Source organism: Mesoplodon mirus (genome assembly GCF_964341445.2).
Source record: "Mesoplodon mirus genome assembly, chromosome: 3".
NCBI classification, from domain to species: Eukaryota; Metazoa; Chordata; class Mammalia; order Artiodactyla; family Ziphiidae; genus Mesoplodon; species Mesoplodon mirus.
In genome coordinates, this window is record NC_138978.1 from 72,085,647 (window position 1) to 72,218,076 (window position 132,430).

Below are 132,430 nucleotides of genomic sequence, written 5' to 3' on the forward strand. Positions count from 1 at the left end.
GAGAAATCAGCTGTTAACCTTATGGGGGTTCCATTTTATGTTATTTATCATTTTTCCCTTGTGGCTTTTAATAATTTTTCTTTGACTTTATTTTTTGTCAATTTGATTTCTATGTGTCTTGGTGTGTTTCTCCTTGTCTTTATCCTGCCTGGGACTTTCTGTGTTTACTGGCCTTGAGTGGCTATTTCCTTTTCCACGTTAGGGAAGTTTTCAACTATAATCTCTTCAACTATTTTCTCAGGTCCTTTCTCTCTCTCTTTCCTTCTGGGACCCTTGTAATGCGAATATCTGTGCATTTAATGTTGTCCCAAGTGTTCTCTTAGGCTGTCTTCATTTCTTTTCATTCTTTTTTCTTTATTTCATTCCACAGCAGTGAATTCCACCATTCTGTCTTCCAGGTCACTTATCTATTTTTCTGCCTCAGTTATTCTACTATTGATTCCTTCTTGTGTATTTTTCATTTCAGTTATTGTATTATTCATCTCTGTTTGTTCTTTACTTCTTCTTGGTGTTTGTTCTTTAATTCTTCTAGGTCTTTGTTAAACATTTCTTGCACCTTCTTGTTCTTTGCCTCCATTCATTTTCCAAGGTCCTGGATCATCTTCACTATCATTATTTTGAGTTCTTTTTCTGGAAGTTTGCCTATCTCCACTTCATTTAGATGTTTTTCTGAGGTGTTATCTTGTTCCTTCATCTGTTACATAGTCCTCTGCCTCTTCATTTTGTCTATCTTTCTGTGAATGTGCTTTCTGTTCTACAGGCTGCAGAAGTGTAGTCCTTCTTGCTTCTGCTGTCTTTCCTCTGGTGGATGAGGCTATCTAAGAGGCTTGTGCAAGCTTCCTGATGGGAGGGACTGCTGGTGGGTACAGTTGGGTGTTGCTCTCGTGGGCAGAGCTCAGTAAAACTTTAACCCAGTTGTCTGCTGATGGATGGGGTTGCGTTCTCTCTCTTTTGGTTGTTTGGCCTGAGGCGACCCAGCACTGGAGGCTACAGGCTTTTTGGTGGGGTTAATGGTGGACTCTGGGAGTGCTCACACCAAGGATTACTCCCCAGAACTTCTGCTGCCAGTGTCCTTGTGCCCATGGTGAGCCACAGCCACCCCCTGCCTCTTTAGGAGACCCTCCAACACTAGCAGGTAGGTCTGTTTCAGTCTCCTATGGGGCCACTGCTCCTTCCCCTGGGTCCTGATGTGCACACTACTTTGTGTGTGCCCTCCAAGAGTGGAGTCTCTGTTTTCCCCTGTCTTGTTGAATTCCTGCAATCAAATCCCACTAGCCTTCAAAATCTGATTCTCTGGGAATTCCTCCTCCCAGTTCCAGAACCCCAGGTTGGGAAGCCTGACGTGGGGCTCAGTACCTTCACTCCATTGGGTGAACTTCTATGGTATAATTGTTCTTTAGTTTGTGAGTCACCCACCCAGTGATTATGGGATTTGATTTTATTGTGATTGAGCCCCTCCTACTGTCTCACTGCAGCTTCTCCTTTGTCTTTGGATGTAGGTTATCTTTTTTGATGAGTTCCAGTGTCTTCTTATGGAAGATTGTTCAGCAGTTAGTTGTGATTCCAGTGCTCTTGCAAGAGGGAGTGAGCTCATGTCCTACTCTGCCATTTTGAGCCAATCCCTCTTGGGCCAATTTTGATAATTTATTTTTCTCTAGAATATCACCTATTTCATCTAGATTTTCAATTTCATCTGTATTTGTGACTATATTGGCTTTCTTATTGCTAATTTTGCATATTATTTTTTCTTTCTCTTTTTTGCTTTTCTTCAAATTTGCTAGATATTTGTCATCTTATTCATGCTAGAAAAGGTTTCATTTCACAATTTCTAGAAATATTACATTTCTAGTTTATTAATTTCTGCTTCTATCTCTACAAATTCTTTCTTCTGACTCCCTTTTGGCTTACTTACTTATTCCTTCATTAGTTCCTTTAGAAGAATGGTGAATTAACTTGTTTGATATTACTTATTTTCTAATAAATACGTTTGGGGTTATATTATTTTTATTCCATGTGCCTCGATTTCATCTTACTGTTTCAATGTGTTATCGTTGCCTTTCACTTTAAAAATTCTATAAATTTCTGAATCAATTTCTATTTAACCCAAATTATTTGGAGGAAGATTTTTAAAGTCGCAGATGGTTAACTGGATGGTGGGGGTGTGGAGGACACCTGCTAGTAATAACTGCTTTTATCGCAGTGTGGTTAGTGAAGCACACTGTAATATTTATACATTTTGGAATTTATTATGATTGCTTTTATGGTTTGCTATATCATTAATTTTAAAGATAATTCCATGATATCTGAAAAGAATGAGTATTTTATTGGGTACAAAATTCTACATACTAATAAATCAAGCTTATCAAGTTATTCTAATCCTCTGTTACCTTATTTAATTTTTCTCTCCTTGATCTAACCAATATTTCTGAGGTCACAGTTCTTTTTCTCAGAATTCTATTTTTTTCTAGTAGCTGCTAAGGGATCTATTTTTCAAATTCTTATATTTAATAATATAGAATAGAAATCTAACACCTATTTGATTCTCTTTCATTTGGGGATAATTAAAAAATATTTTTGTAAGTATGTAGCGTTTTCTTTATAGCTATGGAGTCAAAAAAAATCTCATCAGAAAATGTCTAGCTATCCTCCCTGACATTAGAGAATCAAGCCCTTGTTGGGGAAGGGTTTTCTCTTATGTTTTCAAACTGGCAAAGTAAAGAGTATGTGTGCAAATCTTGAAGATCTTTGTGTATCTGGAAAACTATAACTGGGGTCGTGTGCTTGGAGATGTGTGAGCTCAGGGAAGAATGGTGGAAGATGTAGTTGGGAGGTAGACAAGACCTAGATCATGCCGAAGCTTTGGGGGTGAGAGGTTGGCTTTCATTAAGGATATTGGGAAGATGTTGGTGCATGTCACGCAAGTCAGTGGCATTATTTAGATTTATATTTTAAAAACCTGTTCTGGGAGTTGTATGGAACATTGGAGGTAGACAAAAGTGGAAGCAGGAGACTAGCAAGAAGGCTATTGTAGTATTCCAGGTGAGACTTAGAGTGCGGCTTGAGCTATGTTGTGGGGCAGAGGAGTGGGGAGGAATAGATGGAGTCAGGGTTTACATTAGAAATGGGACCAACTAAATTTACCAATGGATTAGATAAAAGGGATTGGGGAGTTAGAAGAATTAAGGAAACTGAGACAGTTTCAAATTATTCTGTTGGTGGAAAGGAGGTACAGAATTATAATGGAGTATTAGAGACACTGTTAAATTAACCCTGCCTTTTTATTCATTATCCTCATTCATTCTGCAAACATTTGTGGAGTATTTTGTGTGTCAATAACTGGGGTTGCAAAGAGGACTGCAATCCCTTTCCAATTCTCAACTAAGTCCCAGAATTATCCTTGATCTGGTGAGCATAATCTCGGGGCATGCTGTTCCTTAAATGATATGAGCATGACAATGGAGCTGTGTTGGGAGCTTTTGTTGGGAGTGGATCTCCAGCATCAGCAGAAGCTCAGTTGTTATTCAGCTGATTGATAAAGTCTGGCAGCATCCCCCCCATCAAGAAAGATACCAAACTCTGGTTGCTCAGCAACATTCTGTTTATATAGAGGCACCATATTCTCTGACAGTTATTTGGAAATAACAAGTATTCTTGGAAAATAATCCAACTTGTAGAATTGATAACAGTCAGAAATCTAAATTAAGGTGGAACAATACAATTGCTCTAGTCCACTAACAATATATACATAAATATATAATATAATTATATATTAAATCAATATATATTCATTTAATTTAAATTTATTAATATAATTTAAATAAATTAATTTTAAAATAAATAAATATAACTATATATAACTGGAATATAACATATTCCATATATACATAAGTGGAATAGAGCAATTGCATTGTTCTACCTTGATTTATAAATTAGATTCTTATCAATTTTATATTGAATTATTTTCTGAGAATATTTGTTATTTCCAAATATGTGTCAGAGAACATGGCACTACTACTACTAATAAAAATATTATTATTCATATATACTGATATATATGTATATATATATTATTAATTGTTAGTGGAGTTGAACATACACACACCATATATTGCAGAGGCTATTTGTAAGTACACATAAATTCCTAGAGAATTTTCTAGTTTGTCAGTCCAGTAGTAAATCACTTGTGGAGAATTTGGGAAGCAATGCTGTATAAAAACCAAACATGAATGTTAAGAATTTGGCTGAAATTAACTCATGGAAAAATCTTGTGATAAAATTAAAAGGTCTGGAAAAACATTAGGGCAACGCAAGGAAGAATATAAAAATTTACAGATTTATTTAATAAAAGAACTTTGTGATTTTGATTGGTGTAGTAGAATGGACACATTGTGGTGTGATAATTGTTGGAACAACTTAACACTGAAGGAAATTCTTCTCAAGAACATAGGAATGGAAATAAAACACTCAATTGTATACCTCTTGAAATCCAAGTTGGAAAGTCAGGACATAAGAATCATTTAACAATGTGGTACTACATATTTTATAATCACATCACATGTAAAGTGTGAGTATATACCTAATATACATGATTTTGAAGTCATCAGATGATAAAGGAGAAAAATGGGTAAAGAGTGTTGAAACATTAACATTTCACAGTTTTTAAAGTGCCTGGAAAATAAACTAGACTTGAGTATTTCAAAATGAGTTTATAATAGTCTTACAAATATCTCTTTCCACTGTCCCACATAGAAATATAAGCAAATTCTATCTAGATTAAGCACAGTGTTGATGGTTTGGCTCATCATTTTAGCAATGCAGTAGCCAAGTGGGTTCAGCTAGTTGAGAACAGACAAGTCTTATACTTGGTGTTATCTCACCATTGTGTTAAGTACACAGGAAGTGATGAGTGAATATTTGATGAATTTATTAACATTTCAGTCCCCTATTATAAATACCAGTTTTTGAATACCAAATCTAGTTTTTCAGATATTCAAAATTGCTTCTGTGTTAGGTAAACATCTAAGAATTTATAGTCTGATTTAACTCTTGTACATTAAACAAATGAATCATTGTATATCAAAATCTGTATTTCATCTTGTGCTATGTAGCTTGCCATATTGAATAATAGTTAAGAGCATGGGCTTAAGAGTTATAGTGACCGGGTTTCAAATTCCAACTCTAGCACTTAATAGCTATGTGACCTTGGGCAAATTACTTCATGTGTAAAATGAGGGTAATAAGAGTACCTATTTCATAAGGTTGTTGAGAGAATAAAATAAGTTAATGCATGTAAAACAGCACTCTTTGAAAGACATTTTTACACATGTTCTTCCTCCTCATCTCCATTTACTCTTAAACCTCTTCCAATCTGGCTTCTAGCCCCATCACCTATTGAAACTTCTTTTAAGTTCACCAATGACCTCCATGTTATGTTGATTTTTCTTTGTTTCTCTTATGCTCAACATCTTAGTAGTCTTCCTCTTTTACTTATCTTTATTTCTTCCAAGGTTATTTCACTCTCACCTATGATTTTTTTTTTTTTGTGGTACACGGGCCTCTCACTGTTGTGGCCTCTCCCGTTGTGGAACACAGGCTCTGGACGCGCAGGCTCAGCAGCCATGGCTCACGGGCCCAGCTGCTCCGCGGCATGTGGGATCTTCCCGGACCACTGCATGAACCCATGTCCCCTGCATCGGCAGGCGGACTCTCAACTACTGCGCCACCAGGGAAGCCCTCACCTATGATTTTAAACACTGTCTACATGCCAACAATCTCCAAATGTGACTGCATGAGAAATGTTTGCAATGTGGTACAAGAGAAAAGTAGCCTACACGATAGTGCACAGTGTGATCCCAGCTTTGCAAATTCACACAGTTAGGGCCCCACTTGCTCCCTTTGTTGGGCACCTAAACAGCCACATACAAATGACCTGCAGATCAAAATATCATTGGCGCTTATCTATACATACTAAGATTATATAAATTGTATAAACAAAATTTGAGGTCTAAAGACTTGGGTGTGAGACCTGACTTCATAACTCACTTTCTAGACTTTCTCATAATACAGCACAAAGAACAAATTACAGTATTTAGTATTTAATATATATTGATTTATATATAGTATGTAGTTCATAATATATGGTACTTAGTATAGTATGTATACTAATATACATAGTATTAGTATAATATTTAGTTTAATATAGTATTTAGTTGTTGTTGTCAAAGTCACCAGATATTTCTACTTTCCTAAACATCAATTCTTAGAACTTTATTTGACCCCCGGTAGCATCTGTCATAGTTGATTACTTTTTTGTCCTTTACCTTTACTTTTTTTTCTTTACTTGCCCCCCCCCCCCCCAAAGAATATCATATCTGTCTGGTTTGCCTTCTATGTATCTGCTGCTTCTTAGTTTTGTTTTGTTTTTTCTGTTCCCTCGTCATCAACCTGAACTCAGTGTAAAAGCCCTTCCTCTTCTTACCTCTGTCTATACTTATTACTCCTTTGGTGATCACATTTGGTTCCCTAGTTTTAAGTATAATCTATAGGTAGACATTCCCCATATTTACATCTTCAGTCGGATCTCTAGGCTTATGTATTCAATTGCCTGATCAACACTTTTACCTGTAGTTCTAACAGGTATCTAAAACTTACCATATCTGCAACTGAATTCCTGTCTCCCTCACCAAACCTTCTCTACCCCTAGTCTTACTTTTCTCAGCTAATAGAAACTCCATCCTTTAGTTGCTTTGGCCAAGATCTTGGAAGCATTTTGGCTCTTCTTTCCACTCTGTGTCAAATCCATCGGTAAATCTTACTGACTCTACCTTCAAAATATGTTCAACCACTTCTCACATTTCCACCACCTGGTTCCAAGCTACCATCATATCTTTCCTGAGCTAGTCTGGTTACCTCCAAACTGGAGACCTGAAGTACGAGAGGGAGTCGACAGTAAACACGATAAGAGCAGTTATGCCAGAGGGAACAGCTAGTTCCAGGGTCCAGGTCACCTCCCATTAGAATGAAAGCTCCCCAAGGGAAGGGATTTTGGTGTTTTGTTCACTGCTATATTCTGAGTGTTACCAAATGCCATAGCAATGCCTCAAAAATTATTTGTTAAGTAAATAAATTTTCACTTTTAATGATATCTTATGACAGGGAACCTATGGATTTCTGTTGTACAATTTTTATACAGTTATGAACATTTTGCAAATAATTATTTTTGTCAGTGTTACTTCTCTCTACCTTGACTACCTTATTCTTTTTTATTCTACCTTCTAGTATGTTTTATATTTCTATGATCTTTCCACCAACTATTTTTTTACTTCAAAAAGGGAAGGAGAGAGAAGTAGGGGAGTGATATTTTGTGATCCAATTTTTTTGCAACTTGATATTTTATTCTTAATAATTCTTTATTTTGAAGTTTTTGAACTTCTACTTAAAAAATAATAAGTAAAACATATTGTTATTAGCTAAAATTCCTAAGTTTCCATTAGCCATTGATAAACTGTGTTTTTTAAACAACAAAATAGAAAATCTAATTAGAATCATACATATTTTCAGGTTTTCCTTTGATGAATAATGAAAAATGACTATTTTTCTAATGGAACTTTTTCATCTCTTCCTTTATTTAATCGGGGAAATGAGAATAAGACCCAAGCATTTGTTTGGAACCTTCTGCACAGACAGTTCAGAGACGTTTAATACTCACTTTTCCCCATGGGCCCTGTGGGTTGGGAGAATGGGACTGCTCAGTGCCAGACTTCTGCCCTGCCAGGTCAGCTGTCTGCAGCTGCTGGGAACAGCCCGAATTGGGGGGGTCCTCCCAGAGTCTTTGGACTTCTGCTTTCTGTCCCTCTGAATCACTCGGTCTACATTCCTGAGTTTTCTACAGATGCTGGTGAATGGCTAACATTGTTTTTCGTATTATCCCTAAACCTTTCTTTTCTGGAAGATGTCCAGAGAATCTAGGCTTTAGTTTTTATAAAATTATCATCTTGAACCTCATAAAAATACCAAGGAAGAATTTTGAGAGCTATGAATTATAAAATCTGTCTTCAGTGCTTATAGACAGAAAATGCTGGTGGGCATAGTAATAGCTTCACAGTTAAGATTGTTACTGCTTCAGTAATTAAAAATCTTTTCCTTAATTGTTATTTGGTTTTAAAAGAAAGTGAATTCATTTGAGCCATTGGTTGTTACTTCTTATTTGTAGCTGGTTACTTTAGCCTGTACCAGTTTCAGCCTACCTCACCCTCCACACTGCACACACAAACTTATGCAAATTCTGTTTTTGAACTTAGATCCTTGGGAACCAGTAGGAGAGAGAAAATGGTGTCACGTTATAAATACAGTTTTTTGAGTAATTTTAAAATGAAATGTTTTTAAAGACTGAGCTATACAAGTCAACTTTTTTTTTTCTCAAATATTCAATCTAATACTTAGAAAAAACCTCTCTGAACCATTATTTTAAAACTTTACTTTTACTTTTTATTGGTGTTAAAGAGCTCTTACTAGTTAATTAAGTTCTTATTGGACTCTAGAGAAAAGACACTTTAATTAAGCATTTATTATGTTTGAAAAGATCATATTTTACACTCTGAGAAATATAACTATATCTACACATAGCAGCATCACTTGTTATTGGATGTAATCTTAACCCCTTCATATTTGTAATTCTAAGAAAAGCTATTTGTTTTGTATTATTAATATTAATAAGCTCACACATTTACAACTGAGCTTTTCTCAGAGGGATTCTTCTCACTGCTTGACTTTCACTAGTCTGAGAAGCACTTTCTTTGTCTTTCAAATAGCCTGAAGAATTGATGCTATGTATGGGTTCTGCCCCATTGGAATGGATTCAGGGCACAGAGCTGGAGCAGGGTAGTCAGGTTTCTGCTATTTAAAGCGTTAGCTTTTCAATGTATAAATTCAACGATATAGAGGCGACCCAGGGGGTGTGGCCTGGGTGGAGGCTGTGTGCATGGGCACTGTAATGCTTGAGTTGGCAGCTAGTTATCTACTGGCATGAAAGTATTTCAATGTTTTAAGAGCCAGATCTCCCATACTGGTGCATGTTGAAGAGTATTAGTACTAGTGGTAGCTCTGTTATTATCCCCCAATTTGCAGTTAAGGAAATCAAGGCACAGAGAGATCAAGTACCTTGCTGAAGGTCACAACTAATACATGATGAAGCTGGAGTTGAAACAGGAATGTTGGTGCCAGGACCTGTGCTCTTAGTGTGTAATACAGCTTCAGAGAAATGTGTGCTGCTTATCCTTTTTTTTTCTTTTTCAGTTTAAAATTTTGCTTTATTTATTTTTTAAATTGAAGTATAGTTGATTTACAATGTTGTGTTAGTTTCAGGTGTACAGCAAAGTGATTCAGATCTCTCTATATATATATATATTTTATATATATTTATATCTATATTCTTTTTCAGATTCTTTTCCATTATGGGTTATTAAAAGGTATAGAATATAGTTCCCTGGGCTATACAGTAGGACCTTGTTTTTTATCTATTTTGTGTATAGTGATTTGTATCTGCTAATCCCAAACTCCTAATTTATCCCTCCCCCACCCTCTTTTCCCTTTGGTAACCATAAGTTTGTTTCCTATGTTTGTGAGTCTGTTTTTGTTTTGTAAATAAGATCATTTGTATCATTTTTTAGATTCTACATATAAGTGATATCATATGATGTTTGTCTTCCTCTGGCTTATTTCACTTAGTATGATAATCTCTAGGTCTATCCATATTGCTACAAATGGCATTATTTCATTCTTTTTATGATTGAGTAATATTCCATTGAATGTATATACCACATCTTCTTTATCCATTCATCTGTCGATGGACATTTAGTTTGCTTCCATGTCTTAGTTATTATAAATAGTGCTGCTATGACACTGGGTTGCATCTAACTTTCTGAATTAGAGTTTTTGTATTTTCCAGATATTTGCACAGTAGTGGGATTACTGGAACATATGGTAACTCTATTTTTAGCTTTTTAAGGAACCTCCATACTGTTTTCCATAGTGGCTGCACCAACGTACATTCCCACCAACAATGTAGGAGGGTTCCCTTTTCTCCACACCCTCTCCAGCATTTATTTGTAGACTTTTTGTTGGTGGCCTTTCTGAATGGTATGAGATGATACCTTGTTGTAGTTTTGATTTGCATTTCTCTAAGAATTAGCGTTATGCTTATCTTTTTAAAATAAATTTATTTTTTTGGCTGTGTTGGGTGTTTGTTGCTGCACGTGGGCTTTCCTCTAGTTGTGGCGAGCAGGGATTACTCTTCGTTGTGGCATGCAGGCATCTCATTGTGGTGGCTTCTCTTGTTGTGGAGCACAGGACCTAGGCACACAGGTTTCAGTAGTTGTGGCACGCAGGCTCTAGAGCACAGGCTCAATAGTTGTGGCACACAGGCTTAGCTGCTTCACGGTATGTGGGATCTTTCCAGACCAGGGCTCGAACACGTGTCCCCTGCATTGGCAGGCGGATACTTAACGACTGCACCACCAGGGGAGTCTCATGCTTATCTTAAGCTTCAATAAACAGTGCAGGGATTGAGTGGAAGGGAGACCAATGGACTCTAAAATGGACATTGAGCTTCTTGATTCTTTACCCCAAATGACATCCATAAGAAATTCAGTTGTGAAATGACCATCGGAAACCAAGAAGGAGAAAATTGCAATAGAATGATGTCTGGTATATATTTTTTTTAGTTTGCAAAAGTATGGAAGACTATTTATGTAAGTCCATATTTCATACGGAAACATGTTGATCTAAAAAGAAGTGAGGGGCCTCCCTGGTGGCGCAGTGGTTGAGAGTCCGCCTGCCGATGCAGGGGATACGGGTTCGTGCCCCGGTCTGGGAGGATCCCATATGCCGCGGAGCGGCTGGGCCCGTGAGCCATGGCCGCTAGGCCTGTGCGTCCGGAGCCTGTGCTCCGCAACGGGAGAGGCCACAACAGTGAGAGGCCCGCGTACAGCAAAAAATAAAAATAAAAAAAAAATAAAATAAAAAGAAGTGAGAAGGGAGGAGCTTCAAGATGGCAGAAGAGTAAGATGCGGAGATCACCTTCCTCCCCACAAATACATCAAAAATACATCTACATGTGGAGCAACTCCTACAGAACACCTACTGAATGCTGGCAGAAGACCTCAGACCTCCCCAAAGGCAAGAAACTCCCCACGTACCCGGGTAGGGCAAAAGAAAAAAGAAAACACAGAGACAAAAGAATAGGGACAGGACCTGCACCAGTGGGAGGGAGCCGTGAAGGAGGAAAGGTTTCCACAAACTAGGAAGGCCCTTCGCGGGCAGAGACTGCGGGTGGCGGAGGGGGAAAGCTTTGGAGCCATGGAGGAGAGTGCAGCAACAGGGGTGTGGAGGGCAAAGCGGAGAGATTCCCACACAGAGGATTGGTGCTGACCAGCACTCACCAGCCCGAGAGGCTTGTCTGCTCACCAGCCAGGGTGGGCCGGGCTGGGAGCTGAGGCTCGGGCTTCAGTCAGAGCGCAGGGAGAGGACTTGGGTTGGCTGCGTGAACACAGCCTGAAGGGGTTAGTGCGCCACGACTAGCCGGGAGGGAGTCTGGGAAAAGTCTGGAGCTGCCGAAGAGACAAGAGACTTTTTCTTGCCTCTTTGTTTCCTGGTACGCGAGGAGAGGGGATTAAGAGCGCTGCTTAAAGGAGCTCCAGAGACGGGCGCGAGCCATGGCTGAAAACACAGACCCCAGAGACGGGCATGAGATGCTAAGGCTGCTGCTGCCACCACCAAGAGGCCTGTGTGTCACTATCCACACCTTTCCTCCCGGAGCCTGTGCAGCCAGCCACTGCCAGTGTCCCGTGATCCAGGGACAACTTCCCCAAGAGAATGCATTGTGCGCCTCAGCCTGGTGCAACGTCACGCTGGCCTCTGCCGCTGCAGGCTCACCCCACATCCGTACCCCTCCCTCCCCCCGGCCTGAGTGAGCCAGAGTCCCCGAATCAGCGGCTCCTTTAAGCCCGTCCTGTCTGAGGGAAGAACAGATGCCCTCAGGCGACCTACACACAGGGGCGGGTCCAAATCGAAAGCTGAGTCCCGGGAGCTGTGAGAACAAAGAAGAGAAAGGGAAATCTCTCCCAGCAGCCTCAGGAGCAGCAGATTAAATCTCCACAATCAACTTGATGTACCCTGCATCTGTGGAATACCTGAATAGACAAGGAATCAACCCAAATTGAGGAGGTGGACTTTGGGAGCAATGATATATATATTTTTTCCCCTTTTTCTCTTTTTGTGAGTGTGTATGTGTGTTTCTCTGTGTGATTTTGTCTGTACAGCTTTGCTTTTACCATTTGTCCTAGGGTTCTGTGTGTCCGTTTTTTTTTATTAATCTTTTAAAAAGTTTTCTCTTAATAATTATTTATTATTTTTTCTTTTAATAACTTTATTTTAGTTTAGTTTAGTTTATCTTCTTTCCTTCTTTCTTTCTATTTTTTTCTCCCTTTTACTCTGAGCAGTGTGGATGAAAGGCTCTTGGTGCTCAAGCCAGGCATCAAGTCTTTGCCTCTGAGGTGGGACAGCCAAGTTCAGGACACTGGACCACAAAAGACCTCCCAGCTCCACCTAGTATCAAACGGTGAAAATCTCCCAGAGATCTCTATCTCAACGCCAAGAATCAGCTTCACTCAACGAGCAGCAATCTACAGTGCAGGACACCCTATGCCAAACAACTAGCAAGACAGGAACACAACCCCATCCACTAGCACAGAGGCTGCCTAAAATCATAGTAAGACCACAGGCACCACAAAACACACCACCAGACGTGGACCTGCCCACCAGAAAGACAGGATCCAGTTTCATCCACCAGAACACAGGCACTAGTCCCCTATACCAAGAAGCCTACACAACCCATTGAACCAACCTTAGCCACTGGGGAAGACAGCAAAAAAAAAAAAAAAGGGAACTACAAACCTGCAGCCTGCAAAAAGAAGACCCCAAACACCATAAGTTAAACAAAATGAGAAGACAAAAAAACACACTGCAGATGAAGGAGCAAGGCAAAAACTCACCATAACTAAGAAATGCAGAGGAAATAGGCAGTCTAACTGAAAAGAATTCAGAATAATGATAGTAAAGATGATCCAAAATCATGGAAATAGAATAGACAAAATGCAAGAAACATTTAACAAGGACGTAGAAGAAGTAAAGAGCAAACAAACAGCGATGAAAAACAAAATAAATGAAATTAAAAATTATCTAGAAGGGATCAATAGCAAAATAACTGAGGCAGAAGAACGGATAAATGACCTGGAAGATAAAATAGTGGAAATAACTATGGCAGACAAGAATAAAGAAAAAAAGAATGAAAAGAACTGAGGACAGTCTCAGAGACTCTGGGACAACATTAAATGCACCAACATTCAAATTATAGGGGTCGCAGAAGAAGAAGAGAAAAAGAAAGGGGCTGTGAAAATATTTGAAGACTTTATAGTTGAAAACTTCCCTAATATGGGAAAGGAAATAATTAATCAAGTCCAGGAAGTATGGAGAGTCCCATACAGGTTAAATGCAAAGAGAAACACGCCAAGACACATACTAATCAAACTATCAAAAATTAAATACAAAGAAAAATATTAACAGCAGCTAGGGAAAAACAACAAATAACACACAAGGGAATCCCCATAAGGTTAACAGCTGATCTTTCAGCAGAAACTCTGCAAGCCAGAAGGGACTAGCAGGACATATTTAAAGTGATGAAGAAGAAAAACCTACAACCAAGGTTACTCTACCCAGCAAGGATCTCATTCAGATTTGATGGAGAAATTAAAAACTTTACAGACAAATGAAAGCTAAGAGAATTCAACACCACCAAACCAGCTTTACAACAAATGCTAAAGGAACTTCTCTAGTCAGGAAACGCAAGATAAGGAAAAAACCTACAATAACAAACCCCAAAAAATTAAGAAAATGGTAATAGGAACATACATATCACTAATTACCTTAAATGTAAATGGACTGAATGCTCCAACCAAAAGACAGAGACTGGATGAATGGATACAAAAAGAAGACCCATATATATGCTGTCTACAAGAGACCCACTTCAAAAAAACTCACTTTTCCCCATGCAAAAGGAAATCAAAAGAAAGCTGGAGTAGCAATTCTCAAATTAGACAAAATAGACCTTAAAATAAAGACTATTACAAGAGAAAAAGAACACACTACATAATGATCAAGGGATCAGTCCAAGAAGAAGATACAACAGTTGTAAATATTTATGCACCCAACATAGGAGCACCTCAATATATAAGGCAAATACTAACAGCCATAAAAAGGGAAATCGACAGTAAAACAATCATAGTAGGGGACTTTAACACCCCACTTTCACCAATGGACAGATCATCCAAAATGGAAATAAAAAAGGAAACACAAGCTTTAAATGATACATTAAACAAGATGGACTTAGCTGATATTTATAGGACATTCCATCCAAAAAAAAAAAAAAACAGAATACACATTCTTCTCAAGTGCTCATGGAACATTCTCTAGGATAGCACATATCTTGGGTCACAAATCAAGCCTTGGTAAATTTAAGAAAATTGAAATTGTATCAAGTATCTTTTCTGACCACAACGCTATGAGACTAGATACCAATTACAGGAAAAAATCTGTAAAAATTAAAAACACATGGAGGCTAAATAATACACTACTTAATAACCAAGAGACCACTGAAGAAATCAAAGAGAAAATCAAAAAATACCTAGAAACAAATGACAATGAAAACACGATGACCCAAAACCTATGGGATGCAGCAAAAGAAGTTTTAAGAGGGAAGTTTATAGCAATACAATCCTACCTTAAGAAACAAGACACATCTCAAGTAAACAACCTAACCTTGCACCTAAAGCAATTAGAGAAAGAAGAACAAAAAAACTGCTAAGTTAGCAGAAGGAAAGAAATCACAAAGATCAGATCAGAAATAAATGAAAAAGAAATGAAGGAAACGATAGCAAAGATCAATAAAACTAAAAGGTGGTTCTTTGAGAAGATAAAAAAATTGATAAACCATTAGCCAGACTCATCAGGAAAAATAAGGGAGAAGACTCAAATCAATAGAATTAGAAATGAAAAAGGAGAAGTAACAACTGACACTGTAGAAATACAAAGGATCATGAGAGATTACTAAAAGAAACTCTATGCCAATAAAATGGACAAACTGGAAGAAATGGACAAATTCTTAGAAATGCACAACCTGCCAAGACTGAACCAGGAAGAAGTAGAAAATATGAATAGACCAATCAGAAGCCCTGAAATTGAAAGTGTGATTAAAAATCTTCCAACAAACAAAAGCCCAGGACCAGATGGCTTCACAGGTGAATTCTATCAAACATTTAGAGAAGAGCTAACACCGATCCTTCTCAAACTCTTCCAAAATATAGCAGAGGGGGCTTCCCTGGTGGTGCAGTGGTTGAGAGTCTGCCTGCTGATTCAGGGGACATGGGTTCGTGCCCTCCTCTGGGAAGATCCCACCTGCCACGGAGTGGCTGGGCCTGTGAGCCATGGCTGCTGAGCCTGCACGTCCAAAACCTGTGCTCCACAATGGGAGAGGCCACAACAGTGAGAGGCCTGTGTACTGAAAAACAAAACATAACAAAATAAAAACGAAAACAAAATATAGCAGAGGGAGGAACAGTCCCAAACTCATTCTATGAGGCCACCATCACCCTGATACCAAAATCCGACAAAGATGTCACAAAGAAAGAAAACTACAGGCCAATATCACTGGTGAACATAGATGCAAAAATCCTCAACAAAATACTATTAAACAGAATCCAACTACACATTAAAAGGATCATACACCGTGATCAAGTGGGGTTTTTCCCAGGAATGCGAGGATTCTTCAATATACGCAAATCAATCAGTGTGATACACCATATTAACAAATTGAAGGAGAAAAACCGTATGATCATCTCAATCAAAGCAGAGAAAGCTTTCAAAAAAATTCAACAGCCATTTATGATAAAAAACCTGTAGAAGGTAGGCATAGAGGCAACTTTCCTCAACATAATAAAGAACATATATGACAAACCCACGGCCAGCATCGTCCTCAATGGTGAAAAACTGAAACCATTTCCACTAAGATCAGGAACAAGACAAGCTTGCCCACTCTCAGCACTATTATTCAACATAGTTTTGGAAGTTTTAGCCATGGCAATCAGAGAAGAAATAGAAATAAAAGGAATCCAATTCAGAAAAGAAGAAGTAAAGCTGTCACTGTTTGCAGATGACATGATACTATACATAGAGTATCCTAAAGATGCTACCAGAAAACTACTAGAGCTAATCAATGAATTTGGTAAAGTAGCAGGATGCAAGATTAATACACAGAAATCTCTAGCATTCCTATACACTAATGATGAAAATTCTGAACGTGAAATTAAGATATACTCCCATTTACCATTGCAACAAAAAGAATAAAATATCTAGGAATAAACCTACCTAAGGAGACAAAAGACCTGTATGCAGAAAATTATAAGACACTGATGAAAGAAATTAAAGATGATACAAATAGATGGAGAGATATACCATGTGCTTGGACTGGAAGAATCAACCTTGTGAAAATGACTCTACTACCCAAAGCAATCTACAGATTCAATGCAATCCCTATCAAACTACCACTGGCATTTTTCACAGAACTAGAACCAAAAATTTCACAATTTGTCTGGAAACACAAAAGACCCCCAAAACACCTAAGAAATCTTGAGATAGAAAAACGGAGCTGGAGGAATCAGGCTCCCTGACTTCAGACTATACTACAAAGCTACAGTAATCAAGACAGTATGGTACTGAAACAAAAACAGAAATATAGATCAATGGAACAGGATAGAAAGCTCACAGATAAACCCACGCACATATGGTCACCTTATCTTTGATAAAGGAGGCAAGAATATACAGTGGAGAAAAGATAGACTCTTCAATAAGTGATGTTGGAAAAACTGGACAGCTACATGTAAAAGTATGAAATTAGAACACTCCCTAACACCATACACAAAAATAAACTCAAAATGGATTAAAGACCTAAGTGTAAGGCCAGACGCTATCAAACTCTTAGAGGAAAATAGGCAGAATACTCTGTGACATAAATCACAGCAAGGTCCTTTTTGATCTACCTCCTAGAGAAATGGAAATAAAAACAAAAATAAACAAATGGGACCTAATGAAACTTCAAAGCTTTTGCACAACAAAGGAAACCATAAACAACATGAAAAGACAACCTTCAGAATGGGAGAGAATGTTTGCAAATGAAGTAACTGACAAGGGTTTAATCTCCAAAAGTTATAAGCATCTGTTGCAGCTCAGTATCAAAATAGCAAACAACCCAATCCAAAAATAGCCAGAAGACCTAAATAGACATTACTCCAAATGAGATATACAGATTGCCAAGAAACACATGAAAGAATGCTCAACATCATTAATCATTAGAGAAATGCAAATCGAAACTACAATGAGATATCATCTCACACCAGTCAGAATGGCCATCATCAAAAAATCTACAAACAGTAAAGCCTGGAGAGGGTGTGGAGAAAAGGGAACCCTCTTGCACTGTTGGTGGGAATGTAAATTGATACAGCCCCTATGGAGAACAGTATGGAGGTTCAGTAAAAAACTAAAAATAGAACTAACATGCAACCCAGCAATCCCACTACTGGGCATATACCCTGAGAAAACCAGAATTCAAAAAGAGTCACGTACCAAAATATTCATTGCAGCTCTATTTACAATAGCCAGGACATGGAATCAACCTAAGTGTCCATCGACAGATGAATGGATAAAGAAGATGTGGAACATATATATAATGGAATAGTACTCAGCCATAAAAAGCAACAAAATTGAGTTATTTGTAGTGAGGTGGATGGACCTAGAGTCTGTCATACAGAGTGAAGTAAGTCAAAAAGAGAAAAACAAATACCAAATGCTAACACATATATATGGAATCTAAGAAGAAAAAAAGTTCATGAAGAAACTAGGGGCAAGATGGTTAGAAAGACAAAGACCTACTAGAGAATGGACTTGAGGATATGGGGAGGGGGAAGGGTAAGCTGTGAGAAAGTGAGAGAGTGGCATGGCCATATATACACTACCAAACATAAAATAGATAGTGGGAAGAAGCCATATAGCACAGGGAGATCAGCTGGGTGCTTTGTGACCACCTAGAGGGGTGGGATAGGGAGGGTTGGAGGGAGGGAGATGCAAGAGGGAAGAGTTACAGGAAAATATATATATGTGTAACTGATTCACTTTGTTAGAAAGTATCACACCATTGTAAAGCAATTATACTCCAATAAAGATGTTAAAAAAAGTGAGAAAAGGTTATTAAAGTTTTCAATGAAATTGTAATGTGAGAAATATTATGAATATATAATGTATATTAAATATAAATAATTTACATTACATCATTAATTTTTTTTTTTTTTTTTGTGGTACGCGGGCCTCTCACAGGTGTGGCCTCTCCTGTTGCGGAGTACAGGCTCTGGACGTGAGGCTCAGCGGCCATGGCTCATGGGCCCAGCCGCTCCATGGCATGTGGGATCTTCCCAGACCGGGGCACGAACCCGTGTTCCCTGCATCGGCAGGCGGACTCTCAACCAGTGAGCCACCAGGGAAACCCCATCATTAAAATTTTAATGTGAGGAAATATTATGAATTCGTAAAGTGTTGTATATCATAAAATGGGTAACAACATGCAGTGATTGTGCTCTAAGTTTTGCTAGATCCTTTAATTCTTACTCCTCCTGACCGTGTATTATTTCATCCTTGATCCCATGTTGGATTTATTAGAGAGAATGAGAGCGCAGCTGCTCTGTGTGAGGTTAAGCTCTGAGGGAGCACCAAGCAGTGTCTTAGCTTGTGGACTCATTTGTTACGAGAGGACATTATCATGTCCCATGTCTAGCACAGCGCCTAGCTAGTGGGTACTCTATAAATACTGTTTCCAAGTACAAATGTTTGAAAATTTTGGATCAACACAGAGGCAGATGAGCTAACCTTTCAGGGCACAATGTACAAATTCTTCAGTGAGAATTCCATTCTTACATATTGCCTTTTTCTCTTTTGATCATTTCAGTTTTGTTAGAACAAAATGACAGTAATAATATATTCCAGTTTCTTTTGACATATTTGCTGTGGGGTTAGTTAGCAGAATTTGAATCAGAATGCAATCTCTGGATATTACTGCCTGAATTTGTCTCTCAATCCACCACCTACCAACTTTGAGACCCTGGACACATTACTTATCCTCTTGGTAATTTCCTCATCTGCAAAACTGTGATAATAATAGCACTTGCCTCATAGTACAGTCCTGAGAATAAAATGTGTTAGCGAGTTAATATAAGTAAAGTACTTAAGAAAGTTCTTGGGACCATAGAAAATGCTCAAAAATGTTGATTACTTCTGAAAGTCCAAGCAGGCAGATGACCACCTAAAGTTTACTTAAGAAAACAGGCAATGTTAAGAATTTGAAAAGTGTGCAATACTCTCTGAGAACCATTATTAGATGTCTGATGAATGACTGAGAGAAATAAAGAGACTGCTCTAATTGAATGAGATCTAGCCATCTTGTTAATCGCAGAGTAGGAGATCAAGACAAAGTGTCAAAACGGGGTCTGGCTTACTGTGCTCCTGATGATTAAGGCTGTGTTTCATTACTAAGTTCGTGCGGATAAGAAGACAATGGCTCTGCCTAATGAGGAGATCAAATGAGCCACTAGAACAGAAGCATCACATTTAGTCAAACATTAAGTTTAATTAAGTCTTTTCACTGAATTGTTTTTGAAGGTAAAGTGTATGCTGCAGCAGAGCAGTACTGGAGCCATTCTCCTCATACATTTGAATGCACTCACCAACCACAACTCTCCCAGCCTTGGAGAGTTATTGGCTACCTCCCCACTCACACACTCTCCCCCACAGAGTGAAGATCTTCTTATGTTAGTTTTGCCATAATTACCTGAGGATCTTGGACAAGTCCCCAGTGTCTTCTGGGACTTCTTTCTCCATCTTTAAAATGAGGAGTTACATTAGATGTTCTCTCATTGAACTTTCCAGTCTGCTATTATTATAAGGTTGTGACAATTTGTTCAATCAAATTTGGAGAGAACTAGAGTTATCAGTTACTTCCTTGCTGGGCTTGGTTAGGCAAGCTACTTAGACTCCTTGAACTTCAGTTTCTTTAACTGTACAATGAGGAACAGAAAAGTATTTTCCTTATAGGGTTGTAGTGAGGATTCAGTGATATGGTATGTGTGAATTACTCGGAACAATGTCTGGCTGTATGGCAGACACTCAATAATATTAGATATTACTGTTATTTCTAGCAAAGTTGGCAATATATTTAGAAATTGTCAAATTAATTCCAGCCCATTGTTATTAATACAAAACCGTACACTAGAAACTCACATTTAACTTTAAGCTTCCAGTTAGGTTCCCAGGTAGGACATTTTTCTTAGACATAAAATGCTAGTGGATGTTAATAATAGCCAAGATTGCTTGAATCTTTTGGTGCAGTGTCTATCACTGTGCCTGACACACTTGCATCACTTAGTCTGTACAGCAATCCTTTAAGGTAGATATTGCTATCCATGTTCAATTGCTTTGCACGTAAGACATAATTTACTCTTTACAATAATACTCTTAGGTAGGGCCTTTAAAAAAACAAACCTCTATTAACAGGTGAGAAAACTGAGGCTTACAGAGGTTAAGTAGTGGGGCCAGTATTCAAACCCAGACCTTTATGACTCTAGTGTGCTTATTCACCTTTGCACATTACATGTCACATCATGTTATGCATCTCCCATCATGGTATCTCTCATTCACGTGCTAGGAACAGTCCGCCCCCCACCTTAAAGAACTGGCATTTCTCCCTTCCTTCTTTGTCTGAAACAACTATATGACTATTTCTTCCTTTACAAGAGACCAACTAAGAAGCTTAGATCCAAATATGAGACTCAAATATAGTAATTCTATAATGCTGATAAATTGCATTATAATGCTGATAAGTTTCCCTGGTATTGCTATCCTACTCTTATTTGTATTTTGCCCAGCCCTGATTTTTAATTCTAAACTTGTCTTTTTTATTTTTTTACATCTTTACTGAGGTAAAATTACTTTACAAAGTTGTGTTAGTTTCTGCTGTATAACAAAGTGAATCAGCTATATGTATACATACATCCCCATATCCCCTCCCTCTTGAGCCTCCCTCCCACCCTCCCTATCCCACCCCTCCAGGTGGTCACTAAGTACCAAGGTGATCTCCCTGTGCTATGTAGCTGCTTCCCACTATAAGCTTGCATTTTTTATTTAACAAACTATTAGATATAAAATAAACTACAAGGATACATTGTACAACTCGGGGAATATAGCCAATATTTTATAATAACTATAAATAGAATATAATCTTTAAAAATTGTGAATCACTATATTGTACACCTGTAACTTATTTAATATTGTACATCAACTATACTTCAATAAAAAATAAGTTAAAAAATAAACTTGCCTTTTTATTAGCCATTTGTTTATTAAAACAACCCCCTTTAGGCTACAGTCAGATCTTTTGTGGAGCAAGATGAATGAATAACTAAATAAAGCCTATATCCATAGCTTGATAAATTGCTTAACAGGGTGGATTAAAGATCCAATAGTTATTAACTGAGAGTGACCACTGCTCCTGGTTGTTTCCACAAGGTTTATGAATCTCAAATAATCAACTGTAAAATATATATTTTTGAGGGTCAATAGTGGGGGTTATTATCTGGAGTTGGAATTCTGTGAGGTAATAAACATTTTAAGAGCATGCCAAGACTAATATGTCATTCAATAACTGTTGACTTGTTAGTTAAACATTCTGAATTAGTAGCTCTGAATGTATGTACCCCGAGACGTAGTCCTTCACAGAGATTGTACAGCACATAGACAAAACAAAAATGTGGAATAATTTTAAAGAAAGGAAACAAAAGGGGGTCATATTTCAATCTAATCATTCAGGGGTGATTCAATTCAATAGAGACTTCATTTCTTTCACAGAAAGAAATGTTCTAAGACGTGGCAGAGGTAAAGTAATTGTGTGAATAACGCTAGGCAGTATGGCTTCTTTGGGTGCTTTTACCACAGTGTGAAATTCTCTGTGAATGCTTCTGAAGATCACATATGATACAGTCAAATTCTCAACTAAATATTTTAAACTACTTGTATGATTTCACCTTATACAGTTTAACCTTACTAATGCAACTGGTATTTATTGAGTCCTTACTGTGTTCCAGGTTTGGGTTGAGATAAGCTGAGGGAACAAAACAGACAGAATTCCTATCCTCGTTGGGATATGCTGAGAAATGCCCACCAAAGAAGTTGACATCATAGTCCCAGGAAGCTGTGAATATGTTACTTTCTGTGGCAAAGGGACTTTGCTGGTAGGATTAGGTTAAGGACCTTGAGACGAGAAGTTAGCCTGGATTATCCCTGTGAGTCCTAAATGTGATTACAAGTGTCTTTACAAGAGGGAGGCAGAGAGAGATTTTCCTTCAGGAGAGGAGAAGGTGGAGATTGGAGTGATGTGCTATGAAGATATAGGAAGGGCCCACAAGCCACGAAATGAGGGTGGCTTCTAAAAGTTGAAAAAGAGAAAGAGATGGATCCTCTCATCAGAGCCTCCCTGCTGATACCTTGGTGTTAGCCCAGTGAAACAGGCTTTGGACTTCTGACCTCCAGAACCATAAGAGAACACATTTATGTTGTTTAAGCCACCAAGTCTGAAGTAGTTTGTTATTGCAGCCATAGGATACTAAGGCAATCACGGAGATGTCATTCTAGAGGGGGAGACAGCAAATAATAGTTACAGTAAAGAAAGAAATCATATATTATGTTAGAAGTTAATAAGTACTATGGATAAGAGGAAAAGTAGTGCGTGGTAAGAGGGATGGAGAGGGTCTGATCCATGCAGGGGTGCTGGTGAGGCATGGGGGGAACAGTTTACAGTATAACTAGGAATAGAACTCATTGAGAAGGGGAGATTTCAACAAAGACATGAAGTTGGTAAAGGAGTTGGCTAAGCAGATATCTGTGGGAAAATTATTCCAGTCAGAGAGAACAACAGTACACATGCCCTAAGGTAGGAAAAAAAGCCAGGGTGATTAAGATGACGAGGTAGAGAAGGATGATTAGAGAGGTAGTTGCAAGCTGATCGTGTAAGCCACCGTAAAGTCTACTGTTAGGAAAATGAAACCATTTTACAGGTTTGCTAGAAGGTATTTTCTAGAAGGTAATAAATATCTGGTCAGTTAAGTTAAATAGGCTTCAATTGAAAAAACTTTTGATAGGGTAAACTAGGGGGTAACCCTAGACCCAGAGACATCTTCTAAATTAATTTCAAAACACCAGCTTGGAAGAGTGAAATCAATTAACTGATGATGTGTGTGAGACAATAGCTTTCCATTGCTTTAGAGTGTAAATACATAAGGACTGTACTTAAACTGAATTTCAGCAGATATCACTGCCTGTTTTTATTTTATAAAGTTTTGATTGATTATTTTAAGGTCAAACTTCACAATTCTGATGAAATAATTTCTTCTTAATTTTTTTTCTTCTTCTAGCATATGCTTTTGGATTACAGTGTGCAGTTTTGGTATAGTCTATATCTGGATTTAATGTACCTGAAACTGGCAGATTCCACATGTGAGGCAGGGGTAACCATCAATACATATTAGTTGGATGGGTCAGCCTCAGGCCCTCATGGCCAAACAGCCTGGACTGACCAATTTAAGCAGATGTCTTGGTAAATTGAAGGCACAATGACACAGTGATTGCCAACCTAATCCTGGCCCAGTGGTTCATTTCATATTCCAAGTACCTTCAGGCTTTCAGTGGCAGCCTGGTTTACCCAAAGTGTTTTCCATACCACACCCTGTTGTGGTTAAATTCTAAAATCACCTGTAGATGTGGTGTGATTATGAGCTCAACTCCTCTTTCTTCTTCACATGTTATATTTGGGTGATGTCTACCATGCCAATTCTATCAAAGATCTCTTGCCCACTTAAATTTTAGCTGTATAACTTGATGGCAAACTTACTCCAGAAAGTCTGGAATTGTATCCAGAATTTTGTTCAAGCTAAACACATAAACATTTGTTGAATAAATTAGTAAACCAGTGGTAGAATTAGCAGGGAGTGTCTGTCTTTGTTAGAATCTTCTCTAGCAGATTCCTGGGCTTGTTCTGATGGAGCGGTCAGTGGACTCAGACCACAAGCAAAGGGGAACTGGAGCGGACCTTGCCCATGGGGTACGTGGGAAGAGTCCTAGGCACTTGCATGTCCGGTGGGCTGACTTACACTAATTCCACTTCATTCACCCACTCTTTACAAACAGGCTTTTCCCTTGGTCTCTTATTCTGTCCTCTAGTTCCTTGTGTGACTGGTTCTTTGTATGGAATGCTATGTAACTGCTGGTGCCCTGACCACCCGCATGATGTATGAGAGGGTTGTTTTCATGTAGAGGCCAAGCAGTAGGATTAGGATTTTGTATCAGGGTTCTCCAGAGAAACAGAACCACTAAGTTGTGTGTGTATATGTATATACACTGAACACCTGAATAGAACAAAAAAGCAGGTGTCCCCAAGTGAGAGGGAATTCTCCAGCGGTCTGCCTTTAGACTGGAACTGGAGCATGGTCCTTCTGTGTCTCTGCCTGTGGGCTGAACACTCATGTAGTATATTACATATATATGTATATAATATATATTTATATATAATTTATATATATAATATGTGTAATATATATATAATGTATATATGCACACACACACGCATATACAAGCGCACACACACACACACACACACCTTATTGATTCTGTTTTTCTGGAGAACTAATACAGAATCCTAAATAGCATTCTAACCTAGTCATTTCTCTTTTCTGTTCCCTTGCCTGTTGTTCTCCAGTGTGTAGATGAGACATCTGAAGATCAGAGGAGTCCAGTGACTTGTCCAAGATGATCAGCTAATTAGTGAGTTGGTATGTTGAGCTATCGGTGGGGTAGGGAGAGAGAGAGCATCAAAGATGACTAATATATTGACCTGTTGGATACCTGGGATTGTCTAAATGAACAGAGATATGATGAGAATGTTCACATTTTGAGACAAAGTTTGACCCTCATTCAACTGTGTTTAAACCATCTGCTGTGGCAGAGATGCAGAAGGTAGTCAATGTGCAAGAGAGGTGTTCCGGAAAGGGAGACATCTCTGTCTGATGATTGTCCTACTGAGAATAGAGACTTATTTTCAATTATGATGATGTGAAAGAACAAACTCACAGCATGTTTGAAAAGAGCCAAGTTTCTATTTGTCAAGGTTGCAGCATTCTAACAGCAGCATTGTTCCCTCTGATTAGTGAAAAATGGCTCTGGCTGACACTTTCACAAGACGAGAGCCTCTTACAGTCAGAAAAGTCACACTCTGAAAGCCAAAATTTTTTTGAATTAAAAAAAATTCATGACCATACAGAGCTTTCAACTTTCAATTTGATTTTTAAAAAAATTTACAATAGAAAAAGAAACAATGTCAACCACATTAGAATAAGTTCTAACTGGGCTTTTTGAAAAAGAGATGTGATGCCTCAGCTCTGCCTGGGTAGGAAACATGTTGTGAAGAACGTGGCTAATTAGTTGCACATTTCAGTCTGAGAATGAGTTTTCCTCTCAATTTTTTTTCTGCCTTGTGTGTTGGATAACTTGAGAGTATTTTTTGGTTTTCATTTATTCAGTCTATAGTTTTGATCTCCACTTCACATTGTCTAGAGAGATAATGGTTACTGAGACAAGGGAAAACACAAATGTATGTGGTGATTCAATACACTCTAATGATCATCAACAAAGGAAATGTGCTAAGTTTTAGGGAAGATACAAAAATATAGATGACACAGCCTCTCTGTCAGTTTAGCAGGTAGAAAGCTTTTAGTGCCATAAGGGAAAAATTGTTACAGGAATTTATTCATTCACTTACCAAATATTTATTGATTGTATGTCATAGCCTAGGGGTACCCAGATGACTAGGATCCAGTGTTTGATGTGTGTAAGCTGAGAAAGAAATGCAAAAAGCAGAAAAAAGGGCAAAGGTACTAAAATATAAAGCTTTTCCTTCTTTTGTGGTCTGTCTCTGGCCTTGTCTTGGTGTTGTTTATTTGCTATTTGATGTTCTAAGAAAATAGAAACTAAAATATTACATTACTAGCATGAATTTTATTGTCCTCTATATGGTGCAATGCCAATTCAAATTCAAATATCACATTTCACTTCAGGGTGGAGTCACCGAAATTACAGTCTGTATTTTGTGGCTTGTCCTTCAAGGGTGCCTCTAGCTGGTCAGAGACAAACTCAAGACTGAATGAGGAAGGTTGGAAGGAAGAAGAGAAAATCCGGCAGCCTGGAGTTGGCTGAGGGAGCCCTCGGGGCATAGGGGCCAGTGCAAAACCCTCACAGATACCCAAGGGTCCTGTTCCGTGATTTGAGGTGTGTGTGCATTTGCTGGGGCCTGATGGCTACTGGGTTCCTCCTCCCCTCAAACAAGGGACCCATGTGCAGTGTCCCAGTAGGGGACTTGGGCCATGAGAGTCTAGCCAGGTGGCTCTCCCTGTTTCCATGAGCCCACTGCCCCAACCCACGGTAGATGGGAGACCCCTAAAGATCTTAAACCTCTGTGCCAGGATGTGCTCAGTACCTGGCTGAGGGGGTGAGAGGCTTGTCCTGCCCTGGCCCAGACAAGTCTCACCTGGAGTGGGAATGGCAGCAGCCATGCTTGGCCCAGAGATGCCAGAGTGTGTGCCTGATCTCCACCCTACCAAAGCTCGTGGCCAGGCCCCTTCCCAGGTAAAGACTGGCAGCAGTCACCTGCTGGGGGTGTCAGAGGAGACTGGCTGAGGTCTGGGACAGGGGAATGGGTGGCCAAGAACCCATCCCAGGAAGGCCCATCCCAGGGAGGTGGGATTGTACAGGATTTGGAGGTCTAAGCCCTTGGTGCAGGCTCCATTGTCCCACTGGACTTCACTTAAATACACAAGTTCAAAGATAAATGATTAAGAAATTTCAAGTTCGCACTGGCTGCATGCCCAAGAAGGCAGTCCTACGCTGGAGTTCAGCTTGTGGCTATTGTTTCCACAGCTGAGATGGCTCCATCTTTCAAGAAAAGCAGTTTCCCTTTTGTGCTGAGCTGGAGGAACAGTGAACCTATAACTATTTTCTTCTTCAAGCTCCCTTTACTTAAATTGCAGTTCAAGGGACTCATTTTTAATGTTTTTTTAAGGGGAGGTTTTCTTTACTTTAGCAAGGACGGTCTCATCATCTTTCATGGTGGTTTCAGATTTGCTCTGGATTTGGGTGCGGGTGTTTTGAAACTTCACTGAAGCAACATTCACGTGAAAACTCTGGACAAACACTGAATGCAGATGAGGAATCAAGATGACCCCTGATAACTACTTAGCCACAGAAGGACATTCCGTGACAGCTGCCAATACTGGGAAAACCCTGCGTGTCCAACCACAGCGTGCGGGGGCGTCTTGACTGCTTATCATTTTCAGGGAGGCCGTCGGGCCAGGGGTTAGGGTCAAGGAGTTGAACAGACCTGGTACTGAGTTCCTCCTCCGCCGTTAAGCAATTTAACCCCTTAATCTTTCTGTGCCTCAGTTGCCTCTGTGCAAAATGAAGATCATGATTTTGCCCTTTTTAATAGAGTTCTAGGGCAAGTTAATTGACTATATATGTAAAGTGTTTAGCATTGAGACACAGCCAATTCTCAACAGATGTAAATTCTATATCTTTTCATATGCAAGCATGCAAAAAAAAAGTGAAGGAGACAAAGTTTATTTGCATAACACTGTCTTCCTTTTTGGCCCCTGTGGGGTCCCCAGTGCCTTCAGGCATTTCTGTGATGCTGCATCTGGTCCATTCTCTCCCCTGATGCAAACTCTTGCTTGCCACTTTCACTTTTGTCAAACACTGTATGTCTTGTGTCTCACCTGCTCAGGGCCACTTAAAAATGATAGTTTACTGGGTAGATTAAATTTGCTTCTTTGTTGGATCCTAGCTATCTATATGAAATATTGAAGTCAAATAAATCAGGAAGAAAAGTATCAAAAGGGCAAATGGGAGCCAGGAAAAGGATGAAGGTGAAATGGAAAGAGAAGTGAAAAATCGGTCATTAACAAGAACTAGCATGCTAGTCTAGATTTTAAGTTTCTTGAAGGCAGAAGCTGGGGCTACATGATGCCTGCATCTGAAAAGTCCTTAGCATAACACCTCGCTCAGTTTGAGTCTAATAAACTTGTAGAATAAATAGTGAATGGTGATAGGCACCCACCGCTCCAGAGGCACTAGCCAGGGGCAGGGTCCAGGCTCATGGAGAGGTGTGAGAATAGACGGGAGTTTTAAGAGGAACTGCATGGCCCCCTGTCCCTGAATGAAGCAGAAATTGCTGAGCACCTCATGGTTTGGGTTGCATCTCACTTTCATCATAGCTGTGTGATCTTGGACAAATAATTTATGTTTTTTGGGCTTCGGTTTCTTTTTTTTTCTTTCTTTCTTTTTTAAGAGTTTTATTAGCAACTAATCAAGATGCTTTTTTTTTTTTTTTTGCGGTACGTGGGCCTCTCACTGTTGTGGCCTCTCCCGTTGTGGAGCACAGGCTCCGGACACGCAGGCTCAGCGGCCATGGCTCACAGGCCTAGCCGTTCCGTGGCATGTGGGATCTTCCCGGACCGGGGCACGAACCCGTGTCCCCTGCATCGGCAGGCGGACTCTCAACCACTGCGCCACCAGGGAAGCCCTGGGCTTCAGTTTCTTCATTTCTCCTCTCTGTAATGAGGATAAAATGGCCATCTGGTGGTGTTGATGTGTGCATTTAAAGAGCCTGTCACAGTGCTGGGCACAGGGCAGGAAATCGATAAATATTATATTGCTCTTCTGCTTCCCTCCAACCTTTCCCATCTTTTCACCTCATAGACTTTCCATTCTGCCTGTCTTGAAGAGTTAACAAAAACATCAGTGCTAAAAAAGTGGCATTGTGGGTCTTGGATCTTGTGAAAAGGTGTAGATGGATTATTGAAAAACTTCTTGCACCGAAAGAAAAACAATACAGGCATTTGTCCTTCTTGTGGTAGGCTTAGCAGCAACAAACCCTGTGCATAAAGGACAACACTTTATGTTTTATTAAACCCAGAGGCAGTACGAAGAGTTGGGAAGGGTATGGGTTTTGTGGTCAGACAGACTTGGTTTTGTCACATGTACCTGCCACTCTAATCAGGCAAGTTACTTCTTTGTGCTTGGGTTTCCACTTCTGTAGTATGTCTACTTCATTCATTCATTCATTCATTCACTCATTCATGAGCACTTCCACAGCATGTGCAAGGTGCTGGAAATACAATGGCAATGATAGACATGCAGTTAGCATGATGTACAGAAACCACAACAACTTTTGAGCACTGAAGCCTGAATGGGGATCAGGCAATGTGTGAGGGGTTGGAGGAAGATTGCTAAAGATAAAGGTGGCAGAAGGCCAAGCGACAGGTTGTAGGAGTTGAGGATGTCAGTGTTGCTGAGGCAAAGAGTTCGAGCAGTGAGGAATGAGAGTTAAACCTTGGGGCAGAAGTAGGGGGATAGATTAGGAAGAGCCTTGAAAACCACCCTTAAAGAATTCAGAGTTTATCCTAAGGATGACAATAGCACTTCCCAAATAGTACTTCCGAGGGGGACCAGAGTCCAGTGGGAACCACTGAGCATGTTATGTCTGTCAATGAATAATCATTTCCCCATGCATATATGGAAACTCGGTCCGTGAGAGATATATGTTTCAGATTAGTGGGGAAGGGAGTATGTACAAATTTGATAGGGCTGCCATAACAAAGTACCACAAACTGGGTGACTTAAACAACTGAAATGTATTGTCTCACAGTTCTGGAGGCTAGAAATCCAAAATCAAGGTGTTGGCAGCATTGGTTCGTTCTGAGGGCTGCTGAGGGCAGCACTGGTTTGTTCTGAGGGCTATGATTCTCTTCCAGGCCTCTTTCCATGGCATGTAATTGGGTCATCTTCATGTTCACATGGTGTTCTCCTTGTGTGTCTGTCTCCAAATTTCCCATTTTTATAAGGACACTAATCAGATTGAATTAGGACCCACCCTGATGGCCTCATTTTAACTTGATTACCTCTGTAAAGACCTTATATCCAAATAAGGTCACTTTCTGAGGTGCTGGGGGTTAGGACTTCAATATTTGCATTTTGGGGGACACAATTCAACCCATAATAGTGGGATTATTTAATAATGGCACCACAAATGTTGATTATCCATATGGAGAAAAACCCTGGATTCCTACTTCACAAATACTCAAAAATAATTATCTGAGGGATTAAAGACAAATGTGGAAGGCAAAAACGTTAGAACATTTAGAAAATATATAGTAGAATATCTTTATAATCAAGTTTCTGGAAGGCGTTTTAAAATGTGACAAAAAATGCTAGAGCACAGCATAAAATATGAGATTAAAAATATTTAAATTTGACACCATTAAATTAAGTACTGCTTGTAAAAAAATGATAGCAAAGAAATGATAGTAAAGAAAATGAAAAGGCAAGCTGTGATTTGGAAAATGATGTTTGCTCTACAACTGATAGAGGATTAGTATCTAGAACACATAAAGAATTAATAAGAAGACAAATAACCCAGTAAAAATTTGGACAAAAGAGACAAACAGATATTTCACAGAAGAAGAAACAGGAATGCAAAGAGAAATATAATTTAGTTCCCCAATGTGATATCACTTTACAACCATCTGGTTGGTAATAATTAAAGAGATAGACAATTCCAAGTGTTATCACAAATGTAAAGGAAAACTCTTAGGCACAGCTTTGTCTTGGCAAGTTAGACATTCTCATATGCTATGACCCAGTAATTTCACTCTAGGTATATATCCTAGAGAAACTCCTACACAAAGTGATAAATACAAGATTATTCATAGTAGATTATTTCCTTAGAACAAAAAACTGGAAATAATCCCAATGGTTATTAATAGGATGATATTCTAAAAATTTGGATATCCAAACATTGAGTGAATATAGAATTTTGTAAATGAATAACTATTACTGCATACAATATGTGTGAATCTTATAAATCTTGCATTAAAAAAACAAGTTACTGGGGCTTCCCTGGTGGCGCAGTGGTTGAGAGTCCGCCTGCTGATGCAGGGGACGCGGGTTCATGCCCCGGTCTGGGAAGATCCCACATGTCGCAGAGTGGCTGGGCCCGTGAGCCATGGCCACTGAGCCTGCACGTCCGGAGCCTGTGATCTGCAATGGGAGAGGCCACAACAGTGAGAGGCCCGTGTACCGCAAAACAAACAAACAAAAAACAAACAAGTTACAGAAGGTTAAGTTACAAAACAAGGAAAATTAAATTACATATTGGTTCATTTGGTTATTTATGTGATAAAACAATAAAAGGCAAGGGAATGACAAACAATTCAGGATAGGGGTTATCTCTGGGGGAGGGATACAGAGGAATGAAATGGAGGCAGAAATATGCAGATAGATGTAACGATATTAGTAATGTTCTAGTATAGCCCTTGTTATGGATGGAATTACTCCCCCACCCCTCAAATATGTTGAAATCCCAACCCCCGGTATCTCAGAGTGTGGCTGTATTAGGAAATAGGGTTGTTGCAGATGTAATTAATTAAGATCAGGTCGTACTGGAGTAGGGTGGATCCCGAATCCAATATGACTGGGCTCCTTATAAGAAGATGGCCATGTGAGGACAAAGAGAGAGAATGGCCTGTGAAGATGAAGGCAGAGATTGGAGTGAGGCATCTACAAGCCAAGCAACGATAAAAATTGCCAGAAATTCATCAGAAGTTAGGCCAGGGTTATGGAACAGATTCTCCCTCACAGCCCTCAGAAGGAACTAACCAACATCTTGATTTTGGACTTTAACCTCCAAACTATAAGACAATACGTTTCTGTTGTTTAAGCCACTCAGTTTGCGGTACTTTGTAACAGCAGTCTTAGGAAATTAATGCTGTCCTTAAATTAGATAGTAGGTGCATGGGTGTTTATTTTATATTATAATTCACAACTTTCAAATGCATTATGTATGTTACTTTTCGTGTTTCAAAGAGTTACATAATAAAAATAAAAAGACAAAAGAAGTTGTTATTAGTTTCATTACTACCAAACTGCTCATAGTTTCTAGTATTAATGTCAATGGCAAGTTCCAGAAAAGTTTTCCTAGACAGTTTTATTAAAACTATAAAAATCAACTTCCAACACTTCCTTTGATTTTTATGGAGTTTTAATTTCAGCCTCAGTGTCATCACTGAGTCCCAGTTTCTCTGACTTTAATTATAATGTGCACACTCTTCTGAGCAAAGTGTTCTGCATCTAATCCTGAATGAAGATGATTGCCAGGTACACACCTGTCATGGTATGTTATCTCCTTGTAGACAGGCTGACATCAGCTTTGCCTCCATTAAAGGGAAGCCACCAAATCACATCAGGGCTTTGGACACACGCTCCACAGAAGTAAGTACCCTCCCCCAGCCTAGAAGCCATACCAGAGCAGGGGCTTGGATTCTTTGTCCACACAGCTGTACCTCTGTCTCTTAGAAACAGTGCCTGACACAAAGTAGGTGCTCAAGAAATTTGTTGAATGAATGTATAAATTAAGATTTTTATGTGCGTTCACTTAGCAGTAACAATACCAACTACCACTTTTCAGAAGAGTTTATCAACCATCCCCCCCCCACACACAATTTTTGATCTGTTTGTTTCTCTCATCTGCTGATTGGCCAGTTCTTCTTCCTTATATAAGCAGTCAGAGGCTGGCATTGGGAACTTGGAATAGGGGATCAGATTTGGGTGTGATAAGGCCAGGCATATATTTTTTTCTTTTAAGAGTAGTTAGTTGTTTAATCTTCCATATAAATTAGTAGCCTTCTCTACTGATACTAATATATTTTTTCTATCTTGAGAAGAGATGTAGATGCTTTAGAATCTTTTATTGAGACTCAGGTGAAATGTGTCTTGATTAAGGAATGGATTCTAAAAAAGGAACTCCAAGAATACATGTGAAGTAGATGTTTTTTTTAAAAAAATAGGATTTATCTAGTACTTTGAAAAATAAATTAATAATGTTTTGAATATATCACATAATAAATATTACGACTTGAAATTGCATTAACGAGAATTTTCTCAATTTTTTTTTTTTTTTTTTGCGGTACACGGGCCTCTCATTGTTGTGGCCCCTCGCTTTGCGGAGCACAGGCTCTGGACGCGCAGGCTCAGTGGCCATGGCTCACGGGCCCAGCCGCTCCGCGGCATGTGGGATCCTCCCGGACCGGGGCAGAACCCGTGTCCCCTGCATCAGCAGGCGGACTCTCAACCAATGCGCCACCAGGGAAGCTCGAATTTTCTCTTTTTTTACCCAGTAGATTGAGCAGCTGTTGTTAGTGAGATGTGCCAGCGAGAGATGGGGACTGTTCAAGATTTTGAAGTGTGATACTGGAAATGTTGGTTGTAACACTGATGAATTCAGACAGCGTTGGATAAGTGACCAGGCATAGTCCTGGGTGAGGATGGAGAGATGAATGAGACTTCTGCAGGAATTCAATTCAGTGGGAGAGACATAAGTAAATAGGTAATTGCATCTAATGTGATTAAGTGCTGTTAATCACTAAAGGAAAGAATAGTTCTCTGTGTCATGCACATTTTCCATGTGGTTTATTACATAGTTGTTATTTGGACACTGTTCATCCAGATGTAATATTTCTCTACTAAGCAGAATATTTGGTTAACCAAATTTTTCAATTCCCTGACCATACCTGAGTAACAGTTTATTTTACAAGTTATGATCATATCATTAAAAAAAAAACCTCAATATCTACCGCAGGGGAAAGCTGTGCAATCATTATTTTCTATAGTTAATGGCTAATTTATTTTATCTCACTGTAGCACTTTATGATCCTTTCCAATTTCTAGGAATTTAGAGGCCCTTTCTGATTTTAGAATGGAGAAAAGAGGGTTTATTTCCATGTGGCATTGTTTTTTCACAAAAGCTGTGGCAATATTTTACTGATAAAAAGAGCAAAGGTCAGTAATAGATTTCCATAAGTGATTAGCTATAAAAATGAGATAGTTAATAGGTACAGATCAAAACAATATTAGCAAAAAGTGGTTACAGCATTAAAATGGCTCAAATTATAATTGCTAATGAAGTAGTGGATTTTTCTTTACTTGATCATAAAAATAATCTCTACAAAATTTAAGAGTCACATCTCTTGGGTAAACATACCACTAGAAATTCTCTCACCATCGGGCTTTTTTGATCATTAAAATGTTACTAATGCTTTATCTGCATGTGTCCTGTGATAGTACTGCTTATCCCTTTCCCTTCTCACATTCTTTAGAAAGCTAGGAACAGTCCAGTCCTCTAAGTGACAGTGAATCCTAAGGCAGTGACTTTCCATTGACAACACGTGGCCCGAATACCTGTTTTTAACTTCCTGGGGATATAGGTCCCTAAGCTCAAATACACCATCTCTTTCCTTCTACCTGGTTTCTTTATCCTTTTTGAGCTGGATTTGGGATGAACTGTCTGCAAACTGCAATCTGACAGTTCAAGACGCTGTCACGACAGCTTTCTGAAGGCTTTCCTCAGCTCTCCTGGTTCCTATTTTACAGCCGTAGAGACGGCGCCTTTAGCTGGAGAATGAGTTTAAAACAAAACTTTTCCTTAAGTGGTCGGGCAGCTGAGAGGGCCGCTCTGATGCTGAGGAGGGGGATGTAGCATCGGAGCGCGGTGCTCAAGTCCCTCCGGGTCCGGCTCTGGACTCAACGCAAAAGGGGCGGAGAGCAAGGGGCGGAGGTCAACCGCGCCCTCCACCCCGCCCAGGCGGTGAGCGCCGCTAGGTGCTAAAGGATCGGAGGAGCCCAGCGCACCCGGCAGGTTCCGCGCTGGGCGAGCGCGCGGAAGCACGCGCGGCGAGACAGTCGGAGCCCGGGCCGGAGCCCGGGCCGGAGCCGGAGCGAGAGCGCGGCGCAGCGCCCCAGGAACCGGCGGCAGCGACGGAGCGGAGCCGGGCGCGGGATGGCCCACGGACCCGCGCGCTCTTCTGCTCCACCTAGAGCCCTGCCCGCGGCCCGGGATGCCAAGGTAAACACCCTTTCAGCGGCTGGATTCCCACGCGTTGGCCACCCGACTGAGGGTTAGCCACCCCACCTCGGATGCCCGGCGGCAGCAGCAGCCAGCGGCACCGGAGGGCACCTTAGCCTGAACTGGCCAACAAGTTTGGACCAGATGCCCCAAGCTGGGGAGACCCGCAGAGCAATGTCTGATCCGTCTGGAGCCTGAGGTGCGCGCCTGGGGACCGGGTAGAACGGATCTCAGAGGAGGGAAACGGGTAAAGAAAAAGATCCCCTTCCCTCTCCTTGCTTCCCCGCCCGCGACACTTCGACTCCGGCATCCTGGCCAGCGCAGGCCTTTGGCGCCCCCCGGGGTGGGAGGGAAACCGGCCCCTGGCGTTTGAGCAATCGCAGAAAGTTTCAGGCAGTTAAGAGGTTTGGGAAGGATGTTGCAAGCAGAGGCCTCAGGGCGGTGGGGTAGTAGTGATCGAAAGTCAAGCTGTGAGTAAGACCGGAGGAGGCGGCCGCCCTCCGGGCAGTCCCGGGAGGCCCCACTTGGGCAGGTCCCAGGAAAGGCTGGCTCCGGAATTCCTAGCCTCCCGGAAAGCTGCTGGGGAAACGCCGGTGGAAATAGCTCGGGGCGGGTGGCAGTGGTGGCGGGTATAGAGGGTCTGTGACTCAGGCCTCAACTCACTAGGGAAAGAGCGACAAATAAATAATTCGCCTGGGATGTAGCTACCCTGAAGCTGTAACTTAGATCAACAGCATCTAGGCAGATGCGCCCACAGTGAGGGCGGCCCGCCTTCTTTGCTCTCATCAGCCAACATTTCTGCACAGGTGGTAGCTGGACCAGAAAATCTTCCTAGAGACTCAACACTGAGCCTTCCAGGGGTCACTGATGCGTGTGGTTTGCTGTTATTTGACCTAAATCAAATAGTTTTAGAACTTATTCAGAGAAGCCCCATGCAGCGTCAGCGGGCTTGTGGTTCCACTTTGCACCCTCCCAAAGTTTGGAGAAGATGATTTTGTCTGCCTGACAGTCATAGGTCTCAAAGGAATAATCTGCACTTTGGGGACAAAGCTCATCAGAGAAAAAAGCAGAAACTTTAGAAAGTCACCTAGTTATTAAAATAGACTATTATACTTTAAAAACTCAACTGGGTTTAAATCTAGCCTTGTTAAGCGACTTCGTAAACCTTAGGAGTTTTAAGGTGTCAGTGAAGTGTCAGGAGGCAGTTTAGGAGGTGCCCAGTGGCAGAGTAGCCATAGAGGTTAACCAAGGGGTCTCAATTCTGGTAGCTTCTTTACCTTGAAAATGAAATGTGGAACTGCAGGCGGATGTGTGCTGTTTTCATTATGATGCGACCTTGCTCATGACAGGCCAGATAAATCTGATTCCCACCACAGGGTACTGGGGTGCTTTGGCCTTCAATGTCAGATGAACAGTTATCCAGGGCTCATAATTTCTCTGTCTTTATGCTGCAGATCTCTGGACCGCAAGCCTGCACTGTTTTGAGAGGGAGATGACTTGAGTGGCCAGCTCTTATCTCCACCACAATGTCCACGAACAATTCCAAACAGCCAGTGTCTCCTGCAGCTGGGCTCCTTTCAAATACAACTTGCCAAATGGAAGAAGAGCTTTCAATATCTTTTTCGATAACCTTCATGACAGTGGGAATCTTATCAAACAGCCTTGCTATTGCTATTCTCATGAAGGCATACCAGAGATTTAGACAGAAGTACAAGTCATCGTTTTTGCTTTTAGCTAGTGCTCTGGTAATCACAGATTTCTTTGGGCACCTCATCAATGGAGCTATAGCAGTCTTTGTATATGCTTCTGATAAAGACTGGATCCATTTTGACAAATCAAATGTCCTTTGCAGTATTTTTGGTATCTGCATGGTATTCTCTGGTCTGTGCCCACTTTTTCTAGGCAGTGTGATGGCCATTGAGCGATGTATTGGAGTCACCCAACCAATATTTCACTCTACGAAAATTACATCCAAACATGTTAAAATGATGTTGAGTGGAGTGTGCTTCTTTGCTGTTTTCGTAGCTTTGCTGCCCATCCTTGGGCATCGTGACTATAAAATTCAAGCGTCGAAGACCTGGTGTTTCTACAAAACAGATCACATCAAAGACTGGGAAGATAGGTTTTATCTTTTACTTTTTTCATTTCTGGGGCTCCTAGCCCTTGGTATTTCATTTTTTTGCAATGCCATCACAGGAATTTCACTTTTAAGAGTTAAATTTAAAAGTCAGCAGCACAGACAAGGCAGGTCTCATCATTTTGAAATGGTCATCCAGCTCCTGGGTATAATGTGTGTCTCCTGCGTTTGCTGGAGTCCGTTTCTGGTAAGGACCTATGGTTTTGACAATTTTTGCTTTGTTCAGTTAATCGATATTCAATACAAGGTTTCTTGTCTTTTCAAAGTTGGTAGTCTTGATGGGCAATGCTGTTTCATCTTTTAAATGCTGGAATTTACTTCTACTCAGAACTTACTTTAGTTCTCAGCTCTGGCTGAGAATCTATTTATGACATAGATGGTTATTTCCCCACAAACCCAGAATTAAAAGAAATATCTCCCTAAACAATTCTAACCATAGTGTTACCTGTTGCAGTGTGGTATAAAGTAATTTTCACAGAAGTAACATAATTTTAATATACTGAATATGACTAGTTTCTAAAATGTGAAAAAATGGTTATAAAACAATATTAGAATGGACTCCAGTAAGTCTTGATAGAAAATCACATGGACTTGTAATTTATAGACTGGCTGCTTCTCAACACACAATGACCAGGTCTCAGCTTGCAAAGGGAGGTGATGAGTTGAGATAGTTGGATAGTGCAGGTGAACTAGATGGGTAGATAAGGTAAGGAATCACTAGTTCACTAACCTAGGATAATAGTAATGCAGGGAGGGGTATGACTGGCAGGAGAACCAGGGATTCTTCTCTTATCATTTCATTCCTTCCTCTTTTTCAATTTAGCCAGCAACTATATTTAACATCTTAGTATTTTTATTTGGAAATGACGGCTAAGTTTAAAGAATTAGCAACAAACATAAGTCATTTATATGACTTTCTAGGTAGAAGACAAAATACTTATGATTGATAAGTATGACCATAACTCTCTACAACAGTTTACTTTATGAAGGAAAAAGTGATAACATACAATGAAAGAGAAAACATCCTTCTGTATGTAGCTCCTGATGGCAGTAAAGATTATTTTCATCCCTTTTTTTGTACCAGTGGGGAAACAGATTGGTATCCAAAGATAGTAATACAGGTGATACCCAGGTAGAGGTAAAGCAAAAGGGTGAGACAAAGGTAGACATAACACAAAGGCCATGGTCATACCTTGCATCGTGTTATGCAGGTGCTTGTTAATAATGCAGTTCTTCTAGGCGCCCTTAGGTCCATTGTCCAAGAACTATTGCCAGTAGAGTTTTAATAAATAATCCTGCTGGTCCTGGTGAACAGAAAAGTCTTTGAGAGCTGTTGCTGTAGACAGATCCTATGGTAGTTGATTTTATTCTGCAAAAAGATTTCTACTTTTAAAATATTTCCTTATTTCTATCCCTGTTATTTCCTCACAATTTGAATTTGGCTTCTGGAATTTTTGTATCATTTAAATATTTTTTTCGTGATGTTCCAGAACTGGTCCTAGGGGCCCAACCAAGGATAGGATAGGCTACATCGGTCAATGGCAAGTCAACATTTTGAGGCTGGCTTATTGTCAATTTAGGAGGCCTTGGGTGACCCCAGTTAGGGGTCTCATCTGAGCTCATAGTTCAGTTGTTTGAATCTGAATAGCAGAGATGAGTTCTGTCAACACTTCGAGTCATTTCAGTGTTCATTCTTAGAGAGTTTAATTTATGCTACTTGACAAAGGAAATTCCCTTAGAATAATGCTCCTCTTCTTCTTAAACTTTTAAATAGAGTAACTTTTTAAAATAAACAGTGAGTCTGAGCAAAAATGAAATTAATTTGAGGGTTGGAAAGGGAATACTAAGAAAGGGAGAAAAGAGGTAGCTGAAAATATTTAAAGAAAATGTAAAAATGAAGGTCCTAGCTCTGGAGGAAACCTGAAAACCATGAAATAGTGAACTTAATGAGACACAGATAATCTGGACAACTGGGCTAATCACTGGTGTTTTGGTTTTTGCTTGTTCTGAGTCACCTTTAAATTCTACTTAGTTCTGGCTTTTGACTTTGAGAAATAGGAGTTATAGGTTAACTACCGTAAGGGAATGGAAAGTAACAAAATTTCATCCTCACCATGATATTTTGAATTTATGTTTTTCTCTAATTTCTTTTCCTAAATTTTTGGTTTTCTTTACTGTTAAAATAGATATTACAATTTAATTCATCTTTTGAACATATTTCCTAGTGGAATATAATTTTATTTTTGTGAAACATTTTCTGAGGTCTGCATTCTATTTAACTGTGAATTATTGCTACACCTATGACACCAATGTATCAATACTTCTAAAATGCTTTTTAGTGTGGAAATTGTTTCTGCATTAGGTGTGTAGTAGGTCTACCACAGATACCCCTTGCTGGATTGATGTTTTAAGTTGTTTCAAGCATTATTTTCAGTTTCTATTGTGGAGTCTTGGGTCTTCATGGCAAGTTCTGGCTGAAGGATTTATAACTTGTGGCCTGGACATAAGTGCCTTGCACATTACATTAAGACCACCAGACAGCTCTAAATGGAACCTGAGTGAAAAACCCAGGCTTGGGAATGCCAAAATAATACCCAACACTGATTCCTCTGTTGAACCATTTCTCCTTTACCACCTAAGTGCCCAGGAGGAACTGCATAGGTATTAATGACTGAGCCATTATTCTCCACCCTATATTTTAAAAGCTTCTTAGTTAAAAAAAAAAAACCTCTGAAACCAAGCTTCTAAATTCCCATAGATGCACTATAATTGTGACATCGTCCATGTCAATGGCCTACTTTACACCATGTGCCTTCTCTCTATAATTGATGAGGATGAAATGTTGGATTTGTCATTTGAATGAACATCTGAAGACAGTCTTTGACCTGTGTTCACTGTCATTTTCAAGCCTCAAACTGGAATGGGGTACAGGTGCATACACTAAAAGGAGGAAGTGAGTAATGCAGATGATGGTGTCTGGGTTTGGCAGGATTTACTGCATCAAAACATCAGTAGTGGCATAATTTCTAAAACTTTTAAAATTTGTAGCTGATGAAAAGGGGGATACTTTATTAAGTTTGATGATTGATTTTAATACAAAGGTAAGATGATCATGATGTTTGTTAGAAATCTCTCTCTCTTTTAATAGACTTCATTTTTCTTGAGTAGTTTTAGGTTTACAGAAAAATGAGTGGAAAACATGGAGTTCACATATAGCTCCTCATGTCTCCACCCCTCCACCCCCCAGTCATCCTTATTATTAACATCTTGCATTGATGTAGTACATTCATTACAATCGATGAGCCAATACTTGTACATTATTATTGACTAAAGTCTGTAGTTTACATTAGGGTTCTCCTTGTGTTGTACAGTGTGTGGGTTTTGACAAATGTATATTGACATGTGTCCACCATTACAGTATAATATAGAATAGCTTTACCACCCTAAAAATCCCTTACGGTGCTCTTTTAAAATTTAATGTTTGTTTTTTTTTCCCCCACAGAGGGGGAAGTGTGTGTGTGTGTGTGTGTGTGTGTGTGTGTGTATTTTCAGGAACTGAAATTTAGAAATGTAGTACAATTGTAATATTAGTTTAAAATATAACTTGTTAATGACTTTTAAAAATTTTCAATATCTGAATTTTATAGTTTTAAACATGGTTAACTCATATAAATTCATTTAATTACAATCCCAACTGAAAAATCCAGGAAAATACAGTAGGTACTTATTAGCTTACAATTCCATTTAGCAACAAGTTAATACAAAAATCTTTGAGAGTCAAATGGCAATTATAAAATTGTCTTGCATGCATTCTAGGTAAATCACTTTTTCCAAATAAATAAATCTTGAAGATTTTTTCTGATGTTTCTAGAGTGACAGGGAAAATGAAGACATTTAACAGCACTTCTAAGTAACATTTCCTTAATAGTCTTTGCTTCTGTCTTTCTACAGGTACTGATTCTTTTTAATGTTCCATTTCTAGAATATGTAGTCCTAAAAGGAATTTATTATTATTGCTATGCTTATTTCACTAGTTTGGCAGAGCATTAAATACTTGTTGACTGCTTGACTGTAACTTAAGTAGTATGAATGTCAAGAGATTGGAAATGATTGACCAGAATGTGGATTCTGAGTTCTGTAGGTGAGCGTTAATTAAGCAAATATTGAAACCAAATGGTAATTTTTAATCTGTTCCTTAAGTCAGCAACTGTAGAGTTATGACACAATTAAACTTCAGGGATCTTTTCTGGAAGGCTATTTAGTTTGTTTACCTTCTCTTCAAGGGTTGAGGTTCATTTTGAATTGGGAAAAGAAGTATAAAGTATATGAAGAGCAAAATGATATCTTATGTAGGTGAGTTTACCCAAAAAATGTGTTTCCTTGTGTAGGTAGTGTTTGAATTTGATTTTTCTAAGGTTGTTACTCTTCTGCTAGTATTTCTAGTCATATGGTTAAACATTTGGTCACTAAGATGTTTGTCAGATATAAATCAAAAAACGAATGGTTAATTGAATTCTACTGAATTACTAAAGGTATTGGCATCATAATGATCAGGTCTTACAGGGCTAGTGGCAAATGATGGAACAACACAACAGAATAGAACACTTTGACTACTAGTAAAGATTGCTTTCTTGGAGAGGCTGGTTCTCATTATCGTATTTAAGACCTGTGTAATAGAAATCTGTGTATGTGTCTTGTGCACCTGCCTCTACACCGAAAGGATGGTGAATAGATGTATAGTTACACGCTTCAAGTGAAAAGAAAAATACGAAAAATGTATAAATATGTATATACATAATGTGTACATGTTTGAATGATTTCCCAAACTAAAAAAATTAACTAATTTTTAAATTAGTTAAAAAATTTAACTAATTATATCCATCATTGGATCTAATTATACCAAATAAAAAGGGCTTCGAATGGGTTTCATTCTAAAATTAAAAACAAAATGGACTCTCACTCTCATATAATTTTATGTCAGATCTTTCTGGTTTTTCTTGCATTGCTGCTGATCTTAGAGGTGATTTGTAAGAAATTGTTTTAGCTGGTTTCCTTTGTGAAGTGGGAGTGCTCCCCGGTTTGGAATGTGAAAGCAGCAATCATGATGTCTGGAGAAAGGACTGGTAAGACTTAGGTTCTACTTTTAGGAAATTCATAAAAAACTCAGACTCATGCAGCTCAAAATTCATATCCAGACGAAAAGGTATGTTTTAGAGATACATTAAATGTAGTTTCTATGATAGGAATTCAGGCTGCTCTTGTGTTTGGGTGGACATGGAGTACATGGTGTGAGTTCAGTGACAGGAGCTGGCAGAGGAGCAGTTCTGAGAGATTTGGGAACATATTCCTGTCCCCAAGGCCTTGGTGTTCTCTTGCCTGGAGTACTCTCCTCCTGACATCCATGTGGCTCTCCCCCGACTCCTCTCTTAAATATCATGTTGTCTAGGGAGTCTATCTTAAAAAGTACCCTTTCTCTTCTCTCCTACATTGCTCTGCTTTATTTACTCTCATAGCACTTAGCAGTATCGGATAACATGGGGTACATTTCTCTGTTTATTTGGTTGTTTTTTGGCTTCTGCCTCTAGCATGTAAGCTCCTTGAAGGAAGGGACCACGATTATTGCTGTGTCCTCAGTTCTGAGACCAGTGCCTGGCACAGAGTTGAGCTCAGTAAGTATTTGCTAAATGAATCTCACATAAAGGAGGGCTCAGTGGGTAATGGCCCTCATTTCCACTTTGGACCCAGTCTGCTGATGAGGTCAGGAGAGCCTCGGGAATACTTCCAATACTTTGAATTGGGGTTTGGATTGGAGAAGTCTGAGAGGGGAACGTGTGTTCAGAGGTTCCCCAGGTGTATTAGTTGGAAATGGTGTCCTGGAGAATCCTGAACATTCTACAGTTTGCATCTGGTGCTAGAATTTAGGAATTTTGTCAGCATCATGGATAAACTAGGAATGATATTATTTTGTTATGATGTTTCATGCCAATTTCCTCTGTTAGTCTCAGTGGTCCTTGGTAGCTAGGAGCTATATTACTGGTTTGTGTTTTAGTTTCTACAAGTAGTAGGTCATAAACCAATGTTTATTGAATGAATGAACTAAGGAACCAAGTATTAGATACAAAGTATTGAAGGCAAAGGAAACAATTAGGTGATATAACTTATTCATAGTTATTTTTGCCCCATCATTATCTTTAGCACCACCTTTTTCTCTACCTGCACACATTTTTTCTCCCAAAATGTATGTATTTTTTATTGGTGTTTTATCTTTGACGGGGTCACTTCAGGAGACAGAAGGAAAAAATTTCTTTGAGTAAAGACCTGCAGATACTGGTTGTACATTGTCATAAAATCTCCATAGTGAATGTTGAAATTTCTCTATAAAATGGGCTTGCTTACCTCAAGCCTTTGCCAGCTGATTGAGTGTCTACATGGCTCAATTTGTATTGCTAATCAGACTAAAAGATTGATTAGGTCTTATATTCATGGAGGATTAATTCTCAGAGAACTCCAACAGACCTGCTTAGTAGACACTGGTGCCCCACCCAGATCCCCTTTGAAGTGAGTTTTGCCCCTGGGGAAAATACCCTCAGCCAAGGGAGCTGCCTTGCCCGTGGTTGTGCCCCCCTCTCTTTGGTCATTCTGTGTACAGTGACAGGTGGGTGTGGGGATCCAAAGCACTTACCCCCTTGCCTCATTTGGGACATTTCTGAAGGGTCATATGTGCTTCAGAGCTTGTAGCTCCATTCCAGCTCTGTTTCTCCCTGTGCCAAGTCCTGCTTTCCTCATCACCTCACTGTCCTCAGAAAAATGCCTGCATGTAGATCTCTGTCTCAAAGTCTGCTTCCCATAGAATCCGGTTTAGGACCATTTTCTAGAAGTCCATTTGTTCACACATTATTTAAATATAAAGTATGTTACACATAGGTTTACAGTGTGATTTGGTAAATATATTGAGTTATGCATAGGCCTTTGGAATTGAACTCATTTGAGTATATGATCTCCCTTCATGGAAAAGTATGGTGCAAAATTGGACCAAAAGTCAATCAATTAAAAAAAAGACACTACTACGTTGAGAATTTACACAAAAATCTGTTGATTTAGTCGTGCACGGTTGTCTGGAATACTTAGGTATTTTAAGTTTATTTATTCTTGGCAAAATATGGCTTCCTGTTTTTAAGGAGAGAGACATAAAAATGCCCAAACATATCAGACATTGAGACGGCACTTACAAAACATGACTTGAATGATTCAAGTGTAAATGAATCAGAAACATGTGGATTAAATTTATACCCTCATGGGTCTAAAACTCCTCTGGCTTAATGTGTTTTGGGGTTTTAAATTAAGCCCCCAAACATTTCAAGAACAATTCAAGATGTTGATTTGCCCCAAATCTCTCTGGGTTGCCAGTTTTAACTTTATTTGCTTAGTCTCATCCTTATAGGAGGTATATAAAATGCATTTGCATTTATGTTTGCTTCGGAAATCATTTACAGCCACACCAGATTTTAACTGTTATTTCAATGTCATTTATCTGTATTTAGAGAGGATTTCATTCAATAGGAGAATTTTGTCTTTTGATATTTGCAAATATTACCTTTCAAAGCTTGTGTAAATTTGTTATTCTGTCAGTCCTCCGTCCTGGGTGTCAGGATGGTAATGCCACAGGGGAGTGGGTACAGTTGTGGCTTTATACAGACAGGGAGATGGTTTTTCTCACTCCTTCTAAGCTACTGAATCCCCAAATTAAATTCAGACTGTGAAATGCCAAAACAGAGTGTGGCTGCGGTGTGAGGGCAAAGGAGACAGAGACAACTGGATTGTGTAAAAGATTCCCTTTAGCTTTTAGTGCACAGTCCCAAATCAAGCGTTCCTTTTAGAATGCTCTAGTTATTTAAGCACAGGCTGGGGGCAGGGTCCCAGCCCCACCATCTCTTAGCTGTGACCTGGAGTTACTCTAAGCCAATTTTGTACATCCGTGAACTGAGTATAAAAATAGATCTTACTTAAAACTACCACTGGAAAATATGATTTGTCCTCCTTACAATCTCATAACATAGTGATTGGCATACAGTAGATGCTCAACACAATCCCCAGAGCCTCAAGCATCTATTGCTGTTATTGCCACCTGCCATCTCAATTAGAAATAGTCATCTATGTTTACTCCAGATGTTTTCCATTTCTCCTCTCTTGAGAACGTTTGGTCACACTGGGATCAGAAAACTTTCCTGAACAATGTCCCTCGAAGGTTCAGATATTGTGCCTCATTTCACTGTCTCACCAGAAGTAAAGATGTTTTGTGCTAATCTTTCACATCTTATATGAACTCAAATAATCTAATAATGTAGTATTATAATTATAATAATGTATTAGATATTAACTTATACATTATTGAACCAAGCTAAAATTAGCAAAAAACTATTGAGACTGTTATGTATAAAGTACTACTATTGGGGCTGTGCCCATTCCAGGGGTTAAAAGATAAAGCTTTTTCCTCGAAGAGCTGACAACTTAGTTGGAGTAAAAGATATACTCGAGGAGCTAAAATATTAGCTCAGTGTCATGTAGTAGTTAAGAACTTGGTTTCACGTCCTGTTTCTTCTGATTCCTGTGTGTCCCTAACCACTCTGTGCTTCAATTTCCTCACATGTAAAATAGGTAGAGTAATAGTATCGCTTCACTGGGTTGTTGTGAGGACTAAATAAATGAATAGATGTAAGTTAAAAGTGTCTGACATAGTACCATATGCCTCAGTTATTATACTATTATCGTTATGTTGCTATTACTGGCAAATATTAATGCTGCCGACCAATAAAAGCCAACAAAAGATCATCTGTCAACAAGCTGATCAAAGGCACTTTTTAATTAGTTATTAAATGAATAAGGGTGCTGTAGTAGGAAGCCGTTACTTCCAATTTGGTGGTCCACAAGGAATTATTTGTCTACTTATTAGACAAACGTTTATTGAGCACCTGCCAGGTGCCAGGCAGTGTTCTAGATGCAGAATAACAATCTCTGTGATTTAATTGGTCACTATATCTATGGCCTTAATTAACAGTATTTATAGAAAAGGAAAAAGGAAGACATATATAGAAAATTGAAATATGAAGATATTTGATTATAATTTATGTTAGAATAAAATAGCAGGTACATGTCAATCCCAAACTCCCAAACTATCCCTCTGCTATGTTTAAAATGGATAACCAAATAAATGCTCTTGCTTGAAAAAAATACAATAAAATAGCTATGGGCAAAAAAAAAAAGTAGCAGGCATATTGTTATGAATGTAGTAGATGAGATTATTTTTGATAACTTATAAATATCTATAGCATATCATTTAGAAGGAAATGTTACTGGAAAAAATTGTGATCCAAAGTCAAGTAATGTAAATTGTAAGGTAAAACAAGGAGAAAAGAGATAATAATGTATATAATTTCTAGAGATATAAAAGTGTACGAATAACAAACTCTTTAGTATTGGGGACAGGCTCGAACAAGATTAGAATACAGCAGGTTGTAATAAATTAATATTAAAAGCTAGAAGATTTTTCAAGTAATGAAATATGAGTAGTAGAAAAATTAAATCAGATAATAAAAATTGCATAATTCAAAGTAGTATTTTATACTATCTTTTGACAAGGGAAGTGACTCAGGGTATAGAAGAGAAATAAATGTTGGTGAAATGAAGCATCACAAAACCCAATAATTCCTTCCAAGAATTTAGGTTAAGAAAGTGTTAGCAAGGACTGAAGATAAAGAAAACCAAGTTGCTATGAACATTAATAATATAAATGAAGAAAATATAAAAATCATTTATTCTTTAATCTACTTGTTAATTTACTCACTGATTTATTCTTTGAGCAGGTTTTTACTGAACAAAAGGCTGGGTGTCTCTCCAGGAGGATAGTAAAGCACAGAGACAGAGACATGACCTGGGAAAATTTTCCTGAGCCAAATTCTAGGAATCATATTTTCTAGCTCCTTCAATTTACCCACAACCTTTGTGCTCGCTCCTCCAATCTCTCTTATGTGTGTCCTCCTTTTCCTTCTCTTTCTTCTTTTAGTATGACATAAATAAAACTATTTGTATTTTTCTGACCTTGCCTGGGAGGAGAGTAGAGGGTTAATCGCTTTAGTAATAGTGGAGGAACCTCAGGGCCCAAAAGTGTATTAGTATTAAATAATAAATAATAACATTGCTGTAGCAGCAGCAGCAACAGTAATTGTTGTTATTACTTTGATTACATCTTCCCCTATTTTGCTTCTTGCATTTTTGTTCACGGCAGAGGACCAGAAAACAAGGAAAATAAAAACCACACAAATGACAGAGAGACGGAATGCAGGATGAGAAGTGAAGCAGGGATGAAGCAGCGAAGGCAGCAGAAAGCTGACATATATAGGTGTGAGGGTGGAGAGGCGCTCTCATATTATAGGAACTCTGTTGGAAAGGAAAGACCTCCCTTTATTTCCACGGACATCTTATCCTTATTAAGGAATATTAAATTTCATGTGTTATATTCCCTCAAGCTACTTTGAAATAATGCAATGTTTTCTTTAACTATAAAATTTTATTGTAAGAAAGTACAGCAAACTACACATTAAAATTTAAAACGTCTTCCAAATCTGACTACCCAGAGATAAACACTATTAACATACTGGGTGCATTTTTTTACTCATCTGATACAGAATACATATTAGTTTAATTTCTTTGATTAAGGAGTGAACTTTTTTTCTTATATTATTGGGTGTTATCTCCTTTCTTTTGTGAATGTGTGGGTATCTGTAAATGATTTTCAAAAACTTTTTGGATAACAAAGACCAGATAATGCTAATATATAAAAATAATTATAAAATCAATTGTTATAAAAGCAATTGTTTTTCCATATTCATTGTTCACCTTTTAACTTAGTATTTTAATTATACAAGTAGTGAATGAATCAATAATTTCTTTTGTAGTTACTGCTTTCTGTTTCAAGTTAAGAAATACTTTTTCAGGCTAAGATGACATTGGTATTCATTTCTTTTTTCTTCTAGCACTTTTGCTTTTTCATTTTTTTGTATTTATGTTTTTAATACATTCATAGTTTATGTTGGTTTAATTTGCAAGTTAATAACATGAATTTTCTTTTGAATGGTTAGCCAGTTATCCCAAATCACTTATTAAATGGTCTTTCTGCAGCTGTTCTAAACTCCTACCTTTGTTATATATGAAATTCTTAAATGTGTTTGGATCTTTCTATACTCTTCATTTCATCCTATTGATCTAACTTTAACTTTATGTACAATTACCATTTTCTTCACATTTTATTTAGACTTGCGTTCAGTTTATCAATTACAATATAGAGTGTCCCCTTTCATGATCATAATCATGTTTTGTATAATAATTTTGTAGTTTCATCATAACACAAAATTTGAAATTTTTCTTGTAAAATTAGTCTTTCCATAGGGCTATTTAGTTTAACAGTTTAAAAATGCCTTATATCCTTTGTCAGTTGCTTCACCATTGTAAAGCAATTATACTCCAATGAAGATGTTAAAAAAAAAAATGCCTTACATCAACTTACAAATCTTACTGTTTTCAAGTTAGTTAACTTCTTGGTTTTTTTTTTCTTCTTTTTTTTTTTTTTTTAGTTAACTTCTTATTATCAGATTTTGTAAATATCCCATGGGCATTTGAAAATAATTTACACTCTTTTTTAAGTTACAAAGTTCAATACATAGGTATTAAATCAAGATTATTGGTTATAGAATCTTATTTCCTTATTTTTCTTTCTAACTGTTCTGTCAAATAATGTGTATGAGAACTTGGAATTTTATTATATTTGTGTTTTGTTAGTTTATATTTGCATTTCTAATGGTTTTCATTGGATTTCGATGATTTAGATTTCAACGTAATGTCATCGGGATTAATTCATTAATTAATTCATTAATTCTTTAATTCTTTGTTGTAAATTATTCCTTTTATAAACATAAAGCGACCTTCCCTCTCACTTTTAAAGCAGTTTGCCTTGAATTCTTCTTTATCTTATACTGAAGTTGAGCATTATTAGTGCAATGAAAGCAATAGACTTTTCGGGTATTTTACATTTTGTTTGTGCGTTTACTATTATTGGGATAGTCTAAGAATCTTTTTGTGCCATTCTTATTAATGGAATACAGCATCATCATAGCATTCAAACAGAACAAGAAGAGCTTTTCTCTCCCTCTCTGTCATGCCCCCAATACCTCTTGGCTGAGCTCTAGAATTCTGACATTGAAGAAAATACAACATGGGGAGTACATTTTCTGATATTCTGTAGTCTGTATTCTGGTGGATGGTTCTGCTAATTTGGGAAGCATGAAGTTGAATCAGAAGGGGGGTCAGTGAAGGGAAGAGCATGGCTAATTTCCAGTTTAGAAAGTAGGTCAGTTCTACCTGTTCCCACAAATTTGTTACAGACCACAGTGGACCTCAGCACCTGTAACTGGCCTGTCCCTGCTCCAGGTTCTAGTTTGGAATTGCCCAAGACCTATGCACTAGGAAGAAACTTCTGAGAATATTTCTCCAACCCAGCATATCCTGTGGATAGGCTTAAATTAGAAATGCAGTCTTTGGGGAAAAGCCAGATTAGAATTGCATATAGAAAGAAAAAACTTTGTGAATGCCTTCTTTCTCCTCATATCCTAATATGAAAGCTTATTTCCAAATTGCAACACAGAAGTAACAACACATATCTCTATCATTATGCTTGAATTCAGTGCAGTGAACAGAAAATTAGTTTCTGATACAGTTTAATATTTATATGCTTCTATAATGACATTTTTGTGACTGACCATTTCAGTGTTTCTCTCATATACTATTTCTGAATCAAAAAACCACCTGACATACAAAAGAGCTAAAAAAAAAAAATTCCATAGTCTTTATAATCTTTGCTAGCATGATGTGGTTTTGAAGCTATTATAGGATGTGTGGTGATTGTTTTTTCCATTGAAAGTCCAAAGACAGCTAAGGCAGACTGTTTCTTATTTCAAGGGAATATAAAGAATTGCTGTTTTCAATCAAGAAAAAAAAATACTAGGCAGTTCTAAATGCATGACATTTAGAGGACATCTTTGCCTTTCTAGTTCTTCTCTCTAAGCTTGTATCAGGCTCATCTGTGGATACGATGCCAGGGCCAGCTTGCTAAAAGCGTTCCTGGATGATGGAGAAGACAACAGTATGTCTAGGAGTCATTTCCATTGTGTGCTCTTGACCTTCTCCTGATTGCCCACTTTAGGTTTGTCTGTCTAAAATAAATGGTAGTAATACAAAAGCTAGCCTGCTTATTTCAATGGTTTTAGATTGACGTGGATTTCATGGTTGATTTGGCAAGCCATTTTATATTTGGCTGTTATGATGAATGAATAACCAGCTTTACCTATATCGGTGCCCTTGTCTCGAATACCTGCTTTGAGTATGAATTGACTTAAGCTATAACCACAGCACTGGAGCCACCTTTCTCTTGGACTTCTTGGTTTGTTTTACATGGTTGCCGAAAGCTCAAGTTCATGTCAATTCAACTCGCCCAGAGCTTATTTATCTGCTAAACAGGATAATGGGACAAGTAAGCAATCAGTTAAAAATCACGCATCACAGTGATTTCTGAAGGATGCCCTGTATATTCAGGTCCTGAGTAGAGTAACAAAGCCTCGTGAGTCCTGAGGAGTTTCTTTGTTACCTCCACCCCACTACCCACCCTTCTCCAACAGCCAAAACCAAAACGTTTCAGCTTGAAGGATGAAGGTGTATATTCTGGAATTAAGCTCATTTTTCCTGTCCACTGAATGCCACTGGCATCTGTGGGAAACAGGAGCTTTCTTTGTGGTAGGTAGAGGGAGAAGTTTGGCCTCCCTATTCAGTGACATATTACCACCCAGCCTGAGGAGGGGACAGAGGAATAAATGTGCTAGCATGACTTTAAGTACAGGTGAATACAGTTCCTTAAGAAATGCTTTTATAATTAAAATCAGAACACTCATATATGAATGTTGATTAAGTAACTTAAGTATTTTTCCTTCCAAAATTTCTTGAAGAAAGTCTAACATTTCATAAATGAAATGCCAAAATTGCATGGTTTAGCATGAAGTATAGTCAAATGTATATATGGCTGGTGGCTAAAGATCATCTCTCTAGGAGAATATGTCACTACAGCATGTTACACTGATGCAAATCTGATTTTCTTTTTATTAGAGAAATTACAATTCTGGAAGTCTTGATTTGTTTTTATTTATATCTGTAATGATTTTCTCCATGAAAACTGTTCTGATTATTCTAACCCACATTTATCTCTCTTTCTATGGATAAAGTATAGCATCAAATTCTATATAGTCATAAATTTGCACTACTTGTCTTCTGACTGTCTAATATATCAAATGGACAGGGAGCCCCTAATGACAGAGTCAAGGCCATATGTTTCTACTCTATTTCTTGCGGTGCGTGGTACACTACTTGGAGAGGTTCAAGGAAAATGCAGCTCATCCATTAGAATCCTTTCATCACAAAAGAAATTAGTGAATGAAGCAACATCCTTATAATGATGGTTATTAAATGCATATGATGTCACATAAGGATTTTATTTTTAAAGGTTAGTTTTGGAAAAAAGCAGTAAAGTTCTTGAAATGTAACTAGAAACTATAACTGTGGTGATCATTTTAAAAGTAAAGTTTGCCTAGAAATTTCGTTTTGTAGTGGAAGAATTAATTAAAACCTCTCATCTATATAGCTCCTGCCATATGCCAGACAAAGCTCTTAGCACTTTACAGATGTTAACTCACTGAATCCCTATTATGTTTTCAGTTGTATCTTTCTTCAGACGTGGAAACTATTTACGATTCTGTATGTTCAGAAGGTTTACCCAAAGAATACAATCGTATTCTTGGACATTATTTGCATTTAGCTGGACATTATTTGCATTTAGCATCATGAGCAGTTGTAACATCACTGGCCATGTGCTACAATGCAAATTTTATATAGATAAAATTAAGATATCTTCAGATTTAAGTCAAGATTCACAGAGAAGAGCTCTGACATGAAGATAGCTCAAAGACATTGAGATGGTTGTAATTTGTGAAGAAAGATGAACAGGATTAAAAGGAGGATTATTTTTGTACTCTACTATTTTTCTGACATAGGCCTGACTGGGAGTAAGTCTTTGAACAAATTTGCTAAAAAAGTCTGCCTTCAAAAAATTAGAAAAAAAAATTTGCTTCTCTTCTTCCTATTGATAATATCCTTAGTCTCCTACCTTTCCCTGCTGTCCCCAAGCTAAATGGGTCCTAATTTATCTGGGTAAATTAAAAAAAAAATAGCGGCTCTGTTAGTTCGTATTGCATATCAAGAATAGCGTGCCATGAAGAGCCAGTTTCAGAATTTTGATTACAGTGAAACAAACTTTCATCCTGAAAATGTGTTTATCTCTCAGTGAACAGCCTCTTTGTTCCGAATGTCTTGCAGTCATAACCAGGCATGTTTGCAGCTGGAAGAAGCCATGGTCCTTGATTGTTAAAGAGAGCTGAAGATATGGCCTTAGTGAAAATTCACTCTAAAAAAAACTAAAATGCATCCGTAAATATAATATGTTTAGAAATGTTCATTTATTCAATAAATATTTTTCTTAGAGCCTTTCATGTGTCAGAGACTGTTCTGTGTTCTAGGAGCATGGTGCTGGATAAGACAGGCAATATTCCCTCTTTTATGGAGGTTACATTCTTCTGAGGGTGGGGGTAGTCAGGGGGAGGGACTATTTGGGGAGGGGGGAGAGAGAGACAGAGAGAGAGACAGAGACAGAGAGACAGAGAGAGACAGAGAGACAGGGAGAGAGAGAGGAAGAAGAAATAAAGAAATTAACAGAATGACTTCGTATAGCTGTATGTGCTATGACAGAGGGTAGGCTGGGGCTCTTTTAGATTGGATGGTCAGGGAAGGCCTCATGATGAGGTTAGCCCTGGATGACAAAAAGGAGTCAGCCACAGGAAGATACATGGGCAGGGTGGTCGGGTAGAGGGAACAACCAGCACAAAAAAACTCAGTGGTGGGTATAAGCTTCTTGTAATGAGAAACAAAACCATTTGTTTTGGTTTACCTAACCACAGGTAAGCGTGGTAGGATTTGAGGATGGAGAGGAAGGCAAGGGTCAGATTTTCGAAGACGTTTTAGGTCACTGTGAGTTTGGATTAAATTAGGTTGAAATGATTTCTTAACAAGAGAAAGATACGATCTGATGTATGGCTTTAAAAGATCATTTTGGCTGCTACATAGAGAATGGATTACAACAGAACAGGAATATAGCAGAAAGTTGTTTGAAAAATTTCATTTGAAATATAAGTAATGTATACATTGCTTTTCTAGAACTTATATTGGGAAGTATGGCAAATAATAAATCACTATTAAATAAAGATTAGCTTAAAGGAAACACTTTCAAAGCAATTCTCCTTAAGGCTTAAAATACAATTATATTGTGTGGCAAAAGTTTTAAAGGAAACATTTAGTTACATCTTATCTATTCTACTTGGTTTATAATCTCAGTACATCTTCTTTGCTGCCTTAGCAAAGGGCAATTTGATGAACATTCATTTGGTTGAAATATGCAATTATCCATGCTATTTTGCTTTTGAGATGAGGTTATTTGGCTCTCTTTTAATTCTCTTTATTATTGTAATCTTTTTTGGTTTTGGTTTTGCAGAGCTACACACACACACACACACACACACACACACTCACACTCACACTCACAAATTTGATAACTCCATGCTTTAGTTACAAATGATTTTCTGTTTCTTGACCCTAGAACAGGGGTCCCCAACCCTTGGGCTGGGGACCGGTACCAGTCCGCGGCCTTTTAGGAACCGGGCCATACACAGGAGGTGAGCGAGTGAGTGAAGCTTCATCTGCCACTCCCCAGCGCTCCCCATTGCTTGCATTACTGCCTGAACCATCCCCACTGCCATCTATGGAAAAATTGTCTTCCATGAAACCAGTCCCTGGTTCCAAAAAGGTTGGGGACCGCTGCTCTAGAGAAATCAGCTTTGAAATGCCCTAATAATTATTTTACAACAAAAGAAAAATGTTCAACGATTATTGTGTCTATGATAACAGTATGAAGGACACACATGTACATGCATTTCTAGGACAGTGTGTATTACATGTCAGACGGACCATGGGCCAGGAGTTTACATATCCCTTGTTTGGGGTTTTTAGGTTTTGACTCTGGAATTAAAAACATTTTTTTTTTTTTTTTTGGCGTTACACGGGCCTCTCGCTGTTGTGGCCTCTCCCGTTGCAAAGCACAGGCTCCGGATGCACAGGCTCAGCAGCCATGGCTCAAGGGCCCAGCCGCTCCGCGGCATGTGGGATCTTTCTGGACCAGGGCACGAACCTGTGTCCCCTGCATCGGCAGGCGGACTCTCAACCACTGCGCCACCAGGGAAGCCCCATTTTTTTTTTTTTTTTACTATTGATTTTAATACAATAGTTCCCATTGTTTAAACTGTATAAAGCAGGAATGGGGCATATCCTTTTATTTTACAGAGCTTTTCTACAGGACCTTAAAGTATGTAAGTGCAGAGAAAGAGAGCAAGCCCCACCATAACAAGCCTCAGCAAATTCTGACTTGAGAAGAGGCTGTGTTTTCTGAGTCAAGCTGCTTAACTATTCTCTAGCTTCTGTTGCTGGGAAGAAAGGATCAGTATTCATTCCCTGTTGAATGGCATAGTTAGGACTTCAGTACAGTTCTTTGACTTGGAAAAATTGTTGTTTCCCACTTTCGTTCTGCATTCACTTCCCAAGTATTTAACAGGCACCTACTATAGTCAAAGATGTCTTGATTTTTTATGTTGTCTACATCAATGAGCATCTTCATCAGTGTTGACTCCACAGCATAATGACTATACTGAGTCTCTGTAGCCTATACTTGAATCTCTACTTCTAATTAGGTGAGTTCCCATAGCCTATTGCAGTGTGCAGAAATTTCTTTTTTAAAATTTTTAAAATTTTATTGAAATATAGTTGATTTACAGTGTTGTGTTAATTTCTGCTATACAGCAAAGGGATTCAGTTATATATATATATATATATATATTCTTTTGCAGAAATTTCTCAATACCCAAGTTTAGATATGCTAGCCACATCTCCTTTGACTAATTATTACAGAGTTTTGTAGGCTTCAATTTTAACTTCTGTAAAATATGGTTAACAGTACTGATTATATCTATATATTGATTTAATCAAGTAACCTGTGAATTTTCACATGACATCTGGTAAGCACCCAGCGAAAGGTGCTGATTGTTTTGATTATTATTATGACCATTATTCCAAATGACACTCTAGTAAAACTCAGTGGTAATTTGAAAAACATTCACTAAGTGCTTTCAATGGACATTTATTTGCACATGTGCTACATGGGTATATAAACATGAATAAAATGACATCCTAACTTCAAAGGAATCTGTAGTTTATTTGGGGAGGCAGGAGCAGAACTGGCTCCATTACAAAAGAACTCTGTGAGCAAGTGCCCATGACCTTCCAAGGAGCAGCTTTGCTGGAAACTTCATTTATGTTTAGTCTACACCAAACAATGGAGGGTAGAGACTTCTTGACCAAAGCCCCCTTGACTTCAGGCTTATGTGGTCTCTGGTGGTCTTTGGGTTTAGTGAAATAGGTGCTTAACTACCAATCATGAGACAGAGTTTTCTTCTAGAATTGCAATTCTTGTCTTTTGATTCAATCGATTTATAAACTTTCTGTTTTCTTTTCTTCCTTGTATTAAATGGTCGCATCTTTTCCTTACATTGATTTATTTTCCATAAACTTGTAGTAAACACCATTTTTGGTTTGTACCGCCTCCTTTCTTTTCATGATGTGCTTCTTAATATGAATGTATTTAATAAAGTCAATTCTTCTTGAAGATGCCAACCTGACATCGTTTCACCTTTTGGGATTTTGGACCTTTGCAATTCAGGTTTTGGGATCTTGTATCTTTCACTGGTTAACCCAATCAGGGAAATCTGGAGGCTAGTTCAGCTCTTCTTTATCAAAACACTTACCTGAATGCAAAGCCTAATTTCTTGTTGATTACATATGTTTATCTCCTATTGTTTATTTCTGGGAAAAATCATGTTCTTTTAAGCAAGACCATTTTTGTGGTATTATTTACAAAATCGCTTAGGAATCCAATGTCTTCTATATAACCACAGAAGAAGGGCTTGGCTTTCTGGTATTGCAAATAATACCACAAAACTTGGTAGCTTGATGGAAAAAATAACAGAGAATTTATATACTGGAAAGAAGGGAGTGGCTTTGGAACCAGTTTGACAGTACTGCAAGGATGAAATTTCCTGAGCATTTACTGACAATCTCCTAAGGGAAGAACAGTCTTGATACCTTTGATGGTCATTTTCAGACCTACTAGACCTTTCTTAGTGATATGAATGAATCAATAGTGCCATCTGGCAACAAACTGCCTTCAGTTTGGGATGAATCATGATTAAAGAATACAGGGCTTGTCTCTATTGCCTTCCTTGAATGTGTTTATAAAGTGAAAACAACTTGACCTCTTTGGTTATCTATTTTAAATATAGTTGGGCTTCCCTGGTGGCACAGTGGTTGAGAGGCCGCCTGCCTATGCAGGGGACATGGGTTCGTGCCCTGGTCCAGAAAGATCCCACATGCGGCGGAGCGGCTGGGCCCGTGAGCCATGGACGCTGAGCCTGAGCGTCCGGAGCCTGTGCTCCGCAACGGGAGAGGCCACAACAGTGAGAGGCCTGCGTACCGCAAACAAACAAACAAACAAACAAAAATATAGCAGTGTGTACATGTCAATCCCAAACTCCCAATCTATCAGTCCCCCCACCCTGTCCCCCCAGTAACCATAAGTCCGTTCCCTAAGTCTGTGAGTCTGTTTTTGTTTTGTAAAGTGGACCTTTGCATTTCCTCAGTTTTAAATATTTTACGGCTTTGTGCAATGCCAACTATTGTTAGTTAGGCACCATTGATGTTGTGATAGTGAACTAGCTGCACAAATAATATTTCAAAAATTATCCAAAGATGGAAAGGAATAAGTGCAAAATTCTGAGATAGTATTTTTTAGAAGTCATTTCTTGACATTTCTAAAACAATTCTATGTTAAGAGGAGAAACAAATTATCTGTTGGGAAGACCAGGATTGTGATTAAAAAAAAAAAAAACCCACCAATTTGACCTCTTAAGCTGCTTTTTATGTTAAATTTACTTACCACTCTGGTGGATTTTGTAAAAGTACTTATTTAGTATGTTGACATGCTTTAATTACTATCTTTTGATTGCCTCTGGCATCTGAAAATCAAGCTCCAAGGATTATTACCCTGGTCATTTCATAATTTGAAGGCAGGTAATGGCAAGGTCCCCAGCATTTGCATTCTCTGAAGACTGAGTTCATGTGGGGAGATGTGATTTGAGCTACACGGTTTTACTCTGTCCCCTCAGACAGGATAGGATGGTCAGTCTGCTGGTCACGTGCAGGCCACATGGGCTGGTTTTGATTTCTTTTTTGTTTTTTGGCTGAGCTGTGCAGCTTGTGGGATCTTAGTTCCCCAACCAGGGATTGAACCTGGGCCACCGCAATGAAAGTGCTGAGTGCTAATCACAGGGCCGCCAGGGAATTTCCTGGTTTTGTTTTCTTATTTTCCCATTCACCATCCCTGTAGACATGTCCTTCTCCCTTCTATGCCAGTTCTGTTTTTTGTTGCATGCATTTTTTAAGTAAGCCAGCTTGCCTTGTTGATCTAATTGCACTCTCTTACCTTTCTTTGTAAGTACAGGAAAAAATAGTTAATTGAGAGAAATTCTTCAAAGAAAGTGGAAGGCTGAAGTTTGTTCTTCCCAGCCAATTCAGGGAAAGAAATATAATAATTACTTAATTAATAATTATAAGTCATGAAGCTCTTCTTCACCTGGCATATACCTGTATGACTGAACTACTTCTTTGTTGCCCATGCCATTCTAATTGATTGGTACCAATGTTCTAAACATTTTGAATATCACCATTGATATGGTATATTTTCATTAGCAAAGTAATATGTGTTCATTAAATATGGTTTGGAAAATACAGGAAAAGGAGAATTGAAAAATGTAAGCCCCGGGCTTCCCTGGTGGCGCAGTGGTTGAGAGTCCGCCTGCCGATGCAGGGGGCATGGGTTCATGCCCCGGTCCAGGAAGATCCCACATGCCACAGAGCGGCTGGGCCCGTGAGCCATGGCCGCTGGGCCTGCGCGTCCGGAGCCTGTGCTCCACAACGGAAGAGGCCACAAGAGTGAGAGGCCCGCGTTTGGCAAAAAAAAAAAAAAAAAAAAAGTAAGCCCCTTTAAAGGGCTTGTTTATTTCTTGATTAAGTAAATTCCTAGATAGTTTATAATTTCTATGCTATTTTGAATGTTTTTTTATTTTTCTTGTATTCTGTGGTTGCTAATTTTAGTGAGAAGAAGTGTTTTTAATTTTTCTGAGTTGGTCATGTATTCAGCAACTTGCTGAACTCTTTTATTGGTTTCAGTCATTTATTGATTCTAATCATTTCTAGACAACAAAGTTTGATACTTTTTCTTCTAATTCTTATATACCTCATTTTAAAAATAGCATTGGTGAGGAATTATAATACTAAGTTAGGCAATGGTAGTAATAATAGATGTTCTTATTTTGTTCCAGATCTTAAAATGCATCTATATTTTCTCCATCAAGTATAATGCTGTTGTAGGTTTTTAATACACAAATTTTAGTTTCCTAATTCTAAGTCCCTCATAAGTACTGTATTAGTTTTCTTTGGTTAGATAACAAAGTCCTACAAACTTAGCAGTGTGAAATTGCCCACTTTATTATCTCACAGTTCTGTAGGTCAGAAGTCTGGGTGGGTTCAACTGGGTTCTCTGCTCAGGGAATTGAAATCAAGGTAAGGGTGAGGTTGGGCTCCAACCTAGAGGCTTGGGGGAAGAATTCTCTGCAAAGCTGATTAGGTTGTTGTCAGAATCCAGTTCCTTGTAGCTATAGATCTGAGGTCCCCATTTCCTGGCTGGCTGTCAGCTGGGGGCTGCTCTCTGGTCCTAGAGGCAGCTGAACTCCCTTCTCATGTGGTCCCCTCCATCAACAAAGCAGAAATGGTGTACTGAATTCTCCTTACACTTGGAATCTTCGCTGGCTTCTCGCACTACCTGCTGAAGAAAATTCTCTGCTTTTAGAGGAGCTCCTGTGGTTAGATTAGGTCCACCTGTGATAGTTGCACTGTGTTAAGGTCCACTGTGTCTTTTAATATAACATAATAATCATGGGAGATATATCTCATTGTATTCAGGGATTGGGTTGGGACATCTTCAGGGAGTCATTCTATTGTAAAAATTTTGCTTATGACAGGTACATACCCAACCTCTCTTAAGTACTGTTGATATTCTTCTATGCTTTTCTCAAAGCATATACACAGGTATTAGAGAGGCTGTGTTAAGGGTGTGATTTTGGGAGCCAGATTATCTTTACTAACCATTTGACCTTGGGCACGTTAATTAACTTTGTCTCTTTTTCCTTATAATTAAAATGGGAATATTAGTAGTACCTATTTCAGAAGGTATGTAGTAATTATGTAATGTTTCAGCTATTATAATTATTATAGTAATCAAACTAAAATGCTACTATTTTGTAATCTTTATTTGCTTAACTACAATATAAATGTTTTATCTGTAAGCATTCTTAGGCAACATCATTTTAATGGCTACAAACTGTTCCATTGTGTAGGTATCCTATAACCTATTTTACAAATCACTGCTTATTGGAGGCTGCTTCTGCTCTTCTGTTTTATGAACAACTTTGAGGTGTGCATCCTGTGGATTTTTGCACACTAATTCTATTTATTTCCTTAGAATAAATTCATAGACATGGAATTGATAGTTTCAAGGGGAAATATCTTATGAAGATGTATGAGGTATTTTGCCAAGTTGTCCTACAGAAAGATTGAACTAGTTTGTACATTTCCCTCTCCTTTCTCCCAGAAGTCTGACTTACCTTTTAAAAAACTTAAAATTATGGAATAATATCTTTAGGGAGTGAGCTCAGGGTAGTCAGTACCTTGAAGCAGTGGAAGGGGGAGAATTAGTACAATTCAGAGCTCATGGGGAAGTGGTCAGGAATAGAAGTCTATGTTGGAGAATAGCATCTGGGGAAAAGGAAAATGTGAAAGACAAGTATGAGTACCTTTGGACTACCTAGGAAATTGGCAATCTAGGGGTCAGAACCCTACATAGCTTTCAGATATGACATAAAGTTCCATTTAGAAAATAACTCTTTTTTTGTGTGTGTGAGGATTACTAACATTGCAACAGAATTTTATTTTAGTTAATTTTTTGTGTGTCAATGGCACAATATTTTAAACAAGCTTATATAGTTAGTAGGTTCTACATTGTTATGTGAACTGTATTCTGTGTTCTAAAAAGTAACTGATAAATGAATGCTATTTCAAAAGTTTGTAAATCAGGGACTGTCTCTGGTTCGTTGTTTAAATAAGTGATCCAGAGAGTTTTTAAAGTACTCAGGTCACTCATTAGTTCAAATGTTGTACTGATACACTCCTAACTCTTGGGAACTGTATTCCTAGCATGTATAAAAGTGGCCTCCAATTCAGCAAAAATATCAATATCAGATTTCTGGAAACAAAATCTCAACAGCTCTTTGGAACACAAAGATCTGGTTGTAATTGATAGCATAAAACAGTGTATGGATTCCTTAATCTTGATGGTGCCTTTTAGGCAGCTGGTGTAGTAGCTTATTGAGTATAATCATCTATTCATTGAAAAAGAATGATATAACTTGATGAGGGCACTTGTTAGAGGCTGGTGAAACCATCTCCATCTCTGTACTTGCCCTCTTCAGCCTCCACACTCAGCACACTCAGCAACTGCACATACCCAGGCTTGATGAGTTAGTTTACCCCAGAAGGTATTAGAGCCAGTTTACTCCATCTGACTCCAACAGAATAAGGAAGAGAGTAAATACATGCTATCTATAGTATTACTGCATTTTTATTAGTTCTTGAAGTGACTCCAGGAAACCAGAAAATCCTAATAATATCAACAATAATAATGACATCTTTAATAATTATGCTAATGCTCATAAGCAAATACTAGATGTAACTTTTTAGGAATTTATTATGTACCTGACATAATACTAAGTGTTTAAATATTTTATTTAACCTTATTCACTTATAAACTTTTTTTTTTTTTTTTTTTTTTTTGCGGTACGCGGGTCTCTCACTGTTGTGGCCTCTCCTGTTGAGGAGCACAGGCTCCGGACGTGCAGGCTCAGCGGCCATGTCTCATGGGCCCAGCCACTCCGCGGCATGTGGGATCTTCCCGGACCGGGGCACGAACCCGTGTCCCCTGCATCAGCAGGCAGACTCTCAACCACTGCACCACCAGGGAAGCCCTAAACTTGTTTTTATTATACTGATGAGGAAAGTAAAGCACAGAGAGATTAAGGAAGTTGCCCAAGGCTACATTGCTAGTAAGAAATAAAACTATGTTTTAAACCCAAGACTCTGACTCTAAAACCTATATTCCTTAAAAAAAAAACCACAAAAAACTATACAAGCTTTATTTATTTATTTATTTATTTATTTATTTATTTATTTTTTTAGTTTAGATTTACTAAATAGCTGCAAAGATGTTAAGGAGAGTTTATATCATCTATCTATCTATCTGTCTATCTATCTATCTATCTATCTATCTATCTATCTATCTATCTATCCCCTTCACCCAGCTTCCCCTAATGTTAACATCTTGCTTTACCATAGAACAATTATCAAAACTAAGAAAATCCCATTGGTACAAGATAATTAACTTAAATATAGACTCTATTTGGATCATGGTTTTTCTACTATGCCCTTTTTCTGTTCCAGGGTCCAATCCAAGATCCAGCATTACATTGTTGTGACTCCTTGGTCATGTCTCCTTAGTCTCTGTGACAATTTCTTAGTCTTTCCTTGTCTTTTTTGACCTTGACACTTTTTTTTTTTTTTTCGGTACACGGGCCTCTCACTGTTGTGGCCTCTCCCGTTGCGGAGCACAGGCTCCGGACGCGCAGGCTCAGCGGCCGTGGCTCATGGGCCTAGCCGCTCAGTGGCATGTGGGATCTTCCCGGACCGGGGCACGAACCCGTGTCCCCTGCATCGGCAGGTGGACTCTCAACCACTGCGCCACCAGGGAAGCCCCTGACCTTGACACTTTTGATGTATTCTTATCTTTATTTTGTAGGATGCCCCTCAATTTGGCTTTGTCTCTGGATAGTAAACTGATAGTCTTAATTGCTAGTTCTCTTAACAAAGATTGAATTCATTTTTTTTGTATAATTAATTTATACTTGTGTGTTTGTTTTGATGGACTGTGTCACTCTTTGTCCCTGGAATCCTGAGAAGCTACCCAAGGATTACATAAGCGGTAACATGCCTCCCACTGTTTCTTATAGAACTGGAGAACTCCATGCTGGAAGGACTCCTGCAGCCAGAAATCTTTTCCTTGTTTTTCCCCCCAGACAGTGCCTCAGTGACTCAGTGGGCTGAAGGTCCATGAGGGATGTCAAATGTGCTTACACGCTCAAGTGGGTGCCTTATTCCTTTACTATCTGGCTCAAATTTCTTCATGGCCCTCACTTGAGCCAGGAATTACAGAACTGAGTTTTAACTGTTCAGACAAGGAATTGGTTATACCTCCTTTATCATAAGACTTCTATAATAGCGGCTGAACAATACTAAGTTAGAGTGTATCTGGCCATCTTCACAGTTTTGGCAAAACCATTGTGGTTGCTGAGGCATGTAGAAAGAAAAGCAACAAGACAAGGAAGCATTTCTATTGTGATCTTCAACAAGTTGGCAAGGTCATGTCCCATGTATGCCTTAGGGAAGGTTTTTTTTTTCTTTTTTTTTCTGTTTTTTGTTTTGCTTTGCTTAAAACCCTTTAATGGCTTGTCAGGCCTACAGAATAATGGCCAAATTCCTTAGTCAGCCAGAAAAGACCCACCCATGATATCCCCAGCTTTTGATCACAGGACTTATACAGCTGTGTTTATTTTTTAATGAAGGATGAAGTTCTCACTAGAAAAGAGGGGTTTAATAATCTTGATATCTCTAAGTACCTAGTACTGATTTATGATAGATGCTTTATAAATGCTTATGAAATGAGTGAATATCTGCATTGTCTACCTCTTTTGTTAGGTAAGTCAGCAGAAATGTAAAGAAGACATGAAAAGGGCTACTTTAATGATCAATAGAAGAAAGGCAAAACATGTGATTGTATCCTGCATGCTATTTTTTGCTCTCTCTCTCACTGGCAAGACAACTAGACTAAAATAGATCTGCCTCAGTAACTGAATATGTTTTGCCACAAGGAGCTTGGGAATCACAGTATGATTTGAGATGTCACAGATCTAGTCCCAGCTCTGACACTAAATAGCTATTGGGCAAATCACTTATCTCCTTGGCCTCATTTATTTTCTTCCCTGTGAAATGAACAACTTAAGCTACATGATTTTTAAGGTTCTTTCCAATTCTAACCTTTTATACTTTTCTATAATAAAGTATTTGTCTTATGTCAATCAGAAGGGGATCATAATAACTTTATCAAAAACTCTATACTTTGAACAAATGCAAGAATTTTTTTTTTGCTACTAGTTATGCCTAGGGTATCCACCATGGCTTAATTGAAAAGTTCATGTATATCCTCCAGCTGCTTTTTAATGGTATGAAAATGGTATCCCAATCACCAGTTCCAACATGTAAGATTAATATCAGGATGCCTAAAATGAAGCAGTCCATGGCTATTATAATATTTCCAGCCTTACTTAACCTTTATCACACTTACGTGCTTGAAGATGTAACAAGGGACCTGCAATGCAATTCTGATGTTGACTGGCCAGAGTTATTTCAGATTTTACAGATTAAGGGCACAGTCCCCTGCAAGACTGCCCTTACTTCAGACACTCACTGCAAGCTTGGGGATTCTCAGGCCACCTTCATTTCTGACCAACTGGAAATAAATTCAGGCATTCCTACTACCTCCTCAGGTTTGATAATTCTCTAGAATGACTCATAGAACTCAGGAAAGTGTTATGTTTAATGTTTTACTGTAGAGGATAAAAATCAGGCTAGCCAAAGGAAGAGACCCATAGGGCAAGATCAGGGAGGGTCCTAAACACCAAGTTTACATGTCTTCAGGATGTTTCACCCTCCCAATACATCAAGGTGCTGTGCCAACCAGGAAAGCTCACCCAAGCTTTCGATGTCCAGAGTTTTTATTGGATTTCATTACTTAGTAATGATTGATTGAATCATTGACCCTGTCAATCTCCAGGAGGTCAGGATGATCTCATGTGGTTCAAAGCTCCAAACCACTAATTACATGAGTCGTCTTTCCAGCATGGCCTGACCCCATCCTGAAATTACTTATGGGTCCACTATGAATCACTTCATTAGCATAACTCAGGCCTGATTCCAGGGGCCCATCATGAATAATAAAGACAAATCTATCATTTGGGAAATTCTAAGGGCTTAGAGGCTCCTGCCCAGGAACCAGGGGACAATGGCCACCCAAATTCTTTTTTATATTACAGGACCAAATGTGGTATTATAATATTTTGTTTGCTGTTTTGAAATCTTAGAAACTGTTTCAATTCGCTAGTTATAAATTGTAAGCAATCTTCTGAAATTAGTGATAGGCTTATGTAATAAATCTACATAATGATCGCACCAAGGAGTACTATTGTTGATTTTGGTCTATTACTGAGACTTATTTATATTAGATTGGCAATATGCCTTTAAAAGCAAGAACATACAAAGAAAAAATCCCACGTCCTGCCCCATACTGCAAGAACTATACACAATTTAAATTATTCACTGGAACTAAAAACTTATTGCTAGATCTTTATTTCAAAGTGGTGTCCTATTCAGGGATAAACAATTGAAGACAACCAATATATTTTTCCAAGAGGCTGCTTAAGAGTAGGGTTGATGTAGCATCAAGTTTAACACCACACTGAGAGTGGAGAAGGCAGGAACATTCCTGAACCTCCATTATAGGCATGATTCATTTCTACAGATAGTCTTAAATGAGGTGACTGAATCCTGCTAGGCATGTCTTAGTGCTCTTGCCTTTTGCTTTATTTGACGTCACTTGTCAGCAAGGAATGATAGAAATGTGTGGTGTGAGTGGACAGAGTAGAGGTAGCCTGGATAGCGCTAACATCCAGTTTGCCACAGACATCCAGGGTCCCAAACAGTTTCACCTATAGGTCCTCCTGAACACTGAGGGTCATGACAAGAACACCAGTGATTTTATTGGAATGAAGCCAGGTCACCAGCATTTTCGTATACTCTTTATGATGTAGATCTTCATTTGGGACAAATAGAAAGAATGGGGTCACCACCTATGTCATTCTTTGGCAAGCTACCAGCGAGGCAGTAAGCAATACCTCAGTCAGTAGCATGGCAAGGAAATGCTCATAACAAACACCGTGATTCGTGAGAGTAACGTGAGTGAAGTGTCTTTGGTGGAGCAAAAGTTTGGGGTCAGTATTGAGTCAAGGAGATGTTTCATGGATGGGTTGCTGTTCCCATTAAAAGGGATAGAATGCACTTGTGCTCATTGTAGAGATAACCAGGACTTACCCATAAAATAGGTGGAGGATGCAATCTGCTTCATAAATGGCAGATCTCACAAGGCTGTGTAGCTCTTGTTAAGGATTAATGATAGCATGGCTCATGTTTCTTTTCTAGTAGAACACTTTGGCAAATTCTCAGTCTTCTTCTTATACTTTACCAAAAGCCATACACTTCAGCCACAAAGGCAGCTGATATAATTCATATTATCAACTATGAAATTTTAGGTAAGATAAGACGCTTTATAAAACACAGAAATGTTGCAGTCTGTACTTTTTTTTTCACATCTTTATTGGGGTATAATTGCTTTAAAATGGTATGTTAGTTTCTGCTTTATAACAAAGTGAATCAGCTATATATATACATATATCCCCATATTTCCCCCCTCTTGTGTCTCCCTCCCACCCTCCTTATCCCACCCCTGTAGGTGGTCACAAAGCACCAAGAGGATCCCCCTGTACTATGCAGCTGCTTCCCACTAGCTATCTATTTTACATTTGGTAGTGCATATATATCCATGCCACTCTCGCACTTCATACCAGCTTACCCCTCCCCCTCCCCACGTTCTCAAGTCCATTCTCTACGTCTGCATCCTTATTCTGTCTTGCCCCTAGGATCTTCATAACCTTTATTTTTTCTTAGATTCCATATATATGTGTTAGCATACAATATTTGATTTTTGTCTTTCTGACTTACTTCACTCTGTATGACAGACTCTAGGTCCATCCACCTCACTACAAATAACTCAATTTTGTTTCTTTTATGGCTGAGTACTATTCCATTGTATACATGTGCCACATCTTTATCCTTTCATCTGTCGATGGACACTTAGGTTGCTTCCATGTCCTGGCTATTGTAAATAGAGCTGCAATGAACATTGTGGTACATGACTCTTTTTGAGTTATGGTTTTCTCAGGGTATATGCCCAGGAATGGGATTGCTGGGTCATATGGTAGTCCTATTTTTAGTTTTTTAGGGAACTTCCATACTGTTCTCCATAGTGGCTATATCAATTTACACACCCACCAACAGCGCAAGAGGGTTCCCTTTTCTCCACATCTTTTCCAGAATTTATTGTTGGTAGATTTTTTGATGATGGCCATTCTGATTGGTGTGAGGTGATACCTCATTGTAGTTTTGATTCGCATTTCTCTAATGATTTGTGATGTTGAACATTCTTTCATGTATTTGTTGGCAATCTGTATATCTCCTTTGGAGTAATGTCTATTTAGGTCCTCTGCCCATTTTTGGATTAGGGTTGTTTGTTTTTTTGATATTGAGCTGCATGAGGTACTTGTAAATTTTGGAGATTAATCCTTTGTCAGTTGCTTCATTTGCAAATATTTTCTCGCATTCTGAGGGTTGTCTTTTTGTCTTATTTATAGTTTCCTTTGCTGTGCAAAAGCTTTTACATTTCATTAGGTCCCCTTTGTTTATTTTTGTTTTTATTTCCATTACTCTAGGAGGTGGGTCAAAAAGGATCTTGCTGTGATTTATGTAATAGAGTGTTCTGCCTATGTTTTCCTCTAAGAGTTTGATAGTGTCTGGCCTTATATTTAGGTCTTTAATCTGTTTCGAGTTTATTTTTGTGTATGGTTTTAGGGAGTGTTCTAATTTCATTCTTTTACATGTAGCTGTCCAGTCTTCCCAGCACCACTTATTGAAGATGCTGTCTTTTCTCCACTGTATATCCTTGCCTCCTTTATCAAAGATAAGGTGACCATATGTGTGTGGGTTTATCTCTGGGTTATCTACCCTGTTCCATTGATCTATGTTTCTGTTTATGTGCCAGTACCATACTGTCTTGATTACTGTAGCTTTGTAGTATAGTCAAGTACAGGGGCCTGATTCCTCCAGCTCCGCGTTTCTTTCTCAAGATTGCTTTAGCTATTCAGGGTCTTTTGTGTTTCCATACATATTGTGAATTTTTTTTGTTGCAGTCTGTGAAAAATGTCATTGGTAGTTTGACAGGGATTGCATTGAATCTGTACATTGCTTTGGGTAATATAGTCATTTTCACAATGTTGATTCCTCCAATCAAAGAGCATGATATATCTCTCCATCTGTTTGTGTCATCTTTAATTTCTTTCATCAGTGTCTTATAGTTTTCTGCATACAGGTCTTCTGTCTCCTTGGGTAGGTTTATTCCTAGATATTTTATTCTTTTTGTTGCAGTGGTCAATGGGAGTGTTTCCTTAATTTCTCTTTCAGAATTTTTATCATTAGTGTAGGAATGCCAGAGATTTCTGTGCATTAATTTTGTATCCTGCTACTTTACCAAATTCATTGATTAGCTCTACTAGTTTTCTGGTAGCATCTTTAGGATTCTCTATGTATAGTATCATGTTATCTGAAAACAGTGACAGCTTTACTTCTTCTTTTCCGATTTGGATTCTTTTTATTTATTATTCTTCTCTGATTGCTGTGGCTAAAACTTCCAAAACTATGTTGAAAAATAATGGTGAGAGTGGGCAACCTTGTCTTGTTCTTGATCTTAGTGGAAATGGTTTCTGTTTTTCACCATTGAGAATGATGTTGGCTGTGGGTTTGTCATATATGGCCTTTATTATGTTGAGGTAAGTTCCCTCTATGCCTACTTTCTGGAAGATTTTTATCATAAATGGGTGTTGAATTTTGTCAAAAGCTTTTTGTGCATCTATTGAGATGATCATATGGTTTTGCTCCTACAATTTGTTAATATGGTTTATCTCATTGATTGATTTGTGTATATTGAAGAATCCTTACATTCCTGGGAAAAACCCCACTTGATCATGGTGTATGATCCTTTTAATGTGCTGTTGGATTCTGTTTGCTAGCATTTTGTTGAGGATTTTTGCATCTATATTCATCAGTGATATTGGCCTATAGTTTTATTTCTTTGTGACATATTTGTCTGGGTTTTGTGTCAGGGTGATGGTGGCCTCGTAGAATGAGTTTGGGACTGCTCCTCACTCTTCTATATTTTGGATGAGTTTGAGAAGGATAGGTGTTAGCTCTTCTCTAAATGTTTGACAGAATTCGTCTGTGAAGCCATCTGGTCCTGGGCTTGTGGTTTTTTTTTTTTTTTTTTTCCGGACGTGCAGGCTCAGCAGCCATGGCTCATGGGCCCAGCCGCTCCATGGCATGTGGGATCTTCCTGGACCGGGGCACGAACCCGTGTCCCCTGCATCGGCAGGCGGACTCTCAACCACTGTGCCACCAGTGTAGCCTGTGGGCTTGCGTTTGTTGGGAGATTTTTAATCATACTCTCAATTTCAGTGCTTGTGATTGGTTTGTTTATACTTTCTATTTCTTCTTGGTTCAGTCTTAGAAGGTCGTGCATTTCTAAGAATTTGTCCATTTCTTCCAGGTTGTCCGTTTTATTGGCATATAGTTGCTTGGAGTAATCTCTCATAATCCTTTGTATTTCTATAGTGTCAGTTGTTACTTCTCCTTTTGCATTTCTAATTCTGTTGACTTGAGTCTTCTCCCTTTTTTTCTTGAAGAGTCTGGATAATGGTTTATCAATTTTGTTTATCTTCTCAAAGAACCAGCTTTTAGTTTTATTTATCTTTGCTATCGTTTCCTTCATTTCTTTTTCATTTATTTCTGATCTGATCTTTATGATTTCTTCCCTTCTGCTAACTTTGGGGTTTTTTGTTCTTCTTTCTCCAATTGCTTTATATGTAAGTTTAGGCTGTTTATTTGAGATGTTTCTTTTTTCTTGAGGTAGGTATGTTTTGCTTTAAACTTCCCTCTTAGAACTGCTTTTGCTGCATCCCATAGGTTTTGGGTCATCGTGTTTTCATTGTAATTTTTTTCTAGGTATTTTTTGAAATCCTCTTTGATTTTTTCAGTGATCTCTTGGTTAGTAAGTAATGTATAGTTTAGCCTCCATTTGTTTGTATTTTTTACAGTTTTTTTCCTGTAATTGATATGTAGTCTCATAGCATTGTTGGAAAAGATACTTGATATGATTTTAATTTTCTTAATTTTACCAGTGCTTGATTTGTGACCCAAGATATGATCTATCCTGGAGAATGTTCTACGAGCACTTGAGAAGAAAGTATATTCTTTTGTTTTGAGATGGAATGTCCTATAAATATCAATTAAGTCCATCTTGTTTAATGTGTCACTTAAAGCTTTGTTTCCTTATTTATTTTCATTTTGGATGATCTGTCCATTGGTGAAAGTGGGGTGTTAAATTCCCCCACTATGATTGTGTTACTGTCGATTTCCCCTTTTATGGCTGCTAACATTTACCTTATGTATTGAGGTGCTCCTATGTTGGGTGCATAAATATTTAAAGTTGTTATATGTTCTTCTTGTATTGATCCCTTGATCATTTTGTAGTGTCCTTCTTTTTCTCTTGTAATAGTCATTGTTTTAAAATCTATTTTGTCTGATATGAGAATTGTTACTCCAGCATTCTTTTGATTTCCATTTGCATGTAATATCTTTTTCCATCCCTTCACTTTCAGTCTGTATGTGTCCCTAGGTCTGAAGTGGGTCTCTTGTAGACAGCATATATATGGGTCTTGTTTTTGTATCCATTCAACCAATCTATGTCTTTTGGTTGGAGCATTTAATCCATTTACATTTAAGGTAATTATCGATATGTATGTTCCTCTTACCATTTTCTTAATTGTTTGGGGCTTGTTATTATAGGTCTTTCCCTCTCTTATGTTTCCTGCCTAGAGAAGTTCCTTTAGCATTTGTTGTAAAGCTGGTTTGGTGGTGCTGAATTCTCTTAGCTTTTGCTTCTCTGTAAAGGTTTTAATTTCTCCATTGAATCTGAATGAGATCCTTGGTGGGTCGAGTAATCTTGGTTATAGGTTTTTCCCTTTCATCACTTTAAATATTTCCTGCCACTCCCTTCTGGCTTGCAGAGTTTCTGCTGAAAGGTCAACTGTTAACCTTATGGGGATTGCCTTGTATGTTATTTGTTGTGTTTCCCTTGCTGCTTTTAATACTTTTTCTTTGTATTGAATTTCTTGTAATTTAATTATTATGTGTCTTGGCATGTTTTTTCTTGGATTTATCCTGTATGGAGCTCTCTGCACTTCCTGGACTTGATTAACTATTTCCTTTCCCATATTAGAGGAGTTTTCAACTATAATCCCTTCAAGTATTTTCTCAGTCCCTTTCTTTTTCTCTTCTTCTTCTGGGACCTCTATAATTCGAATGTTCGTGTGTTTAATGTTGCTCCAGAGTTCTCTGAGACTGTCTTCCATTCTTTTTTCTTTAGTCTGCTCTGCAGTAATTATTTCCCCTATTTTATCTTCCAAGTCTCTTATCCGTTTTTCTGCCTCAGTTATTCTGTTATTGATTCCTTCTAGAGAATTTTTAATTTCATTTATTGTGTTGTTCATCATTGTTTGTTTGCTGTTTAGTTCTTCTATGTCCTTGTTAAACATTTCTCGTGTTTTCTCCATTCTATTTCCATGATTTTGGATCATCTTTACTATCATTATTCTGAATTCGTTTTCAGGTAGACTGTCTATTACCTTTCATTTGTTTGATCTGGTGGGTTTTACTTTGCTCCTTTATCTCCTGCATATTTCTCTGTCTTCTCATTTTGCTTAACTTACTGTGTTTGGGATCTCCTTTTCACAGGCTGCAGGTTCGTAGTTCCTGTTTTTTTTGGTGTCCGTCCCCAGTGGCTAAGGTTGGTTCAGTGGGTTGTGTAGGCTTCCTGGTGGAAGGGACTGGTGCCTGTGTTCTGGTGGATGAGGCTGTATCTTTTCTTTCTGGTGGGCAGGATCGTGTCTGGTGGTGTGTTTTGGGGTGTCTGTGACCTTATTATGATTTTAGGCAGCCTCTCTGCTGATGGGTGTGGTTGTGTTCCTTTCTTCCTAGTTGTTCGTCATAGGGTGTCCAGCACTGGAGCTTGCTGGTCGTTGAGTGGAGCTTGGTCTTAGTGTTGAGATGGAGATCCTGGAAGAGCTTTTGCCATTTGATATTATGTGGAGCCGGGATGTCTCTGGTGGTCCAATGTCCTGAACTCGCCTCTCCCACCTCAGAGGCTCAGGCCTGACACCTGGTCGGAGTACCAAGACCCTGTCAGCCACAAGGCTGAGAAAAAAAGGGAGAAAGAAAGAAAGAAAAAGAAAGAGAGGAAGAAAGAAAGGAAGGAAGGAAAGGAGGGAGGGAGGGAGGGAGGAAGGAAGGAAGAAAGGAAGGAAGGAAAAAATAATTGAAGTAAAAAATAATTATTAAAAATTAAAAAAAATAAAAAATAATAAAAAAAGAGAGCAAACAAATCAGAAAACAAATCCAGCAATGACAACAAGCACTAGAAACTATACTAAAAAAAATAATAAAAAAGGACAGACACAACCCTAGGACAAATGGTAAAAGTGAAGCTATACAGACAAAATCACACAAAGAAACCTATGCATACACACTCACAAAAAGAGAAAAAGGAAAAAATATATATCGTTGCTCCCAAAGTCCACTGTCTCAATTTTGGGATGTTTCCTTGTCTATTCAGGTATTCCAGATATGCAGGGTACATCAAGTTGATTGTGGAGATTTAATCTGCTGCTCCTGAGGCTGCTGGGAGAGACTTACCTTTCTCTTCTTTGTTTGCACAACTCCTGGGCTTCAGTTTTGGATTAGCCCCCTCCTCTGCATGTAGGTTGCCCGAGGGCGTCTGTTCTTTGCTTGGACAGGACGGGGTTAAAGTAGTTGATTCAGGTGCTCTGGCTCACTCAGGCCGGGGGGAAGGAGGGGTACGGATGCGGGGCTAGCCTGAGGCTGCAGAGGCTGGCGGGACGTTGCACCAGCCTGAGGCGCGCCGTGTGTTCTCCCGGGGAAGTTGTCCCTGGATCGCGGGACCCTGGCAGTGGCGGGCTGCACAGGTTCCCGGGAGGGGAGGTGTGGAGAGTGACCTGTGCTTGCACACAGGCTTCTTGGTGGCGGCAGCAGCAGCCTTAGCGTCCCATGCCCGTCTCTGGGGTCCACGCTGATAGCCACGGCTCGCGCCTGTCTCTGGAGCTCATTTAGGCGGTGCACTGAATCCCCTATCCTCGCACACCAGGAAACAAAGAGGCAAGAAAAAGTCGTCTCTTGTCTCTTCGGAAGCTCCAGACCTTTCCCCGGACACCCTCCTAGCTAGCTGTAATGCACTAGCCCCCTTCAGGCTGTGTTCACCCAGCCAACCCCAGTCCTCTCCCTGGGATCTGACCTCTAAAGTCCAAGCCTCAGCTCCCAGCCCCCACCCACCCTGGCGGTTGAGCAGACGAGCCTCTCGGGCTGGTGAGTGCTGGTCGACATTGATCCTCTGTGCAGGAACCTCTCCGCTTTGCCCTCTGCACCCCCGTTGCTGTGCTCTCCTCAGTCGCTCCGAAGCTTCCCCCTAGCCCCCCCGCCCCTTCTCTTCCAGTGCAGGGGCTTCCTAGTGTGTGGAAGCTTTTCCTGCTTCACAGCTCCCTCCCAGAGGTGCAGGTCCAGTCCCTATTCTTTTGTCTCTGTATTTTCTTTTTTCTTTTGCTCTACCTACCCAAGTACATGGGGGAGTTTCTTGCCTTTTGGGAAGTCTGAGGTCTTCTGCTAGCGTTCAGTACGTGTTCTGTAGGAGTTGTTCCACGTGTAGAAGTATTTCTGATGTATTTGTGGGGAGGAAGGTGATCTCCGCGTCTTACTCCTCTGCCATCTTGAAGGTCCCCCAGTCAGTACTTTATTTCAGAAAGAACATCAACTAAACCTAATAACTGTATATACTGCATTGTAGAGTTTTGGTTTTATTTAAAAGTTGAATTTTTATGACTTTTACAAAAGCTATGGGATTAAAGGTTTAAATGGTATAAATGCAGTAATTTTTCATATTGTCGTAAAATGGTTTAGTTTTTAGACAATGATTGCTGGCCTCTGAGTCTTAACTGTATCTTAAACTAACAAAATAATTTATTGTAATTTTTTATGATGATGACGATGATGCTAATACACCAGTAAATGAGAGCCTTTCTGAGGTCTTAAGGAAGTGATATCAATGGAATGCAAAAATGTCATTTTAATTGCATTCCCAAAATCATGTCAAAGAGACACATCAATGACAGGCTTATGCCAAACTTTTAAGGTCTAAGTTTACCACTTCAAATAACTGAATCTCTTACCTAAAATAAAATAAAATAAAATAAAATAAAATAATAAATTTAAAAAGATCCCCTTTCCCCAAACCCTACAACCCATTAATTCTGCTTCTATTGGATGTTGAGCATAAAAGTATCATGAACTTGATGAGTGTTGGCTATTCATTTATTTATGATATGATGTGGCCATTGCAGCAAATTGGGATGGTTTTCTGCATTACTGAGAAGATTGTATACCAATTCACAGTTAGGCACTCACTATGTGCCCAGCACAATGTAAAATAAGAGTCATGGCTTGTAGCCTCCATGGACCATAAAATTTCTTCTCATTCATTCTTTTGTTTGGTATTTATTGAGCACCTGTTATGTACCACACATTGAACAAGGCACTTGGGATAAAGGAGTCCACAAGACAAAGTCTTTTTCTTGATAGAATTTACTGTTTAGTGGATCCATGGTATGTGCTTCTGAAACAGTTGAAAATTGGGTAATACATAACAAAGTGTGATGAGAAAGAACCATGTGGAGTATAATGATTGCACTAGATTGTTTCATAGAGGAAACAGATTTGGAACAGAGCTTTATGGCTAAGTGTTGAAAATCACATGGGAGTGAACTTGTTTGGATTTAGGCCAGTAGACTGTTGTCTAGAGAATGCTAGTGTATACACTGATTTACAACGAAGGAAGATAAATTTCAGTTTGCTACTTAGATACCCCAAAGAAAAATTAAAAGTGTAACTACATCACTCCAGAGAATTAAGTTCAGAAAGTAAAAAAAGAAATCTCAATGATTAATGAGTTGTCTTATCTTGGTGACCAAACAACCAGACTGACGCAAGTGCTGCCATGAAATGAAATTATTTTTAATTAAATTGACTGGATAATCTGTGAGGCCTGATTTTTTTTCCTGACCAGAAGTATATGTTGATTTCATTTTGAACTATACTCATATTATGCTTTAGATTTAAATAGACATTGGTTATAATTCTGACCCAGACTCTACCTATTATGTGTTCTGTGTCTCAATTTGTTCATCTGTAAAGAGTTTGTAACAAACTTACCCATAAGGTTGCTGAGAGCCTTTGCATTTGGTCTGTGGGCTTAGGTTGCCTTTTTCAATGACTGATTTTCTCTTAAAAATGGTGGATGTTTTTTCTCTTTAAAGGGACACTCATTTCATTAAAAATTCCCATTACATAATAAATTATTGTGCTAGACCTAGAGAAGGCTTTAGAAAATCTTTCTGATCTTCTGTAGTAATAAAACGACTTTGCCTGTAGGAAATTTCTCTTTGGAAAAACATAATGTGTTTCAGGGCAGATGTTTTACTGAAACACCTTAACATCCGTCCTGAAACACCTTACTGCTACAGTCTGCTTTTGTTATTAAAACAGTGTTGCCACTAAGTGTCCATCGACAGATGAATGGATAAAGAAGATGTGGCACATATACACAATGGAATATTACCCAGCCATAAAAAGAAACGAAATTGAGTTATTTGTAGTGAAGTGGATGGACCTAGAGTCTGTCATGCAGAGTGAAGTAAGTCAGAAAGAGAAAAACAAATACCGTATGCTAACACATATATATGGAATCTAAAAAAAAAAAAAAAGGTCTGAAGAACCTAGGGGCAGGACAGGAATAAAGACACAGACGTACAGAATGGATTTGAGGACACGGGAAGTGGGAAGGGTAATCTGGGACGAAGTGAGAGAGTGGCATGGACATATATATATACTACCAAATGTAAAATAGATAGCTAGTGGGAAGCAGCCGCATAGCACAGTGAGATATCAGTGCTCTGTGACCACCTAGAGGGGTGGGATAGGGAGGGTGGGAGGGAGATGCAAGAGGGAGGAGATATGGTGATATATGTATATGTATAGCTGATTCACTTTGCTATAAAGCAGAAACTAACACACCATTGTGAAGCAATTATACCCCAATAAAGACGTTAAAAAAACCCAGTGTTGCCAGCAGTCAAACAAAGTAGTCTTTTATTCCCCAAACAGTGCACCTCCAATATTACAATTGATTTCCAACCAGTTGTTCTCTCTTTAAATCATAGGTGAGTTGTTAATAATTATCTTAGTCGTGACATTTTAGATAAACATTTCTTGATTAAGATGAAAATATCTTATGCATCTCTCGTTGCTAATGTTTATAGCATAACCAATATTTCTTTAGCCTAACTATGGGTTTAAGGTAGATAATCATAGCTAGAAAAAAACAGAGTTTACAATACTGCTAAAAGCATAATTCAAAGTAAAATGCCTCAAATCACTTTTATAACAAGGTAGGATATATAAAGAAACATACATATTTTCATACACGTTTTCTTTTTCTAAGACCTAAAAGTTTTTCCTATTGATTTTTTATTTTCAATGTTGCTTAAGAACAGAAATGATTGACTAAGGATAACAATTAGAAGTGTGGATTAAAAAAATAATTAAAAAAAAAGATCCAAAAGGGTATTTGATGACCAGTCAAAAGGATGAGAGGAAAGAGACTAATAAAATGATAATCATGCCATTTATCATGGGGTAGATAAGAAGAAGAAGAAGAAAAAAAACTGACGCTGAGCTTTGTCTATTCTATCACTTTACATCTATTAGTTAATATTAAAAAAAAATACCTTTCCCTTCTGGATAAATAGCTCTCCTCTGCCCTTGCAGCTTTTTGACAACCATCCTTCTTAGTCTCAGTGGGTACCCAACTCATATGACTTACCTGTCAGTTGCATCTGTTGTTATGGCACAAGAGATTTGGAGCAATACATTTATAAGCATATGTTCCCGATTTAAATAAAAGTTTCTAGTGAAAGTATATTAATAGAAATACCAGGTGAGAGAGTGCTAGAATCAGATAGAAAGACAACTAGACATAGGCAGACAGAAATAGAAACCTAGAGATTTAAAAATGAGACCTACCAATGCCAGGGAGACTAGTACATGAATCCTTATTCACCATATCCCACTCCTCAAATCCTGACTCCACCACATTTTAGTTGGGTGACCTGGGGCAAATTGCCTCACTTCTCAGTGCTTCAGTTCCTTCATCTTAATATAGGGATAATACTGCTTTCCTCAAAGAGTTAATAGGTTTAAAAATAATATTAGGTATAAAGTGTTAAAACAGTGCCTGGAACATAGTGACTACTCACTAAATGTTAATTGTTATTTTCTTTTTATCTTTTTTTTTTTTTTTTGCGGTACACGGGTCTCTCACTGCTGTGGCCTCTCCCATTGTGGAGCACAGGCTCTGGACGCACAGGCTCAGCAGCCATGGCTCACGGGCCCAGCCGCTCTGCGGCATGTGGGATCTTCCTGGACCGGGGCACGAACCCGTGTCCCCCACATCGGCAGGCGGACTCTCAACCACTGCACCACCAGGGAAGCCCCTCTTTTTATCTTCTTGTTCATGAATGTAACATAGCACTTACTGGTCTCATTACTGGGAATGGTAAGGATCACAGGCTTTGAAGCCAGATAGACTTGGATTTAAATCCTGCCTTTGCAATTTACCGGCAGTGCAAACTTGGGCAAGTTAATGTCTTTGTGATTTAGTTTTCTTAGCTGCAGTATCAGAAAAATAGTAACTACTGTTGGGAGTTTTGTTAATATATATCTAGTGCCAACATGACTTTTCCTTTCCCTTTCTACCCTCCATTGAAGATAGATTGGGGTAAAGGAATTCCATTATTCCTACTATGCCCAAGCCACCTTAGGTGGGCCTAGTCTTCCCGTACCACTCTTGTGACTGGGGGTGTCAAGACACTGAATGGAATATCCAATGGCCAGCAGTAGGTGGCTTCTCTAAAATTAAATCAAACTGATTACCAGTGAGTTTGATTTAACAGTGGTTGACTCTAACAACTTATTATGTAGAAAGTGCGGGAATGGCACAAGCTCTCTCTCTCTCTCTCTCTTTTTTTTAAATGGTAGTACACATTACATTCTTGTTCAAAGAATGAGATAATTTTTTAGGCAATTTTTGAAATCTTTTCTTTGAGTTATAGTTGATGTACAATATTATGTAAGTTACAGGTGTACAATACAGTGATTCACGATTTTTAAAGATTATACAATTTATCTGAAAGAAGGTAAAATTATTTTATCAGGGCTTCAAAAAAGTTTTTAATTTTGACTTTTTCAGTTTTATTTGTTTTGTCTCCTTTGGAATTACTGTTTGCATTATGTTTTGATTTGGTTCAAATTCAAAAACTTTAAAATGGTATGTCTCTCTCACTCTTGTCCAATCCCTGATAGGCAACCACTGATATTAGTTTCTTACTTATTCTTCCAAAGACATTTTATGAATATGCAGGTAAACATAAATATATGTATAAATTATTTTCCCCTTCATACAAAATGTAATATATGCTTGCCTGCACCTTGCTTTTTTACCCTCAACAATGTGCCATGGAGACAGCCCTATTAGAATATATCGAGTGTCTCACATCTTTTTTTTTTTTTCTTACAGTACTTTCTTGTATAGATATACAATGTTTCTTTTTTGTTTGTATTTTTGGTGTCTATTGATTTAAATTGAAGTATAGTCGATTTACAATACTTCAGGTGTACAGCAAAGTGATTCAGTTATATACTCTTATATATATATTTTTTTCAGATTCTTTTCTATTATAGGTTATTACAAGATATTGAATATAGCTCCTTGTGCTATGCAGTAGGTCCTTGTTGTTTATCTATTTTATGTATAGTAGTGTGTATCTGTTAATCCTAAATTCCCTATTTATCCCTCTCCCCCTTTCCCCTTTAATAACTATAAGTTTGTTTTCTATGTCTGTGATTCTATTTCTGTTTTGTAAATAAGTTCTTTTGTATCATCTTTTTAGATACATATAAGTGCTATCATATGATATTTGTCTTTCTCTGTCTGACTTACCTCACTTAGTGTGATAATCGGCACAAGATTTTTAACCTCTAAGGCAGAGAAGTTTCTGTTGTAGCACTTTGAATGCACCCATTCCCCCTGCCTCCCATTTCCAAGCTCCCAAGTCCTTCTGGGATCTGGCCAGTGGAAATCTCTGCATCTGTATCTCTCCTCTTCACCCTCCCATATCATTCTCAGTTTTGACCAGAGACTATGACCCTTCCCTAAGGACAGGAAAGATTTCTGGGGAGATGTTTGATTTCTAAGCTTAAAAAAATTAAATATTTAAAACTCAGTGTAACTAACCAGGTCCCTTTAAGTAAATAAGCACTTTTGGGCAGACTAAAATTTAATGGTCTCATATATCTGAGGCATTCCTTGAAACACATGTCCACATAAGCTTTCTTTTATGTCTGTTGTTTTTCACTTTGAATGCTTGACTTGGATCTGGGGTTGTCAGGCCTGCTTTCTGCTTAAATCTCTGAACTTCTGTTCTTGAAATTGCCTGTTTCTTCTTGTCTTTCTCACCTAAGCTGTGGGAGTCTTTTCCCTATTGTCCTATGTAAGGTGGAGGAGAAGGATTTGAGAAAGTGAAAAACATAATTCCTACCCTCAAGGCACTTAAAATATAATTGAAGGACTATTATACATATACTGACCTTATCTCATTATATTTTTCATATTGCACTGATACTATGTCTGTCAATGCTCATGAAGTGGTGTCAAGCATGATGTGAATGCATTTAGAATGAGAGATTACCAAGCTATAGAGAGCTTAGGGAAGGCTTCCTGGAGAAGATGGGGTAGGAAGGATAGAAGGATAGGTCATTCCCAGTGAGGGAAAGATAGGAAAATGACATGTTTTTGGCATTTATGAAATATTTGATAAAAGAATAAAGAAATTGAAATAAGATAAATGAATAAGTAAAAAAGTTGAGTCTGGAAGACCAGTTAGGAGCCTGTAATATAATGTTCTGGTTTTTAAGTGATAGGACACTGAAGAGGGAGCAGGATGTGGGTTTGAGGGACATCATCAAAGTGGATCAAAGAGCGTATGCATTGGTGCTGCCTCAGGTTTGACATATGAGGCTCTGGAACTGGATGTTTATACCATGAAGTAAATCTAGACAGAGTCATAAATCTGTGACTCTAACTCTGCATATATTTAGATGTATGAATATGTTGATGTATATTTATACATTCATACATCTAAGTGTGAATAATTTGGAAACAAGCAGGGAAAAGTGAAGGTTATCTTACTCTACATATTCACTAACAGTACAATTAATAAGTAAGAAGCTTATTTTCTATAATGTGCTAGGAGTTAGGATCCATTCATAGGCTGCATGCCAAGGAGAAACTAGCTGACATACTCCTGGAAGCACAGGTAGGTAGTCTGTCCAGATCACAGGAAATGATTGTTCCGTTGAGCTTTGTAATTACTGTAATGGTCCAGTAATTTTATTTCTGACCAGCGCAATTTTTAAAAGGAAGAATGAAACTAGGGTATAAGAAATAGACAGCCAGGAGTTTGCAAACTGTGTTGTATGGGGAGCAGTTGAAGAAATGAAGAAAATATAAGACCAGCGCTATCTTTAAAGTATGTGAAAGGCTGACATTAAACAAGTGCACTTATTCTATGATGCTCCGGAGAGGAAACATTAAGATACATAGAGTAAATTTTAGCTTGTGATAATAGAGAATGTTCAACAACTCACACAGTTAAAATGGCAGAGACTTTTTGTGTGTGTGTGGTACGCGGGCCTCTCACTGTTGTGGCCTCTCCCGTTGTGGAGCACAGGCTCCGGACGCGCAGGCTCAGCAGCCATGGCTCACGGGCCTATCGCTCTGCAGCATGCAGGATCTTCCTGGACCGGGGCACGAACCCGTGTCCCCTGCATCGGCAGGCGGACTCTCAACCACTGTGCCACCAGGGAAGCCCTAAAATGGCAGAGATTCTTTCATGAGTAGTGCTGAGTCTTTCCCACTAGTTACTTAAGGACACTTGCAAGGAATTTGTGCTTTGTGAAGAAGACTGGACTAGATAAAGGAAACTTTCCTGTGTTCACTAAGATTTTGTGATTCTGTCTTCTCAGGTGAAGTGATGTAGACAGGTACATGTGTACATAATAAATGAAGCACATTTTGTTTTCCCTTCTCTCAGGATCAGTTAAATTATATTTTTGCTTTCTTTGAAACATGAACGTAGGCCTTAGAGGTAGTGATCACAAAAACACATAATCATTTACTGTAGCTCATGACTAGATTTGGGCCGAGAAACTTTAGCATAGTACCTCGGACCCCTCTGACTGAGAGACATCAATCCTAAACCTTGTTGTATGGCCTCTGCCTTATTCTTGGCCTCTCATAGGGGCAAGTTGGATATATCTGTTAATCTGAAGGGAAAAAGAGAAGGGCTTCTTCAGGTATTTTTACAACTGGAACAGGGCTTCAATCCTGCCCCGCTTTCTTCTTCCATCCCCACCACTGCCTCAGGGTGGACGGAGAGGTCAGCTGGAGCAGCAGATTCCAGGGGCCGCCTTCTCCAGGTCTGGTTGCGGTGAGATCTCTGTTCCCTCAGGCAAGTGTCTCTCTCAGTGTCTCCCACTCCCTAGGAAGCTTTGATTACTCTCCAGAGTGAAGTTTGGTAAGAATATTGAGCAAGTAAATTGCAGGGCCCTTAGGCAGTCTGGTGTAGTAATTAGAAGGACAGGCCCTGGACATACTTTCATTCAGGCCCTGACACTTAACATGGACTGGTCTTTTATCTTATTGAACCATAGTTCCCTTATCTGTAAAGTGTAGATAACAATAGTACATATGTCATATGGTCATTGTGAGGTTTATTTGACCTAATACATAAAAAGAGCTTTCCTAGCACAGGGCAGTACTCAGTTCTAATTTTAGTTGTTATTATTTGTGGCTGTATCTCACTCATAGGTGGCATAGCATGTTGCTCTGGTTTACAGGAGACTTTCTGCCTTTCCCATGATTTAGGATCCCATAACTGCCAGGAAGATCAGTTCTTATGGCCTGATGCTGGCCTGTGTTTCATGTATTTTTTTTTTTTGCGGTACGCGGGCCTCTCACAGCTGTGGCCTCTCCCGTTGCGGAGCACAGGCTCCGGAGGCGCAGGCTCAGCGGCCATGGCTCACGGGCCTAGCCACTCCACGGCATGTGGGATCCTCCTGGACTGGGGCACGAACCCGCGTCCCCTGCATCGGCAGGTGGACTCTCAACCACTGAGCCACCAGGGAAGCCCTGGCCTGTGTTTTGATGGTGGTCCAGTTCTATGATAGAGTCTGCAGTTGTAATAAAGATGTTCTTTTAACGGTATAGTTTGTTCTCATTCATTTATGAGTAAGTTTCTCTCATTGTAGCTCAATACAATCTCTATTTGGTTTGTAGAACATATCTTTTGATTGTACTCATTTCACATTTCCTATATTTTTTTCCTTAAAGAAATCACACGTGATATACATGTATATGTGTGTGTGTGTGTATAAACATTTTATTTATTTAAATTTTTTGTTATATTTTGTATTCTAGGATAAATGACTGTATTTTATTCCTTTGAAAAGTGTCAGAAAAAAAATACAACTTTTTTTTTTTTTTGTAAGGCCTAGCAGCAGGGAACCACGTGGACAATTAGTCCTAGGAGTTCTGGCATAAATTTTCCCTCTAAACAGACTCAAAAAAAGTGCAGGCCTGGGGGAAGATACTGGAATAGAAAATGAAAATACACGGATTCTACAAATGAACATTCTCTAGAAAGATTAATATTTGTTTTTTCAAGTATTATAATTTTTTTCTTCTCTATGTACTGTTCAGTTGAAAATTTTTCCTGCTCTTCCTTTTGAACCTGATTTCCTCAGCCGGCATGAAGCAGCAAAGATGCATACAAAATATTATGATTTAGGACAGTCCCATTCTAGGGTGAGCTATCTTGATATAGCATGCCCTGTTTTCTCACTTCTTCGTAACTGTCAATGTCTTTAGGCAGAGACAAAAATGTGCTGTCAATCGGACCGTTGGTTAATCCTCTATCGACACATCAAACAGAAAAAAAAATATTATTGTACGTGTGTTTGTATTTTGCAGCACTGATGTATACTTTAGGGGTAGACAACATTTCACAGCTGTTCTAGAGTTGTGGTATAAGAAATACCACATGTTTTTGTCCATTTCTCCCTGCACTATAATATTTCTGTCTTACTTATCTCTGAATCATTCACCATGTGCAAATACTGTCTTAATTTTAATGAGTATTCAATAAATAGGAAATGATTCTATATTCAACAATGTAGAAATTTATAAAATTCAGGTATGGGAAAAGTTCATAGTTGAAAGATATATCCTGTTAGAGCCTCTACATTTCAATTTGTTACTTTAAAAAAAATCTATTATTTGGGAGTTACACTAGAGTAAGTTTTTTTCTCAAAGTTCTTGTAGTCATTGTTGCAGAGATAAAATATTCTATTTTAAGAATAAATGCTAGAGTTAAATCACCACACATATATTCAATTCTAAAAGTTACCTGTTGTACTGAGATGGATTCAGTGATTTATATAATGTACCTTTTCCAAAATTGCCATTAAGGCAATTTAAATGAAAATGAAATTAAATTAAATGAAATTTCTAATTTGCAATAATCATAGGTGCTGTGACATTTAAAAATCATTCATCTATACCTGGTTCTTTATTCACTAGTTATCCAAATTATCACATAGATTGAACTTCTCAAACTTGGAGATGTAATGAAATGGTTCCTTGGTAAACTTCCAGATGGACCATTGTCATCATCGGGTAAGACTGGGTTGTAATCACATAATCACAATTAGCCCCCATCTCTGTGGTTATTCAAGTGCCAACCCTAAAGATCAGTCTCTGGATGACCATGCTATAAGGGACAATAACTTGCAAATCAGTGAACTGTACTTCTGTGTATGCTTTCAGTCCCCAAAGAAAGTGTCCCTGAACTAAGTCTTTTATGAGGACAGAAAGGAGGAAAGGAATGGTCTGCTTGGAATAAGAAAGCTATGTGTGAGGGGCTTCCCTCGTGGCTCAGTGGTTGAGAGTCTGCCTGCCGATGCGGGGGACGCAGGTTTGTGCCCCGGTCCGGGAAGATCCCACATTCCGCGGAGCGGCTGGGCCCGTGAGCCATGGCCCCTGAGCCTGCGCGTCCGGAGCCTGTGCTCTGCAACAGGAGAGGCCACAGCTGTGAGAGGCCCGCGTACAGCAAAAAAAAAAAAAAGAAAGAAAGAAAGAAAAGAAATCTATGTGTGAAAATACCTGCTTTAGTGACTAGATGAGAACAATGTATAGTTGTCATAGACACTGTTTATATGAAAATAGATGTTAATAAAATGATAGAAAATGGCCTCATATCTAAAGAAGTTGGACATTCTACCAGAAATGTTTTTATTATGTATTCATTTAAATTTCCTTAAAAAATGGTGCCAAGGAGAAATACAAACTTTAGCAGAAACAAAATTCAAAATTAGTAAAGTGTGAGTAAATGAAGTTTTGATGTACTAGAAAAATTGCAGAAACTCATTATTTTAATTACTGCATCTGTGATCAGGTACCAGCAAATAGCTCTGCCTGTGGTATCTTTTATATGTCTTTATTATATTACTTACAAATTATAACTGTTTGCTTTCTTGTCAGTCTCTCATCATAGGGACTTCATTCATTTAATTCATTCAACAAATATTGGCCTACCCTACTCTATGCCAGGTGCTGGGGATACAGCAGAGGACCAGATAAAAATACATGCCTTAAAGATGATATTTTAGTGGCAGAGACAGAAGTAAAAACTAGACAAAGCAAAATATATCATATGTTGGGATTTCTCTAAATATTGTTCTTTGCATCACTAGCATCTACCACAAGGCCTGGACGTAGTAGACACTCAAACTACTCACTGCTGGCTTGATTTACTTTTGTGATTACTCAAAGGAACAGAATTATAATTCTTGAATTTACCATTGCTTTTAATTGTGAACAGCTACTGGAGTGCTGATACCAGTCAACAAATATACAGACTTAGGGTAGAGGATGATGGAGTAACTTCCAGGACAAAACTTTAGTGACCATGAGCTCTATTATCTGTGAGTAAAGTAGCCTGGTAGATTCATTAATTTGGTGACCTTAACAGTTGATATAATTGTACTATGGAGCCCAAATAAATGGAGATTGTATTGTAACATCTGTCTGTTATGCTCTTTGAAGCTAGCAATGAACATAAACACTCTGGCCCATACACATCTTTGACTCCATTATTTCTCTATTGTCTTAATGTTGAGTGTCTTGAGAAGTATCAGGTTAATTCACTTATGTTTTCATAGAGTATCCAAACATTTGGCCTTTCCACTTCTCAGTTAGAATTCTAATCATAAACAAAGATGACCAACTGTAACCTGCCAAGGTCCAATGGAAGATATTTTAGAAAATAACACACAATAGTTACGTGTCGGGTAGTTCTTAGAACCTAGATGAAAGGCTGCGTGTGTGATGAGAATCTGTGCACGGCTCTCTGGAATCCAAGTTCCCGTGGGCTGGCTGAAGAAGAATGCTTTCAGGGCTTGTGAGGTGGATGTTGATGGAGCCTAGGGAAAATGGTAGACATTCCTGTTCTTACCCCAACTCCCAACCTTCTACCAGGCTTATAAGGGCTGAAATTCCCCAGCAATTCTGCAGCACCTCTCTCACATACACATAGACATTCATAAATGATTAATAATAGCTCTGATTCTTTAGTACCATAGTACAAGCTTACCTTGGAGATATTGTGGGTTCGGTTCCAGATCACTGCAATAAACTGAATATCGCAATGAGTCATGAAATTATGGTTTCCCAAGGCATACAAAATTATATTTACACTATACGGTAGGCTATTAACTGAGCAATAGCATTATGTCTAACAAAACAATGTACATACCTTAATTAAAAATACTTTATTGCGAAAAAAAAATGCTGACCATCACCTGACAACACAAGGTTACCACAAACCTTTAATTTGTAAGAAAAAAATGCAGTATCTGCAAAGCACAATAAAGCTAAGAGCAATAAAACAAGGTATGCTTGTATATTTCAACAAATTACATGGGAAAAAAAGATACAGATTACAAAAGCAATGCACAATCTATCCAACAAATTAGTAAATTAGAGACAAACCAAAGGAGAAAATCAAAATCCTCTGTAGTTCTACTATCTGGAGTTAACAAAGGAAAACATTGAACTACACCCCAGGTTTTTTTTTCTATGCATGCACAAAATTATGTTTTGTTTTGTTTTTTTTTCAAAATTGGGATCATACAGTGAATACAGTTTGGTAACTTGCGGGACTTCCCTGACGGTCGAGTGGTTAAGACTCTGCTTCCACTGCAGGGGGCATGGGTTCGATCCCTGGTTGGGGAACTAAGATGCCGCATGTGCCGTACAGTGAAGTTTGGTAACTTGCTTTAAAAAAAATTAAGACTGAATCTTACAAACTGAATCTTACAAACATCAGTGCTTTCATTTTTTTCCCATTACATGAAATTACCATAATTTATCCTTTGTTGCATAGTTGGTTGTCCTGAATTTTCAATAATATACTATTGTCAACAATATACTATGATCTTTCTTTAACATGAACACTCCACCCACATCTTTACTGGTGGGTAAGTGGTTGGTGCTTCTCCCAAGCTAGGCCCTAAAGCAACCTCTCTTCCAGGTTGGGGCTGGGGGTCAAGGGAGGGAGAGAGAGGGAATGCCTGGCCACTGCTCTGGTGTTCTGGAGAGAAGCCTGAGTACTGGCTGCCCTCAGCAGAGGACTCAATGACTTTTCACGGCTGGTGACCACACTGCTGCTTGCAGGGAGGGAGAAGAGTCAAGTCAGAGAAGTGTGTGTCATGTAATTCAGGCATTTTAAAAAAAATTTTATTTTATATTGGAGTATAGTTGATTAACAATGTTGTGTTAGTTTCAGGTTGTTTCTAAACTAGGCCCAGCTGTTCCATGCAATTGCACCAAGCATCTTTTTTCCCGACTACACAGAGCCATGTCTTGGCTGTGTTCTGAGATCTCCAGGAACACACCTAGTCATTAATAGGAAACACATTCATTTAATATTCATGAAGCAAGAGAAAGATTGATTCCTTCATTCTTGAACCAAAAAAACCCTCCCAAAACTCAGCAAATAGATTTTAAGTTCCATAAGGGCAGGGAATGTCTGCTTTGTTTGCCACTGTGTCCTCAGTGCCTAGCACATTTCCTGGCACATAGCAGGTAATCAACACATATTTGATGAATAAAGAAAAAACATGAAGTGAAATTATTGGGTTGGCCAAAAAGTTTGTTCAGGTTTTCTTGTAAGATGTTATGGAGAACCTGAATGAACTTTTGGCCAACCCAATATCTCAATCCGATAGCCAACTGGGGCTTGGCTCTGCTTTCTTCTGAGAGGAACAGGGCTCATATAGGCTTATTTCTTCAATCCTGCTGGCTAACTTGGAGAGCAGGGATACAGGACTCTGAACCTGACCCAGGTACTATTGTATGGGGACTAATTTTCTCTGTGTTGAAACTTGGCCGGCCTTATTTAGCTAGAGAATCATGAAGCCTGCACTTTGATACATTTTTCCCCTACAAAAGGACCCATAAAGGAAAGAACCATTTCCCAAAGGATCTGTGTGGACTGCAAGATCTTGTTCCTTTTAGTGGCAACAAACCAGCTTGGAATCCTTTACTAGTGGATGGTGTTGTGTTAAAACTTTTAGAAGCATTCTAAGCCTCAAAATATTAGACCTCTGTGATGGATGAGCAGATGTTTCTCTGATGACTAGTTGCTGTGCTTCTAGAAATAGCCTCAATGAATAAAACTAATACAATTTTATTCATTTCAGCACTTACTAAGAACATCTTAGGTATCAGCTTTGAACCAGATATTAGAAATAAAAATACAAAGAAGAGATGATCATAGATATACAGGATAATACATAATTATCAGACAGTGTGGCAAGTGATACAATTGGGTATAGACAGGGTGCTGGGGCAGCACAGCTTGCTAATTCATCTCGGTGAAGCCAGAGAAAGTTTCATGGAGGTGAGCCCATTTTGACATGGGGTTTGAAGGATGCGTAGGAGTTTGTCAGGCAGAGAAAGGGGGAGTAGAAGTTCAAAATGAAGAGACTTACACAAGCCAAAGTTCAGAAGGGAATGGTGCATTTGGGACAGATGAGGCCTTTACAGTGGTTGGAGCAGAGGGTGTTGGCAGGAGAGATGAGGTTTAGAGGAGGATTTCAGATGCATCATCAAAAAGGCAATTAAGGAGTTTCTACTTTGTTGTGTAGATAATGAAGGTTTTGGTAAGGGACATTTTTCCTTCAACCATTAGTATCACCAGGCCAAATTAAGATATTTCTTCTTGATAATGATCCATCAAGAAGACCAAGAAGACTTGATTTTCTTTTCATTTGGGTTTTAGGCTTTTACATCTTCTCTTAATCCTGGTGGCATAATAATCTGTCTCCCTTAAGTTTTCAGTTTTAGCTTTTGTTCATTTATTTGTTATTTGTTTTTATATCCTAGGTGTTTTCAAAGATATCTTGTTTGCTCTGCAGTTGTTCATTTAGAAGTTAAAGCTGGGCTCAGTGATTAGACTTGTTCTAACCTATAGCTGGGACCATTTATGGAACTTATTCTACAAAATGATCTCTTTAGCATCATGAGTGGTCAGGAAATGGACACATGAGACCAAAATCTACATTGTTATTGTTAAGTCTCAATGGTAATGAAGAGGGGAACCCATTTCCTCAAAGCCCTTAGGAAATCCCATTGCATTTTGGAATATTTTAGCCAAGTTAAGGTTAGGGTAAGAGATGAAGGAAAGGGAATATGAAAGAGAAAACATTGGTATCATTGTAGTTACCAAGCAGAAAATTCTAAAAGTAACATTCCAGAACAATATAACATACCATGTGCAAATTAGTATCAGATGCTCTAAATAAAAATTTTAAAACTCTATAGTTTATCCAAACTTTAGCTTATCTATACTTTATTTGCATAAATAAACTTTAGTTTTTTTCATTGAAATTTACAAATGTGTGTTGGTTTTGAATTTTCTCTTCCCAGAAGTAAGAAAAGGTCTGTTACTAGGATCAGTGTTTGTCCTCTCTTGGGTATATGTGCACATACCTATTTGTGCACATTTGACTTGCCAGATAAGTTAACATTTTTGTAGTTCTGATGTCAATTTAAATTCAAAGGATTCAGATGTCTACATCAATGTTTCTGTGACTGTTCATTTCTTTTTCTCAGTATTTTGCAAAATAACATCACTTTGTGGAAAGTGAAATGAATAGCATAAAGCAGTTTGTTCAGTTAAAAAACTATAGGACTGAGCTTTGTGACCACCTAGAGGGGTGGGATAGGGAGAGTGGGAGGGAGATGCAAGAGGGAGGGGATATGGGAATATATGTATATGTATAGCTGAGTCACTGTTATATAGCAGAAAATAACACAACAATGTGAAGCAATTATACTCCAATAAAGATGTTAAAAAACAAAACTATAGGACTGAGAAAATGTCTCTCAGCTGATTTCCGTATTTTGTTTTGCAGGTGACAATGGCCAGCATTGGAATGAATAGGCAAGATTTTATGGGTGCCTGTGAAAGAACCCTTTTTACTCTTCGAATGGCAACATGGAATCAAATCTTAGATCCCTGGGTGTATATTCTTCTTCGGAAGGCTGTCCTTAAGAGTCTCTACACATTTACTAGACGCTGTTGTGGAGTACATATCATCAGCTTACATGTTTGGGAGCTTAGCTCCATTAAAAATTCCTTAAAGGTTGCTGCTATTTCTGAGTCACCAGTTACAGAGAAAGTAACTCAGCAAACAAGCACCTAGTTCAGTACGATGGTAAATAAGTGTAGGTCTAGGACCAAATTAAGGAAAGTTTTGGCAATATTTCAGTTAATGTATAAATATAGAAAGCCTAACTGGAAAAATCAACCCTCAGCCAGATAGTTTGGGGGGGCACTTTTGTCAGATTTGGCTTTTGAAATTTGTTAAATTAACTGTATAATTGTGCATTTTCACATGTTTTTGTCAACTGGAGGTAAACGTGATGAAATAATGCCACAGGAGTCAAGTTGAAAACAATTTGGGGCTTATCTGTGTTATTGATGCTTTTGGAACAAGTGACTCTCTTGAAGCCTGTAGCATTTACTTGGCCTACTACCTGTACAGTGAAATGGCTATTTGGGGGTGTCACTGCTCTATAGCAGTTCCTTATAGACTAAGCACAGTGAAGCGGAGCACCCTCTTTTGATCTGGTCTGTTTTACCCCAGATTATGTAGCCTCAATTAGTGTGTTGTCATGTCACAGTGGATTCGTTGTGGCTTTTTATAATGACTTCCACGTACGTGAGGTGTGGCTGTCAGTTTGCCTGATCTTGTGAGCCTGTTTAGAATGAGCCTATCCTTGTCATATTTGACAGATATGACTGCTTGCATTTATTATTATGGAGGTCAAGTGTTTGAAGATATTCTTGTTAAGTCATAGTTTTCAAGTAATCACCATTTCCTCTGAAAATTCTAGTGTATAGCCAATAATTTTTAGAGAAACAAAGGCTCTGTGAGCACGTGTATAGGTGACATGCATTATAGCAGTTCCTAAGAAGCTCTGCCATAGATAATGCAAAACAGAACTTAAACCCCAAGTGATAGGTGCAAAGAACATTGGCAAATGCACTTTACCTTTAGAGTCATTGACACAGTGTCATTTCTATGTCAGGGAACAAAAGAAACACAACCTCTAGAGAATAATATTCAAAGACCACCTGCAGCTAGCGTGGCTCTTTCCACTTACACACACACACATACACACACACACACTCTCTCACACACACAAAGAACTTCAGAGGGCTCCTTAAATCTGTAATGTGGCATCTTCTAAAGCCTGTGCTACCAGTGCCAAGGAGAGGGTTGGCAATTAGCAGGCATTTTGAGACCCTTATAATGGCTAACCAAGAGATCAAGGGTTGGAATCTTTCCCCAAATTTCTCAGTGATATTTTAAACTTTATTTTTGCTTGTTTGTATAACTTAACCCAAAGAATTTTAGTAATCATTCAAAATGTAGTGGGTCTATCACAGCATAGAGTAGCTAGTTCTGCTTTATAATAGGGAAATGCATTTCTGTAAAAAGAGTCCCTTCATTAACTGGGGTCTGTTTTAAAATTAATCTTCCCCGTGAGACTGATTTTAGATTCTCTAGGAAATCTGTGCAGTTCAATTAGACTTAAATTATTATTTTCACAAATTTTTGCCTTTGACTGGTAATTTACATTGGAAGTTATTGTTAACTTTGGTCAATGTTGGTAAACTCTAATGAATACATTAAAAGAAATTGGGGCTTCCCTGGTGGTGCAGTGGTTAAGAATCTGCCTGCCAATGCAGGGGACACGGGTTCAAGTCCTGGTCCGGGAAGATCCCACATGCTGCGGAGCAACTAAGCCCGTGCGCCACAACTACTGAGCCTGCGTGCCACAAGTACTGAGGCCCGCACGCCTAGAGCCTGTGCTCCGCAACAACAGAAGCCACCACAATGAGAAGCCCGCGCACCGCAACGAAGAGTAGCCCCCGCTCGCCGTGACTAAAGAAGGCCCGTGTGCAGCAACGAAGACCCAACGCAGCCAAAAATAAATAAATAAATTAAAAAAGAAGAAATTAAGCAAATAGCCTCAGTGAAGACTTAAAGACAACTATCTTTTTTTTTCCCAATGAATTTAAAGTAGGGCAACATACATATATACACTGGCATATGATATTCTTAGTTTATGACCAGTAAATGATGAATCATACAAATGCAGGTCATTCTCATATATAGAGTACCGAGTAGGTGCTTGATACTTGCCAAAACTGGAAAGAATTTCTTGGTGCAAATGAGCATGGATGTGCGAAGTTTTTGTGCATTTTTAAACTGGCAATTACATACTGGTTATTTTAAGATATATATATCTTCAGTGTATATACTTAAAAAAAAGCCATTGCAGTTTGTTATCGTTGTTGTATTACATACATGTTCTCATGTGTTTTAGGAGCACTTAAAGACTAAAAGAACTTGTAGATGGTTTAGAGGAGATATGTATCTCCTACAGTTGCTTGAGAGAGTGTTGGCGTTTTGTGAGAAGAGGCACAAGGCACCAAAGCTCCATCCTTTCTTCTCAGGCTGGGTAGCACGCTGCAGCAAACACTCCCATAGAGCCTGACCTGGGAGAGATGTGGAGGAGAAACCCTCATTCAGAGTTTTAGGCCTCTTCTCCTTGTGGCTTCTACTCAAATGACAGAATTGTTGCTCTATTTCATGACCCTTGGTCATGATGTCACTCTGGCCATGTGTGTCTGCATTGAGGAGATATTGTGACATGCCCATGTGTGGGAGAGTATGAGCTTAGCATGCAAGATTTTGGGAAGTGACAGGGTGGTTATTCTCTGCATAACCTGGAAGGGTTATCTCTATTATCTGAGCGTAGGTTTAGGGTAACTAAATTGGTTTTATGATGCTGTTAAACTCAAAAAATAAACACCAAAAATTGAAAAAACAATTAGTCAAAGAATATGTGTGTTTACATTGTGTTAAGCTTTTTTGTCCACAGAAAATGAAATAAAGTGAACACAACAATATGCATATCTGACTTCAGAATTTTATTTCTGTTATTATATGTATTTCAGTGTAGTTTGACAATTTATTATATAAGGAATAATAAATGGAGCATCTACCAATAACTTTCATATATTTGTTCAAAGTAAATAGTGTTCAGCAAGTTCGCCAGTTTTGAAGTTTTACACTCTATTTTAAAATTTATCATTAGACCATCAGAGTAACTGAATTTCCCTTCTCATTGGATTAAGTAGTAGCTAGGCAACTTCACATGCAGTTTGATCAAATTATTTCTGGGTAATTATATTACTCTAGGCAAATTACTTGAAAATACCAGACTTTTTCTGATGTTAGTGAACTCTAAAAAAAATGAGATCAAAAAACCCCCAACAGCACATGGGTTTTTATGCTTGTGAATGCAGAGACAGATAATGCTGATTCATAATTAGCTGTAAGTGTATCCCAAAACATCAGATTTTTTGCTGATGGATTTAACTAGGTGATAGAAATATGTTCTTTAGACATTTTTTCTAAAGGCAGAAAGTTGCTTCTAACTATCTGTATTGCTGAAGTGGAAAATACTTAAAACACACACACACACACACACACACATACATACACAGATATATCTGTCTTGTAAAACATATGGTCTTGTTTGATTATTTTCAGTCTTAAAATGAAAAATTTACTTTAGTTTTGTGCTAATCTGAGTTTAGAATCCAAATAAGATTATTTGTTAAATAAAGTGAACTTTTTGTGAAACTTATTGCTAGCATCACCTATATCACAATTATTGCTCTAAATTAATTGTCTAAGGTGAGAATATAAAGGATGGGAGTGTACATTTTCCTTCTCCCTCATCTGGAGGTCAGAATATTTTACCACCTGGTAAAGAATAGTGTTGGACTTCAACTTGTTATTGACATATTTTAACAGTAGATGAAATGTGTTACGTGAATAAATGTATTTTGTTCTCTTCATACTTGTTGGATTGTATAAGAGAGTAAAGAGTGATATGTGTATTTTGTGGCTTCCATCAGTATGCAATTCATGTAATTTTAGTGCTTTGACTAGTTTAAAACTTTAAACAAATGATTTTTAAAAAATAAACTTGGACTAATGTTTATCAAGAGTGGTTATTTTTAGGAAGATCATATAAAACTTGGAACTCTTGAACCTACCTAAACTTCCATTTTTACCTGTTATTAGATGGGAAGAATTTCAGCTTGTTTTCCATTATTACATTTTGCTATCCCTTTCCTGTCCACTCTTCTGTGACATCTGCTTTCTTTCTTTTACCTGTGCCTCATTTTATGTAGGTAGGTCATAATTCTGATGGGAATCTGATCATTTCCAAAACACAGTGGCCCAAGTATACTTGTGATAACAAACAACCTGCAAATCTCAGTGCCATAAACCCAGAAAGGTTTGTATCTCACCTGTGGATGCTGTCCACTCAGAAGGGGAGCTCTGCTTACCGTAACCACTCAGAGACCTCAGGGGACAAAGCAGCCATCATCTTATATGTTGCTGCCTGCAGTGCTAAAGGGAACAACAGCCTGGTGAATCATGCACTGGCTCTTAGAGCTTACACCTGGAGGTGATACATATTACTTTTGCTCACACATTTCTGGCCAAAGCAAATAATATGGCCCCACTAACTTCAAGCGGGGCAGGTAAATGCAATACTATAAAATGTCCAGGAGGAGAACTGAAAATAATTGGTAGATAGCACTAGTGATTTCCACATTAGGTAATTTTTTTTTTCATTATTGCCTTTCTAACGGCATTCAAACTGGAACCAGGTTAAAATTTTTTTTTTTTTATTTAGAAACATCGTGGGATTAAAAACATTTAGATCTCATTCACTTAAGAATCTTGTAATCTAAGAATCTTGTAATCTATAAAGATAAGACAGAATGAATGCCATTATATATTCCACAAGCTTTTTGAAATTAATATAAATTTTAGATGGCAAACAAAACAAAACAAAACAAAACACCATAGAATAAAAAGTGAAAAACTTGGTTCTTAAAAATGCAGGGAGTGGGACCTTTCTGTACAATGCCTAAGAATAGCTTAGTTGCAACACTGTCTGAAATAGTTGCTTTTCTAATAGATGAGGATATTTGAAATTTATTTTTGCCTTTGAATTTTCAGTCTCCTTATAATTGAATATTTTGATACCTTGATATACTCTTTGCCATTGAATTTTATCGAACTGTCAGAAAACCCAAAGTAGTATAATAGCACTAGATCAAGATTAAACTACATTTCTTTTCTTTTTCTCCAAGTCTATTCATTTTGAACCCAAACATGACAGTATATGAAATGAATCAGAAACTTGGTTAAATTTAAATCTTAGGAATCTTGAGATGTAAGTTCATATATACCAAGTGTCCTGTTCAAAGATTTTGTAGGGAGTTATTGCAAAGAATTTCCAGCAGAGCTGTCTTTCTGCCCTGCAAAAATATCAACTGAAAGTAATATGATAAAGATATGATATGCAATTATGAAAAAATAGTTGGAAGGTTTTTACATTATCAAAAATCTCATATTTGTTAAAGTATACTTTTTAGTTAATAATCTAGATAGTTTGTGAAAGAATAATGAAAATACTGTTTTATATACATCTTATTCATAAAAAGGAAAGGTAGAATTATTGAAATCTAAAGGAACTATATTTTGGATTTGAAGTGCCCTTTACATTTTTACTTATGATGTGAACTCAGAGTTTCATATTTAATTTCATTTGAATTATTTTTAATGTCTGATTGGTAAACTCCAAATTAACAAAGTGCATCCTGCTGTTACAGTGCTAACTTTCCCACATTAAAGGAGGCAATTCAACACTAGTATACACCAACATCATCTTAGCTTTAAAAAATGAGACATCTATTGTGTTCTTCACTTAATTTCAATTGTCCATGTCAATATATTCAGAATACTCTTCTTTAACAGCTAAATAGTATTACATAATATAAATGTGCCATAACTTAAATAAACAATTTTCCTATTGAAGGAGAGTTGTTTTTGTTTCCAGTTATTTCCCTTTTTCAAATAATGCTATTTTGATATGCACACCTTTCTACTTTGTGTGTGTGTATGTTGTGGAATTGCTGGCTTAAGACATGCTCATTTTCAATGTTCATATGCATTGCTAAATTGTGCAGTGTGTGCAGCCATTCTCTTCTAAGAGAAGATGCCCTATTCCTGACATCATCTACTGTGTATTCCAGCAATCTTTTTATTGTCACCAATCTTATTGGCAAAGATAAAGCATATTTTAAGTCATCCTTTAGGTTACTTGCATTTCACTTTGCTCATGAAGATGAGCATGTTTTCATACATTTATTAGTCATTTGTGCTTCCTCTATAAATTTCCTGTTCCTGACCTTTATCTATTTTTAATACACTCATTTTTTCCTCTTGACTTGCAGGAAGACTGTGTATATTAAGGATATTATCTTTGTCAGCTTGGGCTGCTCTAATGAAGTACCATAGACTGGATGACTTAAACAACAGAAATTTATTTCTCACAGTTCTGGAGGCTGAGAAGTCCAAGATTAAGGTGTCAGTCAGTTAGATAACTGGTCTAGGGCTCTCTTTCTAGCCATCTTCTTTCTGTATCCTCACATGCCAGAGACGGAGAGAGAGAGAGAACAAATTGTCTGGTCTCTTCTTATAAGGGCACTAATCCCATTATGAAGACCTTGCCCTCGTAACCTCATCAAAACCTAATTACCTCCCAAAGGCCCCATCTCCAAATACCATTACATTGGGGGATAGAGCTTAAACATAGGAATTTTGGGGGGTGGGCAGACACAATTCAGTCCATAGCAGGTATTAATACTTTTTGATATATGTTACAAATACCTTTGTACCAGGCTGCCATTTTCTTCTGCATTGAAGGTGTCTTTCACTATGCAAGAATTTTACATTTTTACTTAGGTAGAACTAACCTTTTATGGATTCCTTCTTTTGTTTCTTGTTTAGAAAGTCTTTCTGTCCTCAAAGGTTATAAATATATCCCCCTATGTCATTTTCTACAATTCAAATTTTGTTTTTTATCTTTAAATTGTGTAGTCTTCATGGAATTTATATTTTTATGTCATGTGAGATGGGTATCTAACTTTTCTTTTTAAATCCCAGATGTATAACCAATAGATCCAACATCATGCTAGCAATTTCAGAATTTTTTTTTTTAAGTTATATTCTTGAAGTCTTATCTTGGGTAGATTTCTATTAGGCTTTTAAAAATATTGCACTCAGCTCACCTGGTCTCTATTATTAACTCAGGATGGAAAACAGTTGTCTAGACCACACAAAAGTAATACTACCTTTAGTATTCAACAATACCACTAAGACCTATAATTAGTAGGACTCAGCCTTTCAATTGTTTTTCCAGAAAAGAATATAATTTTATGTAATATCATTTTTCCTGTTTGCCATATGTTTTCTGTGACCATCAACAGTTTCCAGCTTAAGGTTAAGCGGTTTAATGAGGAGGTGTATTATTTTGCTGGGGTCGTTATAACAAAGGACCACAGACTGCATGGCTTAAACAACAGAAATTTATTTCTTCACATTTCTGGAAGGCAGAAGTCTGAGATCAAGGTGTCAGTTGGGTTGATTTCTACTAAGGCCTGTCTCCCTGACTTGTAGATGGCTGTCTTTTCCCTTTATCTTCACATGGTCTTTTGTCTATGTCTAATATCCTCTTCTGATGAGGACACCTGTAATATTGGATTAAGGACCACCTTAGAGTTCTCATTTAACCTTAATGACACGCTTTAACCACCCTATCTCTAAATTCAGCCACATTCTGAGGGACTGGGGAATTAGGACTTCAACATACGCATTTTGGAGGGACACAATTCAGCCCATAACAAGAGTATAGTCTGAGACATTAAGATAAAGTTATGGTAGATGGACCATATAAGAGTTGAGTATGTTACCTTACGTTGATTATCCAGTGGTTCTCAAATGTTAGTATGCATCTCTTTTACATGGAGGTCTTGCCAAATCAGATTGCCAGGCCCCATCCCAGTGACTGATTCAGTAGGTCTTGAGATGAACCACTGAATTTACATTTTTTAACAAGATCCCAGGGGAAGGTCCCTAGGCAATGCTGGTCTAAGGAACACACTTTGAGAATCACTGGCCTAATCAACTAGGCTAACCAGCCACAGATGGCATGATATGAAACACACAAAGAACCATGAAGCTTTTTGACAGTGCAAAACTGTACCACTGTTTTAGTACTGGTATTTTAATTCTTTTCCTAAACACTTTTTTTGCTCCAACCCCAAAAAATTTGACCTGAAAAATGTAAGAACTATCCAGAAAGTGGCTAGAACATGGGATAATATAGATTGACAGTAAAAATTGTATACAAAAAGACAAAGCAGACCTACGTGAGGCCACGGTTTAGATGGCTATAAATTTCTTACTGGTGTCAAAGGAATTTTTGTGTTATGTTGTAGACTGGCAAAATTCCCATAGTCTGAAAATATTGCTTACCTTTTAATTCTAACCAAAAGCTTTTAACAAGGTTGTTTGGATAAATTTTATATTTCCCTCTCCACACTTTCAGTGTTTATAATCTTTTTTGATCCTTGTGTTTTCCATTCTTGCTTGAGTCCAGTTGATCTTACAATAATTCCCTGCTGCTCTGGTAAAGTAAATCTTCAGTCAGTTTTTTGGCTTCCCAGAGGGTGCTGAGACTTTTCAGTTTCCAAATAAAATATAACACTAATATTTTTGGGTCAAGTAAATTATAAGAGTGGTTTTTATTTATTTTATTTTTAGAATAACAGTAGACAATAAATGGACCAAAACTAAATAAAAACACTTGAACACAAAATCTCATTCTAAAGGCATTAAAATACAAGGTCTTTTATACAAGTCCAAATAAATGCTATTTCTAAGGTAAAGGGGAAAAAAGCTACAGAAGCAAAAGCCCAGGCTGTGCTTTTTCAAAACACAGTTCTACCTAGGACAGTTCCTCTCCCTCTTAAGAATAATATATCATTGGTTACTGGGAGACTTACAAAGAATATCAAACATAAACACAGATAAAAATGTTTTACTTAGCTACTTCTTTAAATAAATATATCATTCTGAAATCTCAGTGCCAAATGTACTAATTTATAAAACTTGGACTATTAAAAGAGTGAAAAACAGCAACTGGATATAGTTTCCTGAAGACTGTGACATTTGTCATCACTTTATGATTTTGGTTTTATAAGATTAGTGATTTCCTCACAGCAATGCTCAAAAGAAAATGCAAAACAGAGAGCTTAAAAATGTCCTGAGAATTAAAGAAGCTAAAGTTAGAAGCACTACATAGCTATTTGCTTTCCAAATTGTGGTTGGGCAGATATTAAAATTGTCATTTAGTGATGCTTTCAGTAATGCCTTAAGAAACAATGGCATTTCTCATGAGGTAGCATTTGCCAGATGATCTAGCTGAGGCTCTTGTGGATACTACCTTCTTTCTGGTTTGTGGTACACACCTCCCAGCCCTAATTAATTGCACTAATCAGAAACTTGTGGTGTTTGGGAAGAGTGTTCCAAGAAGACCTCCATGTGCCAGGGCCTTGAGGTGAAAAGCAGCTTGGATCTGTGTGGCGGTTGTAGTTTTGTGCTATAATAAAGATGTATCAACTGGCTTTGAGGGTAAGTTGTTGGCCCTCTACTGATTTAAGCCCAATATAGCTATGTCCAACTAAAATAGAAATACATTTTGGACTAGCTTGCCTTTACCTGTCAAGAGAACCTATCATTGGTTGTGATTCGGTTCAGAACTGATTCAGCAATTCAATCTGACCTAATGAAGCAGCATCAACCACTTAGCTTACAGGCTGGCATTGCAGTCATTCACCTGTACGTGTTTAGAAATTTCCCATAATTTTGATTTGTGGGGAGTAAGCATGAGGGGAAAAGAATGATTTTAATGTCTCTAGCTTCAGAAGAAAAACATCTGCAAGAATGGAAGATGATCCACCATCACATTACAACACTGCTCTTGGAAATAATTCAACTCCCATAAGCATTGCCAGTAATTCTTTATAAAATTATGACCACCCCCCTGAAATTCAGCATTTCACTTGTAATGCTGAGTAAATTTTGCAAGTAGGTAAGAGTGCCATTATTAAATTTGTAACTATTAATACCATCTGAGCCTGTGTGGTTCAACCTTCACTTGCCCAATGACACATTTCTTTATGGATATAAATCATTCTTTCTCTGATGATTAAGAGAGGGTAGATGGCTGCTGAGTCCCATCATGTAAGCTTTTAAATTTTGCTCTTCATTACAATTATAACTGCAAGTCAAGTATCACATTTTACCTGATCTATAGCTGCCTAGCTGTTGTTTTTTTAAACCACTTTGTTTCCCAAAGAGTCACCACTTTGACCATTTACACTGAGTGTGGAATTTTCTTTCTAAAAATAACTATGACTATTTTACCTACTTGCTTTTGAATTATTTCCATTCTTCTTTGCCTTCAAATTTGGTCCAAACTACTTAGCATGACAAACAAAGCTCTTCACTATCATGTCTATAGTGGATCTTTTCTGGAGAGTCTGAGCAATCCTATAAACCATCCTGTTTTCGCTGAGATTTCTGAGTCTCCTTTTATCATTTTCAGAGGTTTTTACCAATAACTATTCTTGTACTCTGAGACTAATTGAATCTGACCACAAGTAGACCTCTTTATCAAGTTCTGAAAATCGGATTCTCTTGCCTGAAATTTTATTCATAAGGTTATCAGTGATCTAATTTGATCTTTACTTGGTATTAATATTCCATTATATTATTATGTCATTTTAAATAGAAAAAATCTATAGCTTGGTGAAACCATTTGCTTAAGAGCACAGAGAGAGTATTAAAACACCAGTCTTAAAATTGAGGCTACATTGCTGCTGTGAAAAATAATTTTTAATGTGGTGGTATAATTAAAGAGTCACATGAATTACCTAATTTATAGGACTGGACATTGAAATCATTTTTAAGAATTCCATTAGTCTGATGTTATTTAAAAGTTATTAAAGGATTCTGCATAAAGAAGATGTGGCACATATATACAATGGAATATTACTCAGCCATAAAAAGAAACGAAATTGAGTTATTTGTAGTGATGTGGATGGACCTAGAGTCTGTCATACAGAGTGAAGTGAATCAGAAAGAAAAAAACAAATACCGTATGCCAACACATATATATGGAATCTAAAAAAAAAAAAGGTTCTGAAGAACCTAGGGGTAGGACAGGAATAAAGATGTAGAGAATGGACTTGAGGATACGGGGAGGGGGAAGGGTAAGCTGGGATGAAGTGAGAGAGTGGTATGGACATATATACACTATCAAATGTAAAATAGATAGCTAGTGGGAAGCAGCCACAGAGCACAGGGAGATTAGTTCGGTGCTTTGTGACCACCTAGAGGGGTGGGATAGGGAGGATGGGAGGGAGATGCAAGAGGGGGGAAATATGAGGATATAAGTATATGTATAGCTGATTCACTTTGTTATAAAGCAGAAGCTAACACACCATTGTAAAGCAATTATACTCCAATAAAGATGTTAAAAAAAAAGACTCCATTGTGAAATAAACCGTAGTGTCAACTACAACTGTGGTACAAAAATATGCATGTTACAAAAGTTAATGTACCAGAAAAAAGACTGAAATTTCCACTGAAATTGCTTTTGCTGCATCCCATAGGTTTTGGGTCATTGTGTTTTCATTGTCATTTGTTTCTAGGTATTTTTTGATTTCCTCTTTGATTTCTTCAGTGATCTCTTGGTTATTAAGGAGTGTATTGTTTAGCCTGCATGTGTTTGTATTTTTTACAGATATTTTCCTGTAATTAATATCTAGTCTCATAGCGTTGTGGTCAGAAAAGTTACTTGATATGATTTCAATTTTCTTAAATTTACCAAGGCTTGATTTGTGACCCAAGATATGATCTATCCTGGAGAATGTTCCATGAACACTTGAGAAGAAAGTGTACTCTGTTGTTTTTGGATGGAATGTCCAATAAGTATCAATTAGGTCAATCTTGTTTAATGTGTTATTTAAAGCTTGTGTTTCCTTATTTATTTTCAGTTTGGATGATCTGTTCATTGGTGAAAGTGGGGTGTTAAAGTCCTCTACTTTGACTGTGTTACCATTGATTTCTCCTTTTATGGCTGTTAGCATTTGCCTTATGTACTGAGGTGCTCCTATGTTTGGGTGCATAAATATTTGCAATTATTATATCTTCTTCTTGGATTGATCCCTTGATCATTATGTAGTGTCCTTCTTTATCTCTTGTAATAGTCTTTGTTTTAAAGTCTATTTTGTCTGATATGAGAATTGCTACTCTAGCTTTCTTTTGATTTCCATTTGCATGGAATATCTTTTCCTATCCCCTCACTTTCAGTCTGTATGTGTCCCTAGGTATGAAGTGGGTCTCTTGTAGACAGCATATATACAGGTCTTGCTTTTGTATTCATATAACCAGTCTACATCTTTTGGTTGGAACATTTAATCCATTTACATTTAAGGTAATTATCGATATGTATGTTCCTATTACCATTTTCTTAATTGTTTTGGGTATGTTATTGTAAGTATTTTCCTTCTCTTGTGTTTCCTGCCTAGAGAAATTCCTTTAGCATTTGTTGTAGAGCTGGTTTGGTGGTGCTGAATTCTCTTAGCTTTTGCTTGTCTGTAAAGGTTTTAATTTCTCCGTCAAATCTGAATGAGATCCTTGCTGGGTAGAGTAATCTTGGTTGTTTTTCCCTTTCCCTTTCATTTAAATATGGCTTGCCATTCCCTTCTGGCTTGCAGAGTTTCTGCTGAAAAATCAACTACTAACCTTATGGGGATTCCTTTGTATGTTATTTGTTGTTTTTCCCTTGCTGCTTTTAATATGTTTTCTTTGTATTTAATTTTTGATAGTTTGATTAATATGTGTCTTGGCATGTTTCTCCTTGGATTTATCCTGTATGGGACTCTCTGCTCTTCCTGGACTTGATTAACTATTTCCTTTCCCATATTAGGGAAGTTTTCCACTATAATCTCTTCAAATTTTTTCTCAGTCCCTTTCTCTTCTTCTGGGACCCCTGAAATTCGAATGTCAGTACATTTAATGTTGTCTCAGAGTTCTCTGAGACTGTCCTCAATTCTTTTCATTCTTTGTTCTTTATTCTGCTCTGCAGTAGTTGTTTCCACTATTTTATCTTCCAGGTCACTTATCCATTCTTCTGCCTCAGTTATTCTGCTATTGATTCCTTCTGGATAATTTTTAATTTCATTTATTGTGTTGTTCATCATTGTTTGTTTACTCTTTAGTTCTTTTAGGTCCTTGTTAAACGTTTCTTGTATTTTCTCCATTCCATTTCCAAGATTTTGGATCATCTTTACTCTCATTATTCTGAATTCTTTTTCAGGTAGACTGCCTATTTCCTCTTCATTTGTTAGGGCTGGTGGGTTTTTACCTTGCTCCTTCATCTGCTGTTTCTCTGTCTTCTCATTTTGCTTAACTTACTGTGTTTGGGGTCTCCTTTTTGCAGGCTGAAGGTTTGTAGTTCCTGTTGTTTTTGGTGTCTGCCACCAGTGGCTAAGGTTTGTTCAATGGGTTGTGTAGGCTTCCTGGTGGAGGGGACTGGTTCCTGTGCTTTGGTGGTTGAGGCTGGATCTTGTCTTTCTGGTGGACAGGACCGCATCCGGTGGTGTGTTTTGGGGTGTCTGTGACCTTATTATGATTTTAGGTGGCCTCTCTGCTAATGCATGGGGTTGTGTTCCTGTCTTGCTAGTTGTTTGGCACAGGGTGTCCAGCACTCTAGCTTGCTGGTTGGTGAGTGGAGCTGGGTCTAATCATTGAGATGGAGTCTCTGGGAGCGCTTTCATTGTTTGATATTATGTGGAGCTGGGAGGTCTCTGGTGGACCAAAGTCCTGAACTCAGCTCTCCCACTTCAGAGGCACAGGCCTGACACCCAGCCAGAGCACCAAAGCCGTGTCAACTACATGCCAGGTATATGGGGATTTCTTGCCTTTTGGGAAGCCTGAGGTCTTCTGCCAGCATTCAGTCAGTGTTCTGTAAGATTTGTTCCACGTGTAGATGTATTTTTGATATATTTGTGGGGAGGAAGGTGATCTCCACGTCTTACTCTTCTGCCATCTTGAAGGTCTCTTCACAATGGAGTCTTAAGTTGTGTCTTTTTTGACACAGAGATACTTTATTCAAACATGCATTCATTTGATTTTTATCTTGATTTCCCCACTTTTGATAGGAAAATGGCTTTGTCGATGCTGCTGGGTTTCCACAGCCACAACCTCTCCATCCTTTGATTTTGGAAGAGACTGTGGTGGATACTTCCTTGATCCTACTTCAAGCCCCAGCAGTATCGCTGTTTTTTTCTGCCTCAGGGCTTTCCCCAAAGTTAAGGGAGCTGATTCTGCCCAGAGTTGGGTGGGGCAGGGGGTGGGGTGGTGGAATGAAGTGTCCCTAGTTGCAGCCCTAAACTAATGTAGAGAGGGGGGAGCAGTGGATGAATACACCAGCTCTCATTATTTGAAGGAAAAATTCTGAGGTGGCATCTTCACAGTTCTCAGAGGTCCTTGGGGAGGATTGTGCCTCCATTGTTTATTGCAGTAACCAGTTCAGCAAAGGATATTGCCTTGTTTTTCTCTCCTTCGCTTTCTCAGTCTTCCTAACTCCCTCATTCTTGCTTCCTTCATTCCTTCCCAAATAAACTCTCTGCGTTCAACTCCTTGTCACAGGCTGTGCCTTCTGAGAAACCCAACCAAGACTCATATTTACAAAAAAAGTTCTACTTTTCTAACTCTGTTACTAGAAAAACTATATCAACAACAGCATAAGAACACTGATGTTTATCCCTTCCTACTCAGCCCTAGTTTTTGAATAAAACAAGGAGTAGTGCAGATGAAAGTAGTGCAGATGAAAGTAGGAAAGTAAAGATTATTTCCTATGCAAAGGGGACAGTGCAACTTAGTTCCAGCCTATTGGTAATTTCTGGGAATGGTCTAGATCTCTTAATTTTTCAAAAGGACATGGAATATTGCTAATTGAAGTTTTCAAAATAAAGTATTCAAAATAATTGTATTTAGTATGGATTGCTTTTAGTCTGGATTCAGTCTTTGGATTACCAGTTAATAAAATAAAATTACAATGTCAGTAAATGGCTTTCCTGTAAGATAGCCAGACCAGTTGGTGTCAAGTAACTAGGAATAAACATAATAAAAATGTTCAGAATCTAAATGAAAAATACAAAGTCTTATTGAGAGACACCAAAGAATATTTGAAAATTGTTAAGATGTAAATCTTCCCTAAATTAACCATTAAAACTAGCGCAATACTAATGAAAATTACATCAATTTTTTTCAATCTGAAAAATTAATATAAAGGTCATTTAAAAATAAACAAAATTAACCTGATTGTTTCAAAAAATAGAAAAGATACTTGCTAAAGCAGAGAGTATTAAATTTATTATAAGTTAGAGTAATTAAAACCTTGTGGAACCACAATAAGATATCATTTCACACCCACTAAAATGGCTATAATAATAATAAGCCAGGATTAACAAGTGTTGGTGGGGATGTAGAGAAGTTTGTGGTGGGAATGTAAAATGGGGAAACTGCTATGGAAAACAGTTTGGAGTTTTCTGAAAAGATTAAACATAGAATTAGCATATGACCCAGCAACTCCACTTCTAAGAATATACCCAGAAGAATTGAAACAGGTATTCAAACAAAAACTTGTACACAAATGTATCACCAAAAATTGGAAACAATGCCCATCAGACATCAGTTGGGACCAATATTTACAGAATTTTGAAGAGAAAAGTTTTGATCAAAGAAAATTATATCCAGTCAAGGTGTTGGTCACGTGAGTTGCTAATGAAAAAATAAACTCAGATACACAATAGTACAGAGAATTTACCCTAAAAGGATACTTTTTGAGAAATACTTCAAGTCATATGTAAGTCAACACAAAAATAAATAAAGGTCTATAACCCCAAAATTAGTAATCTGTGGTGTTAGAGGAATGGGATGAGTGTGAAAAACATTTCAATATAAAATAAATTATAAGCAATTATTTTAAAATATTGCTTTAAAATATGTAAATATCAAAAGGAATTCTTAAATGAAAACACATGTAATATTAAAAATGATAATTTGATATGACTAATATATATTGAACTCCTAGATTATATTTACAAATATAGATTGAGGAGAAAAAAATAAGTAAATTCCCATTTTACTTGGAGTGTGGTAAGGCAAATTCATTATTGATTTTGGTAATCAGAAAATTATAGTATTTCTATTTTTTAATCTTAATGTGATTAGCAGCATATTTTAAAGCAGGATATATCATTGTTAAATCACTGGAGTAGATAAAAGCTAAGAATGTTTAGCCTATGCAATAAAATGCAAAAGAAATAAGTATTTTTTTAAAGAGGAAGTATGAAATAAGAGAACTGTTATATCAGTTATGAAAATGGATACAAATAGCTTAATTTCCCCTATTACATAGCAACATTTCATATTGATTTAAAAAGGATATTTCAATAACAGGCTGCTTGTAAAAGCATATCTAAAGTAGTGACACAGGTGATTAAAAAACAAAGGATGATGAAAAGTAATAAGGCAAGTAGAAACAAAAAGCAAAGGAAGAAATATTAAATTTCAAAGAAAAGACAATTCAAGACAAATCATTAAGCAAGATAATTTTATATCAATAAGCATGGTTCACAATGACCATATAATAGTCATGACCCATTTTAGCAGAATATGTAACCTTGCAATATTTCATATAAAAAGGTGTTAGAAATATACAGATAACTTGATAGAAACAATAATTTTAGAATACTATAAAGCACTCAACTAACTAAAGAAATTATACCCAAAGGCCAGATATTTCGATAACAAAGTCAATCATTTTAAAATTTGTATACATTTTAAAATTAAATTATTATGCACAATCACCTAAATTACTATTGGATGTAAAATACAATTCAGACTCAACTTCATACTATTTAGAGAAAGTAAAAATAAAGTTTTCATATTAAAACATGAAATACATCATCTAAAGATCTGCTCAAGAGCAAATTCAAAACTTTAAATATTTTGAAATTTAAAAATAATGAATTAAACTTTTATCAAATGCATTTGAAAATGAACAACAAAAATATATTGAAAGCACTATGAACTAAAGGGAAATGTGTAGGAAAGGTAAAACTAATCTCATTCCTAAAACTCAGAGGATGAGCACAACACCAAAAATGATAGAAAGTACAGAGCAAATAAGAAATTAATAACTCAGAAAGTAAATAGAACAAGGAAACTGATAAAAATCTAAAAATTGGTTGCTTGTCTGAGGGAAGGAAACCCAACAATCTAATATTCTTGAAAAGCCTAGCAAACAAAATTGAAATAAAGATGGAACTACTAAAATCAATAGTGAGAAACTAGATATAGGGACACATATTTAAATTATTTTTAAAAATTAAGAAACGCTGCACACAAATCCATGCTTATAATATTAAAAACCTGGATAAAGTTGATTATTTCTATTCATCCCAATTTCTCCTGCCTCAACATACATTGTAAAAAATGAATAGTATTTTACAGTGTACAGTACAGGTTTGTTACCTATAGGTATTATGTTGGATAGCAGATCTCTACAACTTATTCATCTTGGACAACAGAAACTTTGCATATGTCCAAACTCATGAAGGGTTTGCATGAGTTTACATGAAATGTATACAGTATTTTTGCGTATAAATTATACCTCAATAAAGCTAAAAATAAAAAGAACAGTATTCAACTAATTTCTTATAATGGCACAGGCTAAATTAATTTCAGAATACTCTATTACTGTTTTACTTTTGTTAAAACATTGTTTAATTGTTTTGTCTCCAGTCCTTTTCTCTAATAATAATTTTATATATTACATCTCTTCTTATCTACTTATCAGATAATTTATCTATCTTTAATCTCTTCTTTCATAGAATGTTATACATATAAGCCCTTCAATATTTGCAAAACTCTTTTAAGCTTCCTGGAAGCAGTTTGCTAGCTCCTAAGGTGAAGATAAATTGGAGTCTTATTGCAAACACCAAAATATACACTTATTCCGGTAGGTATAAGTGTAAATTTGTGTGGTCTTACATCTTCCCCCAAATGCACTGTGCTTCAGTGGTCTCAGCTGGATATCTGGGTTAAAATAAAGAACAAGAAGCCCCATCCTTCATTTGATCTCAGCTTTCCTAAGGTCATAAATAATGAAAGACAAATTGTGCCTTCCTAGTACTTCCAAAGAGTCATCAGGCATGAAGGCATGGCAGTGGAACAGAGCATTAGAATATAATCAGGCTATTTGTATATTAACAGAAGCAACACCTGTTGATCCTGATCTCTGAACTTTGTGTTCTTCAAAATAGGTGCTTAAATTTCCTGTGCTAATAACTCTGTAAATTGTAACATTATCTTCATGGGAAATACTGATCTTTCTTTCCCTCTTAACAAATATTTGTTAAACACCTTTCAATATGTCCTAATTTTAAAAGCCATATATTAAAACTAATCACTAAGCTCGTGGCAACTGAATGGTCAATGTTCCTTTCATAAGAATAGAAAACATAATGAGAATTTGAAGTCTATATTGGCTATTATTAATTTAATAACACCTGGTAGTTTTAAGCATAAAATAATTTGTCCTTGGTTTCTTTATTTTTTAAATAATTTATTATAGTTGATTTACAATGTTATGTTAGTTTCTGGTGTACAGCAAAGTGATTGTTATACATATATATGATAGTTTGCATATGCTAATCCCAAACTCCCAATCCATCCCTCCCCCACCTCTCCTTCCCCTTGGTAACCATAAGTCTGTTCTCTATGTGAGTCTGTTTCTGTTTCATAGATAAGTTCATTTGTGTCGTATTTTAGATTCCACATATAAGTGATATCATATGGTATTTTTCTTTGACTTGCTTCACTTAATATGATAATCTCTAGGTACATCCATGTTGCTGCAAATGGCATTATTCCATTCTTTTTTACAGCTGAGTAGTATTCATATATATATATATATATATATATATACATATATTCATGTATATATATGTATATATATACACCACATCTTCTTTATCCATTCTTCTGTCGATGGACGTTTAGTCTGGTTCCCTGTCTTGGCTATTGTAAATAGTGTTACCATGTATAAGGGTGCATGTATCAATATCTTTTTGAATTATAGTTTTGTCCAGATATATGCCCAGGAGTGGTTTCTTATAAAACATGAAGCTCATTGATTAACATAATATGAATACATCTTTCTTTGATTTCTTGGCTCAGACACATCATTTAACTCTTTTGAACCAAATTTTCTCATATGTAAAGTGGAAATATCATTTATATCCTGGGATTATTTAATGTTTTAATAGATAATAATGAATGATATGTAATATATGAACATCATTAACATGTCCATCATGTCTGTTGGTGATATCAGATTTTTTGCAGTTGTCTGGCAGTTAGTCTAGGAGAGGATCAGAATGAACAATAATGAAAGCTTAGTCCAGGCATAGGGAACAGTATATTCAAAGATATATCCATGTGTAAAATCATGGTGTGTTAGAAATACTGTGTCACTGGTGCTTAGGGTGAGATAGTCAAAGATGAGTCTGGAGAGTATGGTAAAGCCTGGGCCTTACTGAATTTTATGTCATCCTAAAAGCCATGAAGAGTCACCAAACTGTTTTACATGGCAAATCACATAAGATTTGTATTTTAGAAAGAGTCATCTCACAGTAGTGAGTAGAATGTGTCGGAGGGACTGTTGCCCTTTTCTAGTCGAGGGCAGTGTTATGAGCCCTTGATGAGCCCATTGACGATTCTAAGAGGGACAGTGACAGTGAAGAAAGAGAGAGAAGGACAGAACAGAGGGCTAGTACATACGAGGTAGATCACCAGGATTCGGTGACAATGGTATTTAGAGGGCAAAAGGAAGAATAAAGTTTAATTTCAATGACACCAATTTAGATAAACTAGGAGGAGGCTCATGTTATTCTCCAAATTAGAGAACAGAGGAAGATCAGGTTTAAGAAGGAAATGGTGAGTTTAAAGTGCCTTATCTTCACCACAGATAAAGTTCATATTTCCAGTTGTCAGCTACATACAAGAGTCTTGGGTTTAGTTGGGTGTATGACAGCCTTCAACATGTATGTCATAATTGAAGCCATGGGAATGGATGAGATTTCTTAAAGTGAGATGCCAAAGGCTGTGTTCTGGGGGTCATTGTTATTAATAGTTAGGCAGAAGATAAAATAGAAACTAAAGTGATTCATTTAAATGAAATAATGGAGGAAAATAATTTATTAGACGTAGTACACTGACATTAGGGATCAGATGAAATGTTGGGTCTTATTGCTTCATAAGAATGTTTCATTCCAGCAGTGCCAGAAATTATATTCTGCCTCATAGAGAAAACCTAATTAACTGTGGTTAACTAAAAACAGCAAGATTTTTTTCCCCCTAAGGTAATGAGAAGGTAGGAGGAAGGTATTCTAGCTGGTATAGCAGCTCCAACATGTTAAAATTCTAGATTTCTACCCTGCCACTGTTAGATGTGTGTTTTCTTGTTTCGGCTACATAAGTGCAAGATGGTTCTTCTGCTTCTGGCCATTTACTTGTTTCCTAAGGGAAACTGCTCTCCCCAAGGCATGGCTGAGGAAAGCAAGGGTGTCCATGTTCCATGCCTTGTAAACTTATCGGCCATGTATGATTGTACCAAGATGAACAGTTTTAAGATGGCCTGGAAAGTGTTGATGGTAGTTAGCAGGTCCCACTAGATTCACTAATTATCAGGAATTTGAATAGGGAAATATAGAGAAAATTACGTAATTGGTAGCTCGAGGGGAAATGGACATAGTAACTGAGCCATGTTGGTAGCAGAAAAACTAGAGTGATGCAGGGACTCTCATAGTGGGAAGGGTTAAAAGTTGACCAGATTTTTACAGTTGCCCTGGTGCCTGAAAGATGTTTTGGTGCCATGAGGACCAAGAGCACTGTGGTATCTCTTCTTCCTGTACGGGCTGGGTGCTTGGCTTTTCTTGAATTTCCTTGACAACTAATCATGTGCCTAGGATTCTTACTTTCTTCATTCCCTGTGCATCCTATCAATTAGATCCTCATTAATTAAAATAACTTGACTTTGTATTTTGCAAAGAGAATCACAAACAAACATATGCACACATACTTTATTCACTATTCTTTGAACATTCTTGCTAGATTCTAACCAATGATTTTAAGGAAATAACCAATAAAGTGAAATCAAACACTCATGAAATCATGAGATCAATATCTCTAAATTTAAGACAAGTAATGAAGTGGAAACCATTCTGAAAGTTAGTGAATTCTCGCCAAGGTTAATTACTTTATATAGAATGGGAAAAATATAATACTCATATTTTGAAAAATAATAGTAAGAACTATGGAGTATACAAAAGTTGATTTCTGGATACTTTGAAATTTTAACTGAAGCCATGTCAAATAAAATCAAATACACTTAATATTATCTTAGCAAAGATATTAAGAAGCTGGAGAGTATAGCTGCCTATAAAATGAAATTATAAAGATTTTGAGCTTTCATAAATTATCTATTGTGTGGGAAAAAGAATAAACACAATATTTACTCAGTACTTAATATATGACCTATACACAACACTGAATTTTCCAGAATAAATTATGTCAGACTATGCTTCATCAATCATAGGACTGTAAGGTGAGTCAGAAATAATCTTAGTGACTAGGATTTGAGAAACTTAAAGAGATTGAAAGCAAAAGATTCTCAGATTCAATGTTATCACTGCACATGTCTTTCAAGTGCCAAAGATTTGAGAGGGCACTAGGAAACAGATTTATGAGCTATATATCAGAACCACTGGCTAGTATGTGGTCTGAAGTCACTGCAATCCAAAGATTCTGACAATGTTGTTCCTCTTCTTTTTCTTTCCATCAGTATGTGTGAGCTAATCCCACCATATCCCAGCTTGCAAATTTTCCATCTAACTGGATTCAACCCTACTCTTCTGGGACTATCTTGATGCATTTAAAAAATAATTTTGTTGAGTGAGGGAAAGATTCATGATTTAAATAGTCATAATTATTATCTGTAATTTATATATTTTTGTGCGAATGTATTTTCAAGATCTGTGTCCTGCACTACGTGGAAAGCTCTGTGAGAGCAGGGACCATATTTATTCTGTACATTTCTCTCTCTTCAGTGCTTAGCTTAGTAATCAGGCACATTAGAGATGGTCCATAAAGATTTGGTACATTAATAATAATGGAAAATAGTTTTAAAATTTATCTGCCCAATTCTCCAACTCTGCCATTTTTATCAGCTGTTTATTCTTTATTTCTTGACCCTTAGGCATGGTTTAGATTTATTGGAATCTGATGCAAGATAGTAGGGATGATACGAATAATACAAATGAAGAGGTACTTTAAAATTTGGCTTTCTAGAACACTGAAAATTTAAGCTTAATTAGTATAATTTTCACAACATTCAAGTTTTTTGGAAGTTTTTCAGGAGATTTAATAAGTAGAATTTTTATTATTTGCTGCAGTAGAAATGTGAGATAGGATTATTATTTGAAAAAAAAATATTTGTTGACTGGAACTAAATGGAACTAAAGATTCCAGTGCAAGTCCTATTAGTTGCAAAGAGTAATTTTCAATACACCATGGTGTTTTCTACAATATACTATTTACCACTGAATTGAAAATCAGACTTCAACTAATAAGAAAAACTTTTATTTATATACATATATTTTCTATTATCAGTCTTTTTAAATTTTTGAATAGTTGTAGGGAGCTATGTTTGCTGATCTGGTGGAATCTGAAATGCTTGTATTTAATTTCAAGAAATAAATGAATTCACAACTATTTTATACAAAGAAAAGAGAAATTTACATATAATTCATTCAACATCTGTTATTTTGTAGATGGTTTCCAAGATAAGAAAGTATACTTATTGCTTGTGGTAATGTCATTATTAATACACTTTTATTATTTTTACTGAATAGTGTTTTTATATTTCACTGAACAAACTGTAAAGCTGAAGATTTTATTCACAACACATTTAAGATCTAAAAACTAGTTCCCAGCAGTCCTAAATGCTTGTAAACAAATCAATATATTTGTCTGTAATTTGTTTCTTCCTCTTCTCTCTCTGCCTCTCTGTCTGCTTCTCTCTCCCTCCCTCCCTCTCTCTCCTAGCCTTCTCATTATGCTACATTCTGACTAAAATTAAAACGTGGATTTTTAGAAGCAGTTTTCTTTACATCAGAAGTGAAGTCATTCGGTGAGAATGATATTTAAGTAGTGTCCAGTTCCACTTTAGGTAAATCATCATCTATTTTGCCAAACTGGTTTGGCTGTTGGGATTTGAGTTGACCTATCAGGTTAGTGGACAAAACAAACTTTTAAGTCAGGCAAATGTTGGATATCTGCCTTATTAAAAAATTGTCAAAGTTTTGATCTTTGAGCTGGCTTAGGAAGTGTTTTTAAAGTGATAACATTTGGTTTACATAACTTTTGTTTAAATAATCTTTTTTATATAAATACTAGCACCGGTTCAGGTAATACAAAAATGGACAAAAACCAGTTCCTGATTCTTGACAAGAAATGTTTCCTGGTCCCCAACAGCGTTCTACAATATGTAAGGCAGAAGTTAAACTACACTCTCTGTCTTCAGTAATGGCTGTTTGGGGGCATGTTAGGCTGTGGGACAGAGGGATGAATCATTGAACATTATCTAAATACAACCTGGGATACACATTCTACTGGAGTTTCCAAAAATCAGCTCACAGAGAGAAGAGAGGCGAAGATAAAGGGATGAACAAATGGTGAAGTGACAGGAACACCTAATGAGTTCCTCAACACTCGTATGTCTAACAGGCAACTGAAAAATGCTACATAATTGTTTAACATCTAATTTTGTACACTCAAAGTGGAACTTTTGGCTCCATGTGCCAAATCCGATCTTTCCTCAGTTTCCAGTTTCCCTTTGGCTCAGAAAATGACACCTTCGTATAGTCAATTGCTTAAGCCAAAAATTTAGAAATTGTTCTTTGTTTCTCTCTTTCTGCCATTCCCATATACAGTCCATTAGCAAGGTCTCCTGGCTTTATCTCCAAAATATTCTTCCTACCTCTTAATTTATTTTTATCCTGATCACCACCACCCTAGGCCAATCCATCATAACTCATTTGGATAGTCACCCACTTTTGCCACCTTCCCCTGCCATCCCTCTTCTTTTCAGCATACATAGTGATGCTTTCAATCTATCAACTAGATCATATCTTTCTTCCATTGAAAACCTTCAATGGCTCCCTATTACACTTGGGATGAAACACAAACTCCCTGACATGGCCGATCAGTCCACACTTGCTCTAGTATTGCCAACCTTACCCACCTCATCTCACACCTCTGCTGCTGTTGCTCCCTATACATTACTTTGACCTTCTTTCTTTTCCTCATCATGCTTGTTACTGCCTCAGATCTTCCTTTGGTTGCTATTTTCTGTTCTTGAAATTTTTTTTTTTTTGGTCACTTTTGTGGCTGGTTCCTCACAATTCAGGTCTTAACTCAAATGGTATTTCTTCAAAGAGGTCTTCCCTGACCATCCTATCTAAAGTATCTCCCTGTAACTCTCTACTACATAAGTTTGCTTTTATTAGCTTATCAGAACTTTTGCTATGTGACATTAACTTGCTAATTTATTTGTTCAATTATTTATTTTCCATTTTTCTCCCACTGAACATAAAGCTCCTTGAAGGTAGGAACTTGTCATATTCAAGGTCCCCATCCCAGCTTCTAGAAAGTGCAGAACACCTTGCAGGCACTCCATATATACTTGACAAATGAATGAATGAATGCATGAGCAGAAAAAATTATAGAGGGAAGTAATGATCACTAGGTACCATCATAACTTAGTCAAAACCAGGTCTTGGTAGAATAATCGAATTCTCTTTGTGAAGTAGGTTTGATCAACCTAAAGACTTGGTAATGCTGTAGACATAAAATATATGGATTTCAGAAAAAAAGGAAAAATATTATAAAATATATGTAGACAAGATAGAGAAATGTAAATTAACTTTATAATTATTTGGGTTCAAATTGCTCTCTTCTTGAATACATTATTTCACCGAATTGACTTAAATGAATATTATTGAGTTATTACTATATGCTAGGCACCTTATGAGGTAGGAGACATTCATTTACATTTGTGTGTAACACAAAACTTGTGGAATCTAATTTGAAAACCAAATTAGATTAAAAATAACATGATAGGTTGACATAATGGTCTAAATTTAACAGAAAATTAATAAGGATTAACATAAGGATTAACAGAGTCCTGAAACGTGTTTGTACAAAAGATTTAAACATGACAACACCCAGAAAAAAAAATCTGTGGGTGCTACCCAACTGTCAGTTTAAGAAGTTAGAGATAGGATGTAGCTGATAAAAATACCACAGTTGCCTTAATAGAAAGCTTATACTCTGCCCAAAACAGAGAAATTCAGTCCTGAGAGTCAGAGCGAGAACAAAGGCTAGAAATGACAAGGGATAGATTTAAATATTATATTAGGATACACTTTCTAGTAATCAGATTAAGAGTTTGAAGAAACATCTTCCACTACTTGTTGGATGACCATTTTTGGAGTAATTGTGGAGAGGCTTCATGCTATATTTTATTCTGTAGATTTACAGATTTTCAGTAAAGAGTGTGCCTTGTTGAACCCTTCAAAGATAAATAGGTAAAATGCATCAGAACACTAAGAGAATCTAGAAAATATGTAGTGTCATAAGTAAAGGAGTGTAACAAGGGAACTCCCTTGTGGCAGGAGAATATTACTCCAAACGAAGACTGTAACTAGAATTCATTAGATTTTTCTTATCTTATACCCAATACGTTTGAAGTATGAGTTAATTGTACCATATTCATTAATTTGATGTCATTATGTTTGTTTTTGTTTCCTTTACTCTCTTTTAAAAGCAACTTATAGAAGTATAACACATACAGAAAAGTATACAAATCACAAGTGTATAGTTCAATAAGTTATCATAAATTGAACATACCTATGTAACCAGCACCCAGACCAAGAATCAGAATATTACTAACACCAAGAACACTCCCCTTGTTCCTGCTTTTAGTCACTGCTCCTGCAAGGGCAGCCACTATTCTGATTTTTAACACCAGAGGTAGGTTTTGACTATACTTGAACATTGATAAATCATACATTATGTATTCTTTTCCCATCCTTTTCCCATTTTTCACTTAACATTGTTTGTGGGGTTCATCCAGGTATGAAGATATGATTCTTTTGCTCTCATTGCTGTACAGTATTTCATTTTGTGAATATACTATAACATATTTATTTGTTCTATTGCTAATGGGCATTTGAGGAGTTTTCAGCCTGGGACTATTACAAACAGTGCTGCTATGAACATTCTTGTGCATGTTCTGTGATGAATATGGATAGGAGAATTCATAGGTGGTAGAATTGCTGAGTCATAAGGTACCCTTATACTCAGCTTTCATTGATATTGCCCACTAGTTTTTAAAATGGTTTTACCAGTTTATACTTCCACAACCAGAAATGCCATTGTGCCACTTTCTAGCCAACACTTCGTTGATCTTTATCATTTCGGTCAGTCTGATAGCTGAATAGTGATATCTCATTGTGGTTTTAATTTTTACTTTCTTGATGATTGATGAAGTTGAACACTTTGCATATGTCTATTCACCATTTATGAAGCACTCATTTTTCTATTGGTTTGTCTCTCCTGATTTGTACCTGTTCTTGAAATATTCTGGATATGAATTCTCTGTTGCATATACTAATTGGAAATCTCCTCTCCAAATTTGTGAGATGTATTTTCATTCCTAGTGGTGTGTCTTTTGATAAGAAATCCTTAATTTTAATATTTTTCACTCTATCAGATTTTATAGTTACTGCTTTTTGCACCATATTTAAGAATGCTTTGCCTACTCCAAAGTCTGGAAATGTTCCATATAGTTTTCTTCTAAAAATGTGATTGTTTTACCTTTACATTCAGATTTGTAATCCATTTAGAATTAATTTTTGAGTAGGGTCAAAATTAATTTTTTTCTGTTTGGTCTTCTAATGGACTCAGAACCATTTATTGAATGAACTATACTTTCTTCACTGTACTGCAGTGTGTGTTTATTATTAATCAGGCGACTGTGTATGTGTGAGTCTGTCTCTATAGACTCTATTCTGTTCAACTGGTCAGTTTCTCTTTCATCAATCACACACTATCTTAATGATGGTTTTACAATAGTTTTATAATAGTGAGTCCTCCAGTTTGGGTGGTGTTCTTCTTCTGTTCCCTTTATCAATTTATTGCCTCCTGGCTCCAAATTCACTCTTAATTGCCCAGTCTCTGATGAAAATTGTCCTTTTAAATGTTTTCCCTTTGTCATTTGGTATGAAGTTGAGCATTGTTAGTAGAGGGCACTGGAGAGACATTGCAAGAGAAGGGTTTTGCTTCCCGGTTCTGCAAATTCTGAAGCGTGCATGGCTTCTCCAGGGTCCAGCTCCTGCAGCATGCACAGCTGGCTATTCCAGTACCAGGCTCCTGCAGTGCATGGCAGCCAGAAGCACCCAGCGCCTGCGGCGTTCCCCAATACCCCACCTCGGGTAGTTTTGTAGCAGCATGACTCCAGTGAGACACCGCTGTCTGAGCAACTTTCCCCAGCACACCAGAGAGTGAATTTCCAGCAATTCCCACCAATGCACGCAACAGGCATTTCCTTGCCATTTAGAAAGCCACTGCCATACTTAAGATATGGGGTTCTTTGCCCTACTGGGACTTCTGGCTGTGTGTTCTAATTCATCCTAAGGGTATGGCTGTTCCTTATATCTGCTATTTATACAGTTTTTAGTATTTACTTCTAGACAATCTCTCATTGTTACAGCCCTCTGTTACTATAAATAGTTCTTTGTATTAAACTTTCCCAGATTAAATTACAGTGTGGTTTCTTTCTCCTGATTTTATCTAGGTTGACATAATATCTTTAAAATAAAGTCTTCCACTCTGAACATGGTGCGTTTTTCCATTTAGTTAGTTCTATTCTTGTACAACATTTGATAGATTTATCACTTTTTTTTAACATGCATTGATGTTATTGTAAATGGTATCTTTTATATTTAGTATTAATTTTGTTATTGTTATATAGGAATCTAACTGATTTTTCACAATTTGCCTTTTATTCACTGAACTTGCTAAATTCACCTTTTATTTCTAACAGTGTGCCTGCATAGTCTTCTGTATTTTTCCACATACACATTTAACACTTATGCAAATCACTGAATTTACTTTTTCCTTCTAATTCTTATGCTTTTTATTTCTGTATCTTGACTTATTGCATGTTTACACTTAACACCTTCAATACGAGGTTAAACATAACTGGTAATAGCAGATACTCTTTTTCTTGGAAAAAAAATTTCAGTATTACACCATTAAGGATGATGCATACTGTAGTTATTTATCATTAGATACTCTTTATTAGATTAGGAAGGTTCCTTCTATTCCTAGTTTGTTAAGGATTTTATTATTATTTTAAAATCATGAGTGGGTGTCAAATTTTATTAAGTATTTTCTCTTTGTGTATATCTTATATTATTTTAAAACTTTTTTTTATTAATACATAAAATTAGTTGCTTTTCTAATGTAAAAACACTCTGTATTACTGCAATGAACCGAAGTTGTTGGGATGTACTATCCTTTTTGTTCATTGATAGATTAAATTTCCTAAATACTGTTTAAGATTTTTGTATCTATGTTGATAGTGGTTTATAGTTTTCCTTTCTTGTCTTATAATGTCCGTGTCAAGTTTTGTACATAGGTTGTTCTGATCTCAAGTTTTGTATCTACGTTAACTGATCTCAAGATTTAGGAAGTGTTCTTGAAAGTTTTGTATAATGTTTGTATTATTTATTCTTCTTATATTTAAAAGATTTCACTAGCAGAACTACCTGGGTTTGGGGTTTTCTTTGTGAGATTTTTCTTTTAATTTTTATTTTGCAATAGTTTAGACTTACAGAAAAGTTGCAGACATAGTACAGAGAGTTCCTATACAGTTCCTACACACTCTCAACTCAGTTTCCCTTAATATGAACATTTCCCATAATCATAATACAATTATCAAAACTAGGAAATTAACATTGGTATTATACTATTCACTAAATTACAGACATCATTCAAATTTTGTCAGTTTTTCTACTAATGTCTTTGTCCCAGGAACAATCTAAGATCCCACATTGTATTTAGTTGTCTTCTTAGTCTCCTTCAGTCTGTGACAGTTCCTAATTCTTTCCTTATCTTTTATGACCTCGACACTTTTGAAGATTTCTGTTCAGCTTTTTTTTGTAAAATGGCCTTCGATACGACTTTGTCTGATATTTTCTTATGAGTAGATGAAAGTTATGCATTTTACCAAGAATATCATAAAAGTTATATGTTCTTCTCAGTGCATGATAACTAGGAGTACATAATATCAATATGTTTATCCTGGTAATGTTAACCTCAATTACCTAGTTAAGGTGGTGTCTGCAGAATTTGTCTACTTTAAGTTACTATTTTTTCCTTCAAAATTAATAAATATCTTGGGGGAGATACTTTGAGACTCTGTAAATGTCCTATTTCTCCTCAAACTTACACTCATTAATTTTAGCATACATTGATGCATCTTATGGAATTTACCTAATATTGATTTTTTATTTCCCTCATTTTTCCTACACTTATTAATTGGAATTCAAAGCTGTACTTTGTCATTCATTTATTTACATATTAAATTATTTATTTATATCAGGATGAGTTCATGGCTATTTATTTTATTCTATGGGTTATAAACTAATACGATTATTATTTATTTTGCTTCTCAAATTATTTCCCCTTCAGTCATTCTGTGTCTTTTTGACATTTTTTTTGGAGCACCGTCTCACATTCTGGCACCGCAAGATAGTCCTTTCTTAGTTGATGGATCTAGGAATATATGTTGCATATTAATCCACACGTACACATACATCTATATTTCTGTATCTATCCATCTGTATGTGTGCTTATACCAATTCCTGCAATTCTAATACAGCACTACAGAATTCCTGCTAGCCTTCTTCCTTTTCTTATTTGTAATTTATTTGGCAAAAAGAAGCATAGTTCTTATTATTTACAATATATTTAACTTTCCTTCAATTCTAGTTGGAACAAACATTAATTTATTTCAAAATTGCTAACCCAAACCCCTATTGCTAACACATTTAGTAAGCAGAATAAGGTATTTTACAGTTCTTTTTGTCTTTAGCATTAGAGTATTTAGTCAAAGTATGTTTTTCTCAGTTACCTAGGTTAGTTCTTTTCTTCTCCCTCTCCTTCAAAGTGGTTCCATCATTTCTGGTCACATGGTTAGGTTAGGTTCCTTTGCTACAGTTCATATTGTATTTTGGGGTCCTCCCACATCTTGATTGATTTAAATTGTTTATTTGTTTTGGTATGTGAAACATTACTAGAGTTCTACGAGTAAGAGGCAAGCCAAAGGACATACTTAGAGAAGTGACGTTCCTTCCTCATACCTACCACTCCTTTTTCAGTCCCCCTTTTCCTCTACACCTTCCCCACTCCATTAGTAATCAATCTCTTTAGTTTCTGGTTTAGCATTCCTGTACAGTCATCCCTTGGTATCCCTGGGAGGATTGGTTTCTGGACCCCCAATAGATACCCAAAACCACAGATGCTCATGTCCTATATATAAAATGGAGTAGTATTTGTATATAGCCTATGCAAATTCTCTGGAATACTTTAAGTCATATCTAGATTACTCATAATAACTAATACAATATAAATGCTATGTAAATGGTAGTAAATACAATGTAAACACTATGTTGCTGGTGTGTGGCAAGTTCAAGTTTTGTCTTTTGGAACTTTCTGGAATTTTTTTCTACATACTTTCAATCTATATTTGGTTGAATCTGTGGATGTGGAACCCATGAATATGGAAGGCTGACTGTATTTCTTTTGCACAAATGAGTGGATACATGTATATTTTCTTACGTTCTTTCTTACATGAAAGGTAGATGACTATAGATACTCTTATTTGTGCTTACTTTTTTCACTTAATAGTAAATTCTGGAAATTACTTCATATCAGTTCATAGAGATTTTTTTATACAGCATAATTCTCCACTGTGTATTGTACCATTTCTTCACCTGATCTCCTATATATAGGCATTTATGTTGTTTCTAACATTTTGTAATTACAAAGAATGCTGTAATGAATAACCCTGTGCATATGTATTTTTGCATTTTTAGAAGCATATCTTCATGGTAGATTCCTAGATATGGGATTATTGGCCAAAAGGTAAGGACACATGTACTTTTCTTACTTATTGTTCAATTCCCCTCCTGAAAGGCTGTACCAGCTTGCATTCCCACCAGTAATATATGAGTGCTTGTTTCCCTCTAGTTTCACCAACAGAATGTGCCATAAATTTTAAATACAAGTGAGAAACGGTATAGCAGTGCTTTCTACATTTTCATTTCTCTAATTGTGAGTGTTTTTGAACATCTTTTCATGTGTTTGATGGATATTTTTATAACTTTTTGTCTGTTCATGATTCTTTGTGGAAAGATTTTAAATAAAATATTTAATTTCTTTATTAGAGAGTGGAAATTTTAAATTTTCTATTTTTTCTTCTATTAGTTCTAAGTTGGGTTTTTCTACAAAAATTTCCATTTTATATATATTGTCAAATATGTTGATGTAAGCTGCTAATAATATCTTTATTCTATTTTTAATGTCTTTAGGGTTAGGTAAGTAGTGATAGTGATGCCTACTCTTTTTTTTTTTTTCACTGTTTCATAAAGGGAAGAATTTATTTCAGCATTAAAAAAGGAAGGGAATACCATTATAATAAAAGACAGTCTTTGAGAATAAATAAAATTAACTTCATGAAAAACTCATGTGTTACACTGATTTTTCATATCACGGACCTCCTAACATCATCCCAGGTCATGGAACAAAATTTTTAGCAACTATTGATATAAGTAAGCTGAGAAAATATTTGGCACTGTAAATGTGAGACAGTTTGATTTATTAGGAGAACTAAAAACATATGCTGCCAAAATTTATATTGGCTAAGGCCAATTCCATGCCTGAAATCTCACAACAAAGAAGGAATCAATGATCATCTTGCGACAGCTAGAAGTATTGTGTGTATTCCTGCATTAGCCCCATGTAAAAGAAAAATCTTGCTTTATTTTCAGTCCAAATATGCTCTACTCTAACCCTTTCCCATTTCCAATTTGACTTTCCTCTCTAACTCACTCCCACCCCACTCTTCACCCTCAGTTACATTGAGGATGAATTGTTTAGTGAGTAGATCAAAGTAAAACTGAACAAAGCATCATATGATGAGCCATGACTTATGCCCATAGGATTTTAGCACTGTAAGTTGAAAATTTTGACTTTGTGAAGATCAGTTACTTGTGTCCATATGTTTTCTGATGAAATCCTACAGCAGTCACATTTTGGATTATGGGAGATCTGGGGAAGAAGATAGAGGTTTAGAAAGGCCCCAGATGATGCTACATTGGCATCAAAATACCATAACAGATGTTTGCACTGGGCCAAGAAGCACTGAGTTCCTACACTGCAGCTGGCACTTGGGGAAGGGGTTGGGGTGGAGTGGAATATATGAGGAAGAGAGATGGTGAAATGAGGGTGAGAAATGCTGAGTGTAAGTATGACTCATCCACTTTAAAATTCTGTCCAAGAAGAGGGTTTTGTTAAGGTTTTTTTTTTTTTTTTTTTTTAATTTTTTGCCTTATAACAAATTTAATCAGTTATACATATACATATGTTTCCATATCCTCTCCCTTTTGCGTCTCCCTCCCACCCTCCCTATCCCACCCCTCCAGGCGGTCACAAAGCACCGAGCTGATCTCCCTGTGCTATGCGGCTGCTTCCCACTAGCTATCTACCTTACGTTTGGTAGTGTATATATGTCCATGCCGCTCTTTCACTTTGTCACAGCTTACACTTCCCCTTCCCCATATCCTCAAGTCCATTTTCTAGTAGGTCTGTGTCTTTATTCCTGTCTTACCCCTATGTTCTTCATGACATTTTTTTTCCTTAAATTCCATATATATGTGTTAGCATACAGTATTTGTCTTTCTCTTTCTAACTTACTTCACTCTGTATGACAGACTCTAGGTCTATCCACCTCATTACAAATAGCTCAATTTCATTTCTTTTTATGGCTGAGTAATATTCCATTGTATATATGTGCCACATCTTCTTTATCCATTCATCCGATGATGGACACTTAGGTTGTTTCCATCTCCAGACTATTGTAAATAGGGCTGCTATGAACATTTTGGTACATGTCTCTTTTTGAATTATGGTTTTCTCAGGGTATATGCCCAGTAGTGGGATTGCTGGGTCATATGGTAGTTCTATTTGTAGTTTTTTAAGGAACCTCCATACCGTTCTCCATAGCGGCTGTACCAATTCACATTCCCACCAGCAGTGCAAGAGTGTTCCCTTTTTTCCACACCCTCTCCAGCATTTATTGTTTCTAGATTTTTGGATGATGGCCATTCTGACTGGTGTGAGATGATATCTCATTGTAGTTTTGATTTGCATTTCTCTAATGAGTAAAGATGTTGAGCATCCTTTCATGTGTTTGTTGGCAGTCTGTATATCTTCTGTGGAGAAATGTCTATTTAGGTCTTCTGCCCATTTTTGGATTGGGTTGTTTGTTTTTTTGTTATTGAGCTGCATGAGCTGCTTATAAATTTTGGAGATTAATCCTTTGTCAGTTGCTTCATTTGCAAATATTTTCTCCCATTCGGAGGGTTGTCTTTTGGTCTTGTTTATGGTTTCCTTTGCTGTGCAAAAGCTTTTAAGTTTCATTAGGTCCCATGTGTTTATTTTTGTCTTTATTTCCATTTCTCTAGGAGGTGGGTCAAAAAGGATCTTGCTGTGATTTATGTCATAGAGTGTTCTGCCTATGTTTTCCTCTAAGAGTTTGATAGTGTCTGGCCTTACATTTAGGTCTTTAATCCATTTTGAGCTTATTTTTGTGTATGGTGTTAGGGAGTGATCTAATCTCATACTTTTACATGTCCCTATCCAGTTTTCCCAGCACCACTTATTGAAGAGACTGTCCTTTCTCCACTGTACATTCCTGCCTCCTTTATCAAAGATAAGGTGACCATATGTCCGTGGGTTTAACTCTGGGCTTTCTATCCTGTTCCATTGATCTATCTTTCTGTTTTTGTGCCAGTACCATACTGTCTTGATTACTGTAGCTTTGTAGTATAGTCTGAAGTCAGGGAGCCTGATTCCTCCAGCTCCATTTTTCGTTCTCAAGATTGCTTTGGCTATTCGGGGTATTTTGTGTTTCCATACAAATTGTGAAATTTTTGGTTCTAGTTCTGTGAAAAATGCCAGTGGTAGTTTGATAGGGATTGCATTGAATCTGTAGATTGCTTTGGGTAGTAGAGTCATTTTCACAATGTTGATTCTTCCAATCCAAGAACATGGTATATCTCTCCATCTATTTGTATCATCTTTAATTTCTTTCATCAGTGTCTTATAATTTTCTGCATACAGGTCTTTTGTCTCCTTAGGTAGGTTTATTCCTAGATATTTTATTCTTTTTGTTGCAATGGTAAATGGGAGTGTTTCCTTGATTTCACTTTCAGATTTTTCATCATTAGTATATAGGAATGCCAGAGATTTCTGTGCATTAATTTTGTATCCTGCAACTTGACCAAATTCATTGATTAACTCTAGTAGTTTTCTGGTAGCATCTTTAGGATTCTCTATGTATAGTATCATGTCATCTGCAAACAGTGACAGCTTTACTTCTTCTTTTCCGATTTGGATTCCTTTTATTTCCTTTTCTTCTCTGATTGCTGTGGCTAAAACTTCCAAAACTAGGTTGAATAAGAGTGGTGAGAGTGGGCAACCTTGTCTTGTTCCTGATCTTAGTGGAAATGGTTTCAGTTTTTCACCATTGAGGACGATGCTGGCTGTGGGTTTGTCATATATGGCCTTTATTATGTTGAGGTAAGTTCCCTCTGTGCTTACTTTCTGGAGGGTTTTTATCATAAATGGGTGTTGAATTTTGTCGAAAGCTTTCTCTGCATCTATTGAGATGATCATATGGTTTTTCTCCTTCAATTTGTTAATATGGTGTATCACGTTGATTGATTTGTGTATATTGAAGAATCCTTGCATTCCTGGAATAAACCCCACTTGATCATGGTGTATGATCCTTTTAATGTGCTGTTGGATTCTGTTTGCTAGTATTTTGTTGAGGATTTTTGCATCTATGTTCATCAGTGATATTGGCCTGTAGTTTTCTTTCTTTGTGACATCCTTGTCTGGTTTTGGTATCAAGGTGATGGTGGCCTCGTAGAATGAGTTTGGGAGTGTTCCTCCCTCTGCTATATTTTGGAAGAGTTTCAGAAGGATAGGTGTTAGCTCTTCTCTAAATGCTTGATAGAATTCGCCTGTGAAGCCATCTGGTCCTGGGCTTTTGTTTGTTGGAAGATTTTTTATCACAGTTTCAATTTCAGTGCTTGTGATTGGTCTATTCATATTTTCTATTTCTTCCTTCTTCAGTCTTGGCAGGTTGTGCATTTCTAAGAATTTGTCCATTTCTTCCAGGTTGTCCATTTTATTGGCATAGAGTTGCTTGTAGTAATCTCTCATGACCCTTTGTATTTCTGCAGTGTCAGTTGTTACTTCTCCTTTTTCATTTCTAATTCTATTGATTTGAGTCTTCTCCCTTTTTTTCTTGATGAGTCTGGCTAATGGTTTATCAATTTTGTTTATCTTCTCAAAGAACCAGCTTTTAGTTTTATTGATCTTTGCTATCGTTTCCTTCATTTCTTTTTCATTTATTTCTGATCTGATTTTTATGATTTCTTTCCTTCTGCTAACTTTGGGATGTTTTTGTTCTTCTTTCTCTAATTGCTTTAGGTGCAAGGTTAGGTTGTTTATTCGAGATGTTTCCTGTTTCTTAAGGTGGCATTGTATTGCTATAAACTTCCCTCTTAGAACTGCTTTTGCTGCATCCCATAGGTTTTGGGTCGTCGTGTCTCCATTGTCATTTGTTTCTAGGTATTTTTTAATTTCCTCTTTGATTTCTTCAGTGATCACTTCGTTATTAAGTAGTGTATTGTTTAGCCTCCATGTGTTTGTATTTTTTACAGCTCTTTTCCTGTAATTGATATCTAGTCTCATAGCATTGTGGTCGGAAAAGATACTTGATACAATTCCAATTTTCTTAAATTTACCAAGGCTTGATTTGTGACCCAAGATATGATCTATCCTGGAGAATGTTCCATGAGCACTTGAGAAAAATGTGTATTCTGTTGTTTTTGGATGGAATGTCCTATAAATATCAATTAAGTCCATCTTGTTTAATGTATCATTTAAAGCTTGTGTTTCCTTATTTATTTTCATTTTGGATCATCTGTCCATTGGTGAAAGTGGGGTGTTAAAGTCCCCTACTATGATTGTGTTACTGTCGATTTCTCCTTTTATGGCTGTTAGTATTTGCCTTATGTATTGAGGTGCTCCTATGTTGGGTGCATAAATATTTACAATTGTTATATCTTCTTCTTGGATCGATCCCTTGATCATTATGTAGTGTCCTTCTTTGTCTCTTCTAATAGTCTTTATTTTAAAGTCTATTTTGTCTGATATGAGAATTGCTACTCCAGCTTTCTTTTGGTTTCCATTTGCATGGAGTATCTTTTTCCATCCCCTTACTTTCAGTCTGTATGTGTCTCTAGGTCTGAAGTGGGTCTCTTGTAGACAGCATATATATGGGTCTTGCTTTTGTATCCATTCAGCCACTCTGTGTCTTTTGGTGGGAGCATTTAGTCCATTTACATTTAAGGTAATTATTGATATGTATGTTCCTGTTCCCATTTTCTTAATTGTTTTGGGTTCATTATTGTAGGTCTTTTACTTCTGTTGTGTTTCTTGCCTAAAGAAGTTCTTTTAGCATTTGCTGTAAAGCTGGTTTGGTGGTGCTGAACTCTCTCAGCTTTTGCTTGTCTGTAAACGTTTTAATTTCTCCATCAAATCTGAATGAGATCCTTGCTGGGTAGAGTAATCTTGGTTGCAGGTTTTTCTCCTTCATCACTTTAATTATGTCCTGCCACTCCCTTCTGGCTTGTAGAGTTTCTGCTGAGAGATCAGCTGTTATCCTGATGGGGATTCCCTTGTGTGTTATTTGTTGTTTTTGCCTTGCTGCTTTTAATATGATTTCTTTGTGTTTAATTTTTGACAGTTTGATTAGTATGTGTCTTGGCGTATTTCTCCTTGGATTTATTCTGTATGGGACTCTCTGTGCCTCCTGGACTTGATTAACTATTTCCTTTCCCATATTAGGGAAGTTTTCAACTATAATCTCTTCAAATATTTTCTCAGTCCCTTTCTTTTTCTCTTCTTCTTCTGGAACCCCTAGAATTCGAATGTTGGTGCGTTTAATGTTTTCCCAGAGGTCTCTGAGACTGTCCTCTCTTCTTTTCATTCTTTTTTCTTTATTTTGCTCTGCAGCAGTTATTTCCACTATTTTATCTTCCACCTCACTTATCCGTTCTTCTGCCTCAGTTATTCTGCTATTGATCCCATCTAGAGTATTTTTTATTTCATGTATTGTGTTTTTAATCGATGCTTGATTCATCTTTAGTTCTTCTAGGTCCTTGTTAACTGTTTCTTGCATTTTGTCTATTCTATTTCCAAGATTTTGGATCTGGGAAATAGAATCTTGGATCATCTTTACCATCATTATTCTGAATTCTTTTTCAGGTAGACTGCCTATTACCTCTTCATTTGTTAGGTCGGGTGGGTTTTTATCTTGCTCATTCTCCTGCTGTGTGTTTTTCTGCCTTCTCATTTTGCTTATGTTACTGTGTTTGGGGTCTCCTTCTTGCAGGCTGCAGATTCGTAGTTCCCATTGTTTTTGGTGTCTGTCCCCAGTGGCTAAGGTTGGTTTAGTGGGTTGTGTAGGCTTCCTGGTGGAGGGGACTAGTGCCTGTGTTCTGGTGGATGAGGCTGGATCTTGTCTTTCTGGTGGGCAGGTCCACGTCTGGTGGTGTGTTTTGGGGTGTCTGCAGACTTTTTATGAGTTTAGGCCACCTCTCTGCTAATGGGTGGCGTTGTGTTCCTGTCTTGCTAGTTGTTTGGCTTATGGTGTCCAGCACTGTAGCTTGCTGGTCGTTGAGTGAAGCTGGGTGCTGGTGTTGAGATGGAGATCTCTGGAAGATTTTTGCCGTTTGATATTATGTGGAGCTGGGAGGTCTCTTGTGGACCAGTGTCCTGAAGTTGGCTCTCCCACCTCAGAGGCACAGCACTGACTCCGGGCTCCTCAATTTGGGATGATGTGTTGTCTATTCATGTATTCCACAGATGCAGGGTACATCAAGTTGATTGTGGAGCTTTAATCCGCTGCTTCTGAGGCTGCTGGGAGAGGTTTCCCTTTCTCTTCTTTGTTCTCACAGCTCCTGGGTCTCAGCTTTGGATTTGGCCCCGCCTCTGCGTGTAGGTCGCCGGAGGGCGTCTGTTCTTTGCTCAGACAGGACAGGGTTAAAGGAGCAGCCTCTTTGGGGACTCTGGCTCACTCAGGCCGGGCGGGAGGGAGGGGCACGGAGTGCGGGGCGAGCCTGCAGCGGCAAAGGTCGGCGTGACATTGCACCAGCCCGAGGCGCACCGTGCGTTCTCCCAGGGAAGCCGCCCTTGGATCCCGGGACCCCGGCAGTGGCGGGCTGCACAGGCTCCCGGAAGGGCGGTGTGGGCAGTGACCTGCGCTCGCACACAGGCTTCTTGGCGGCGGCAGCAGCAGCCCCAGCGTCCCACGCCCGTCTCTGGGCTCCGCGCTTTCAGTCGCGACTCGCGCCCGTCTGTGGAGCCCCTTTAAGCAGCGCTCTTAATCCCCTCTCCTCGCGCACCAGGAAACCAAGAGGGAAGAAAAAGTCTCTTGCCTCTTCGGCAGCTCCAGAGTTTTCCTGGACTCCCTCCCGGCTAGCTGTGGCGCATTAGCCCCCTTCAGGCTGAGTTCTCGCCGCCAGCCCCAGTCCTCTCCCTGCGCTCTGACCGAAGCCCGAGCCTCAGCTTCCAGCGCTGCGCGCCCCAGCGGGCGAGCAGACAAGCCTCTCGGGCTGGTGAGTGCCGCTCGGCACTGATCCTCTGTGTGGGGATCTCTCCGCTTTGCCCTACCCAGGTATGTGGGGGGGTTTCTTGCCTTTTGGGAGGTCTGGGGTCTTCTGCCAGCGTTCAGTAGGTGTTCTGTAGGAGTTGTTCCACGTGTAGCTGTATTTCTGGTGTATCCGTGGGGAGGAAGGTGATCTCCGCGTCTTACTCTTCCGCCATCTTACCCGGAAGTCCGTGATGCCTACTCTTTCATATCTAATGTTGATCATTTGTATTCTCTACCTCTCATTCTCTCTCTCTATCTCATTCTCTTGATCTGTCTTGCTAGGAGTTTATTAGTTTTGTCTTTGCAAAGAATCAACTTATGGCTCATTATACTGTGAGAAAGCCAAGCAACTATGTCAGAGAAAATCAAGACTTCTAGCCAACAGCCCCAGGAAAGCTACTAACCAGCAGCCAGAAACAACTTCCAACTTCCAGCCTTGGGAGTGAGGTCATTTTGGACTTCTGCCTGTTCTACACCCCAGCCAAAATCAAGTGAAGAAGAAGCACTTAATGGTGAATGCATAGAATCCTGAGAAATAATTGTCATTGTTTTAACTCATTAAACGTCACAGGTACTTTGTTATGCAACAACAGGTAACTGAAACACCAAAACAGAGCTTGTATCACTATCTAAGTTAAATAAGATAATAGTATACACTAGGGATATTAGAGAGAAAATATTTTATAGTGACAGCTTTGCTCAAAATTTGGATATGGAGTGAAAAAAAAAAGAGAAATTAAGAAGAATTCCTAGGCTTTGTCTGAATAAAGCTAGATGGGTGTTGGTATCCTTAACTAAAACAGGAACTACTAGGGGAGAAGTGAGGTCATGTTTGAAGGCAGGTTTTATTGTAGGCCTGTTAAAAACTTAAATGCTTTTTAGACATCCAATAGAGATATCAGTGGTCAGCCTGATGTTCTGGGAAGAGGTCAGGACTGAAGACATGCATTTGAGAGTTCTTGGCATATCAACATGTGTGGTATTTAAAGTAAGGGACTGTTTATTTTTTTAGTATTGAGTTGTATGTGCTGTTTGTATATTTTGGAATTTAAGCCCTTGTCATGTGCTCATCTGTGAATATTTTCTCCCAGTCCATAGGTTGTCTTTTCAACTTGTTTATGGTTTTCTTTGCTGTGCAAAAACTTATAAGTTTGATTAGGTCTTATTTGTTTATTTTTGCTTTTATTTCTTTTACGTTGGGAGACTGACCTAAGAAAACATTGTTACGATTTATGTCAGAGAATGTTTTTCCTATGTTCTCTTCTAGGAATTCTATGATGTCATGTCTTATATTTAAGTCTTTAAGCCATTTTGAGTTTACTTTTGTGTATGGTGTGAGGGAGTGTTCTAAGTTCATTGATTTACATGCAGCTGTCCAGCTTTACCAACACCTGTTGCTGAGGAGACTGTCTTTTGACCATTGTATATTCTTGCCTCCTTTGTTGAAGATTCATTGACTGTAGGTGTGTGGGTTTTTTTCTGGGCTCTCTATTCTGTTCCATTAATCCATATATCTGTTTTTTGTGCCAATGCCATGCTGTTTTGATTACTGTAGCTTTGTAGTATTGTCTGAAGTCTGAGAGGGTTATACCTCTAGCTTTGTTGTTTTGGCAATTCTGGGTTTTTTATGGTTCCATATGAATTTTTTGATTATCTGTTCTAGTTCTATGAAAAATGTCATGAGTAAATTGATAGGGATTGAATTAAAGCTGTAGATTGCTTTGGGTAGTATGGCCATTTTAACAATATTAATTCTTTCAGTCCAAGAACATGGGATATCTTTCCATTTCTCTGAATCACCTTCAGTTTCCTTTATCAATGTTTTATAGTTTGCAGCATATAAGTCATTCACCTTTTTGGTCAGATTTATGCCTAAGTATTTTATTTTTTTGATGCAATTTTAAAAGGGATTTTTAAAAACTTTCTCTTTCTGATATTGCATTGTTAGTGTAAAGAACTGCAACAGATTTCTGTATGTTAATCTTGTATCCTGCTACCTTGTAAATTTGTTTATCAGTTCTAATAGCTTTTGTGTGGTGTCTTAAGGGTTTATCAAATCAAAAAATGGGCAGAAGACCTAAATAGACATTTCTCCAAAGAAGACATAGAGATCCCCAAGAGGCACATGCAAAGATGCTCAACAGTGATAATTATTAGAGAAATACAAATTAAAACTACAATAAGTTATCACTTCACACTGGTCAGAATTGCCATCATCAAAAAGTCTACAAATAATGAATGCTGGAGAGGGTGTGGAGAAAAGGGAAACCTCTTACACTGTTGGTGGGAATGTAAATTGGTGCAAACACTAAGGAAAACAGTGTGGAGATTCCTTAAAAAACTAAAAATAGAGTTACCACATGGCCCAGCAATCCCATTCCTGGGCTTATATCTGGAAAAGAGGAACACTCTAATTTGAAAAGATACATGTGCCCCAATGTTCATAGCAGCACTATTTACAATAGCCAAGACATGGAAGCAACCTAAGTGTCCATAGACAGATGAATGGATAATGAAGAGGTGAGATATATATATATATATATATATATATATATATATACACACACACACAAACAATGAGATATTATTCTGCCTTAAAAATAATGAAATAATGCTTTTTGCAGCAACATGGATGGACCTAGAGATTATCATACTAAGTGAAGTACGTCAGGCAGAGAAAGACAAATATCATGATATCACTTATTTGTGGAATCTAAAAAAACGATACAAATGAGCTTATTTACAAAACAGAAACAGACTCACAGACATAGAAAACAGTCTTATGGTTACCAAAGGGGAAAGGGGGCAGGGGAGGGATAAATTAGAAGTTTGGGATTAACAGATACACACTACTATATATAAAACAGATAAATAATAAGGACTGACTGTATAGCACAGGGAACTATACTCAGTATCTTATAATAATCTTTAATGGAAAAAAATCTGAAAAATAATATATTATATATATATATATATATATAAAATATATTATATATATATATATATGTATCACTGAATCACTTTGCTGTGCACTTGAAACTGACACAACATTGTAAATTAACTGTATTTCAATAAAAACACTAATTGTACCATATACAAAAAAAAAAAAAAATAGAGTATGGGACCAAATCAAATCATCCAGGATGTGAGAGTGTTAATAGAGAAGTAAATGCGGGTTTGTTAGGGTTCTATTGTTATAAGCAACAATAGTCAATGCTCACTGACTTAAAGAACAGGAATGTGTTACATGGATATCAACAGGGAAATTGGAAGTAGCCTTGTCCAGGAGTCAAGGGAGAGGGGGCCCAGTCAAGCTCCTGTCACTGGGACAGTTTGCTTAGGACACATGCCCTAACTGCTTCAGGACATGTACTGTCCTGCTGCTGGATTCAATGTCCTTGGTCCAATTCTGAAAGTGGAGAGTTCCCCAAATGCCAGAGCATAAATTCCCAACACTCTGGGAGAGGGATTCAGA

General features: G+C 37.6%; 1 protein-coding gene across 1 annotated transcript; it reads left to right on the forward strand.

The window, feature by feature from the left end:
* Positions 1-36,729: 36,729 nt before the first annotated feature.
* On the forward strand, positions 36,730-89,870 carry PTGFR (prostaglandin F receptor; the record flags this gene model as incomplete). The annotated part of the gene is made up of 2 exons (XM_082615560.1): positions 36,730-37,527; positions 89,580-89,870. The coding sequence occupies 2 exons, from the start codon at positions 36,730-36,732 to the stop codon at positions 89,868-89,870; spliced, it is 1,089 nt and encodes a 362-aa protein (XP_082471686.1).
* Between the last annotated feature and the right edge of the window lie 42,560 nt (positions 89,871-132,430).